The 122,915-nt window shown below is 51.6% G+C and overlaps 29 protein-coding genes and 2 non-coding genes across 31 annotated transcripts; 16 read left to right on the top strand and 15 right to left on the bottom strand.

Moving 5' to 3' along the window:
* Positions 1-3,104: 3,104 nt before the first annotated feature.
* Positions 3,105-3,871, bottom strand: BDP81DRAFT_385729 (hydrophobic surface binding protein A-domain-containing protein; the record flags this gene model as incomplete). Its single annotated transcript, XM_060586989.1, has 2 exons — positions 3,621-3,871; positions 3,105-3,500 (listed from the first exon to the last, which is right to left on the bottom strand). The coding sequence occupies exons 1-2, from the start codon at positions 3,759-3,761 to the stop codon at positions 3,105-3,107; spliced, it is 537 nt and encodes a 178-aa protein (XP_060438774.1). The 5' UTR covers positions 3,762-3,871.
* Positions 3,872-6,587: 2,716 nt separating this feature from the next.
* Positions 6,588-7,745, top strand: BDP81DRAFT_333602 (O-methyltransferase; the record flags this gene model as incomplete). The annotated part of the gene is made up of 4 exons (XM_060585680.1): positions 6,588-6,660; positions 6,742-6,868; positions 6,921-7,384; positions 7,444-7,745. The coding sequence occupies 4 exons, from the start codon at positions 6,588-6,590 to the stop codon at positions 7,743-7,745; spliced, it is 966 nt and encodes a 321-aa protein (XP_060438773.1).
* Positions 7,746-8,224: 479 nt separating this feature from the next.
* On the bottom strand, positions 8,225-10,446 carry BDP81DRAFT_333492 (uncharacterized protein; the record flags this gene model as incomplete). Its single annotated transcript, XM_060585672.1, has 10 exons — positions 8,225-8,248; positions 8,314-8,546; positions 8,631-8,827; positions 8,888-9,006; positions 9,061-9,194; positions 9,289-9,534; positions 9,597-9,665; positions 9,725-9,800; positions 9,860-9,972; positions 10,053-10,446. 10 exons carry the CDS (start codon positions 10,444-10,446, stop codon positions 8,225-8,227), a joined length of 1,605 nt encoding a protein of 534 aa, XP_060438772.1.
* Positions 10,447-12,633: 2,187 nt separating this feature from the next.
* Positions 12,634-13,826, top strand: BDP81DRAFT_485313 (uncharacterized protein). Its single transcript, XM_060595153.1, has 2 exons — positions 12,634-13,243; positions 13,300-13,826. Exons 1-2 carry the CDS (start codon positions 12,888-12,890, stop codon positions 13,463-13,465), a joined length of 522 nt encoding a protein of 173 aa, XP_060438771.1. The 5' UTR covers positions 12,634-12,887; the 3' UTR covers positions 13,466-13,826.
* BDP81DRAFT_t349 lies at positions 13,744-13,815 on the bottom strand. Its single transcript has one exon. It is a non-coding gene; the product is annotated as a tRNA-Arg (tRNA).
* An 853-nt stretch (positions 13,827-14,679) lies between the features above and the next one.
* BDP81DRAFT_440813 (uncharacterized protein) lies at positions 14,680-15,684 on the bottom strand. The gene is made up of 2 exons (XM_060591547.1): positions 15,577-15,684; positions 14,680-15,513 (listed from the first exon to the last, which is right to left on the bottom strand). Exon 2 carries the CDS (start codon positions 15,209-15,211, stop codon positions 14,720-14,722), a length of 492 nt encoding a protein of 163 aa, XP_060438770.1. The 5' UTR covers positions 15,212-15,513; positions 15,577-15,684; the 3' UTR covers positions 14,680-14,719.
* A 3,333-nt stretch (positions 15,685-19,017) lies between these two features.
* Positions 19,018-20,402, top strand: BDP81DRAFT_333685 (uncharacterized protein; the record flags this gene model as incomplete). Its single annotated transcript, XM_060585692.1, has 5 exons — positions 19,018-19,047; positions 19,107-19,143; positions 19,194-19,261; positions 19,314-19,687; positions 19,745-20,402. The coding sequence occupies 5 exons, from the start codon at positions 19,018-19,020 to the stop codon at positions 20,400-20,402; spliced, it is 1,167 nt and encodes a 388-aa protein (XP_060438769.1).
* A 1,348-nt stretch (positions 20,403-21,750) lies between these two features.
* On the top strand, positions 21,751-23,254 carry BDP81DRAFT_333546 (carotenoid oxygenase; the record flags this gene model as incomplete). The annotated part of the gene is given in 5 exon segments (XM_060585675.1): positions 21,751-21,976; positions 22,037-22,564; positions 22,624-22,775; positions 22,795-22,924; positions 22,986-23,254. Coding segments are annotated over 5 exon segments (1,305 nt in total), but the record flags the coding sequence as incomplete, so codon positions are not given.
* Positions 23,255-34,292: 11,038 nt separating this feature from the next.
* BDP81DRAFT_455076 (Alpha/Beta hydrolase protein) lies at positions 34,293-35,409 on the bottom strand (the record flags this gene model as incomplete). The annotated part of the gene is made up of 2 exons (XM_060593026.1): positions 34,293-34,467; positions 34,517-35,409. 2 exons carry the CDS (start codon positions 35,407-35,409, stop codon positions 34,293-34,295), a joined length of 1,068 nt encoding a protein of 355 aa, XP_060438767.1.
* A 3,683-nt stretch (positions 35,410-39,092) lies between these two features.
* Positions 39,093-40,750, top strand: BDP81DRAFT_476137 (uncharacterized protein; the record flags this gene model as incomplete). The annotated part of the gene is made up of 6 exons (XM_060594761.1): positions 39,093-39,465; positions 39,513-39,645; positions 39,744-39,867; positions 39,952-40,059; positions 40,113-40,387; positions 40,439-40,750. Exons 1-6 carry the CDS (start codon positions 39,350-39,352, stop codon positions 40,748-40,750), a joined length of 1,068 nt encoding a protein of 355 aa, XP_060438766.1. The 5' UTR covers positions 39,093-39,349.
* A 3,685-nt stretch (positions 40,751-44,435) lies between these two features.
* On the bottom strand, positions 44,436-45,419 carry BDP81DRAFT_455074 (uncharacterized protein; the record flags this gene model as incomplete). Its single annotated transcript, XM_060593025.1, has 1 exon — positions 44,436-45,419. The coding sequence occupies one exon, from the start codon at positions 45,417-45,419 to the stop codon at positions 44,436-44,438; it is 984 nt and encodes a 327-aa protein (XP_060438765.1).
* A 4,637-nt stretch (positions 45,420-50,056) lies between these two features.
* Positions 50,057-51,168, top strand: BDP81DRAFT_333578 (pectate lyase; the record flags this gene model as incomplete). Its single annotated transcript, XM_060585677.1, has 3 exons — positions 50,057-50,363; positions 50,432-50,676; positions 50,743-51,168. The coding sequence occupies 3 exons, from the start codon at positions 50,057-50,059 to the stop codon at positions 51,166-51,168; spliced, it is 978 nt and encodes a 325-aa protein (XP_060438764.1).
* Positions 51,139-53,362, bottom strand: BDP81DRAFT_360308 (major facilitator superfamily transporter). Its single transcript, XM_060586394.1, has 5 exons — positions 52,886-53,362; positions 52,817-52,831; positions 52,344-52,745; positions 52,106-52,292; positions 51,139-52,054 (listed from the first exon to the last, which is right to left on the bottom strand). The coding sequence occupies exons 1-5, from the start codon at positions 53,174-53,176 to the stop codon at positions 51,534-51,536; spliced, it is 1,416 nt and encodes a 471-aa protein (XP_060438763.1). The 5' UTR covers positions 53,177-53,362; the 3' UTR covers positions 51,139-51,533.
* A 1,643-nt stretch (positions 53,363-55,005) lies between these two features.
* On the top strand, positions 55,006-57,159 carry BDP81DRAFT_465823 (major facilitator superfamily transporter; the record flags this gene model as incomplete). The annotated part of the gene is made up of 2 exons (XM_060594328.1): positions 55,006-55,061; positions 55,710-57,159. 2 exons carry the CDS (start codon positions 55,006-55,008, stop codon positions 57,157-57,159), a joined length of 1,506 nt encoding a protein of 501 aa, XP_060438762.1.
* Positions 57,160-57,842: 683 nt separating this feature from the next.
* BDP81DRAFT_440777 (uncharacterized protein) lies at positions 57,843-59,259 on the top strand. The gene is made up of 2 exons (XM_060591545.1): positions 57,843-58,959; positions 59,028-59,259. Exon 1 carries the CDS (start codon positions 57,972-57,974, stop codon positions 58,950-58,952), a length of 981 nt encoding a protein of 326 aa, XP_060438761.1. The 5' UTR covers positions 57,843-57,971; the 3' UTR covers positions 58,953-58,959; positions 59,028-59,259.
* A 2,129-nt stretch (positions 59,260-61,388) lies between these two features.
* On the top strand, positions 61,389-63,570 carry BDP81DRAFT_465821 (major facilitator superfamily transporter; the record flags this gene model as incomplete). The annotated part of the gene is made up of 5 exons (XM_060594327.1): positions 61,389-61,922; positions 61,993-62,233; positions 62,297-62,365; positions 62,419-62,865; positions 62,966-63,570. The coding sequence occupies 5 exons, from the start codon at positions 61,389-61,391 to the stop codon at positions 63,568-63,570; spliced, it is 1,896 nt and encodes a 631-aa protein (XP_060438760.1).
* Positions 63,571-66,419: 2,849 nt separating this feature from the next.
* Positions 66,420-67,583, bottom strand: BDP81DRAFT_333634 (uncharacterized protein; the record flags this gene model as incomplete). The annotated part of the gene is made up of 1 exon (XM_060585682.1): positions 66,420-67,583. One exon carries the CDS (start codon positions 67,581-67,583, stop codon positions 66,420-66,422), a length of 1,164 nt encoding a protein of 387 aa, XP_060438759.1.
* Positions 67,584-69,578: 1,995 nt separating this feature from the next.
* On the bottom strand, positions 69,579-70,950 carry BDP81DRAFT_506759 (uncharacterized protein). The gene is made up of 2 exons (XM_060595671.1): positions 70,737-70,950; positions 69,579-70,684 (listed from the first exon to the last, which is right to left on the bottom strand). The coding sequence occupies exons 1-2, from the start codon at positions 70,832-70,834 to the stop codon at positions 69,868-69,870; spliced, it is 915 nt and encodes a 304-aa protein (XP_060438758.1). The 5' UTR covers positions 70,835-70,950; the 3' UTR covers positions 69,579-69,867.
* A 3,294-nt stretch (positions 70,951-74,244) lies between these two features.
* BDP81DRAFT_465819 (amidase) lies at positions 74,245-76,052 on the top strand (the record flags this gene model as incomplete). The annotated part of the gene is made up of 4 exons (XM_060594326.1): positions 74,245-74,323; positions 74,378-74,931; positions 74,984-75,852; positions 75,905-76,052. 4 exons carry the CDS (start codon positions 74,245-74,247, stop codon positions 76,050-76,052), a joined length of 1,650 nt encoding a protein of 549 aa, XP_060438757.1.
* Positions 76,053-77,435: 1,383 nt separating this feature from the next.
* BDP81DRAFT_399993 (NupC family nucleoside transporter) lies at positions 77,436-79,397 on the top strand (the record flags this gene model as incomplete). The annotated part of the gene is made up of 3 exons (XM_060588631.1): positions 77,436-77,758; positions 77,832-79,167; positions 79,233-79,397. 3 exons carry the CDS (start codon positions 77,436-77,438, stop codon positions 79,395-79,397), a joined length of 1,824 nt encoding a protein of 607 aa, XP_060438756.1.
* A 6,017-nt stretch (positions 79,398-85,414) lies between these two features.
* BDP81DRAFT_485305 (amino acid permease) lies at positions 85,415-88,060 on the top strand. The gene is made up of 3 exons (XM_060595152.1): positions 85,415-86,204; positions 86,282-86,575; positions 86,636-88,060. Exons 1-3 carry the CDS (start codon positions 85,786-85,788, stop codon positions 87,663-87,665), a joined length of 1,743 nt encoding a protein of 580 aa, XP_060438755.1. The 5' UTR covers positions 85,415-85,785; the 3' UTR covers positions 87,666-88,060.
* Positions 88,033-88,104, top strand: BDP81DRAFT_t351. The gene has a single exon. It is a non-coding gene; the product is annotated as a tRNA-Met (tRNA).
* A 1,113-nt stretch (positions 88,105-89,217) lies between these two features.
* On the bottom strand, positions 89,218-92,015 carry BDP81DRAFT_399991 (uncharacterized protein; the record flags this gene model as incomplete). Its single annotated transcript, XM_060588630.1, has 6 exons — positions 89,218-89,390; positions 89,448-89,676; positions 89,731-90,056; positions 90,153-90,732; positions 90,811-91,842; positions 91,965-92,015. 6 exons carry the CDS (start codon positions 92,013-92,015, stop codon positions 89,218-89,220), a joined length of 2,391 nt encoding a protein of 796 aa, XP_060438754.1.
* Positions 92,016-99,331: 7,316 nt separating this feature from the next.
* BDP81DRAFT_399990 (copper-translocating P-type ATPase) lies at positions 99,332-103,194 on the bottom strand (the record flags this gene model as incomplete). The annotated part of the gene is made up of 3 exons (XM_060588629.1): positions 99,332-102,273; positions 102,330-102,831; positions 102,889-103,194. 3 exons carry the CDS (start codon positions 103,192-103,194, stop codon positions 99,332-99,334), a joined length of 3,750 nt encoding a protein of 1,249 aa, XP_060438753.1.
* A 532-nt stretch (positions 103,195-103,726) lies between these two features.
* BDP81DRAFT_385688 (uncharacterized protein) lies at positions 103,727-104,623 on the bottom strand (the record flags this gene model as incomplete). Its single annotated transcript, XM_060586988.1, has 2 exons — positions 103,727-104,226; positions 104,287-104,623. 2 exons carry the CDS (start codon positions 104,621-104,623, stop codon positions 103,862-103,864), a joined length of 702 nt encoding a protein of 233 aa, XP_060438752.1. The 3' UTR covers positions 103,727-103,861.
* A 1,488-nt stretch (positions 104,624-106,111) lies between these two features.
* On the bottom strand, positions 106,112-106,468 carry BDP81DRAFT_333479 (uncharacterized protein; the record flags this gene model as incomplete). The annotated part of the gene is made up of 1 exon (XM_060585671.1): positions 106,112-106,468. The coding sequence occupies one exon, from the start codon at positions 106,466-106,468 to the stop codon at positions 106,112-106,114; it is 357 nt and encodes a 118-aa protein (XP_060438751.1).
* Positions 106,469-107,286: 818 nt separating this feature from the next.
* On the bottom strand, positions 107,287-108,103 carry BDP81DRAFT_440758 (uncharacterized protein). Its single transcript, XM_060591544.1, has one exon. It carries the CDS (start codon positions 107,939-107,941, stop codon positions 107,561-107,563), a length of 381 nt encoding a protein of 126 aa, XP_060438750.1. The 5' UTR covers positions 107,942-108,103; the 3' UTR covers positions 107,287-107,560.
* A 4,223-nt stretch (positions 108,104-112,326) lies between these two features.
* Positions 112,327-114,771, top strand: BDP81DRAFT_465813 (multicopper oxidase-domain-containing protein; the record flags this gene model as incomplete). Its single annotated transcript, XM_060594325.1, has 8 exons — positions 112,327-112,376; positions 112,586-112,916; positions 112,985-113,101; positions 113,164-113,230; positions 113,348-113,821; positions 113,908-114,158; positions 114,334-114,643; positions 114,707-114,771. 8 exons carry the CDS (start codon positions 112,327-112,329, stop codon positions 114,769-114,771), a joined length of 1,665 nt encoding a protein of 554 aa, XP_060438749.1.
* Positions 114,772-115,660: 889 nt separating this feature from the next.
* Positions 115,661-116,779, top strand: BDP81DRAFT_465812 (uncharacterized protein; the record flags this gene model as incomplete). The annotated part of the gene is made up of 2 exons (XM_060594324.1): positions 115,661-116,432; positions 116,469-116,779. The coding sequence occupies 2 exons, from the start codon at positions 115,661-115,663 to the stop codon at positions 116,777-116,779; spliced, it is 1,083 nt and encodes a 360-aa protein (XP_060438748.1).
* A 179-nt stretch (positions 116,780-116,958) lies between these two features.
* On the bottom strand, positions 116,959-118,761 carry BDP81DRAFT_360282 (AP-2 complex subunit MU). Its single transcript, XM_060586393.1, has 3 exons — positions 118,249-118,761; positions 117,216-118,185; positions 116,959-117,154 (listed from the first exon to the last, which is right to left on the bottom strand). The coding sequence occupies exons 1-3, from the start codon at positions 118,583-118,585 to the stop codon at positions 117,148-117,150; spliced, it is 1,314 nt and encodes a 437-aa protein (XP_060438747.1). The 5' UTR covers positions 118,586-118,761; the 3' UTR covers positions 116,959-117,147.
* A 1,885-nt stretch (positions 118,762-120,646) lies between these two features.
* On the top strand, positions 120,647-122,363 carry BDP81DRAFT_333639 (family 6 glycosyl hydrolase; the record flags this gene model as incomplete). Its single annotated transcript, XM_060585684.1, has 6 exons — positions 120,647-120,738; positions 120,789-121,199; positions 121,260-121,507; positions 121,564-121,721; positions 121,788-121,932; positions 121,984-122,363. The coding sequence occupies 6 exons, from the start codon at positions 120,647-120,649 to the stop codon at positions 122,361-122,363; spliced, it is 1,434 nt and encodes a 477-aa protein (XP_060438746.1).
* Between the last annotated feature and the right edge of the window lie 552 nt (positions 122,364-122,915).

Below are 122,915 nucleotides of genomic sequence, written 5' to 3'. Positions count from 1 at the left end.
AAGGGATATGTTCAGGACCAGGACTTGTATATAGGATGGACTCGAGCCGGACTCTAGGACAGACTTTCCATAGCTCTTCAGCAATTAACTTCGTATCAGGATTAACCTCCGCTTTCAGCTACTACCTTGACAAGACTACGATTGATCACCGAAGCCTTACCTACCCTTACGATTGACAGACATAGCTTCCCTGAAGCTATCCCCGACTACGATTACTGTTACCAGTTCCGCAGCCTCAACTTCTGCAAACTACCCCTACGACTAGCTGGCCGTAACACCTATAACATAGTTTAGATTAGTATAGACCATGTCGGTATAGCGCCCGGCACGTCCTTTTGTTACCAGGGTTCAAATACATCATCATCATCATCATCACTTGTGCTCTGCATATATGGTGCGCTGTAGCCGCCGCGAGCCTGCGGGGCAGGCCTTGTTCTTGGTCATGCATGTTGGGTCGTAACAGTGAGGTTGGTAATAGCGTTATGTTTTAGTAGTTAGGGATGCCCGAATAACTGGGGCCTAAGCTGATCTACGGCCTCTTATTGGCCAGAAGTGAAATAATCAGGTATTTCAAGTCAATCGAGGGATGTAGGATTGTCTAATTAACGGCGGCGATGGCATCACTTTGACTAGTTGATTTGGGTAACTTGGCAAGGCGCCTTGTACTTGCGGAAGCGCTGATAGTAGGCATGCACCACGCATATCACGTGTCCGCGCAGGAGGAGGTTGCTGGGGCGCTGCATGACTGAGTGTATGCATCTTTTTCCAATCTTCGTTGACATTCACTAATGCTCTTTAGAATTTCTGCGATTTTGATACTCCACTGGCGTGTCGTCCTCTCTCCTCGGCATAGGAATCTATTGGTTTGGGTCTTTCGGGCATCCCGGCATTTCCTCCCGCAGCCGCTTTCATTCTTTTGGGGGGGGTTTCTCTTTTGGCGTCGGTCCTCTTGCACAATTCTCATTTTCTCGTTGTCCGTTTCGTTCGGTTTCTGCATTTCAGTCACAGGCAAGGTTTGTGGCTTTCGCACTTTTTCCTTTCCCAATAATACGGTCAAACGTCTACGGGCAGAGGTTTTATCTGCGCTTTAGCCTTTGCCGAGCTGGGTTCTTCCTGCTGCAAGCTAGTCATCTTTGTGGTTGGCAATATACCCATTACAAAAATCCTCCGGAGTTATCGAGTGACACTGTGCGAGCCCAAAAGTTCGGGTCGCAAAAGTTCCTGCTTGTGACAAACACGTTGTTCGGTATCCGATAACAATGATAACGCATGGTAGTTCGACATTCTCTCGGGCATTTATACTTGAACGTCGTAGGATTCGGTCGCTGAAACTCCTGAGCCTCCAGGAGCATAACCAACTCCGTGACGTTGATCGCGAGGATCAAACACTACTCTCTGGGGTTGTCGAAAGTGGACTAGTTGGCTGACATGATAGAGGAACGACGGGAGACAAGAACAGACTTTCAGAGTCCAGGATTGAGATGCTATTGGCTCAACAGATCAGCGGTCCCGAGTCCCAGAGTCCCGTCACGGTTGACTGGTGGGCCTGGCCCTCCCGCCCTGTCAATATTTGCCTCAAGGTTACCCATGTAACATGATCCTGCCAGGGATCACGGGAGCGTCGCCAATCCTCCGAAGCGCAGACTAGATCTGGGCAACACGCCCTCTTCATGTCTAGCGCGCGGTGGATCGGCTGTCATGTCATTCTAGGCAACGTCATTGTAGACGCAGGCAGTGACGTTGAGTTTAATAGAGACAAGGAATCTTAAAAAGAGGGTTTGATCCTACGCGGGGAAAGTTCTGTCACGAGAATGCTATGCGGGGAAGACGCACGGCATAATATCTTAGTTATCATGACATGGCGAGTTATTTCTGTGTTGAATTGTCAACAATTGTTGTGGGCTGTCAAGGGGGGGTGGTCAAATCCCCATCGGCCGCCGCGGCATCACAAGATAAAAGCTCAAAAGGGTGACTCGCCTGCCGCGCATGACAGCCCTATAGGCTGTCGACAAGCGTAAGTAAGGTTTCGCCAAGTGCACCAATACGCGGGGGCCCGGAACCTGGCAGGCTTGCGTGGTATGATTTTTTCTTGTCAGGGAACGTAAACCAAAATCAAGTGGAGAGATCTACGAAACCTGGCTGTGCCGCTGTGAGGTGAGGTTTTACGGCTGGGTCTCTCGTAAGATCGACGCTAGATATGTTTCATCAACTGCTCAAATCCGGGGCATCTGGCAATGCTCTGCCCACGTCAGGTATCTAAGACCGCCTTGGATGCCAGGTTTCTCCACTACGAATGAGGCGGTTGAAGGTTTCTATGTTCAGATAGTAAGCAAGATAAGATACCCTGGCTTAGATACCTTGCTGGTCACAAGACGTGGTCTGTCTGGGTGTTGTGATACAGCAAACTATCAATTTGTAGTATACACTAGACGGGTCATGAGGGATGCTGTAAACTACCTTGGAGGTGTGAAATAAGTGTCACAATCATGAAAACATGAGTTTCACGAGGCTCAGCTTGATCAACGGCCATGATGTAGAAAGAAAGCCTCAATGATGATTTGCTACATGCTAAACAAGCTTTAAGGAGTATCCCGGTCTGTCCTTTATTCCTCGTCCTCCTCTGCTGCGTCTTCTGCAAAATCGACCACATTCGCCTTCGCGCCAGTCGCACCTCCAGCCGCGCCACCAGTAAGACCTCCGAGAAGAGCACCAATTCCTCCAGCGCCACCAGCGCCACCAGCGCCACCAGCGCCCGCCGCACCGCCAGCTGCACCTCCCGTGAGACCTCCGAGGAGGGCACCCAAGCCTCCGGCGCCGTTGGCACCGCCAGCACCACCCGCATCGCCGAGAAGACCACCGAGCAGACCCTCAATACCCCCAGCGGGGGCCTTGGGAGCAGCGGCAGGTGTCTTCGGGGCAGCAGGGGCAGCAGCAGGAGTCTTGGGTTTAGCGGGAGCAGCAGCAGGGGGAGCGGTGGTGTTCCTTGCAGGTTTGGCTGAAGAGCAAGAGTACCATTGTTAGTATTCGATGATGTTTATATTCTCGGACGGACAGACGGAAACGGGGGTGGCGCGGGGGACGGCGCGCGACGGAGGTGGGGTGCTCTACGCACCACCAGCGGAGAAGGCCTGGATGCCCTTGTCGAGGGCGGCAGTGATCTGGTCAATGCTCTGCTGTGCGATGCCCTGGCCGATAGCGGGAACTTTGGAGACGATGGCGGTTCCGAGGCTGGCGGAGGCGGTCTTCTGTTGCTGGAGGTTCTGGAGGACGACGCTGGAGACACCGATCTGGTCAAAGTTGGACTTCTTGGAGACGAGACTGTCAATCAAGGTAGTTGCGGAAGAGGTGAGATCGGTGGCGGTCTGCTGAAGGCCGAGAGCCTCCTGGAGCTGAAGAGACTGAGCACCCTGGATATCGGTGGCGGCCTTTGTCAGGGTGTCCTGGACCTCAGTGGAAGCAGCCAGAATGGGTTGTGCGGATGCAGCATCGTTACCAACGCCCTGATGAATGCATGTTAGTCAAGTCCGATGTACCACAGTTCCTGCATATCCCATCTCTGGACCGCATCGAAGCCGAGACTTCCCAACGGTACCGTATGCCCGATGTTCGGACCAACGTACCTGGACGGCGGTGTTGAGCTTGGTGAGAGCTCCCTGGACGGAGGTGACGGCGCTCTGGATGACGGAGAGTTGGCGCTTCTCGATGGGGGAGGCGAAGGCGGTGCCGACGAGGGCGAAGAGGAGAGTCTTGGTCAGCTGCATTTTGATAATAAGTCACTAGCCAGAGTGATCTGTTATGGTGTCGAAGGATGATTAGAGAATAGGGTAATGTGCAACAGCAAGTCTCCAACCCGGGAGTATATAAGTGAGAGCGTTGGAAAAGTCTGTGCTGACAAGGTTTTATGGATGAGGATGCTTTTTCATCCCCGATTGTGAGCCGGGAACCATCGAGCTGATATATGAGTGACCGGATGGCTGCGCGCTGACCTCATGTGCCACGGGCAAGCAGTAAAGCACATCTCGCGAATTCACCTCGGCAGCAACTCTAAGTCCCCTGTGCCAAGATAGGCCCAATGTACGCACAGCCCCCGAAGCCTGAGACGATAGAAACCATAGAGGTGTGGATATTATTATCGCACCAGACCGACGGCACGACGGCTTGCGGGCAGTTTCTTCGGACGTCTCAGGGTGTTCGAGAGCCCTCCCTTGTTTCTGTGGTGGAGGAGGGCAAGGATTACGTGCCACGTTGGGCCCAGTCTTCACGTCCAAGTCAGCTGCAGCTTCTTGGCTGTCGTTGTTGAGTTGAGGGGAGCAACACTAGCTTCCATGGCTTGTTGGCAATTATGTCGCCCCCTACCAGTGCGTACTGACGAATCCAGGATTGCGCCATGTCAAGGTGTGTGTGAATTTGTGTTATATGAGCCGTTGGTGTGGGGAGGAGAATAGTCAGTTGTGCGCGCTTGCGAGCGTTGGAGTTCAGATGAAACGAAACTCGGCCGTGCAAGTCGTCTCACAAGGTCGACTGCAGCTACCCTTTTGGACAAGTACAGGGAGCCCCATGCCTGAGCGGCAACGTTTGTTCACGAAAATCGTGAGACGTTTGGAGACGTCGAGATTCTTATGCCAAGGACCTCCCTCCGGACATTGTGTGGCGATGGGGGAAGACCGCAGGGTTGAGGCTCTGTCTTCTTCTTCTTCTTCTTCTTCTTCTCACCATCTTACCCCTTTGGGGTTGGTATGCACCACCACACCCCTTCACCAACGCTTCGAGTCAGAGAGTCAAGGAACCTCAGGCGTGACGACATCTGTCATTCGCCGATGGCTTACAGGGACTTGCCGACGATCTGGGCAATCAAATGCAGCAAAGAATTCATCATCCCAGAGTCCATCACCCAGCCTCCCGCGCACAAGCCAGCAAAGGACTCGAGAACCAATGTATGGGTTTCCTATTCGGGTAATGTAGAGGAGAAACTCTCTCCAGGCTGGTGGGTTTCGTGTAACCGGGGTGGCCTCCAAACAGGTTCAAACGGGGTCAGGCACCAGATCGCTGCAAGGGTTACGAAGAGGCCAAGCACTAAGTGATCGTTGACGACTCAAGGCTCACGGCTCTGTGCCAAAATGGCACTAGATTTAACCTTACCACTAGGGAAACGGGTAAGATGTATGAGGAAACTACCGATCCCCACGAAAAACGAAGGTTAATATGGCATCTCTATCTCCACCAGGATATTGCCTCTCTTGGCTCTCAGATTCTTGATCTAGGGAGTACGCGACATCGTCTTGGCCATTCATACCTCGTGCGTCTGGGGAGGCGATGATGTCGTCGCCGATTTTGGCGTGTGTCTTAGTCCCAGACGACCTAATCAGCTGGCACGGCGTGACGGATGATCGGCTGCCACCCATATTCGGCGACGCAAAGCCCCTCCGTTCATTGACAAACATCGAACCGGAACACGACTGGACAGCCGGAAGAGCAGAGCAGAGACTGCCAAGACAGAGACAGATTGGTCCCGTCGGTCTCTGTCGCCCAATGACCCTGCATGATGGATTATGCGTCGCCTCCTTTGCCCACCCATTTCCCTCTTCTGGCAATTCATGAGTCGACTGGAAGCGGAACAAGACGCAAAAGGGGGTTTTGCAAATGGGCAAACGCGGCTTTGGGGTTTGGTGTTGAGTTGCAGACTGCGCGGGAACACGGCCTATCCGTTCCCTTCAGGGTCGCTGCACAGAATGGAACGCGGGAATTGTTCGAGAAGACTGTCAGACAGAGCCGTGGTAGTGCCGCTCTCAGGTCATGTCTCTACCTACATCGAGTCGAGAGCTTGATGCCGATGCGAGTGCGATCATTCGCCGCACCGGAATGGCGGCAAAGGCGGCCAAAGAATGAGACGAAATGACTGAGTAAGCTGATGTGACAACCGTCCGCGGAATGCGATTCATAGTTCAGCTGACTGGAGCTAGCGAGGCTGAGGGTCTCGACTGAAAAAGACAGCTGGAAATCTCCGGGGAGGCCCTACGGTCTTTTCGTGGGTTGCCCGGGTGTTTCTCGAATCCAGGAGGGCAGCGAGCCCCCTGCCAGAGGGCCGAAGGATTCGGCCCCGCTCTCGGCGCGGGGATAACGGCAAAGCGGGGCGTATATCAGCCGACCGAGACCCACCCGGGCCTCGGTGATTTCGTTCGGTGTATTCATCCCCGCTCGATGTAAGCCGGTCCTTGGATTGAGATGCCAACTCTACAATGGAGAACATAGATATATATTAAAACAAGAGTTCATTGAGCTTCGTTCTGCTCTCGCCACCAAAACCTATCGAGTCTTTCAAACACTCATTGCAGTGACTCAAAGTCATCACCTCCACCACAGACTCAGCCATGAGCAAATCCTCCGAGACCCTCGCCACACTGGCATCTCAGCTGTTGCAGCTGGTGACTTCGACCTCTAGCGATGTTGAAAAGAATAGCGCTGCTGTCGACATCGCACAAAAGATCCTCACGGCAACGCGAGTACCGACGCCGGACTGGATGGACTGGATGATCAAGGTCATGGAACTGACTGGACTGAAGTTATTCCTTGACTGGAACGCCTTGGAAATGATTCCATCGAAAGGTTCTATCAAATACGCTGAGCTGGCCGATAAGTTGTCAGCGGATGAGCCTCTTGTCCGTAAGTCTGACTGTCTGCAGCCTGCTCGCTCAGCCCCATACTAAAGCTGTCGATAAACGTTGATATTGACATCGGAAAAAGGAAGGCTAGCTTGGGTACTTGTTTCCGGTGGACTATTGCGCCAGATTGAAGGAGACAAGATTGCACATACAGACAAGTCGCGCCAATATCTTCCTGGGATGCCCAATGAGGTCTTGCTACACATGATGTGAGACTGAAGAAAGTCACTTCCTCGTCCAATCACCTAACATGTCTGCTAGGTTCGAGGAGCATGTAGTCACGGCTATGGGGCTCCCCAAGTACTTCGAAGAGTACGGCCGCCGCGAGCCGGCTACTCGCCGCCATACGCCTTATGCCTTTTCCCATGGTCAGCCCGAAAAGGAAGTTTGGGAAATTCACCAAGAGAACCCTGCGCAGGTGAAAAGATTCATGGAAGTTATGGAGATGGTGCAGCAATTCATTCCTTTAGCTGGCATCTATGACTTTGGCTGGGTGGAGACGAAGCTCTCCGAGCAGCACGACAGACCGATTCTTGTAGATGTGGGTGGCAGCAAGGGCCATGCTATCAAGGCGATCATGAAGGAGAACCCTTTCCTTCCAGCCGATCGCATCATTCTTCAGGACAGAGATGAGGTGATTGAACAGGTTGCCGAACTCAAAGATCCCGGGCTCGATGGAGTACAGCTGCAAGTACACGATTTCCACAAAGCGCAGCCTGTCAAAGGTACGTTTACATGCTTTCGAATTTCTCACGTGTCCTTGAAGATCAGCTGACACATGCAGACGCACTGATTTATTGGATCCGGCGATGTCTGCACGACTATGGAGACGATGACTGCGCCACGATGCTCACGCAGTTATCGGATACCATGAGTTCGGACAGCAAGGTACTCATCGTTGAATACGTCCTTCCGAGCCCTCCCCCGCCTATTGGCGCCATGACCGACTTCAGCATGCTCGGAATTGGGGGAAAGGAACGAACAGCCAAAGACTGGGAAGTACTTGTTGCTAGATCTGGGCTCAAAATCGAGAAGATTCATGGCCTGGACATGAAGATGCAAGTCATTGAATGTGTCAAGGCTTGATTTGGCATAGATCGCTGAAGACTGGAAGAAGAACGAGTGGACCGTAGAGTTTTAGGGCCCAAGTTCGGAAACAGCCGTAGGTTGAAGTCGCAATATGGTAAACTGCTGAATAGTCACACCTCTCCACCCAAATATTTCCGAGTCTCTGTTACGTTGAACTACATTGTATCTTAGCCCAAAGGGTTTGATCTAGCATGTTTTGATCGCTATTTTCGGTTTCGATAGAGAATAATTCGTCACCCTGAGCGGCATAATTAGCCCCGTGGAATCCAAAAATGCCCGCGTGTAAACGGAACCGCCCCTGCTGAAGGTAAGTAACGCAAATTCATGTTTCCCCGGAAGTATCTCTGTCTCCATGTTTATCCTGGAACCTGTTATGAAACAACCTTAAGTCCACTGGCAAACTCTACTTTGTTTGACACATGCCTAGATGCAGGCATATGCGGGTGAGTCCCCGCATTATATGCCTCCCCAAATCTTCAATCATTGAACATTGGATGATCCTACCATCGTCATAGTCAGTAAAGAAATGGGGAAGTAAATGTGTCAAAACTTGTTGTGGACAAACCTTGTGCATCGCCCAAATTTCGTCTAGATAGAATACTCGATCAAGATCCGGTCGGACATCTCCGTTGCCAAGCCATGCCATTCGATGATCATAGTCTTCGGCCCTCTCGTATTCAAAATCTTCCCATCGAGGGTGACGCAGAGCGGTATACCCGTGTAGACAAGAACCAGGCCACAGGGTTCGGATCTTGGCCTTGCCCGAAGCCCCATTCTTGTACCATGATTTGCAATTACCTAAAAGTTGGGGAACACAGAGGTGTCAGTCTTTGTCGCACAAGTTGAGAAGCCGGGTCATTGGGCAAGAAAAGACTAGCTTACCGGTGTACACAGTCCTGTCGAAGTAATTGTCTGCGTATTGAAGGAAAGATCCCACAGCTTCGTCCTTCACAACAATGCTCTTGTACCCTTCACGAATGCACTTTTGAATGCACTTCGTGACGTATGCGATTTGTTGCTCCATCAAGATGAGCAAGGATCCTGAGCCAACGCCAGACTGAGCGTTTAGGATTGGGAAGCTGTCAAAAGGATAAGCGGACGCGACCTTTAAGGGCACTAGACGCTCCTTAGTTACTTACAAGTTAGGCATCTGAGGAACACAAATAGCCAAGTACTGTTTGACATCTGTGGCCCACAGGTCTTGCAGATTAATGCCGCCAGAGCCATAGATCGGGAAGCTAGGTACGGCAGAGACGTCCTGATTATGTGCGTTAACCCTGAAGTAAGGCATTCAGTAAGGAAGGTAGCTCACAAAGCCAGTGGCGCAAATGATCGCGTCAAATTCAAGTTCGCGGCCGTCAGCTGTCACGACACCCTTCTCAGTGAACGATGCCAGGTCTTGAGAACAGAACTCGACATTGTCTGCCGTTAGACTCTCCAAGTAACCTAAGAGAATCTTCATGTCAGTGAAACGTCTTTCCAAGATATTGGCACAGAAAGGATTGGAGATGTTGTGCAAATCAAGATCTGGTGAGCTTACCCGGTCCCGGCGTGAGTCGTTTGCAAGCAACTGGAAAGTCAGGTATAAGCTTCTCAGCGATTTCAGGCTTGCATGCAAGCTTCTCCATCATCTTAGTCTCGATGATCATTCGGGCTTCTAGCTGCAAAGGTTGGCCCTGCTCAGTAATCTTGTGTACGGCGTTGAGGCCTCTCTCTAACTCTCGACGGAACTGAGAGTAGAACTCCTCGTTTGTAAAGCTCTTCTTTTCCTCGGGAGAGAATACATCTAAGTAGGACCTCAGTATCAAAAAGTGTAAGCTTGCTAGATCTTGGGAGGAGTGAACTCACGGTTGCTAGCTCCTGCACCTTCGTTGAGGCGCTCAAGAAAGGCTGAGGCAAATGTGGAGGAGACCCAAGCTGATGACGACTATTGATTAGCTTGTCTACAGTGCCTTATGGAAAAATGGCATACGTACTTCGACTCCTTACGAAGTTCGTAACATGTTTTGCTTTCTTTTGCATCTGTGGCATGATCTGAATTGCACTAGATCCCTGGAAGAACACAGAATTCAGAATAAAAACTGCTTATTGGGGCTGTGCTGGTTACTTACCACACCAATGACGGCTACTCTCTTGTCTTTCCATGAGAACCCCTCCTGTGCTTCCTCCTTGGCGGCATCCCAAGCTGCAGAGTGATGCAGAATGCCCTTGTATCTTTCTCGACCTTTTATTATCTATTAGCCCTGCTGTGCTTGCCTTTCTTGCCATTATCCGCAGAGTTTCGGATATGTGGCTCAAGCTTACCCGTAATCGTTGGCCATTTGGGTTTTGATAGAAGACCAGTGGCATACAAAAAGTAGTCGGCCTCGTCAACTTTCTCCTCGTTCTTGTCTAGATCTACCACTCTGACTGACCACTTCCCACGTTCTTGTGACCATTCGGCTCCGACGACTCGGTGCCGCAGCTTGATGAGACTCTGCAATTTGTAATGGTCGACAACCTTCTTCAAGTACCTGTGAATCTCTGGACCAGGCGCATAAAATTCGGACCACTGGGTATTCTGGCAAAAGGAGTACTGGTAGCTGTGCGCGGGAATGTCGCATGCGGCACCAGCGTATCGATTGTGATGCCACACTCCGCCGATGTCATCTGCAGATTCGTAGATCTGGAAGTCAATGTCTCGAATATGCTCTCTCATGTGGATTGATGCCCCGATACCACTGAAGCCCGCGCCAACGCAGATGACCCGAACTTTGCGATCAGAGTCGATAGGCCGTTCAAGAAGAGGAGCCGCCCATGTATAGTCTACGTCTTCCCTGTCGCGGATTCTTTAAGCATGTTTACTCCTGTGAGTGGTGAATGCAGTGCTGGACTTACTGCAGGTCTCTTAGGGAGTTGCCGTTGGTTGTACTATGCGGCACACTATCATTCTGAACCATGATGAATGAACGAAGTGGTTTATGTTTCAGTCAGATTCTTTGAAACATGGTCTAGTAATAAAATCGTGCTTTCGATGGATATTTCAGGATGCCTGAGCTTGCGTATTTCTGCTATTGAAATCTAGGTCTGTCGTGGTTGAGGGAAGAGATTCCCATTCCAGAAACATTGGGGTTTATCCACACGCTATCCACGGCTCATGGCAATCCGACATGGCCGCCATGCCGGAGTTAGAGCCGAAACAACAGTGTAACCCGTGCATCTCCATGGATTGGTAGGATTGTCAAGGCTGGTGTTTGGGACAGATTTCAGATGAGGGGTAAGTTCGGCAGATGTTAGCCACTACCCACGAGACTAAAGATGGATGCTATAGGAAACACGGTAGCAATCTCTGCTTTTAGCAGTCGTCATAGATATTCCCGGCTATTCCATGCGGGACAGATCAATTTTGTGATGATGTTGTGTTGGTTATAATTGTTGGCGGCTCGCTTTCTCGTCGCCATAAACATCGCCTGCCTCATTGTGTCCTTGGCCCGATGCGTCTACGCGGCGTGACCTGTTGGAAGCAAACAAAGATAATAAATTCTGCAATTCAATTTTACGTTCGAAAGCTTTTGTGCCGTTTTAGACAATCGTTGTGAGACTTGCGGGCTTTCGACGTTATTTAAGGTAGTAGAGACAATTAATCGATATAAGCAGTTAGCAGTAAAATAAAACACGTCTGAGCGAATTTACTCCAGAATTCTAATTTTGCACTCATGGCAGAAGAAGACCATAGAATCATTATAAGATATTGGAAACCTGGAGGATTTGATATAATTAAGATAGGTAGTCACTCGCAAGTTGAGTAAAAAGGAACGGCAGTCACGTCTAGCCTTCAAGATCGTATTCCAATCATACTTCTCTCGAAAGTTCTCAGTCGACGGATTGTCTGAATAAAGCCCAGGATAGGCCGCCCTCATTTCACGTCCGCAGCTTCCAAACTCCTCCATATTGCTTAGAGTATGATATCACGCAACCTGTCTTACCACCAACAAACTCTGGGTACCACGTCTACACAAGGTTTTCCCATGAACTAGGGATGCAAGTTGCAGTTATCTTTAAGACATCTTTTGTATAAAGTATGATCCAGACGAGTGATGGTTTAAATAGATCGAATGCATGCAATTCAGACCTCAGCGGTATTGAGACAACAACATCCATGTCGTGAGTATGACGATGAGCACCTCGGTTTCTACTAAATTTCTAGATGTTAGTAGAAACCAGTACTCAAGATCTGTTAATAGATGGGATGCTTTAAATAGGGCTGGAAAATCCATATGGGAAGCTGAATTACAAGGGTAGGAGATGGGAAAGGCGATCATGAATACCTGTATACGTAGGCTCTTGCTGGCAAATAATGACTTCAAGTTAGTTTGGGTCCTTCGCAACACATTAAGCACCAATTATCTCTTTGAACACAAGCTAGACAGTTTCCAAGAAAATAGAATTGCAGTCAACTCGGTTGACAGGCTGTTCAATGGCTGCTGGTCATGGCTGGGCGTTCGACATCATTCGCCATTGCGGCATGATGGTTCAATCCGAAATCGGAGTAAAGGTCCTATCATCTAGATTTCCCTTGCACCAATGGATTCGATGTGATTGGAGCAGAATGTTGTCAAACGACACCGGCAGAACCATGCTGTTGTTTGATGCATTCCATGAACTGCAGCCCGCGTAGCGACATCGCGTGGTTCGAGAGAGAGGTTGATGACGCCATCTGAGAGCCGATAACGTGACGTTCCACCAGTATGGTGAAAACCGCAAACCAAATTCCCGTAACTGGCAAAGACCAGGGGAAGCCCCTCATCCCCGGACCATCACGACATCAAACAGCCAACTGAAGGGCGCTGAATCTGTGTAAGATCAGATGCGTTCCTGGCGGTGACCGCTTGTCCTGAGATTGACTTGCAGGTGCACTGATGGGGGGAGCTTACCAAGCACGCAATCCTGCGGTACGACTTACAAATCTGTGCCATACCGCTTTGTTGTCAATTGATCTACAGAATTATATAAGACGGCATCGACGTCCGTTTCATGGTGATTGTTTCGAAGCTGGCCACACAGACAATTGAACTCTATCAACACATATAAAAGCTCTCGTTCTATTTCCCGAGACTTCCGACCTTCCCCTCAACCTCCCCTCATCTCAACACCGCAACAATGGCATCAGTCACCGTCTACGACGCAGTCATTCCCACTTTCACCAAGGGCCTCAAGACCTTTGACCACATTCTGACAAAGGCAGAGGAGCACGCCAAGGCCAACAACGTGGATGTCAACACGTATCCCGAGGCTCGTCTTGTCGAAGACCAGCTCCCCCTCACTTTCCAGGTCCAGAATGCGACAAAGACTGTCAAGACTAACATCAGCCGTCTGACTGGTGTTGAGTTGGAGCCTTATGAGAACACGGAGAAGACTATCGCAGATCTCCACAAGCGCATCAAGGATGCGTTGGAGCTCCTGAGCCAGGTCGACGCCGCGACTGTCAACGCCAAGGCTGACTCGCAGGTTGACTTGTAAGTGATCAACCCATGAATTGAGACATGAAGGGGATCTAACATGATCTTACTAGGCCTATCTTCGGTGGCAAGACGTTGAAGGTCACTGCGAAAGAGGCAGCTTTGAGTCATGGAATCCCCAACTTCTTCTTCCACTTGAATGCAGGATACGCCATTTTGAGATCAAAGGGGGTTCCTGTTGGCAAGGCCGACTATCTCGGTAGTTTTGTTGCCCAGTAATGCTGGAGAATTGGTGTAATAAATAAGATAAACCTTGATGGCTATGACGAGCGTCGGGCAACAGACATGGAACATAGCGATCACGTGAAGAGACTTGTCATTGAGCCAAATGTTGATATATATTCAGCAGGGATCTAAGAGCGACATCCATAGCTGCAGCTCTCTTCACTTACAGAAAGACGAAATGACCGCCAGGATAAAAGAAGACGACGGCCTTTGTTAGTGTTATGATTTACTCTAAGAACAAAAAGACCATGCTGCTACGATCGCAACCAGATCGACCAACCTGGGACTCGAACCCAGAATCTTCGGATTAGGAGTCCGACGCCTTACCATTTGGCCAGCCAGCCAGAGCCACAAGAATCCTCTTGCAAAAGGTTCATTTCACGAGGAAGATTGCGCGAATGATGCGGGAATAATTCAAAAGTTGGGTGCGATTTGCTGCACCAGAATGGGTCACGACGGAGCTGGGCGGGTCTGTGGTAATATGAATACGTAATCTCGTCCAGTAAGGCAAGCTTCACTCATCAAGACTCTACGAAACCGATCATCACCTAGGGTTTTACAACCTTTCATTGACATACGGGCAGCAAGACCCCAATCCCGTTGGAACTCTGATGATATTCGTACTCCTCGAATATGCGACGATTTCTGCGGTGGACTACATAGTTTAGACCCCAGTCTCCTAAGGGTTTGGTATAATGAGGGTGATGATCACTTGACGAAATTCAAAGTTTACCAATTGCGCGGTACAGCTCAGCATGGGGTTAAGAGAACAGGCGGACTGATCCTTCGCGCCGATAGCAGATTGCACTAGAATCCTGATACCACTGGATACCTAAGTAGTTATCAACAAAGCCATGAGGATCCAGGAACAACAACCTGCCCGTCTTGACATGCCGGATCGGTCTTGATGGCGTCGCCGCGCCCTGGCCCCCCCTCACGCTCCGGGAATCAGATCCTTCTACCCCACTACAAAGGGCCTTTCACCGGCGCAGTGCCCGTTAGATCGGCCCGCCATGGATGACGAGTGACACACCAGGCGGACATGCCAGGGGTTTCAGCGGGCTAGTCTGGCTCGCGCGGTGGTATTCAGCGAGGAATAAGCGAATATTCCTTGTCAATCCCCAGGCAGTCAGCTGTATCCTCAAGAGGAGCGTGTTTCCGCGCTTCCCCTCTCTCGAGACGTTTGCCTGGTCTTGGAACATCTACGAGTCATTGAAAGTTGGGTTACCTTCGTGTTTCCTTGAGTTCTCACAAGCGCGAAAACATTCGAGAACGAAGCCGCCGTATCTCCCAGAAGCTGTCCACAGTCCGCGGAACAGCTTGCCTGCAAACGTTATCGCCGACAGGTAGCAACAGAGACTGAGCCGTAGAGTCCGTGAGCCTCCTCTGGACGCCGTTGAACGTGACATCGGCCAAGAAGATGCACCCGCGGGACTCCAGATCGGAGAGATGAACTTTATGCGCGGGCCTCAGTGAAGCTTGCCAACGATCGTTACAACCGGCTTGTATGTCATCGGGATTTGCGCGGTGACGATCAACACGATGAAAGGGAACATTGATGAATTGATAAATGAAGCATTGGTACCCAAAGAGACGAGTGCCGAGGATGACTACAGGTGGTCGATGCTCTACCGAAGCCTTACGCACTGCCGTCTTGGGCTCATTTCGAGGCTCTTTGGGGTATCCCAGCATCTGAGATTTGGGCGATGGCGGACAGTACCAGAGAATAACAAAGAGCATCGGAGATCAGACCTAGGTATTCACTTGGAGTCTTGGATCGTTTGGCGCGGACGTGCAACCCATCGGAGACTCGGATTCCTCATTCTTTCCGCTCATTTCACTGCTAGGGTGTGCACAACACAACAAGAATGATGACTGACAGAATCAGCACGATGCTGCTTCATCCCCTCATCTACCGCAGGCGTTGCACCGCAAAAGCCACTATTCGCTTGGAATCAGGTTGAAGGGGCAAAGTGGAGGTGTCGAAGAAGAACGAAAATAAGGCACAATTGTATCCCGCGCGAAGGAAGCACGTTTCGCAACTGCATGAATCCACAGGATAAGCATTCTGTTCCTGGATCCCCTCTTGTGTAGGCTTACTCTACCTCACTCGGTTGAACTTCTCCCCATGCATCCTCCACGCACAGCAGCAGCAGGTGGAGGAAATCAGCAGATAAACGATTCAGTCAGTCCCCTGCCAAGTTGGCTAAGTTGGACCTGCAGGTGATGATGCAGAGACGAAGTCGACAGCTGCTACAGCTTTTGCATCGCACATGGACCATGGGTTCTTGAAGATGCCCACCTCTGGGCGAAGGTGTCACAGGGAACACACCCACAATTTTGGGATGCGATTCAGTCACCCAAAACATCGCCTGAACTTGCGGAGCACGATCCAATCTGCTTACCGGCGTGTGTCGGACGACTGTTGCAACCTAATCGAATGTCTCACATCATTGAGAAACAGTCGTCAAGCCGCAGAAGCCGGACCGGATCCGGGCCGCGCTTGTCATTCTTCAGCTGTAATGGAGCAATCAGGACGCAGGCACACCCTCATGCAGCGATCTTCAATGTCCTGTGTTGCCCCGCGTGTCTCCAAAAGATGTTCTATGTACATAGGACCCTGGACGCTAAAGTTTGGTAAACGAAGTCCGGATGGAGCTTGGCTTTGACCCCTTTCAACCTTCAAGAGCCAGTAGATCTCGCGAGACGAGCCTTTTCTGGTGGACATCGCGCACCGACGAAGCCCACTTGCGAAGTTGCAAGATCGGAGTTGATGTTATGCGCGTTGTTGGCTTCCATAGGATACCTTACTCGTTCCCGTCAATGGTCAATTGGGCGTGTAGGGTCGCTGTGATGGTCAGTTCTCGGACCTCTCCACTGCCACGTTATCGTTATGACAGGCGGCGGGGAAGGAGAGCAGTCTTCGAGGGATTCGAAGTGGGACACATGCTGCAGTGAGCTTTACGGTGAACTTATCAACCGTGCCACCAGTTGACGTGATGCTCCCGGCAGGCTTCTTGTTTGAGCAAGCCCATCGTCTATCCGTATTGAATATTGGCCCTTTAGGTGGCATGCTTGACACCAGGACCGTGCTCTGCAGAAAGATGTACCTGTCAAACATTTCAGCAAGTTTTCCATATCCCACCGTGTCCGCCAATAAAGCCGCTGATCCTTCACTCCGCGGAACGCCACTGGCTCACCCAATTGCAATGGACTGAAGTTTATTCTTCGTTGCCGCAGCTGTGGCTTGAATAAGGTACGAAAAGAACAAACGATGTTTAGCCAGACACGCCAGCGTCGGGCCAAACTTTGGAGCCAAAAGGACCTTCGTACTGACGGTCATCCTAATCAAGTCGAGAGGCGTTGAAGAGTATTCTTCGCCCGTTATCCCCCCGGCTCGTCCCTCCGACGGCGTGATTGCGCTCAGACCCTCGTCTGCCAGGTTCTGACTAATGCGATTCATTGAGTGGCATGATTTACCAGATCCACGCTTCCAGAGGCTGCCAGGCTTGCCAGGCCAGGATCCTTCAACGCCAAGCTGAAAAGGCTGGATTCGACGACGAGAGCGGAGAACAAGGAACTCGCGTGGGCCCTCCTCTTCACCGGCTCGGCCGCCGTCGCTGAATATGCTCGGTTGAGTAGCAATAACGAGTCTGCCCCCCCCCCATAGTGAATAATCGGCACCGGTGAGAGCGCGGCTGAGACTTCCAACGTCCGAAAATACTACCTTCTTTGTGCGAGAGCGAGAAAGCCGTGAGAGATCTATCCGTTATTTTCATCCTTTCAGGTTATTTCCGTAGGCGAGGCGCTGTTGGCACGCCGTTACGCAAGAGGGTGGCCATCTATGATCTGGCTGGTCTTACGAAAAGGGAGCTCTGAACGGTCTCTGTTTCACCCGATTATGGAAGCCAAAGTCAGTCTGCCGATCAGATGAACAGATGGCTTAGGTAGTCAAGGTCATTCGTTCATGGCTTTATCAATATCTGTCTTCGGCCCGGCAGAAGGCTTCGCGGTCTATTTGATGCCCAATTTCTTTTTCCTGCCCGTCAGCAGTGATCGCCGATGCCTGGCAACTGCGCCAACAACAGTCATTGCCTACCGCGCATGCGAGTCAGCCGCGACCCTGGCGACATAAATCCCCGCGATAGTCTCCTCTTTCACCGAGAAGCAGACAGGAGTTACCCCTGTCCCTCTCCCGGGCTAGCAGGGACGGTATACGACTTTGGATACCCGGGGTTCAAGCCTATCACCCTGTCCAGCCGATCATCATTGGGCTATCTCTTTGACACACAGACATCGACTCCAACTCGGGACCGACTCCCAAGTTCCCAGCTCCATATTTGCACATGCCAGGAGGTGGTCTGAGACATTGCGAGTCTCTCTATCGAGGGCAGCTGAATCGCGGCATCTCCAAAATGGCAGAATCCCAGAATGCCTGCCGCCTTGGCCCGCGAGGAGAGGAATGCAGTGCCGCCAAATCCATGCGCCGTCAGCTTGCCAGCGTACCAGCAAAGCCGGGAGATTGCCATCATCTGCGCGTCGAAAATAACGTTGCGTCCCTAGGCTGGCAGACCACCAACACCGCAGACTGTCCACTGCCTGCCACCCTCCTCTCCTATTTCCCACCTTCCGGGTGCAGTCTAACATGACGAATCGAAGCCCGTTAGTTCGTCTAAACCTTCATAACGACACGCGGAGCCAGTCCGACATAGCTTACACGCTACGGCTTTTCCGCTAGTCAACGAGGTGTCACTCCCCATTAGCCAATTCGTTAGGTCGTCATGCAGGCGTACAAAACTGCACAAAGGGTGTCATCAGAGAAACACCACGACCGTTGTGCTAGTTCTGCCCAGTTGTCTTCCTATCTTCCGAGCAGTCAACTGGTATCCGTACCGCGCGCACGGCTCCTGCATTGCGTTCTTTCTGCCCAAAGGCAATTGACAATATCCTTGGAAATAGATTCGTCGATCCCACAGTGGTCTCCACGTCTAAGCCATATGGGACACGCAATATCAGAATCCTGAGGGTCCCTCGAGCGTGTGAGGCGTGCTAGTGTAGCGCTCTTTGCGGGCAGCTCCTCCTCGTGGATGTCTCACACCCTCTTTGTGTTCTGCCCCTTTCTCGAGTCACACCCGCGCAAAGGTGCCCCCTCGATTTAAGACCAGTCAAGGCTGGCATAGCCAAGCTTTTGTCAATATAGAAAGACAGCATCCCTCGGCGTTTAGAATCCCATGCTTTTCTTCGTCCGACGTCCCACACCTATCCCCATCATCAGCCGCCGTTGAAGAGGAACGAAAAGCACATTGCCACGTGCCAGCCCGTCCTCGTGGGCTATCAATGCTTCTTGATCTCACTACCAATCAAGCATAGCTGTCAACATTGTTCAAGGAGAGTCAATAGGCAGCATGGAAGTTCCTCCAGGAATGAGCCCGGACGATTCGCGGGTACCGATCGTCGTTGGCGTCGCCAGTTTGGTGCTTTCAGTTGCCTTATTGGCTGTATCAATACGAGTGTACACCAGAATATTCGTGATACGGCAGTTTGGTATGGATGACTGGGCGTCCGTCTTTGCTTTTGTAAGTTTTTTTAAGGCAATCTTCACCTCCATGACCTGGTTCTGACCATCATTGTGTAGCTCTTGGTGCTTGGATGTGGCTTGACTGTTGCACTAAGTAAGTCAATTCTTTCATGACGACGTTAATAAGTATCTAACAACTTGAAGATACCAGAAATGGCCTCGGTCACCACGTTTACTTCCTTACTTCGGAACAAATCCAAGCCTACATGAAGGTCAGTCGACATTCTACGTGATCTGCTGCGTGCCCCTACTAACATTTTCAAGACATTCTACGTCACCGTTGTATTCTATAATGCAGCATTGGCCGGTATCAAGATGACTTTTCTCTTCCAATACTACCGAGCTCTGGCTGTACAAAAGATGAAGAAGGTCTTCATTGCGGCGATAGTAATAGTCGGTGCATGGAGCATTTCCCAGATCCTTGTTGAGATCTTCATCTGTACCCCTATCCCAGCTTTCTGGGACAAGAGCATTGATGGCACATGCATTCCAAACTACCCCCAGTGGTACATCAACGCAGCAGGCAACATCATCACCGACATCATTGTCTTTGTGTTGCCACTGCCAGTAATTCACCGATTGAACCTAGCCCGGGGTCAGAAATACGTCCTGCTTGGCATCTTCTGCCTGGGTTTTTTGTACGTCTCATCCCTCAATTGCACGGCCATCTCCTACTATGACTAATCCTTTGACAGCACATGCACCATATCCTTCATCAGAATTCGATTCCTCAAACTCGAAGAAGATTTCACTTGGCAAAATGTCGAAAGTGCCGGCTGGTCCATCGGCGAACTCTGCTGTGGCCTCGTCTGCGCTTGCCTCCCAACGTTCCGACCTCTAGTCTCTCGATTCATCCCAGCCCTCTCAAGTCGGATTGCGAAGTCCTCGAAATACCACAAGAACGGAGACTACTCTGAAAACACCCAAAGTACCTCACGCCACCGCGATGCCGAGCTTGGTGGTACACTCGGTAAGCCGAACCACTACTCCGCCCGCTACTCGAAACGACGAACAGGGTCTGCAGATAGCAAGGCGGATCTCTATGGCATTGCCAGCTACGATTTGAGCCATTCTGGTGCGAGCCGCGAGGCAGGGCTGCCTATCCAAGCCCCGAGAGACAGCCCGGATTTCACCAGTCAGACGGATAAGATGCCGTCTCCGTTACGGCAGCAGGAGTCTATCGAGCTGGGTGATTACAGACCAAATCACCACGCCATTGTCGAAACGCGAATCGAGGCGGGGAGGAGAGAATCTGACGACGAGATCGAGCTGCAACCAGGAGCGCCGATCGAGGTCAAGTGCGATATTGTGCAGGTTTCGTCGCAAAAGGTGGAAGCAAGGGGGTTTTCGTGAGCCAATCCTTGCGCGGATTGTGTTGTATTGATGCGGAATCAACTATGAATCCTTTAGAGACTGGCCTATTTAAGCCCACAGATTACGTTAGCGTTGGAGATATCACTCTTTACTTACTAGATACCATTTTCATTACTATTCAACATGGGCGGCTGATGTCGGGTATAGGCGTGGGCTTTTGGCAAGATATTCCTATAATTACTATCAGACGGCCATTCTATTCTACACCCTCACACTTCCCTCCCCTCATTGCTATCCCTCGTGACTATTAGAGAACTTGCATGTACGGGATTTTAGTCACCAGGGAAGTCGATCATCGCTTTTGGGAGCATTCTGGACCTAGCTGGGGTGTCCGCGATCGGATCAGCAGGGGTGAACGAGATCGACTCCTTTAGCCTAAATTGCTCCCGTCTTTTCAACCACGATCTCGAACTTGATCGACCCCTAGTGACGGTCTTCTGAACAAGATTAATGGTCTGTGACTTCTTGAAGTAGTGGTCCCCTTCAGATGCAACCAGTTTGCCGAGATCACGACAGAGAAGACTGGACGCTTGCCACCAGGCAGAAACCCCAAATACCTCCCAGATCGACCGCACTCTCCTAAGGGCGAGATTTTACAACGATTCTATCAGGGATCAAACGGCTTACTAAGGAGCGTATACGTTGCCAAGAAAATGGTGGAAACGGGAGGTAATATCCTGTTACACCTAGCTAGGGCTCAAGGCTACCCTCGCTTGCGCCCCCGAACTAGCCTTACTGTTGGCTATCCTTCATCATCTCTTAGCAGCCCGATTAGGCCATGGAGACTTCGAATAATACCACCAACGCTTTAACTATATAGAAGCACTACTTACCTGCTCCTGCGGGGAGGTAAAGGCGGTAAATTATCTGGTTTATTGCCAAAAGACCCTAATAAGGAGGCATCAGTAGCCTACCCTCTACCCTTCTAGCCTACTCGATCCTATAGGACCTATAGGATCCCTTGAGCGGTACTATAAGGGGTTAATTACTGATCCTATTGGCTTCCAGGCCTTTCTCCGCGTGACAGACTTCTTCCAGAAGATCTGCCCGCGGTACTAAGGACTAGGTCTTGACCTAGGCCTGACTAACGAATTTCTCCTCCTAGAGGGACAGACGGTAACAACGGAGCTAAAGAACCAGCAGGAACTAGGGAAGGATGGAACAAACAGAAGCCCACGGGCAAGATTTGGAGGACGTTAGGAAGAGGCGTATACTATAGAGTATATAGCTCGAGCCTACGGCCCTCCACGCCATATACCCCTCGGGAGGTCGGCCGCAAGGGCGGCAGCGCCTTTGCCGCCACGGCGTTAAATACAACAACAACAACAACTTCAAACAGAAGTATGTGCGCACTGCCAAGTTCAACATTGAGAGGGCTGCGAGGCAGTCTGTCTTTGGCAAATATCGCAACAGCTATATAGACGATCCGAGAGTGAAGCATGAGGTGCACTCGACGGCAAATACCCACATTGTGTATTTCGAGAATCAACTCTTGGCGTTAAAAGAGGATTCTAGGCCGTATGCTATGGATCAGGACTCCCTTGAGACCCGAGGTAGGTTATCACCACTCCATGACACTCCTTTTCATCATGCTTAACTGATCAAACTTGTAGGATTGTACGACTTTCATGGGCAATATTCAGCTCCAACATTTACAGCGCATCCCAAGATTGACCCTGACACCGGAGAGCTGATCACCATGGGCTATGAGGCCAAGGGTGATGCGACAAATGACGTTGCGTACTACCTATTTGATAAAAATGGGAAGAAGCTCGAAGAATGCTGGATCAAGACGCCTTACGTGGGAATGATGCACGATATGGCAGCGACCAAGAATTGGATCGTCTTCGTACTCATTCCGCTTGAGACACAACCGGTCGACATTCTACAGCAAGGATCGAAGCATTTTGCATGGGCCGAGGACAAGCCCTTGACATTTGGTCTTCTGCCGCGGCGAAACCCCAAACCTGAAGATGTTCTGTGGTTCAACTTCAGGAATGCCTTTTATGGCCACACTGGAAACGCATTCGAGGGCGAAGACGGATGCATCTACCTCGACGCGCCGCTTACCCACCACAACAAGGTACGCATTAAGTATCCAAGTCTCCCAGGATCGTGGTCTAATTCGTACACTAGTTCTGGTTCTTCGGTCCTCGAGGTGAGGACCCATTTTCTCATCCGAGCGGCAAACCAGCTGCAGGACAACCTGCCAGTAGTTACGTGCGATCGAAGCTCGATCCCAATGCAACAAACTTCAATGTTGAGCCTACAGAGCTAGTCGCACTCGATGGCGAGATGCCAAAGGTTGATGAGAGATTCGCAACGAAGGCGTACAGCAAATTGTTTTTATGCGTTCATGATCCAAAGGAAGTACAGCCCCGTCGGTGGAACCTACAACACCATAGCGGCGGGAGACATCAACACTGGAAAGTATACTCACTGGTCTGCTGGGGAACATACTTCTTTACACGAGGTAGCATCCTTGCCAAGGTCCCCAGATGGTAAGTCGTCCATGGAGCAAAAAAGAAAATGTAGATGACTGACTTGCTAATGGCTTTGCAGCGGCGGAAGGAGACAGTTTTCTTGTAATCATCGCCAACAGACGAGATGTCAGACTCTCCTGCATTCTGATTCTCGATGCCAAGGATCTTGCAATAGGTCCCATAGCGATCATTGAACTGCCCTTCCGGCTACGCAGTGGCATACATGGAAGTTGGGTACCCCGTTCGGACATATTGCATGATAAAGGTCTCTGCGAGATGACTGGTGTCACCACAGAGATTCGGCAGAAATTTGAGGGTAAAGCTGTTCAGCCAGCCTTACGAAAATGAGGAAAGTTGTTGTTGTTGTTCTATTTAACGCCATGGCGGCAAGGGCGCAGCCGCCCTTGCGGCAGACCTCCCGGAGGGTATGTGGCGTGAAGGGTCGCAGGCTCTAGCTATATACTATATAGTACACGCCGTATCCTGACGTCCTCCAAATCTTGCTCGTGAGCTACTATGTGTTCTATCCATCCCTAGTTCTCACTGGTGCCCTAGTTCCGTTATAACCATCTGGTTTCTTAATAGAGGTAGTTTGTCGTTTGGAGGATAGGTTATGACCTATCTCCTAGTACCGCGGGCAGATCTTCTGGAAGAAGCCTGTCACGCAGAGGAAGGCCTGGAAGCCTTCAGAGTCAGTGATTAGCCCCTTGAAGTAGCGATCGAGGGACCCTATAGGTCCTACGGGCTCCTGGCGCCTGTAGGGGTAGAGGGTGGGCCACTGTTGCCTCCTCAGTAGGGTCTTTCGGCAGTAGACTAGATGGTCTGCCTCCTTAACCCATCCACAGGAGCAGGTGAGTAGTGCTTCTGTGTGGTTAAAGCGTTGGTGATATTGTTTAAAGTCCCCGTGGCCTGACCGTGCCGCGAGGAGGTGATGAAGGGCAGCCCTAGGGAGGCCAAGTTCAGGAGGGCAAGCAAGGGTAGCCTTGAGCCCTAGTTGGGTATAGCGGGGAGTTGCCTCTTGTTTCCACCATCGTCTATATTGGCGTCTTGGCCGCTCTTTAGCAAGCCACTTGATACCTGATAGAGTAGCTAGTTGGCCCCTAAGGACTGGTAGAGTTGTTCCCTCCTTAGCTAGGCTGTCTGCTTCTTCGTTTCCTTTAATTCCTTGGTGCCCAGGAGACCAATGGGTTTGTATATCGTGTATCCTAGCTACCTCCTGGATCTCAAGGAAGGCCGCTTGTGAGGAGTCTGGGACCTTACCGCGAATCCCCTGAATAACGCTGGTATTGTCGATGCAGATGTGTATAGGCTGGCCTTGGGAGGTCTGAAGGGCCCGTCGGAGCCCAGCCCTCGCCCCCTCCGCCTCACCATCAAACACTTCTGCTAAGCCGAGACGGCCGCAGCCCTGGGCTATACATTTATTGTTGCGGTAGATAACAAAGCCGTACCCTGTAGCTCCGTCAGGAGCTTTGGAGCCGTCTGAGTATACGACTGTATGCTGACCTGGCACAGTCTTGGGCCAGGCCTGGAAGATCCTAGCTGCTACATCCTTCGTCTGAGTAACTATAAGGTCATAAGACCCTGGGAGGTATTGCGGCTGTAGGAGTGCTGGCCTTGGACACTTAGGTAACAGGCCAGCTGTTCTTTGGAGCCTGGTCTGTTGCCGCCTTGGCTGTAGCAGCCTTGGGACCAAGGGATGCTGTTGGTCAACCTTCTGCAGGCGTATAGCGAAGCGTACTCGCGCTGCTTCGAGGGCTACCTCTGCTGTAGGAAGGCCAGCGTCTCGGATGAGGGTGCTGGTCGGTGTGGTTCTCCAGACAGGCAGGATAGCCCTTGCTGCTGCTGTAATAACTTTGCTAACTCTACGGGCCAGGCCCTTCTGTCCTGTACCAACTGTAGCTATCTGTAAAGCAGTACTACTGCTAGTATTGGTGCCGCTGTTTAGGGCTGGTTTGGTTAGGCCCGCATACCAGGTCTCAACTCCATATAGGGCTGTTGGAAGGACACAGGCAATAACCGCTTTTCGTACTGCGGCTGCTGGGAGCCCCCCTTTAGTATTTGTTAGGTGCCGAAGGAACTGGGCTACCTTCCTTGCTGCCGCCACCTTAGTTTCGACATGGTGACGGAAGGTGAGTCTCTTGTCAAACCAGACTCCTAGCCATCGTACAGGCCTAGCTGAGGCCTTGATAGTTAGGCCCCTCGCTTGTATATCTGGTAGGTCTTTTGTCTGTTTATGTTTCCTGCTGAAGTGGACTGCCTCACAGTTAGCTGGGTCAAAAGCAACCTTGTTATCAGTGCCCCAGTTAAGTATATGAGTGATCTCTTGGCCTAGAGCTATAGCATTTTCTTTTAGCGATGGGCTAGTAGCTACTAAACCTATATCATCCGCATAGCCGAACCGTAGCTTCTGATCGTCGGCTAGGATATCAGCTATATATAATAGAAATAGAATAGGAGATAGTGGGGAGCCTTGTGGTAGCCCACAGGATAAAGGGAAATCCTCTGTAGTTGTATCCTCTAGCCTGACCCGGGCTGCTCGGCTAGAGGTAAAGGTGAAGATCAGCCTAATCAGATGCTTAGGCCAGCCCTGCTGTCGTAGCCTGATAACAAGTCGGTTTCTTAGGACAGAGTCAAAAGCCCCTTTAACGTCTGTCGTATGGTCACAATGTGGGCATCGAGATGTTTGATAGAGAACGGTTATCCCTTGAAAGTAGAGAATAGTACGGCAGCCTGCAGGGACAACTCCGCCAAAACCCAAGGTTTGGAGTAAAAATAGCCAAGGGAGCCACAATTCGTTGATACAACCACGCCACCATACAGATACCTTTTTCATTAGCAGCATTGAGCACAACATGTAATTATTAGGGTCGGCTAAGCGAAAGTCCGCACACAACTGCAGAATGTCGCACGTAGACGTACGGAGGTAAGTAATTATACCTCCACCTGTTTCTTCACCTTTTTCCTCATCTTTTTCCTCACCTTTTTCCATCTCCATTTCGCAACATTCAGAAATGGCATATCAGTGTCCCAAGAGCAACAAAACTAATCATCTTATTGCCAAGACAGTCCTACAATGGACAATTTGTGCATTCTGTTCCCAAAACCTTTCTACTATTGAAGATTTAGTCATTGACCTTACTGCGGATGACGACTCTAACACCCAACCCTCCACATTGCTTTCAGCCGTTAAGCAAGAGTCACTTTACGTACCAACGGCTATGAACTTCCTCCAAGCCGCCCAGGAAGGCTCAAAACAGCGCGAGTCGAGTATCCAGAAAACAAAGAAGCCAACGAAAACCTCCCCAACTGTCCTGATCGGTATCCATCTGTGGGTTGCGACATACTATGAGACGGATGTTGACGGGATTCCTGTTACAACATACGTCCGCGTAGTATCGCCAAAGAAATTCTCTGGGAGCTGCTCGTTCTTCTTGACCACGTCGTACACATCACACTCCGACATGATGCGTTCAGTACTGTCAAAGTTTACAACAGAACGCCACTTTCTCAGTCGCAACTGGAAGGCTATGCCTGTTAACCCGAAGAATCTCACCGATATCCACGAATACTGAAGCGCTGCGTACGATGCCAACACCCTCAGCTTATTCTTTCACGAAGCCTCACTTCTTCCTGAAAGGGATATATATATGCTATCTCTTGTGTCTCTCTCACGTATTGAGGCGCCAGAGACCAGCCCAGAGGTTTCAAAGAAGCAACGTGCTATAAAGAAGTCAACAACAACAATTGCAGATCAGTTCCTCCAGGAGCAGGCTAGTAACCTTATATCTACACGCTCGCAGACAGGAGTTGAGCAAAAGCTTACCCCTAAGGCAAAGGAAGCAGCAGAGAGTACTAAAAAGCAAGGAACTTCCCATAAGCGAGGGTATTCACAAGTTATTAATAGGGAGTATGAAGTCAAGAAGGAGAGTGTAGTAAAGGAGGAGATTTATGTAGCTACAAAGAAGGGGAAGGGTATAACTGAGGACCTGAGTACAGGTGAAGATGATAAGAAGTGATATATGGACTGCTATTCCATTCTTTACCTTCTAAACTACCTGTCTCCATATGTAAAAGTTCATCAACATTAATGCCATTTGCTTGTAGTCGTTGCTTAACCCAATTAACCCCACCTGTCTGCCTCTCAAGCAGTGAGATTTCTGGCTGAATACCTGACCTCTGATGCTGATTCAAGCGGTGCCGTAAGTAGTTATAGGCTTCAACCTGGGGATATTGATCTCCTTCAAACTGAGTAACTGGTGTGAAAGTATTTACACCGTCAAGGAGCTGCTTGCAAAGCTGGGACGTCTCTTGCGGTAAATAACTATGCAGAGCTGCCTCGTCATACTCCAATACGTCAAGTATAGTCTGGACCTTTAAAGAATCAACTGCACAAGCAAAATCCTGTGCAGTCTCCTTATCAAAGTTATGGTATAATTGCCAAGGTTGCCCAGGAACAACATTTGGCCGGCTCTTCTGTATGCGAATTCTGTGGTTATTCCACACTTCAACAAAGCTCTTGAAGTCCTCGCGGATTAAGGGCATAAATATGAATAATATTGCAACCCTATCAGCGAGAGAATTGGGACTAAACAACCCAAGCTGTTGTAGTCGGCCAAAGTATTCCTATTAAGTTAGTATAGATCCGTAAAAGTAGATAAAAAGAAGTAAGTACATACACGCCATTGTGCTGATGATGCCTGGCACAACTGTCCCCACCAGCTTTCAATCTTGACGTTATGGATGCTCTTGCCAAAGATCCAACAGTCATGAAACTGAATAGGTATGTTTTGGTCTGGTGCTTCGGGTTTCTTCTTGGTACGGTCTTGTGAAAGAAAGTAATGACCTCCAGCAGCCAGTACAGTCTCAACGCCGCGGTCTGACCGTACCTTTAAGGGCATAATATCCCGTTTCGACACTACATAGAGGTATTGGGCTAGTATAGCTCGCGCAGTATGCGCTTCAACCCCTACATAAAACCACACAATATACCGAGAATAGGCATCAATGCCTGCGTATATCTCGAAGCCCCATGGGAGGAGCTTATCGTACGCATCAATTGACCAAATGTAATTAGGCCCAGGTGTTGTGTAGCCTTTTCGACGGTATCGTAGCTCGCGGAGACGGTTCTGTACTTCGTTGGGGAAAACTTCGCGGTAGGCTTCATATACAGCATCGCGGCTGATTACGTGGCCTTGTTGTCGCATTTAGGTATAGAGGAACTCGCGACCAAAGTTGCGGACTGTGCGGGCGCTGTCCTCGGCTGTACGGAAGTGCTCAACTGCTTTCCCATGGGCTACAGCAAGCTGCTCTTGTGATTGTCGTCGCCATAGTTTGTGGCATCTTCGGATATCAATCAGGCCACTTCGTGAGATTTGGTACCCCTCGTTCTGTAAGGCGCTGAGTATGTTACTATCGGTAAGTCGTTGGTTGAAAAATAACTCGAAGATGCGGCGGAGTAGGGAATCTGAAAAGGTGGTTCGGATCTCTCGGCGAAGTTCCCATCTTTGAAGTTGGCGCTCTAAGGTTCGAAGGGATACTTCAATAGATTCAGATTTATACAAGAAAGTAATAATTGCAGAATATTTCCAACCAGCTTCAAACTTTTCTGTGATTAGCTGGCGAAAAGGCTCAAGATTAATTGATGGACGAGGCATTGTTCTACAGACAATTACAGAACGGTACAAAAGTATGCAAAAAGATAAGATTGGGGTATCTGAAACCTGAAAAAACTCAAAAGTAGTGTGGGTCTATAAACCACTATATGTAGTTATAAGATGGTACCCATGCTTGAAACCACCTGTTCTAAAACGCCTAGTTGCATAGTTCCGTTGGGTACTTGAACTTCCGATCGCTTCCGTGCGGTCGCTAAACTCCTTAATTGAGAAGAAAATCAACCTTATAGAGACGTACAATTATGGAATCAGACGAGCTTACTCGTAGTCAGAATCCACCTCAACGATCTCGACACTCTTAGCGGGATCTGTATGAGTTTGTAAGTATATATGCAGAAGGTGCAGAAGGTGCACAGGAGTATATGGGGGCGTACCATAAGAGACATCGTCGAGCTTCTCCGCGACATTCAGCAAGGCATTGCCCAGAAGCTTGAGCTGGTTGGGTCGAATGCCACGAATCATTACGAGAAAGTCGGCTTCTGCACGAGACATCTTGACTTTGCGAGGAGTCGTAAGGCTTGGGGTGCTGGTGCGCTTACCCTCCTTATCTTGTATAGTTAGCTACACATTCGAGAAGTGTACTTATAGTTGCGTAAACTTACAGAAGGTGCACTTGCTCGCACCACTGTTGTAGTGGCAGTTGCTGCAAGCACCGCCCTGTACAAGCTGGATACACTTCGTAAAGGGACCGTTACCCTTCATACAGCCAGCGCAGACAGCCGCACCCTCCTTCACGTCTCCGTACACATGAATGAGGATAGCCTCAGCGTTCTGCGAACGCTTGGGATCAAGCTTGCGGAAGCGCATGACCCCGTCGCTGATCTGGGAGCGAAGCTCGACCATGTTGTTGGCCTAGATATTATGTAAGAAAGTGTGTAGCTCCTGGAACGGGTTATATGGATCACGTACCTTGGACTGGCTCTTGGTTAGGTGCGTGAGGGTAGCTGAACCAGCGTTCTTAACTGCAACTAGTCGTATATATGAGTACAGTTCTGTAATACGTGAATGTTATTACATACTGGCAAGAGCGAACGCAGTGACCTGCTTTGGCTCAGCAGGGTACGCTGGAAGCGTAGTAGGAAGTTTCTTGCCCTTAGGCAATTGTACATTACCGATCTCTTCGGGGATGAGGCTCATGGTGACGTGCAGGGCTGTGTGCGGGTGTACGAGAGCGTGCGCATGTGTAGAAAAAAGTGAATGTTTTTGTGAAGAAATTGTCGCTTATGTTTACGTACTGCTGGATACGTATGGATGTGTCCTGAAATTCACAGAAGTCAGCTGAGGTCTGGAAAAAAAAAAAGATGCAGTAGCTTAGCAGGCGCAGCAGCGCAACTGCCTATGCAACCGCCCGCGTGGAAAAGAGCAGCATCTGAATCGCCTTAGCCTGGGGATTAGATGTAATGTATTAGATTTAGGGCATATAGAATGGATTATATTATCTATTGGGCAAAAGTTGGGGTTACTTACAAAAAGTTGAGTAGGCGTAGGGAAAAGAAGGCTATTGCAATGCCCAGCAGAAGCCTTCGTTAGATGCAGCGGAACTAGTCAGGCGGTGTGCAACGTCACATCACGTGAAGGAGGAATTGGGCCAATTATATCGCAGGGATCTGGCCGGCTAGATAACCGGGGGCACCTGCCCCATTTGCAGCGAATCAAAATAGTAGGTCTAAGTAATATTTATGATGTAGTATGTATTAATACGGGAGTTACCTTTGCGGCAGGAGGGGTATGTGCAGCACCTTCTGGGTTTTGGCGGAGTTGTCCCTGCAGGCTGCCGTAAATAGGTAAGAGGCTTGCTCTGAAATAGGTGATGCGAGCGAGTGTGGGCCTCGGTGATTATGTAACCGAGGTCACGTGACGGGTAGTGAGGCCACAGATGGTTGAAGCCATCACGACAACGTCCATTGTTACAAGAGTTGCAGTGAGCCCTAAGTCTAGAGCCCTCTCGATCTCGTGGGTCAGACAGGCTGTTAGGTCGACTGCAGCCCTCCCTGGTAGTGCTCCAACCTGCTGCGGGCTAGCAACCCCTTCTAGGATAGTAAGGTAGGCCATCCTTTTTGCTATTAGCCGCTCTAGGCCTTTACCCAAGCAGGATAAAAGGGATATCGGTCGCCAAGACCCAGTCTTCGAGAAGTCTGTTTTCCCTGGCTTCTGGGTCATGACAACTTCTGCTTTACGGAACGGTCTGGGGAAGTGGCCTACTTGAATACAGGCCTGGAAGAGCTGCTGTATAGGCCTAGCTACTGATTCCCAGGTCTGCTGTAGTAAATTTGTAGTAATCCCGTCAATCCCAGGGGTTGTAGTCTTTGTCAGAGTAGCATGGCGTACTTCTTCCATGCTAACCACATCCTGCCAGGGCATTAGACGCTGTGCAACTACTGGGATAGTAAAAGGATCCCCAGGTAAGTCGTGTGTAGCGTTGAATCTCTCTAGTAAGGCCTTTCGTAGGGCCTGGGCTTTATCGTAGCTGTTGTCGAATATCTGACCTTCTACTATAAGGGGCGGGCCTTTAACAGCTAAGCTAGACTTCCGCCAGCCTACTATCTTATATAGGTCTTGGTCTGTCTTAGCCCCTTCGATCTTAGTAGTTCAGTAAGCGCGTTTTGCCCTTCTAACAGTTGTTAAGAAGATCTTTTGCTCCTCTAGGATGGGGGGAGGTATAACTAGCCCAGGTTCCTGGGCCTGCTGGCGCCTAGCCTCGATAGCAGCTCGGCGGGCTTCTGCACACTCTTCTGTCCACCAGGGGGCTCCCCTACCCTGATTTGTCCGTCTCTTACCTACAGCTTGAATAGCTGTATAGAAGAGGCTGACTAATTGGGTAGCTAGAGTGTCCAGCTCTGCTGGACTAGGTACTTCCCCTAGGGTAGGTAAGGCTGAGGATCCAGCACTTACTAGGTCGATAAGTCGGGGTAGGGCTGACTCTGGGACTGAGAGGTGGCCAGTCTGGCGTTTCTGTTCCTGGGCCTTGTCTATAGGGATAGTTGTTGTGATAGCTTGGTGGTCAGCCCCTGGGTGCAGGTGTGGGCTAATATAAGCCTCAGCAAAGGGGATATTTGAGAATGTTAGGTCGAGGGTATGCCTATGAGTATGGGTAGGGACCCCAACCTCCCCAATAAACGAAAGATCGTAGCCTTCAGCCCACTCTGCAATATCGTCCCCCCGATTCCGGCTAGGGGAGCCTGGTTCCCAGGTAGGGTGGCGGGCGTTAAAGTCCCCTGCTATAAGGGCTCTTTCTGGCGGATAGTATCCTAGGAGAGCAGTAGTCGTGTGGTTTGTCGGCTCACCTGGCGGCCTATAAACGTTGATAATAGTGAAGTTGCCAGCCTTAACCCATAAGATATCGCTCGTTTGGGTAGGCCTTTGTTGCTGTAATTGTAGCCTTAGACTCTTGCGTATATAGGTCATAACCCTAGGTCTTGTATCTCTGTTGTTCCAGAAGTCAACTGGGATATAGGAGTTATAGCCTGGGTGTGTGTTGATTTGCATCTTATCTCTATAGCCTATCCAGGGCTCCTGGATCAGTACTATATCGATCTGATCCGCCCAGCAGAGCTCTAGGAGAGCTGTATGAGCTGGGCTTCTCTTCCCCACGTTACACTGGGCGACTCGTAGTACCCGTGGGGAGGCTGGCCTGAGCCTACTGCTCTGAGTCGAGGTCGAGGTGGGTGTAGGCATTAATAACGTTGTAATCAGGCTTCTGCGCCACCCGCTGAGCCCTGCTGCTTGAGGTAGCTAGGGTAGGTTGGCTGGGTAGGGGGGGTAGGACTGGGTCGTCAGGGGCTTGCAGCCCTTCTGCTTCAGCCCCATTCTCATCTTCATCCATGCTGCTACAGCTAGCCGCATCACTAACGTCCGCTACAACAATTGAGTCCTGGGTAGGGGTAGGGGCGCGTGGGCGCTTTGAGCCGGGCTGATGGCTCGTTAGGCTGTTGCTAGGTTGCTAGGTGTTGCTGGCTTGGGTGCCAGCCTGGCTGCTCTGATAGAGGGCCTCATAGGCCTTCTGACCAGCCTTACGGATCCGGGAGAGTTCCTTCCGGTCTGGGAGGGTAGGGAAGCCATTAGCCACTAGGGGCCTTGCTGGACAGTCCTTATGGTTAGCTTGGAAGGGGCCGGAGCAGTTGGCGCACTTCGGTCTAGCTATGCAGGGCCCAGTCTCGTGGGATCCCGAGGGCCTGCTACAGTTGCTACAGAGTGGCTGTCGGTGACAGTATCGGTTCGAATGATATCCCTGGCATCCAGGATCATGTCTGATTAGGGTCTTCTTCTTTTGGATAAGCTGAGACCTGCTGCTTTGGTTAAACAGTCTGAAGGGTGGTACTTCCACAGAGAAGGAGATGACCCAGGAGACTTCGTTTATAATAGGGTTTACACCTAGCCGGGACTGCTGGGGCCGGGTAGGCTTACGTCCTGTTTGGGCAAGGACCTCATCTTCTACCAGAGTAGCTGGGTCAAGGGCGTCGCCATCAAGAGTCCACATCTTAGCAGGGCAACGTGGGACGACGTAGGTAAACCACTTAGTAGGGGTCTCAACCTTATAGGCTCCAAGACACTCTGCTAGTTTCTGTTTGTTTGCAAGGAGGGCTTGCTGGACCTGCTTATTCAGGGGTCTCAGTGAGTAGCCAGTTGCAATATGGTAGATGTGTGGGATATCTGCCAGCTGGAGCCTAAGGGCCTGGCAGACTGTCCGGTGTAGGGCGAAGGGGGCGTGCTTCCTAGCAGCCGCTAGGCCCTCTTCTGGGATACGGGTAAAGACCCGGAGGTCCTCCTTCGGTTGGGATAGAGCCTGGGCCCGGGTCTCCGTCAGACTCTGTGTCTGGACTTCGGGCCGGGTGGGGATTCGGGTACGTGTCGGGGCTACGCCCACGGCTGTAGTCGAAGCCGAGGCTGCTACGTCAGTCCATTTCCGGCTCGGAGCCGGAGCCGTAGTCTCGTTACCCATAATCCTCTTCAAGGCTTGGATTACATAGATTGTATCTTCTTTTGCAATCTGCTTCCTAGGCCCCTCAAAGCAGGAGATCACGTTGTCCACAGACTGAGCAATAGCCATAAAGACGTCCTTTCGGGCTTCATAGTGCTTAGCCTCTTCATTAAGAGCTGTAAGGACAGCTCCAGTAGCTGTCCCAGTCATAGTCGAGGGCCCCTTAGCCGTTAAGGGGGTTGTTGTTGGGGCGTCGGGCTAGCTTCCCACGAGGCTGGGCCGGAGTGGCTGGGCCTCGGTTTCGCGGCGGCGTTTAGTCCTTGAGGATGGGGGCGGCTCTGAAGAGGGTCCAGAGCCTCGATCAGGGCCGGCCAAGGAGGCCGGCAACGGTCCAGAGCCCGCCGGAGGCTGCGAGGCCATCGCGGGAGAGCGCCGGAGGAGAGGTGAAGGGTTTTCAGCTGTTAAGGATTTTGGTGGTAGCCCACTTATTACACTAACAGTAGATGCCAAGAAAAATTAGGCGAGAGGGAAGTTGAAATGAGGAAAGAATAGCAGAAAGGTCCGATTGTGTAGAGATCTTAACTTTGTAAGTCTTCTAAGTGCTTCGAGCAGCATCCTTTTCTTTTTTGTGTCCCAGCAGAAAAGAATTTGATGTGCACGAAGCCATAAGATTTGTTGAGAGTTAATTGTCTCATTCCTTCCTTGATTGCACAAGACAATTATTGCTGCTGGCAAAGAGAACACATAGACCATGGCGCAACGTCGTGCCTACTTCGTCTGCAACTTCCAAACGTCTTCACCCCCTCTTTGGTGCTGTAGCGAAGATGCTCTTCAACTTGTCGTCTAGCCATTTGGCATCTTCAAAGTTCCCTGGGGGACCTCCAGCCCAATGGCCCCAAATGGAGGGGTAGACAGCCAATTCGCCAACACCTTCGCTCATACACTCGACCTCGTACTCGGAGTCCTCGGGCCTGTAACTGTCAGCATTAGGTTTTCCAAAGTTCGATAAGAGATTCTTACGGGAAGTAGAGGTCAGTCTTGGAGGGCAGCACCAATGTCTTGGCCTTGATGCTCGCCATGGCCTTCTTGAAGTCGCCATTGTATGGCTCTTGGTTGCTCACATCGGCACTCTGCCACGTGTGAATCATGACAAGCAAATTCTCCGGGTCCTTGCTAAGAGCCCACTTCTCCCAAAATGTCTGCATGAAGTCTTCGAGATCCTTGGCTCCGTAAAACTTCTTGTGTAGCTCATGTCGGTAAAATGCTTGTGAAAATCCCCATCCCGCATATCCACGGCCGAAAGCCTTCAGACCAACTTGCTTCTCCTCGTCTGACCAGATCCGGACAGACTTGTCTTCGGCCGATGCAATGCGTCCCAGCGTGCTGCCGGCTGAGCTTGTCTTCTTCGCTGCGAGAAGCGCCGATTTGATGCCTTCCAGGAAAACTTGATTGTGCAGGGCGCACTTCGCGGCGCCACAAAATGGCACTGCAATGTCCAAGAAGTCGGGATATTGCGTCGCCCATTGGAAAGATTGAGCTGCGCCCATGGACCATCCTAGGACGGCTCTAAGATGGGTGATCTCAAGTTCCTTGGTGACCAATTCGTATTGAGCCTTCACATTATCGAAAAAGGACACGTCGGGAAATGGATTGATATCTGAGTTGGATGGGCTGATGGACTGTCCGTTGCCGAAGAGGGCTGGAATGATGATGAAATAGTTTGATGGGTTCAAGGTTTTGTCGTCCCCAACGAGCCATCCATTATCTGCGATAGCACCTGAGTACCAAGTGGGATAGACAACCGCTGGAAGGGAAGAGTCGCCGAATGTCTTATAAGCAATCCACGCTCCAGGTAATGTGCCACCGTTTTGAAGAGTGAAGTCTCCAAGCTGGTACTTCTTGATATCAGACATGGTGGGTTGGGAAGTGTCAGAGTCAGGGTAAATTGAGCCGCTATAGCTGTTCCTTCTCAGACGAAGATAGAAAGACTTGAGAGTTGCAATGCAGAGGAAATTCGCCGTGGTGTCATTAAAAACGAGCTGTCAGCAGCATTCTTATCTTTCCCTCGTCATGACATGCCGGCGGCGACGTGAGGGGAAGATAAGAATGCTGATTCAAGCCGTGAGCCCGTGACCGGCGCCGGACCGACCCCGCATTTTATATCATCCGCTCCCTACGTTATCTACTAAAAGCATCACCGACGCTAGAGACCCTGATAACCTCAGATACCATAAATTACGATACTTTGTGGCCCGGCACAAAGGGAGCAGATACGTCAGAGAACGATTGCAATTACTTGCTTCTCACTCTTCAAGATTCCCGGTCCGATAGTTTCAGAGGGACTCGGGTAGACTGTGTTGCGAGGGAAATGCCACAAACACTTGGCATTGAAGGGTGGGTAGGTATGATATCTCAGTGCAGCTGATCGGGAGACACTGGCCTCTCCCCGCAGAGGTATCTGTCACGAAATAGGAATAGCATCAGCACTCTGTAATCAGCCCATCACGTGCATTATCACGTGATTCTCTCATTTGTTCCTATCCCATTGACTACTGCTTAACGTCAGCGGAGCCTGACCCATATTAATACCCGCTGTTACCCCGCACTTCAATCGGTACAAGACGAAACATCATTTACCCCTATGTTTTTGTCACGAGTTATGGCACACAGCAATGGGCATACGGAGTGTGGTAAAGTGGCTTAACCTATCAAAGTGGAAATAGACAAAAGAGAAAGGTCTATATACAGGATGTATGTGATATACACGTGATACAGCACGTGACGGGCGCTTCGTGAGATGCGGTTACTATCCCTGTTACGTGACAGTTTTTTTGACTTCTATCACTACCAAAACCATCATTTCAACCAATGTTACGATGTCTTCTAGTGATTCTGATGCTTCCGATGCCTCTGTAGCTACCGATACCTCTGTTCGGAGCTGTATATTTGTTGAGCTCCTTCCCGAAGACCTTGAAGTCGGCTGTACTGCCGACTGTACCCCGGAGAAGTGCGATAATAGCACAGTCCGGCCCCATGAGCCTCCGGCTGAGCCTGGCTTGCCCGGCTCCTTTATACCCTTTGATATACCGGCCCGGGACCAGCAGATACAGGACCTACCGGAAACGCCGATTAACCTTTTCCTCCGATACGTTCCCCGGAGCCTTGTTGAGCAGTGGGTCCGGTGGACAAATGCAGCGCCGATTTCTAAGGAGGGCCCTCAGCCTAGACACTCAAGAGTGTATAAGTGGAAAAAGACTTCTATAAAAGAGGTATACCTCTTCTTAGGAATCCGTATTTATATAGGAATCCATAAGGAATATGAATTATCAAGATACTGGGCAACTCAGTAAGAGAAAGAGGACCCTATTTATCTATTTACCCGGTTTATATCCCGTGACCGTTACTAAAGACTATCCCGGTAGCTGCGGATATTCGATACCTCTGAGTTCCCTAGTCAGTCTAGCTATGGCCGGTGCCGACGCCGGCCCTAGGATAATCCAATGCCGGATATGTATAGGAAGGTTAACGGGTGGTCGGCCTATATGTTACGACCTAACATGAGACCAGGGCGTGCCCCGCTGACGCCTAGCGGCTACGGCGCATCATATATGCAGGACGGGACGGAACATTGGGGAAACCCCAGGAACGGAAGAACTATGGTACAGGTCACGTGATGATAAGAGATATGATAAGGGATAAGGATATGTTGGATATGCGACATATCCAGACAAAGGGGACTGTTCAGCACTGTTCAGTTAGGATCGGACTTGTATATAAGGATGGACTCGAGCTGGGCTCTAGGACAGACTTTCCATAGCTTCTTCAGCAATTAACTTCGTATCAGGATTAACATCCGCTTTCAGCTATCACCTTGACAAGACTACGATTGATCACCGAAGCCTTACCTACCCTTACGATTGACAGACATAGCTTCCCTGAAGCTATCCCCGACTACGAATACTGTTACCAGTTCCGCAGCCTCAACTTCTGCAAACTACCCCTACGACTAGCTGGCCGTAACACTATATCCAGGATACCGGGGACTCCTTCTATATGGCCGGCTTTGACCTTACTGTTGACGAGGCTATGGTCCGATTCACAGGCCGGTCCCTTGAGACAACAACAATCCCGACTAAGCCGATCCCGACCGGCTTCAAGATATGGATTCTTGCCCAATCAGGCTACTGTCTCCGGTGGCTCTGGCATATCCACGGAAAGGGCCCGTACGGGCTAGTCCCACAGGCCCGGCCAGCGCCGGATGACGAGGCGGCAAAGCAGGCCCTTTTAACGCCAACGCAACGGGTTGTAACGACCCTAGTTACCCTGCTTCCGGCAACAATCTACCACGTCTTTTTAGATAACCTCTTTTCTTCTGTCCGGCTCTTCCGGGCTCTCCGGAAGTAGCAAGTCGGAGCTTCTGGCACTTGCCGGAAAGATAGCGGGATAGATAAGATCCTTGTTGCCGAGAAAGTAACTGAAGGACAAGATATCCCTTGGGGTAAGATATATTATATTCCTACTTTAGATGGGAAGGTATAGTGTTATAAAAACTAACGTACTTGATAAGCGAGCTGCCCAGACAAGCGAGCTGCCCACCTAACCATGATCACATTATAAATCTAAATAAGGAGCAACACTAAAAACATAAAATCAATTGAAACTACTCTGAATCCTATTCCTCAGATATTTCTTCATTAAACTGATATGTTCGCGCATTGTGGCCAGTGTTTCCGCAGACGCCATATCGCCGTTGACCTGTTTCTGTCCTCGGCCGATGACCACTACTCTGGCGCGTTTCCTCCTTAATCTGGGCCGTAGCCTCTCTCTGCGATTGAATGTCCTCTGCCTTAGCTACAGTAAGACTTCCTCCTTATCTGAGACGTGTTTTCTTAGCCCTCCTGCGTCGGCTAAGTAGGTTATTTTCCTCCCGGAGGATATAGACCTCTGACCTTAATAAGGTAATCTAGTGTATAAATCCCCGCGCTCCCTTTAATAAATGCTGTATAGCTTTAATAATTGAAGTTTGGGAGCTATTTTGATAGCGGGAGATCCTCATTTTGATGAGTTCGGACTGAGAAGAGGCCTTTGTTGGGTTATTTGGCGTCTGAGAAGTCCACGCGGGGGGTGTTGTTGGTAGGGACCCTGGGGGTGTTGGAGTGTGTAACTTGACATCAAGCTTCGAAAGTACACTTTCGGCACTCAAAGGAACAAGCCCGGCCCCTCTGAAGCCTCCCTGGATGTTTTTTACCGTTAGATCGGCATAGCGCCCGGCACGTCCTTTTGTTACCAGACGTTAAATACATCATCATCATCATCAACTTGTCCTCTGCATACATGGTGCGCTGTAGCCGCCGCGAGCCTGCGGGGCAGGCCTTGTTCTTGGTCATGCATGTTGGGTCGTAACACGGCACTAATAGACGAGTATAATTATAAGATGAACGGCGTTAATATTAGTGACTAGATGAGGTCCTATTATCAATGGGGCCACCCTATCCGGCGAGGGGGCTGGCAGGCAATTGCTTGGGACTTTCTATTAGAAGTGATCGTTGTGAATAGCTATTTACTGTAGCTCTAGGGCAAGCCTAGTTAGCGATCTTGTCGTATGGTCACAATGTGGGCATCGAGATGTTTGATAGAGAACGGTTATCCATTGAAAGTAGAGAATAGGTAAGAGGCTTGCTCTGAAATAGGTGATGCGAGCGAGTGTGGGCCTCGGTGATTATGTAACCGAGGTCACGTGACGGGTAGTGAGGCCACAGATGGTTGAAGCCATCACGACACACCCCCCCCAGACGCGTCTTCGTCTGGAAAAGCGCGCCGAACCACCCGCATCGTTGGAAATAGCGCTGCTGAATGCAGAACTCTAACTATTACCGTACAGAAATCCATTTACAAAAGGAAGTACAAAATAAATCGCTTTGCGCGCTGAGTTGTAGACGTAGGAAAATGGGTAGTCGGTCAGCCTCTGAGTGCGTTGCCATGGGTGATCTCGAGGTCCTTCATTAACGGGAGGTAGGTCGGAATGGAGGCCTCTCGTTGGCCGAATAATCGACCGTCGGTCTGAGGCGGTCGCTGCCCAAGTTGATTCCTCTCGACCGCCCACGGCTCTGACTTTTCCTCCCTCTACAACGCAGTCACACCATACCACCGTACGTATATACCCTCACCTTTCTCGCCTTTTACGCCCGCGTTCGCAAGCGTACGCGTCGTCAGGAATGAGGATTTTAACTAACGATGTCGTGTATAGATGCCGCCTAGAATGACCCGGGCTGAAAAGCGCGCTCGCACCGCCGCAGCGCGTGAGGCCAAGCGCCTCAAGACTCTGGGGGAGAGCGGCGGCTCCCCCAATCCTGACGAGAATCCCGCTTCGGGTACGTGGTATCTTCCTCGCTCCCGGACATAGTCGGCAGCACGGTATCGTTGTTTGGAATTAATACTTTCGTCGTGCTTTATAGGCGGTGACGGCCTTTTGGCCGAAGGAGATACCCAGGAGGCGGGTGGAGGTGAGGGTGGTTCACAGCCCCCTCCCTCGCTCCCTGCTGGCGGGCGCGGAGTGGTTCCCCGTGAGTTCTGAGTCCTTGTTTGCCTTGTCGTTCACAATACTAATTCTCACCAGCGTACCCTCCCGGCACACCTGGTGCCGAGGAGCTTCTCGAGCGGGTGCCGCCTCCGTTCGGTTCTGCTTGTCTTGGGTGTATCAAAAGCGCCCTTAGCGGCCGTTCGGAGGGCTGGTGCCTCCCGGGCTCGCGTGGAGGGCGGAAGTGTGCCCTCTGCCAGCGTAATAAGAAGTCTGGCTGCGCTCCTATTCCCAAGGGGCGTACACGTGAGCTCGGTGAGAAGTTCCTGCGCCTCAAGCGGGCGAGCAAGGAGACCCCGGTGACGCCGGTGAAAGTGAGTATTCTATGCGTGTCTCGCTTTCGATTATCGCTGATAGCTTCCCAGGACCTGACTCGCGTAACCGCAGCCTTGCGTGAGGCCCTTGAGAGCGACGGCCTCATGGGTGAGGGTGGAGGTGAAGGGGCTCGTATAGACGAGGCTTTGGTGAGAGAGGCGTCTATGGGGGCTCTCTTTGTGCTGGAAGCTTCGTCCAAAGAGCCAGTTGAGGACGTGAAGGTGTCGGCTGCTTCGCTTGCGAAGGCAGACGGTATCCGGATCGGACTCGACGCCTTCATTGGTGTCCACGTTCCTGCGAACGTGCGCCCCGCGTTAGTTGATCTTCTGGATCGCTACGCGTCTGCTCTCTCAGGCAAATAGCCTCTTTTTTGGGCGACCCGACGGGGTCGCCGGAGCGACTTCATGCTCCTTGGCCGTGGGCCACGTTTTTAATTGAAAACCCGGGGCTCCGGGGCGTTCTGCTCCCGCATACTTATCCCCTCGTTCCGTGTGACCATTTCTCGTATATCTCTCATGTTTAGGAGCGATATAAAGTGCTCGAACTTTGCTCGCGAGAGGTTCTTGGTAAGACCGTCGGCTGGCATGTCGTTTGTCGTCATATAGACCACTTGGAATGAGCCTTTTGAGTGCTCTTGACGTAGCCACATGTTCTGGATATCGACGTGGCGAAGGCGAGTTGAGATACGTTCCCCTTCCTCTACTACAAGTCTAATTGTCTGACGATTATCGCAGTGTACCCTCCAGACGTCGCCGAGCTCAAGCGAGATATCTCTGAATAGGCGTTTGAGAGCGATGGTCTCTTTCGCTGTGTGTTCCAGGCTGAGCAGTTCGGCTTCAGTTGTCGACGTCGTTACGGTGTTCTGGCGAGCTGCCTTCCACTGGACGAGTCCGCCAAAAAGGGAGATGATATATCCTTGTGATGATCTACGTGTCTCATCGTCGTCTGCGAACGAGGCGTCGCCTGCAATGAGCAGGGCCTGCCCACCCCCCGAGATGCCGTAGCAAATCGCAAGGTGTCGTGTATGATAGAGGTATCGTATCACTTGGTCTGCCATGGAATGATGCTGACTAGACGGGTTCGTTAGGAACCGCGACAGTAAAGCGCATGCGAAAGCGACGTCGGGCCGAATCATAATTGCCGTATATAATATCGACCCTATCTTCTCCTGGAACGACTTGGTGTCGGCTGCCGACGCGGTTCCTGGGTTCTTTTCGATCGGAACGGTCGGTAGTGGCGTTACTGGGGCTCTAGCATCGACAAGATCGAACTTCTTGGCCATTCTCTCGATATATTGGTCGTGGACGAGGTAGATCTTGCGGTTGGGCCTATCACGAACGACCCTGATACCGAGATACCATGAGACTGGTCCTTGGTCCTTCATCTCGTACTTCTTCTTCAGTCCCTCGGTTACCCGACTGGCTTCAGAAGCGTGGTCCTTGTGATAAAGGACGAGGATATCGTCCACGTAAAAGAGGACCAGGACCTTCTTGTCGGTGGTCTGGAAGAGGCACGGGTCCTCGCTTGTGGGCAAGAGACCAAGGGCCTTAAGGGTCGATGCGAGCTCTTCGTACCAGAGTAATGGCGCGTCACGAGCGCCGTATAGGGCTCGTTCGAGTTCAACGCACATTCCTGGCCGTCGAAAGCCCTGGGGGAGCTCGCAGATAATGGGAGGGTCGCCTGGCTTACGAGTTGCGTTCAGAAATGCATTCACGACGTCGTACTGGCGGACTTCAAGGTCAAATTGAGCGGCGATAGCCATGCCGACTCTGAAGGTTCGGGCGGCAAGGGTGGCTGCGTACGTCTTTTCTAGAGGGTGTCGCTCTTGAAGGTCCCCTCTAACGCAGATTCTCGCTTTGCAGCGATCAAGGTAATAATCCTCATCGAACTTATAGCTGAATACCCATTTGAGCGGTATCGGTTTGGTGTCGATTGTCGCTCTGTTAATGACTTTCCAGGTGTTCATTTCCTCCAGTTTCTTGATCTCTGCCCGAGCAGCCTCTATGAATTGAGTTCTGAGGGGTTCGGGCATCTTGAGGACGTCCTTCCACGTCTTTGGAGGTGCGATGAGGAAGTCCGCATGTATCCGATCGTTCCGGAGTTCGGTCGGCGGAGTGTGCTTCACTCCGGCGATTGCGGCATGGACGCACGAATGGAGCGTCCTGTGCCCCTGGGTCGCTTCAATAATCGCTTTCTGCTGATCAGGCATATACGTATTGAAAAAGGCGTCCCAGTTTCTCTCTGTATGGAGAAAGAAGGAGTACTGCCCGAATCGCTCCCCTCGACTCGGGTCTTGGTCGACGAAGTCTGGCGACTGGTTCCTTAGCCTCCTGCTTCGTCTAGTTGGCCCATCATCCTCACGACCATTGGAGTCGGTCGCTTCGGAATCTCCGGCTGGGTCGTTCACCTCCTCAACTTCTCGACGTGGGCTCGTCGGTTGGGGCGGATCATCGGGGTCCAGTCGGGCAGAAGGCTCTTCCTCGTGGGAGTACGTAGGAAGGGACTCTTCTGTCTGTACGTATATCACGTCTTCGACTCTCTCAGCAAGATAGTCGACTTCCCCTACGGCCTCGCTTTCAACCTTTGTCAGCTGTGCGAGGTTCGTGCTGGATTCCTGACCTTGAGGGTCAGGAGTCTGCTCGGGGGTGAGCAGCCACCCTCCTCGTCCACTCGAGAGCATGCTTGACTTTTCCACGGTCTGGGCAGCACCCTGTGGAGCGAGTGTAGGTGGTGATGGATGCTCGTTGTCAGTGATCACGGCAGCCTCTTCCTCGGTCACGATTCCAAGCACTTGTAGCTCAGGATCGATCGTTGTGAGCGGCTGTTGTATCTCATCCGCCACGACTCTGGCTTCGGGCGTTGGAAGGGCTGATTTCGCATCGTTCTTCGAGTAGAAAATGGTCTCGTCGAACGTCACGTTTCGCGTGATTATGACTTCTGAAAGCGAGGGTATCCAGATCCTGTATAGGTTGTGGGCGTTCGTCACGTATCCCACCAGGTATCCGATATGACCCCTCTGCTCCACCTTGAAGCGTCTCTTGTCGATTCCTTTCTCACGGTCCCTCTTGAGAGGGTACGCCCGGCACCCATATGCGTACGTCCACCCCCAATGGGGACGTAGATCGCGGGCGAGCTTGGGCGTATTGGTCGGTTGCCACCACCGAAAGTAGTGGCTGAACCAGACCTCCTCGGTCTGCACTGGCGAGAGCCAGTTCGTTCGTTTCCTTGGGCTGATATCGTACAGGTGAGTCGCTGCTAAGACAGCTTCTACCCAGAGTTCGGTTGGGAGGCCGGCTGCGGTCATCATGCTTATTGCCTTGTTAATGATTTCCTGGCCGGCTCGCTCTCCACCTCCGTTTGGCTCCTTCGTGTACGGGGGAGTGGTTTCTAATTCGATTCCTAGCTCCTTTACCCAGGTCTGGTAGCGAGTCTCGCCTTGTATGGCGATTACTGCGCGTTCTACGTCTTGACGAATCTTGCAGATGGCCAGGCCTTTCTGAGTTCGTACCCAGCGCTCGAATAGGTAGAGTACCTTGAATACCATATCATGGGTCTTCGTGACCCGTGGGAAAACGAAGATCCTGCCCGAGTACTCATCCTTGATCAGCATCAGCCACTTGCTTTTGTCGTACGCCACAGGGTAATCAAAGAGATCCCACGAGATCCTATAATAAGGTCGGTTTGCTCTTCGCTCCGAGGTTCGTCTAGAAATGACCTGCTTGGCGTGCGTTGTCGCACAGAATTGACACTCTAAGCGACTGGGACCCTTGATCCTCACCCCCCGAGCGGCCAGCACGAGCTTCTCGAGTGCTTCGGGCGCGAGATGACCAGATCGTAGGTGCCAGAGCCAGGCTGAGTCCGTACGGTCGCCTCTCATTTGGTATGAGGAGCGAGATGTATGTTGGGTACGGTCATGGATCACATTGATGAGCGAATAGTGACTTCTTGGCTTCGGCTTCGTCTAGCTTCACGTATTCCCACTTCGTCTTCCCAGTCAGGGCGAGCTCCACTCGTGCGCAGTCGATTGTGTTCCAGCTGTGGGGCCCCTCACAAGGGCAATTTAGGGTTGCGGCTACGACTTCGGCCGTAGATCGCTTCTTCGTGCAGAAGATCGTCGAAAATCTCTGCGTATTGCCCCATATCCGGCACTGTCTCTCCTTTTCGCTCCATTTTAACGATATCAGTGAGCTCCTGGTTGGACCAGGCTGGGGCGAAGCGACGCGCGGTCGCATAGAGAAAGGCTTTGGAAGCCAGGGTACCTTGTACTTCGGGCAGGTTCAGCTGGACTGCCCGACGGTAGACAGAGTTGAAGTCCTTGATCCAGGTGGAGGGATTGACGTTGGAATTCGCTCTGCTCATGACCGCGGTGAATTCTTCTCGGGCGATTGTGAGCGAGCTTGAGTCGCTTGGGGCGTACTTTCGTTTGAGAACACGGATAATCGCACGAAGGGAGCAGTCATCGGTATCGATAAGTTCTTCCTTCGCGTTCTCGAGGATTTCCGGAGCGACAGTGTCAGACATCCACTTGTCCATGGACTCATAGGACCTCTCCTTTCGTGTGCGGGAGACCGTCTTTGAAACCAGTTGCTGGATGTAGCCCGTGTATTCCTCAACGAGTCGTGCTTGGTGGGCTGTAACGACCTTTGGCTTCGTTGGAATCGTCGGTTGTTCGATGGGCTCGTTTTCAACCTCTTCTTCTGGCTCCTGGGGATCGTCCGGGTCGTCTGGAGCGTCTGCCTGTGCCTGTTGCTGCGCGTACTCTTCAAGTCTTCGTTTGTAGTCTGTTAGAGCCTCGTTGTAGGCAAGGTCTTGAGCGGTATTTCGCTTTTTGACGTAGTCGTCGACCGAGGGTATGGCATCAATGAACTTGGACGGGTCTGAAGGTGACTTCTTGTCGTCTGCGTCTGGGTCAAGTAGTTCCCAGACGGCCTTCGATCGTGCCTCAACTCGGAGAGCGAGGTACCACTTTGGCCAGTCTCGCCGGTGGTTAAGCTTGCGCTTTGTAGCGTCGGAAATCTTCTCGGACGACATGTCGTGTCTAAGAGCGATCCATAGACGTGTTGGGGGTTTGTAATGAGGTATGAGAAAGGATGCGATAAATCGCAGTCCGTAGAAAGTGCCTTTATAACAGTAGTTCAGGGTCTAAGTTAGAGCTGGGCTCATAACTGTCGTATGGTCACAATGTGGGCATCGAGATGTTTGATAGAGAACGGTTATCCATTGAAAGTAGAGAATAGGTAAGAGGCTTGCTCTGAAATAGGTGATGCGAGCGAGTGTGGGCCTCGGTGATTATGTAACCGAGGTCACGTGACGGGTAGTGAGGCCACAGATGGTTGAAGCCATCACGACAGATCTATTAAAAAGTAGTATCAATAGCGGCAACTGCTTACAGCCCAGCTTATCCAGCAGTTTAGACCATTAGCAGGGGGTCGGCAAAGATCACGACCTAAGCAAACAAGAGATAAAAAGAATACCACTATTCCTTGGCAGCACCATCGCAAGGGATCGAGAAAGTCCTGTTCGCCTTGCTCCTATTGTAGCAATATAACAGCCTTACGATCCCGCCAGGCTCTAGGCGAGATATCTAGTAATAACCTTAGAAAGCTACGAAGGTATACTCGAAAAGGCTTCTTAGATTACGATATATCGTTATGTACCGACCAAGATTGCTGGTACCTTTGGTATAACCTAAATATATAGACAATATAAGTACCTTAAAACGTGCCTAATTATTGGCTGACACAGATGAGCCTGTATGCCCTTATTGGCTGTACCCCGCACAAGGGCTCCGCTGACGTTAAGCAGCAGTCAATGGGATAGCACCTTTCCTTGCTCGATTCTATTTGGGTTAATACAAGCCACTTTTACCACACTTCATATGCCCATTGCTGCGTGCCATAACTCGTGACAGTATCCAACAGGTTAAATATCTACTGGGGACGCAAAAGCTTGGACCTTTGCCTTTGCGACGCGCAAGGCCACACGCTTACTCCCGACATCCAGGTCGAGACAGGACAAGGCTTAGCTCGGCCACCTGGTTCGGTTAAACACTCGCTCAATGGTATACTTTACGGTATGCTTGTTGGATACTGGCTGCAGTCAATGGTAATTAGGAGAGCGGTGCATCCAGATAACATGGGATATATTTACCGAATTCGACCGTTCCTGCTCCAGTGATTTGCTTCTGGGTTTCCCATGACCAGACATTCAGATCGTGAATGCTTATTCACCGCTTCTCCCTCCAAGCGGAGTGTTCCAAGTGATGAGGGCGACTGTAAGGGTATTAATTGAAGGGTGCGCCACTGATTGTGACCGGCCGAGGCCTTCGTACCCCGTAATACCTGACGATGGAACTGGTCAGCACAGGATGACTTCATTCCCGTCAAGCTGCCCATATGTATGCTGCCAGTATGAATTATCGCCAAGAACCCGAGCTATGACGTCAAATCTTTGTGGGTTGAGAGCATTCACCTATTCTTGGGGTGGGGGAATTGGGCCGATCGCCAATTGAAGACCGGTGGATGACTGAGTTTGAGACAAGATCTCCGGAAGTTACTAGGCCAATGAGACTGGAGTTATTAGCAAAACTCTACCGAAACAGCTAGGTCGATGTTCAAGTCAAGTATGAAGGAACATCTGCATGAAAATGGCATCGTTAGATCCCAGGCCCGTTGTGGTTCCAGTCTGTAAGATCTCAAGGTTGCGGCAAGCATCATGAATACTGGTCCAGATCAACCCGCGCGACCTTCAATACTGGTGCAAACATCAGTTAAACTCGCGTTCCTTCCATACCAACAGTTGAAGAAGACACGTAGAGAGAAATATGACGGGGGCTGAACCAGACCATGAGATACTATCAATGGCAAGAGATGGGCCGAGGAGTACGACACATCTCTCTGCACAAAGCTCTCGCCAACGGAGAAATTATTTTTGGCAAACTAGATGTGACCGAGAATCTGCTCAATTGGTCAGGTACAAGACTGGCAACTGACTCAAAGCTCATGGTATGTAGTTGAGCCAAGCATTTTCTTCTTTCCTGGTAATCATCTGATGTCCCCAAAGACGCAAGTCGAGACTATGGGGCAAGGCAATGCGGTCGTAATTGGTGGTCTTGACCTTCGTCCGAGATCATCCTTTCATGGTCGATAGACGTGGAGACTGTCCCTGAATCGAATTAACGCAGCAAGTTAAAGCCAGCCGGGGATCGCTTACATCAGAGTGGAATATTGAGATGGGTGTAATGTTGGCATTGATTAACCCACCTTCTTCTTCAAGCTATTCCGGTGGCTTTTCCGTATGGTCGCTCGGAGACGGTGGAAACAGTCTCATTCGTGCAAAATAAGTCGACAGCGAAGATCGCTACTCAGCCCGGGCGATCTGAAGGGTTCGGCAAGATGCAACCACCGCTCGGCGTTCTGAAGGATTCGGGAAACCGTCGCTAGGCTCAATGAGTCCCAAGATGAACTGGCGGTACTACGCTTGCTGGCCCATTTGGCAATGGTAGCTGCAGAAGGCATGTACAACCCTGCAGACTTGGGGAATGTCTGGAGTGAGGGCTGGTCCGCCGGGCCAGTCGGGGTGCGTAAACCAGAGATCGCAAATGGCCTCCATTGTGTCCCGCTGCGATCGCTCGCAAGGCTCTGCTTGCAAATTCGCCTGCGTTGTGTTACTCGTCGAATCCTCGTCTTCGCGGATTTTGCTCTCTCCTTTCCCTCGAGATCCAGGCGTTTTCCCCTTGTTTGTGGGTTTCTGTTGATCGAATACGAGCCGTTTGATGTTCAGGTCCCAATCTCCTGCGTTGTAGAATGCCAAGGTTGAATCGATATAAACGTCTTGGCGCCAGCGACTCAGTTGGAATGGTGACACTAACAGCGGTGATAGCCTGAGTGTTGGAATAGGCATACATTAGGCAGCAGGAGGTTGCTGCCGCGGTCCGTTCCAGCCACGGTGGTCCGTGTGGCTCAGCCACACGAGGGTGGTATACCCCAGACTTCCTGCCGCCGCTGGCACCTGGTTAGACTTCCACAAAAGAACAACAAGAACAAGCAATATCACCACTACAGTCGGTGATCGTTGCTACCCACGATACTCGAGTATTCCTTTTCCACCTGTGAATCCAACACTGAGAGTTGAGGAGGAGGTCACGGAACCCGCCTTAAGCAGGCAGAACAAGAGGACTGGCCGTCATTGTCTTTTATCCTCGTGCTTGGTCAGAAGTAAGAAAATGGTGGAGTGGGCAGTTGGACCGCACGATGATTGGAAAGCAAAGTTTGGCAGTGCAGAATGCCAATAGTCGCAGTCTTGGCAGCTAATCCCCCTTTTCAATAGTGCAACATGCCAAGGTTGCGGGTAGATGCACAGGTCAATCACCACCCCTCTCACTTCTCTCATTATGACGGGCATACTGTCTTAGAGTTATAGAGTTCGCTGCTAAGTGATCGCAAAGTGCCGAAAAGTTACAAGGAAGTCAGTTGTAGGAGTTTCGTTTCGCGTCTGTGTTGTTCTGTAGTTGAGAACTCGCCGTGAGATGGTCTTTTAATGTGCGGTAAAAGGTGTAAAGAAGTGGGAGCCGGCCTCTCAATTCTTAACTCACTGACAACCGATCACCTCAAGGCTCAAGCAACCTAGCCAGGGGTCATCCCCACACACTCATCATGACAATGCCCCCATCAGATCAGCAGTGCGTCTGCTCAGATAGGCGACGGCTTCCGCTGTGCGCACGGCGACGCTCTGCTTTGAGTTATTCCTCCAACGACCAGTCCTCGTTCATTTAGACAGCATCTTGGCGTTCATCTATCTCTTGGGGGCCGCGCGCAAAAGCCACTCATCCTGCTGATCCGAAACATAGCAGCTGTGCGGTTCTAGCGCAGGGTCACACCTTCAGCGTTACTGCGAACGGCTGCCCAGCTGGGGCGGCACTGGTTCGTTCTTCTGCCCCCGGTGGGTTCAGCTAGGCCCTGCCAGTGACAGCCGAATGAGCCTATTCCAACCCCTGCACCCCCCAACCCAACCTATCCATACCAAAAGCCGGGCAACACCACACAGGAATCGTTCTCTCGCGTTCCTTTTAGGAAGTACATTTGCGCCGAGTCATCTGGTTCTGGTACCCTGGTCGCCATGGGACGGGCCAAGACGTGAGTCTCCCTTACTCGTGCCGTTCATCTCAGTGTAACGGTCTCGTTAGAAGTCAATCACCTCTCGCCGTATGCGTTGACGAAGACGTCTCTGTCGACGGAATTTTCGTCCAGTCTCTCCGTTGCCCTGGTATGTTTGTGAGATCATCCTGGCTTACACAGATGGCGAAATAAACAAGGGCCTCGATGGAGGCAACGGATGTGTTTAGTTGGAAACGCCCAGCAATGCACTTGTTAACGTGGAGTCTTGGACCGGCCTCCTTCCAAGTTCCCACAACCACCAACGGCACCATCTTCCTAAGTCTAAACCAGAAGCCAAGATCGAGAGATTGTTCATATATAAGACTCTGCCATCGACGGGTCGGACCAACGGTTCTTCTTTCTCCTCATCGCGCCCTTTCAATCTTTCATTCTTTTTCCTGTTCATCCCATTCCATCAACTCCGGTAGTGCTAGTCACCCGCTTCAAGATCTTTACCTCTTATTTCGTCCAAATCAATTCCATAACCAGCCTACTTATTACAGATCCGTCAACATGAAGTTCTCCGCCGTCACCTTCATGGCCGCTCTGGCCGCGGCTTCGCCTGCCAACATCGTCACCGCCCGCAACGAACTTGCTCTCCGTCAGGCCGCCGAGGCGTGCAACATTGGCTACTGCACCCAAGGCGGCGGTACCACCGGTGGTGCTGGCGGTTCCAGCGTTACCGTCAAGACCGTCGATGAGCTCGTCGCTGCTGCTAAGAAGGAGGGGCCCCTTATCATCGTCATCTCCGGCGCCATCTCCGGCAGCGCCAAGGTCCGCGTCTCTTCTGACAAGACCATCATTGGAGAGAAGGGTAGCTGTAAGTATCCTCGAGAACCTGGTCACTGTCTCCGAAGCGCTGTTGTCCTAACATCAATACCCTTGCAGCTCTCACCAACGTCGGCCTGTACGTCCGCCAGGTCAAGAACGTCATCATCCGCAACCTAAAGATCGGCGGTGTCAAGGCCACCAATGGCGATGCCATTGGCATTGATGAGTCTACCAACGTTTGGGTTGACCATTGCGACCTTTCCGGTGACCTGAGCGGAGGCAAGGATGACCTTGATGGCCTTCTCGATATCTCCCACGGCGCTGACTGGATCACGGTCTCCAACGTCTACTTCCACGACCACGTAAGTGTCTCCTAGCTTCTATCTCATACTCCTCAACAAGTTCTAGACTAACATCATCAACAATAGTGGAAGGGATCCCTGGTCGGTCACTCTGACAGTAACGGCAGCGAGGACAAGGGCAAGCTCCACGTCACCTACGCCAACAACCACTGGACCAACATTAACTCCCGCACTCCCCTCGTCCGCTTCGGTACCGTCCACGTCGTCAACTCCTACTACGACAAGCTCCTGCTCACCGGCATCAACTCCCGCATGGGCGCTCAGGTCCTTGTCCAGAGCACCGCGTTCAACAGCTGCCCCGCTGAGGCCATCTTCTTCGCCGACTCTAAGGAGACCGGCTACGCCGTCGCTGAGGATGTCGACCTCGGTGGCTCGAAGAACTCTGTCCCCAAGGGAACTCTCACCTCTGCCTCGCTGCCCTACAAGATTGCCGCCCTCGGCTCCGGCAAGGTCGCCGGTTCCGTTCCCGGCGCCGCTGGCCAGAAGTTGTAAGCTGGTTTATCAGCCAGTTTGGATGTCTTAATCATGGAGGGATGAACCGATATTTCTTTGTACATACTTGACTCAGTATATATGAGTTACGCCGATGGTCTGGCGATATCCGCCACTTTTGTGCACATACGGGGTCAAACTGTTTGCCAGAGCTGGATTATTTGGAGGCATTGTATATAAATCTGCCGTTTACTCAGTAAACTGAACAATATTCTTTCTCCCAACCTGACTCCCATTTCTAGTGAAACGAACGATCATCTCTATCTTCCGTCTACCCATGTGAGGTTCATCTATAATCAGGCAAAAAACTGCACGAGAAATTGTACCATCAAAGCGAGCGTCCTGCTATAACTTCAACTTTTCTCTCATAGATCCGATACCACATTTTCGTCCCGCTTCTTGATGCGGGGGAAGCAAAGCCACACGATAGCCACAACTGCGATAAGCGACAAGATGATCGGTTGGAGTACAGCAACACCCTTGCTCGTCGCAATCGCGCCGATGATGAACGGGAAGACCGTTCCGCCGGTACCTCCAATAGCCATCGCAAAGCCAATAGCGCTTACGTGGATGTGCTTCGGAAGCAGCTTGGCTGTCATCATGACAGCTCCAGGGAACATCGGCCCGAGAAAGAACCCAAGGAAAGCCACAGCAATAGCCGAAACGATGAACTGCGGGACGAGCCAGAAGAGGAGTTGAAGAGCGAGGCAGATGGCGATGTAGATGCTAATGCATAGCCTTTCCCCGTACCGCTCTGTCACAAACCCCAAAGTAGCGCGTCCCAGGGCTTGGCCCGCCCAGAAGCCGGTCGCAGAAATACCAGATGCGTAGGCGGATGCTTTTCGGACGCGTAACATGAACGTGACGATCCAGCCTCCGAGACCAACTGAGAACCCGAGTTAGCAACAGTGAATGCGACGCAGACGGGGGATCCCACCTTCGACACCCATGTACGCGAAAAAGAACACAGAGCAAAGCCAGGTGACTTTGGATTTAAGTGCAACTCTAGTGCCGGCGCCTCCATTGCCATCGTTCTCGTGCGCATGCTCGGCGCGGTACACGGCGCCGGTCTTTTGCCAGAAGGCGACGGTGAGGCCGACGAGTTCAAGAACAGATGCACCGACCTGCGAATCGTTAGCATGACCACAGGCACGGCGAATTGCTACTGGACTTACCATGACATAGTAGTAGTTGTACCAAGGCAGCTTGGCAGTGACAACCATTGAAGTAGCGATCAACGGAGAAATCAAAGCTCCTACGGAATAGAAAGAGTGCAGGAACCCCTGAATTGTGTTTGCCTTATCCATGGCGCCAACCCAAGCGCAGAAGCACGCATCCGTCAGTCCGTTGCCAAAACCACTGATCGTGTTGGCCACAATGAGTGCTGGGTATGGAGGATGTAAGGCCAGGACGATGTATGTGATGATGTGACACAGAGGGGCCATGATAGCCACGCCTCTCTGGCCAAATTTTTGGTGGATCCTGGCGTTGGTGAAGGCCGCGACCGAGTAACCGGCAAATGGAGTCAGGAAGATCAGCGAGACGACGGTATAGCTGAGTTCGTAGTAAGTTTCAAGCTGTGGAAGAGTAAGAATGACAAGTCCAATGCGAGTTCCTGAACATCAAAACGAAAGAGGAGCAAACCTACGTAGGGAATCAGAGCCTATGGGATGTTAGTGCCTGTTTGCAAATCGTTGACATATCGACGTTTACTCACACCGACTGCTGCGTCGTTCATACCGGCAATGGCAAACGAAAAGAAAGCGAAGCCCAGTCTTCCCATGTTGCCCCTTGGCGAGTTCCATCGTTCGATAGCTCCATGAGCATTCGGCGGGGGGCTGTCGTCGGGCACGTCTGACGATTGATGTTCTTCGGGACCATCCTTCTTCGGTGAGGCGTTGCCGAGTGCCCGACCGCTTGAACTCAGACGGCCGAGTTCGTAGGGCTCCAAAGTGAAGGTTTTTTGATGCAGCGCGTCGGATCGCGCCTCGGTGGCGGTTTGTGACATGTTGAAGGGTGTTGGTCAGTCACCAGCGCAACCAAGCCTACTGAAACCTGTCTTCAAAGGAATCGAGCTTTGGGAAAGGTAACAATGGCAGAACACAGAGATGAAGTTAAGAAGGCAGAACGACTGCCACGATAATAACAAGATCATCGAACCTGGCGGTCTGGTGACTTCGCTTCAATGCCCGAGAACTGGGCGGGGTGAATTCGACGGCGAGCTTCCACCGACGATTATCCGGAGCATCTGGGGTTCCAAGGTTCCTTTCTCGGAGTAAGACGCGGAGCGCTAGCGGAGTATCGGTCGGAAACATTCCTGACTAACACACGTAGACCAGGCGAGGAGGCGGTTTTTCTCGTTGATGATTCGTTGGTTCGGTCAAACAACACCCAGTCATGTTGACTCGGCCCAGTCTTAGGTAAGGTTAGAAAGGCGATCGGATTTGCTCCACTGGGCCGAGTCACCGAGGAAGAGGCAGGTTACCGCGTCGTGATGCGAAAGCGAAACGTTTACACCCATTCCAACCAACAAAGCTCCGAAAGTTTGAGCGAGATCATAGAACCTAATAATCTAAAGATTATATCTTAGTGTGCAACGTAGAGCATTTATGTAAGATTTGTACAGCAAAATCGATGAGAGTGACGACGAATATGGTGATAAGATAGGAGTTTCGATTGACCGCGTGGAAGTTAAAGTAAACAATACTACATGTAACCTAAAGTGGTTCGTATTGAATCAGTACTTGTATGACCTATAAGAATTGTAAGAAAACCTAGAGACCGGTGTATCAGAGTCACTGCCGGCTTTCCTTAGCATAAGACGGCAATTCTGCAAGGCTTCATACTAAATCTGTCGGATTGGAAGCCCAATTCGGCCGCGAGTAAGGGCAGAGCATGGGCCACCTCGAGGGAGTACAATTAGACCTCGACTACCCACCCAACCTCCGGTTGAACCTCCGGTTGGAATCTCCCTTCTACTCCTTACGCAGAATCAATCAATACAGAGATATTGATACTTCGTCACCCCCAGGACCCTACGGTTCGAACCAACTTCCCTGTGAAAGGAATACCAACATAATCCAACACTCTAAGTTGTCATTGCTAACCCCTGAGTGCTTCGCATTGGGCCCAAGTGATGATCTAATGCCAATGTGTCTTCCTATTACGATATCTGGTCTCATGCGATTGTTCTCGCAATCGTTCGAGAACAAAGACGATCCAGGTTTCGAGACAATTCCCATGATCGCGGGACCAAGATCTCACTGTGCAACGTTTCTCAACTCAATTTCTAGGCCAAAGTCTACCTCGCTTCCGATCAAGCCATCACGGGTGCCGAGCGCCCATCTTGCATTTCAGAAAAGCCTAGAAGCTTTCGTGAAGAAGAGACAGTCTTGGATCTTGTTTTCAAAATATTGATTTTCGTGCCGGGGTCCCAAGAGACTGACCAACGGGGGGTCGTGCCAAGTTGAGATGTCTGTCTTCTGTGGCACCAACAAAGAATACGTCTCGGGCGCGCTGTAAGAACAGCGGTGAATCATTGGAGCAAGTTACATACATCCCAACAACAAACTTAATGGGAAATGAAGATGCATCACAGACAAGAAAGTCACTTGCCTGAGTTCACAACGCCCAGCCTGCGCCAGATGTGGAAATCTTCCAGTATCGCCTAATAATACCAGCGGTCATCAACAAATTTCTCGCAAATTCGATAATCACTTCATTTGCACATCATTTATTTCGTATCTTATGAGAGACCTGGGTTAGTCAACTTGTCAACCGCTAATCAAAAAGATGTGTTACACCAGCTGAGGCAGTGAACCGATTGTGGCCCCCAGCATGTCGTACAAATATTGGCTCTCCATCACTGCAGCGCCTCGGACATGCATCCAGCCGTATGTTGACCAACTGAGGATTGCAACATGGCGAGATAGAGCCATTTCTATTGGTGTCTTTATCGTACTGTGTCACAGTGTTTAAGCTATACAGATCGCAGAGACGATACCGTGATTAACAGGGGGACGCAGGCAGGGGTAGGGGTGCCTGCGTGTTTGCTGTTGTAACAATCGAACTTGCTTCGATTCCTCCCTTGTTCAAGCAGATCGAAAAATAAAGGCGTTTACTTTATCCCTGGTGCCTAGATGCGCCAAGTAGGTGATACGGACCATGTGGTTGGTCGTGTCTAGACAATGATGGAAGAATCGCGGCGGCGACCAACAGACCCGGTTGGTTGAGTTGAGATGCCAATGCTGTTGGTCCTCCTCCCGCGTCGATGAAAAGGAGCGCCAGTGGCACATTCCGATCAATCTTTCCCTTCGGGTGAGTTGTGACACCAACCTCGGAACGCTCTTCCCCATTCATTATCAAGGGCGTGGCATCGCTCAAGCTCAAGTTTCTAGACTTGTCACTAGCATACATCTCAGATTATGAGCTATCTCTCAATCGATTCATCTCTTCACGTACATAATTCTCTGCAAGATGGCGGAAGTTCCTGGAGTCTCCAATCACAAAAAATCTTCGCCAACACACAATGAATTGAACAGAGGTGACAACACAGGTGGAGCTGGCCTTGATGCTTCAGCTTCGTACGAGGAGAAGTACGGTGATGCTATGGGACAAAGAACAAGCGACACCAATACCGACTCGATTACCCCAAGGACAGCTGGAGAGAATGAAAAGATTCGATCAAGCCTTGTCCGCAAGTTCGATAACAGGCTGGTGCCTGCCATGTTCCTAGCCCATCTGCTCTTCTTTCTCGACAAGAGCAATATCGCTCTCGCTCGCATCAATGGACTCGAACAAGATCTAAAGCTGAAAGGCAACCAATTCAACACGGCTCTAGCTATGTTCTTCATCCTCAACATCTTGTTCAACATTCCAGGAAACCTAGCCGTGCGCCGTGTCGGAGGCGCGATTTGGCTGCCAGCCTTGATCATCTCATGGGGAATAGTCACCACTCTCAGCGGCTTCATCACCAATTTTGTCGGCCTCTGCATCACACGCGCTTTTCTTGGCTTGACCGAAAGCTCGTTTCTCGGCGGGGTCTTGATCTACCTCGGCTTCTTCTACACTGCCGACGAGCTCATCCTTCGTGTGGGCTTGTTCTACTCGAGCACCGCCCTAGCTGGGTTCCTTGGTGGCCTGATGGCTGCTGGGCTTGGGCAGATCAAGGTCCACGGCTACGACGGGTGGCCGTGGATCTTCTTCATTGAAGGGTCCTTGACCGTCTTACTTGGTCTTCTGCTGCTACTCGTGCTGCCACACACCCCCGCTGACGCCAAATTCCTGTCATCGACCGAGAAAACTCTCGCTGTTCAGAGGATGCATTGTCAAGATCGATGGCACTATCTCGGCAACCCTCGCTTGTCGGACCAAGAATCAGCAGGGGAAGATCAAGTGAGTGACAGGTTGAGGCTCCAGAACAAGAAGGATCCTCTCACCTGGAAAACCGTTCTCGGCGCGATTGGCAACGTCGTCACCATTTTGATGGCCCTCGGCAGCTTCTGCTCCATTCAGGCTATTTACAGCTTTTCCATGTTCTTCCCCACCATCATAACTGCCATGGGATACAAAAGGCTGCAAGCATCACTGATGACGGCTCCGCCGAACTTTGCGGCCTTGATCTTCACCATTGGCATATCATTCTGGAGTCGTCGGTCTGGAAAGACCGCACTGCCCTTGAATTTCTGCAGTATGACTGGTATATTTGGATACATCCTGATGATCATCGGGGCTCATGTCGGTCCGGCACCAACATTCATGAACATCAAGATTCAGTATGCCGGCTCGTTCTTCGTTGCCATGTCGGTCAACGCAACACCCCCGCTGGCACTCACTTGGATGAGCATCAACGCATCTCCGCATTTTGTTCGCGCTGTAGCACTGGGCTTCTTGCTTTCAATTGGGAACTCAGCTGCTTTTCTCGCCTCCTTTACTTACATCAGCAATGAACAACCCAGGTATGTCGCTCCGATGAAAGTCTTGCGCGTTTAACCTCACTGACTCTGATTTCTTAGATATCTCAAAGGGCACTTCATCAACTTTGGCTGTCTAGTTGGGTTGTTGGTGATTGGAATCGTTTTGCCCCTGTACATGAAACGAGAGAACAAGAAACGCGCGCGAGGAGAGCGTGACTTCCGACTAGAAGAGAGTCAAAGGGACGGCCTATCTGCAGAAGAGCATGAATTTAGACTTGGGTGGATGCATCCTAGTTTCCGTTTCAAGTTCTGATTTGGCTGATGGAAGGTAGCACAGTAAATGTGTATGTTGGAAAATGATACACGACGTGGACAGATTTAGAGACTTATTTACATGAACACACGCAGGACTCAGGAGAAGCACACCTTTCAGATTGTTGATTTGATCTCTTAACTTTCGCTGACCATCGCTTGAAATCAACTGATTGGTCTCCTCCATATATGTATATAACAATGATGAATGAGTGACTATGGCCCAAAAAGTATGATGTATGTCCTGTATCGTCACGTAACTAGCGCTCGGCGAAATGAAACCATCACCAGAACCAAGGTACGTACCATCAGGTAAACGCCGACGGAACATTATCTCCGACACTAATGCAATGCGTAGGAATCCGCCCGCCAATTTCGCGATTCATTGCCGAGGTGGATCTTCCGTCCTTCGACCTCCTTTCTAAAGTTCCGCCTCTCTTTGCCGGACCTCTTAACATCAGACGACGTCAAATCTCGGCACAGAGCCGACAGAATCTGTGCGGGCCGTGCTATGTTGCAAGACGGCTTCACCAAAGCGCAAGAAGAGACTCATACCAACACCAACAGACACAGACAATGGCGGCGGGACACGGCCTCTTCTTCTTCATTCCCGGCAACCCAGGACTCGTCGATTACTACACCGACTTCTTCGATGCGCTAAAGGCCCGTATCGGCTGGGCCGACGGCCACATTCACGTTCACGGCCGCGATCTCTTTGGGTTTAGAGATGACAGCCACGAGCCATTCAGCAAAGACAGTCCGCCGTATGATGTGGAACATCAGATTGAGCTTGTTTTTGACCATTTGGCATCGTTGCGGCGGACAGACTCCTCGCGCAATGCACCGGGCAAGAAAGGCGAGCCATATGACTTTGTCGTTATCGCGGGCCACTCTGTCGGTAGCTACATTGCCCTGGAAATCTTCCACCGGCACCTAAAGGATCCCTCGCGAGCCCCGCATCTCAAGCTTCTCACGGGCATGCTGCTCTTTCCCACCGTCACACATATTTCTCAGTCGCCGAGCGGGAAGCAAATGGAACTCATCCGCACGACGCCATTTCTCAACAACACCGCACACATCGTCGCCCAAAAGTTTCTGAACCTTTGGCCGGCGGTAGCGCTAAGGTGGTTCGTTGGCAATATCCTGGGCTTCGGCCCCAAGGCAGCAGATGTCACTACTAGTTTCTTGAAAAGTCGGGATGGAGTATGGCAAGCGATTCACATGGGCAAGGATGAGATGAAAGTTATTACCGAGGAGAAGTGGGATAAGGAACTCTGGGAGGTCGAAGAGGACGATGTGGGGAACGTCAAGAGAGCGGCTCCTAGGTTCTTCTTCTTCTTCGCGAAAAAGGACCATTGGGTTGGGGACCATTTCCGGGACCACTTCATTAGAGCCCGAGAGAAGCATATCGAGAACGGTTGGGCGAGGGTTGAGATTGACGACACCGGGCTTCCTCACGCGTTCTGCACCACGGAAAAGAATAGTGAGATCATAGCCGCAAAGGTCGCCGAATGGTTGAAAGAGGTCTGGGATGGCTTGGCTCAGCCAACAGCATGATCATGCAGTGAGTGTCTCTTTTCATCATGATTACGAGGAACAGGCTTTGTGTGTATAATATTAAACAATAGACAGTAGTTGTATTCCAAGAAAATTCCAACGCTTCTGATCTTACATGAAATAACTAGAATGATAAGAGCGGAAGTCAGACGGAAACCTCGCCTTCTTCCCCTCCCAAGGTAACCGAAAAGAAATGCCCTTTTGAGGTGTTTGGATATGTCCGGGTTTTACCATCAACTCTAGACCATGAAGTTGTCGTGATGACACCGCCAATAATCTGGGGAAAGTCTACAACACCATGCTTCACTGATTCTGTTGAAGAACTCAGGAGGGCATAGGCCTTCCAATCTGCATGCTCTGAACGCTCGCAGTCTGATAACTCGTCAGCGCCTGCCTAGGATCTACACCACATCAGGTGCTTACCTCTGCTTCAGTCTTGTTCTTTCTTCTTCTCATCAAGCCATAGACAAACGCTCCCATTGCCAGGAGTGACACACCAGCTGGACTCTCTGTTAGCTAACAACTCATCGAACGAGTCTCGACGAATGACTTACCAACACCTCCAAAGACACCTAATAACACAACAGCCGTGGGAGTACCGCCCGCTCCCTTGGGAGTACCCGTTGATGATGCTGAAGACATGGGGGCAGACGCCGACGCCGGGGGAGGCGGCATCGGGAATGGGCTGGCTCCAACAAGAGGCATAGTGAGCCCACTGGCTGGTGGAGGAGGACGCGGCGGAGTACTCATCGGCGGCGCTGGCGGCGGTGGTGATGTCTGGACTGGCGGGGCCGGTGGTGGCGGGGGAGGCTGATTGACCGGGGGCGGCGCTACCGGTGTCGCAGTCACCGTGACTGTTGTCGGGACCATGATCATCACAGTCTGTGTCGCGGCCGGAGGCGTCACCGTCACGAAGATGGTAACTGTCGGTACGTTGGCGTTATTGTTCGGAGGCAATCCCGTGGCTCCGGGCTGTCCAGGTGCTGCTGGCGTGGCTTGAGGTTGGCCGCTGAGGAGGCCGAGAACTGAGAGAAGCTGGTTCGGGTCGAGAGGCAGCGCGTTGGCGTTCGGTGCTCCAGCTTTCTTTGCTGCAGCGGCGGCGACAGCTTGAGCGTTTGCTGCTTCGGCATCTTGCATCTGTCGGCGGACATCTCGAATCTCCTCCTCTTCCTCATCGCGCTTGGCGACGTTGCGATTTCCCATATCCATCACTTGCTTCACCCTCCACGCCGATGATGTTATTGCTGATGTGGTTCGTAGAACTTCTGCTTCGATCGGTACGTTGGTTCACGGTCTAAAACATCTCCAATTCGGTAGACGAGCCGAGAGGTCGTGAGGCAATGCCAAGCGTATCGCAGATGCGCTTGTCGTGCTAGTCCGGTAGTGAATAACCGAGAGGAAGGGTCCTGTGATGCTAGATAGGCAGTGGCCAGGGTTGTGAGCGAGGTGGAACCCATGCACTTCTTATTCAGGCCTTGTGCTCGTCCATTCTGTCAGTCTCTGCTAGTTCCATCCATCATTTGACTTCTGGCTCGTGTCAAACTTTCAAGGCCGAGGCGCCACCACTCGGGCCCTTTCGCGCTGGTCTACGGGGTTGAGATGTATCCCAAAGGGGCAAGTGGGCGTCAAGTTTCCGACTGACGGCTAGACATGATGGGAATTGGGTGTCATTACATGGTTGCCGAAGACAAGAGGAAAAGAAGGTGATCAATTGGGCCCGGCTTTGGCCCATTGGTTGAACGTGCGCCCCCCCACCCTCTTCTTTTCTCTTCTCCGGTTTGTTTTCTCTACTCTTAGAGTTCCTCTACTCTTAGAGTTCCTCTACTCTTAGAGTTCCTCTACTGTTTGTGTTGAGAGGAGAAGGAGGGTGTAGGGTCGGAGAGCCAAGGACTTCTATGCGTAGGCTCGTTGTGGGCAGCGACTGCGACGCTGCGTCGAAGCAGCCTCGGTGTTTCACAAAGGAGGCAGAAGTGGTCTAGAAGATGGGACGTCCAACGGCCTCAGTGTTTTGCGAAACCACTTTCTGTAACCTCTTGAGCCTCCTTGCGCTTCCCATGCATTTGGGTGTGGCCGGCCGTGCGGCGAGTCGCAGGCATCCCCGGACCATCTCGTACGAGGGTGAACCTGTTCCTCTCATTAACCTGAAGGTTTCTTTCTCGACCTGATTATCTAAATACGATTTAGCTCTTTCAGCCGTGTTCGCGATCTCAAATTGACGTCAGGACGATGATGAATAGCAGCTGGCTGCGTCACAGCGTGGCGGTGAAAGCTGTATTGGGCTTCCAGGCCAGCCGGTGGATTGGACCAGTGTTGTTCTTTATATGCATGAGATAACCGAGTGTAGAATTGGTTCACGGGACCAAGATCTGGTCTTCCATAGTTTCTTTTCATTTTGAACCGACAAAATAGAAAAGGGATCCAGAGTCAAAATAAGCTATGAATCTCAATCGGCTACAGCCGCAGCCGCCGCGACCCGACTTGAGGATGGGACTGCTCGGAAGTCTGACTGCTGCATCAGCTGCAGCGTACAACTTTCTCGCTCATGACTACGAGTACATGCCGGACCGATATCATGACGAAAAGGCCTTTCCCACTCGGTTATCTCGGGCCGGCACCAGCATCCGACTAGGAACCCCGCGCGGCCGTAACATTCTGCCGCTGAGACCGCCGCCCATCCGGAAGAGGACTTGGCAGAAGGACGGCAGTACTGGAGAGCTCCGCAGCAAGTCGTTTGAAGACGCTCAGTATAATCAGTACGATGAGGGGCGAGGAGGCCAAGACCGGAACCCCTTCGATGACTCCAACGAAGTGGGAGACCAGCAAGACAACGACAATGACGACAATGATGAACCGTTCTCAGTCTTCCCCAAGAGGCAGAAGTGGTCCATTCTCATCATCATTGCTTCTGCTGGTCTTTTCTCCGGCTTGTCGTCCAATATCTACAACCCCTCCTTGGATGCAATATCAAGGGTATGTGAATATTTCTCTTCAATCTTCTGAAGTAACTTACGCGCGCGGCAGATGCTAACATAACGACCAGGAGTTGATGGTTAGTGCATCACAAGTGTCACTTACAATCACGTCTTACTTGATCATGCAAGCCGTTACACCACTACTATGGGGCCCCATGTCTGACGCGCTCGGCCGGCGACCGACTTACATCGCCTCCATGGGAGTCTACATTAGCGCAAACGTTGCGTTGAGCTTTTCGCCAAACTACGCTGTTTTGCTTATTTTCCGGGGTCTCCAAGCCGCAGGAAGTGCTTCCACTGTCAGCATCGGTGGGTATTTTCGTCCCGACTATCTCTTCAACTTCCAGAGTTAGCAGCTAACGGGTGCGACAGGTAATGGTGTCATCCAGGATATCTCTCCGACGGCCGAAAGGGGTGCATACATCAGCTTCTATCAAGCCAGTGAGTCGTGCTTTTCTCCGTCGGGGTCTTGAACGGCATCTAACACTTTGCAGTTAGGAACTTCAGCACGGCAATCGGACCGGTATTGGGCGGCGCCCTTGCCAACTCCTTGGGCTTTCGATCCGTGTTTGTCTTTTTGCTTATTGCCTCGTCGCTTATTCTCATCACTATCATGGTGTTTTTGCCAGAGACTTTGAGAACTATAGCCGGCAACGGATCCCTCCGTCTGAACGGCATCATCTACAAGCCGCTCTACAGATATGTGACGAAGGAGCCCAAGTACATGGAAGATCCAGATGGGCCTTTGAACCGAAAGATTACCATTTGGACCTTCTTGAGGCCATTCAGGCTTTTCAAAGAGAAGGACTTGGTTATCAACCTCGTCTGGGGTGGTGTGATCTATGCCATCTGGAACATGGTCACGACTAGCACAACTCCACTCTTCAAGGAGCGGTTCGGACTGAACGAACTCCTTCTTGGTGTGGCATTCTTACCCAACGGTCAGTAAAAGCCCTTCCTTCTGAAACACCAACCCTGATTGGATACTGTGAACTCCGATGGATGCGGACTTGTCCGGACGTGTCTGACTTGTGTGGGTAGGAATTGGGACCATTGTCGGCTCCGTGTTTGCGGGCAAACTCCTGACTCGGGACTACAAGGCCGTTGAGGCCAAGTACAAGGAAACCCACAACATCCCCTACGACGAGGAACTGTCGCCCAAAGACATTGCACCAGATTTCCCTTTAGAGCAAGCCCGTCTGAGACGTCTGCCGTGGATAGTCACCCTATTCGTCGCCTCCATCGTCGGCTACGGGTTTTCTCTGGCGTATCCAACGGCAACATCCCGACCCGGATGGATTGCGTTGCCCTTGACAATGCAATTTCTCATTGCCGCCTCGGCGAACGCCATATTCGCGCTCAACCAGACCATCATTTCGGATCTCTGTCCCGGTGAAGGCGCGAGTGCTACAGCCATCAACAACGTGGTCCGCTGCGGGTTGGCAGCTCTCGGCGTAGCATTTGCAGAGCAGATGCTTAACGCTGTTGGCCCTGGCACGGCTTTCCTGGTTCTCGGGATGGCGGTCATAGCTGTGTCGCCTATTCAGGTTGTCAATCAATTTTGGGGGCCCAAGTGGCGGGCTCAAAGAGAAAAGAGAAGGTCAAAAGTGGGTGTACAAGATCATCCAGATCGACAGAAAGCCTAGCGCTTTTTTTTCTTTTTTTCATCTTTGATCGGCAGACCATCATGAGGGACATGAACTTGCATTTTTGAGCGAGGCATTCTAGACATACACGAAGCATGAGCAGCCCGGGAGCGATTTTATTAGCACGAGCATACGAGAGAGCGGCCTTCGTCTATCACGGTGAGTACATGCAGCCAATATGAACATGAACACGTAACATGATCTCCAGTAATCAGTCCTTCAAGTCAGGGGAATGCAGTACGCCTTTGTTGAACAGAATTACGAACTCCTCGATCCACAAGCAACCTAACTTTGAGAATTCGCCGTTTGACGGGGCGAGACTTCCGCCTCTTGACTGGTCATCATCATTTTACCGCACTCAATTGCCACCAATCGTTCTCAGAGATGGCCATCTTGCCCGGGATAGCCTTTCCTTCAACTCTAATTGAGGGTCGATCCCTCTCGTTGCCCGAGAAGACAGAGTTCCTCCAAGACGAGCTTTCCTGTTTGCAAGTCGTCTGGTGTTTCTTCTGAAACCTGGAGACGTACAGCGTGCATCCCAGTTGGGGGTTTATATGGTACTCGAACGCCTAGCTTCGGTGGTCCGTACTTCATGCCCAAGACGCCGCATTGCTTTCCGAATGGAGTAGAGCATTGCGCCACGAGTCGGCATCCAGATACTAGAGCCCGTCTTCACGTGGGTTCTCGGCCCATTGCCCAATGGTACATGCACAGTTTGATGGATTAGACAGCTCACGTCAAAGTAATGGGGAAACTGGCTAGTGCTTGCGGTTTCCCTGACGCGGGGAATCGGGCGGCGATGCGGTTGCCTGTCATTTTGGCAGAGGCAAGTCAAGATGCAAGTCAATAGTCATTCTCAAGCGCCAAGCAAAAGCCAAGAAAGCTGGAATGAAGATCATCAGTTCGTGGATGATCGAGAGTTTGCTATCAAGTAGAACTTACATAGTTTACCCGGCTCACATCTACTACCTAATTCACAATCGTTTCTCGAGAGTTCGCGGTGATAGAATGGAGATCCCGTGGGAGCGGGCCCTCGGGCCGTGCCTGTCGAACTAGGGGATCCTTGCTTGTTGGTTGAACCACAGCCTCCACGATGGCGGATAAACAATGTGTCGTAGGGTATATGGCGTTAATTGCTGCCCGTAATTAACGGCGTCGTTTTTGCGACACAATGCCACTAGTTGTATAAAGTCTCGATGATTATTCTACGATGTATTTTTTTTTGGAAAGAGCCTCCTCATGTGTGCGAAAGAGTAAAACTCGACGCGTGCTTTTCATGGGTTAAAAACGTCAGGAACGTTCGAGCATTCGTACAGTTTGGATGATGGGGACATCAGCAACCATGCGTAGACATCAGGATGACTCTGAACCAAATCAATTGAACTGATCCTCATTTACACAAGACTTGATTGAATGCTCGACGTAGACTGGAGAAGCTTCTGTCAAATTCTCAAGGGTAATTAGTGTTTTACTAGTTACCGTATCAGTATATCAGTCCACATATGGCACATAGCTAATGAGATCAATGAAGACCATGAGCTGTAGCACTGAACAAATCTCTTCAGTCATTCCATGCTAAATGCCTACTTAAAGATTCAATCAGGTAACATAGCTGGGGCCTGGAACCCTGAGACCCTGAGCCACTTCCATCACACGCCGGCGGGGGCTAAGTAGCAAGAGTGTGAACTTCGTCTCAATGCAGAAGAAATATGTTCCCTAGCCAAAGAGGAATGAATTATACAAAATTCAAGTCTAATCAATAACTAGTAACTTAACAAGGGCTCTCTTGTCGAAGAGGAGGGAGCGGGGCGCACTGGTCAAAAAAGGTACTCCATCACAAAGGCCCACCACAACTATCGTGAGATGGCAAAAGTGGAAGTCACCCAAAACATACAACACCAGGTATTCGCTGGTCGTCACCGACCCAACTACTAATCCGGCCCTCATTGGCTTGTCTATGGGAGAGCGGACGGGATCCCGAATTTTCCAATGGGTATGGTCGTATGTGGTGGTTTGAGGTTGGGAGGGGGTTCAGGATGGGAGTTGTTGACACTGTCGAGGCGCAAACCACTCACCACCATGGGGGTAATATGACTTTCTCGTCTTCATGCTCTATTTCCAGAATTCATATTAAGGTAGTAAAGGTAGATTAACAATATTAAGCATGACCGGGTACCACTGAGGGTATACGATCACCTTTCTTTTAGTCATGGGAAGCACAATTGAGATGGTGATGCGGAGTTGCCAGGGACTGCCTTCTTGGTAAATAGTATCGCGTAATAATGAAGATTTTTTCATAATTTCCAGAGGATAAACTTCGACTTATTAGTTGTATCTACTTGTAGGCGGTGCCTTCCTAAGATGATTCTGGGCTCTCGAGATCTAGATTTACTGCAGTTGGCAAGTCTACCTCCTCCTAGAAGCACTATAGATACATCATTAGCCTTTCAAAGTCTCAATGTTGCATTCTCACTAGAATACGGACCATTTTCTCATGCGATGTGGCCTACTGGGTCATGTTTGCAGCTAGCTTAGTAGCCAAGGATAGTGGTATCCCTGGTCAGCCAGCTTGCATAGTCTAGCTTTCGTGATGATCCCACTTAGCCTGAGTATTTATTAGAGCAAAGACCCATCGTCAGGGTATAATCTTGAATTATCAAGTGAAGCAGAATCAAACAAAGATTATGTTCCATCGCTGACGCGAATGTGCAGCCATCTTGGAGATCGACTGTAAACCCGAGACCTTCAGCAACATTTTCGAGGACACATGCTGACTCAACGGCCTCAAGGTACTGGTACAATTATCTGCATAAGGCTCTGAAGATTTCTCGTTCCCAAGCAACGATATCTTATTCTTCCCATTGGGCTGATGTAAGATACCGCTTCTGAGGAATACCAACAGCGGATACTTCGCCACGAGCGTTGATTCCGCCGTGACCTATTAGAATTCTCCGTTCAACGTCAAAACAGTTCTCTTTGAAAGAGCCACCGCAAAGATCGTAGAGTCTCTTGACAGTCATATCGCAAAACGTCTTCTCGTGAAGGGAAACCACATCATGTCCATAAGACGTTGTGCTGTTGCAAACCAACGATGCTGCATGTTCTTCGGCGCGGGTGACGATGAGATGGGTAATGTCAGGGTTTGTGCCTTGTCTCTTGGCCAGCTTCTCTCTCTTGTCTCTTCGTTTAGACGCCGTCAAAGAGCGCCTAGTGATGGGCCTAGGGTCGTGGTCGGCCATCTTGTCCCACTTCACTTTGTCGATTGCGCGGGCTGGGTCCTTGTCCCGGCCTTCTTGTCCAGTGATTGCGTCTCGCTCGTACTCCAGAGGAGGGCTGAAGAGAGGCAGCTTTGCCCCTGGGCGAATTTGGTACCAGAACGAGAAACGAGGGGCACTTTTACACAAGTATTCCTTAGGGTTCTCCCTGTACATCTTGACCTTGTCTGGTGTTCCAAGCATGTCGTTAAGATGAAAGCTCATGGCTCGCGCATTGAAGCCGGCGGTATGGTCCTCATCTAGCCAGACGCACTTGGGATGCATGAGTTTTGCATCAAGTCGACGCCGGCTGAAAAACCAGCTCTGCCCACAAAGTGCCCCAAGATCACCATAAAAGACGGAGGAGAGCTTCCCGTTTGACACCTGGATCGCCGAGATGCAGACGGCATCGGAACTCCACTGGTTGATGACGATGTACTTTGGCGTTGTCATCTTGTCGACGTGCACGTTGTGTTCGATTTTGTAAATGGAATCATCGAGGTTGTTGTTCTTTTCGATCCGGTCGCTGTCCTTCGTCATGCGATGTCCAATCATGGCCCCGAGATCGTCGTAGAGTTCCATCTGAGGCTGAAGGCCGCCGGCTCCGCTTTCATCGCCAAGCATCATCGTGACCAGAGTGTAGTCGACATGCTCCGTTGGTATTCCTTTATCATGCGACCACATCAAATTATAGATCCTGTCGTTGATGCCAAAAAGAAATCCGAGGATCTTGCGCCCTGGGCTGCCGGGTGGAAGCATCGTGGAGACGCTCGAGACAGTGAGGCAGAAAGTCGCACAGCTCAAAGACTTCTAGCAGTGGGTGAAAGACACAAAATGCGAAGCTTCTCGATGGGGAACTCCTAAAGACCGAGACTGCCTTTCGTGTTGAGAACTAACCTGCATCTGGGTTCTGGGGTTCTCCCATAATCGATGGAAGGACTACCATCTTCTTATACATCCCAGTAGACCATCTGGATGTAATGATCTTTCTTTCAACCATGCACGGGCTTGAAAATTTTGAGCCAGAGATTCTCAGAAATGAGAATACTGACACGTCATATGCGGCAAGGGGTGGCAAGAGGGATTCTTTTCTCTGGGAGGTTTCACGACACATCACCAGATTTTGACCGTAGGGTAGGTCCGTGATCTTAAGACTCATTCATGTGTTTTATGGCAAGGTGAGTCGCCCCTCATTTGTTGTGTTTTAAGCGTTTGGGCTCCCCATAGTGGAATTTCTGATCACCATCAGGTAACCCAGGTCGGACTAAGTAGGCCATGAGGGACTCATATATTGCCCACTTGTACTTTCCTAGATCGCTCTTGAAGGTCGTCGAATAAGAAAGCGATCGTTTCAAAATTCCCCTTAACCAATAATGTTTTCTAGCTGCCGGCTCATGGCTACCAGAGAGCTCGCAGTCCCGGAAGTACACATGTAGCATTTATGCCTCACGTGGTGTGTTGAAAGCTGCAGTAGAGAGCTACAGGTATCAACACAAAGTATTTGTGAAGTTCCACAATCATGAAAACTGGACATTTGCCCTTGCAAAACCTCCAGACTGTTTGCGTAACTACCTTACTTGACTTAGTGATGTCAAGGACTTTGACGAAGTAACGCCACCTGGGATGTCATTGCTGTTTGCCTGACACCGAACCCACAAGATACACCCTACGTGCCTTGGTAGCCTTCCTATCTCTGGTGATACTGGTCAGGTAACCGCCCTTGACTCTGAAAACGCGCGTTTGCTAGATTGCAAGCGGTTTGCGTGGTGGTGCTCAGGAAACATGTCACATCCCTGCATTTCTGTATAACCTCACCATCCAACAGTCTACAAAATATTGCCTGATTTGCTCTCATCAAGTTCATTTCGGTTTCTTCAATTCGCACCCTTCTCAACGTGGCACATTGGTCGACATTAGTGCTACATCGCCTTCGACTTTGACCACAGGGCCCAGAAGATTCGGGATCATAATTGAAATGGCATGTGGTAATCTCATATTAATCCACGAAGTATCACTCAACTGTATCAAACCTTCTCGGGGAGCAGTGGCTATCTCGTTGAATGTAAATTGGGAAACCTTCTGCCGGAGGTCCATCTCTTGATAAACATCGATTAGCGTCATGTCTTCACATGGATGAGATTCCCTGGAGCAAGTGAATCCAACTGCCACTTTGATTTCACTTCTACCCTGCCTTAAAGCTTTAAACTTGGTAACATGTTCCATAAGAAGTGTAGACACCACCATAATGCGTGATGAAAGTAGCAGATCTCCGAACATCTCGAATCTCCGAAGACTTCTTAAACCGCCGATTGAAGTTTCTGCCCACTGACCTCAGATTCATCACGTCTTTCCCGATAAGATTGCTTTTCCGCTTGCTTTAAATCAGGGCTAGCTGGGACAACCTACGAGTTTAGCCACGATATGGATGATACGAAAGCAATGGTTATCAAGCAGAGATGCTGCCCACGCTCCAGGATCGAGCGTGACCATCTCAAACAGTCTCGGAAGACTAAAAGGCACCACTCTGGACTGTTTCTTACGCACTCGCCATTGCGAGGTTCACTTTGGGCATTATCTTCGCAGTCGACACGCCTGCGTCATGAATAAACTTTGTAGCCGTGCTTTATTGGCGAGCTGAAACTACTAATGGCCGTAACTTTGCATCAGGACGTTAAACTTCGGCTAGAAGCAACTCACCAGGCACCGCACAGAGCCAAGGGAGGATAATGCCTGTCACGTTTGGAGCACTCTCGGTATAGAATCCGACTTGTTGTCCAGTCGTCATTCGTATCTTTGTCATCCCTATGTACACACACTCGGGTTCCCGAGCCAAGCCAAAGCCTTTGTAGTCTCACCGAGTGACATGCCCACGACTTCCTCACCAATATGTTCCACCGAATAGAGTTATTGAATTATGGAGTTTTAGGTTACCCACGAGGCATGAGAAAATGAGTGTCTGTCGATTGAATTGTCTCGTGTGTTCGCTATCTCCGAACGATTGCTGACTCAAACTGCGCAAAAACCATTTCGTCAACACAAGCTCTCATACAGAATTCCTACCAGGAACAGCAAGGGGTAAACCACCACTTCCAGCAGGCTTAGGGGGCGGTGCTTGGGGCTTTGGAGGGTTCTGTGGTGTCTGCGGTGCAGGGGGATTCTGAGGCGTCTGAGGCTGTGGAGGAGGTGCTTGCGGCTTGGGAGGTGTCTGAGGAGCAGCGCCAGGCTTATTCCCGTTTGTTGCACCTCCGGCGAGAGCACCAGCCATGAGAGCTCCAGCGGGGGCAGGGGCTGGATCCTTCGGGTTGTTTGTGTTTGTGTTACCGCCCGCCTTGGGCGTACCTCCAGCCAGAGGCTTGGGTTTTGAGCCGGCCGCAATTGCGCCAGCGGGAACAGGAGCAGGTGGGACGGGTTTAGCACCTTGGTTTGGATTACCTTTGGCAGCAACAGCTGCATTTCCTCCAGCTGCAGCAGCTCCGGCTCCAGCGGCGGCGCCGGCCTTCTTCGGATTCGCAGCAGGTGGTTTGGGCGCGCCGGCGGGAGGTTTGGCGGCGGGAGGCGGGACGGCGGCGGGCGGGTTGGGCGGCGGCACCTTGGCCGGAGGTGGAGTGTTGACCTTCGCTTTCGCCTTTGCCTTTCCCGCCTTTGCCTTTCCCGCCGTGGCCTTTCCCGCCTTGGCCTTTCCCGCCTTGGCCTTCTTCTTCTTTTTCTTGCCGAGGAGCTTAGCGAATTGCTTGAGAATCTGGCGCTCCTTGATTTGAGGCTCGTCGGGACCAGCGGCTAGCGCGGTCTCGGGCTGTTCAACAGCGGCGACAGCAACGGGGGCATTAATCTGAGGCACGTCGGCCTGAGCGCCCAACTCGCTATATCTTGTTAGTTCTTTGAGGTCAGTTTAATGGACGAATATCAGCGTACCCCAAGTCCCGTTGGACAACATCTGTCCCCGCCGGGGCACCGTTGATGCCGACGAGGAGGGCCGAGGCGAGCAGGAGGGCTGGCGTGAAGTATCTCATTATAGTGAGTGGTGTGGTATTTGCTCAACAAATGATTGGAGGAGGTTTTGACCAAGACAAGCTTGGTGCTTGATAGGAGGGGAGTACTCGTATCTGAGGTTGCCGTTAGGGTGTCGGCGTAAACTGAGGAGCCTGCCTGGCCTTCCAAACCAAGAAGTTGGCGATCGATGACTTCTTTAATACTCCGTGTAGTCAACAAGAAGTGAGTGTCCATTCTGGCTAGAGCCCAGGGATGTGCAATGCTCGTCCAAACCTTGGAATGGCGTCCATTCTGCCAGCCGTAAAGGTGGCCCGCCGATCCATTGGCCGCGACTTCAGATTAACATTCACGGAAAGGGCGACTCGCGAGTGCCTGAAACTAGCAACAGCATCTCCAGGTCGACAGCATCTAGAGTTTACGGCTCGAAGTGCCCGACCCCATGAAAGCCACGCACCGCATAGAGCCGGATCGGCGGTGGTGGAGGATACTACCCTGCATCTGGCTCGCCCTGAGTTCTCTCGGGGTGGGAGGCATCTCCCTGCGTCGCTAATTCTTCTAACTTTCTTAGATGAAGAGACGTTTCGCTGCGGCGTTTCGTGGGTGGAGGCTCTCCTCGTCTGATGTAAGTCTTGGGCAGAATTCTGCAGGAAGACGCGAGATAGACCAACTCGTCCGATGTCGATTGGTTTCAGTCCCCTCTTAGGATGGTGTGTCCTAGATGTTGACCTGGACTACTCCTCTGCCCTTCCGCCTTCTCGGCAAGCGGAGTCCTTGTCTTAAGCTTACCTATGGCGCCAAAGGTTCGAGAGGGTAGGGTAGGTGAAGCCAGGGGGTGGCTGTCATCTCCTCGCGACCACACTGGCGGTTCGACTTCGCCCGAATGCAGGCTGGAAGCTTCGGGAACCTTGCCTCTTGCGATTCCCTGGATTCTGACGATAGTTCAGCGAGTTTGTGTTAGCTTCATTTCGAAAGTGTTTTGAAAGCCTGACGATGTAGTGCGTGGCCCGTGGTTGGTTTGCATGCAGGCTGGGAAGTAAATCGTCGCCTGCCGAGAAACTCAACTTCTCAGTCCATGCCTGAGAAAAACGTAATTCTCTCCTTGGTCTGGTTCTTCATCCAAGAATCCACATTGTGGAGAGAAGGGGGAAAAGTGAGAATTAAGGTCAGCATAGTTAGACTAGCCCGCGGCTCTGCAGCAAAGTTTTCAGCAAACGCAACACGATGTAATCTTGCATCACGAGCCACATAGGCAAAACCGACGTCGATTATCATATCGTCGTTGATATCATATGTTGCTTGGGTACGCCAAGACTGGTGCTCTCCCATCTGGATGTCAGCGAAACGTCCTGACAGCTGGCGTGGAGAACGACGGAGAATCCCTCCAGACGGCAGTGGTAAAGAGCATCTCGTAGCGAACCGTGGTGCACCAAGGCACACTCAGATGACAAGATCGGGTGCTCTACACATCTTCATGCGAAGGAATGTTGACAGTTTAGACGGCAAAGCGGAAGTCGCTCACGGACGTTCAGCGGCGACCAGCCGCCAGTGGATATGCGTGGTGGACGAATCTGGTGCATGAAATGGCGGGCGAGATGGGCTGCCAAGTTTCCGTGCCAAGCTGCCTGCTTGCCCGGCGGTGATCTCCCAGAGAGTCGGGAGTTATCCACAAGGATCGACGTCCCACAGGTATCGTTTCATGCGTCTCTCATTCTATAGGGCATGCTGGATAGTCGTGGAAACCAAGGCAATTGTTCACGGGGCGGGCTCAACGGGCTGGTTACTCATTCAAAAGTCAGGGCTATCATCATCTGAAGAGACCAGACTGAATCATGCTTAGGTGGCGTATCAGAAGACAAGACGTTGTTGAGGCGGATATGCAGGTACGATGGCTCGGCCAATGGCAGTTCCACAACGTTTGCCTTGTGATTTTCGTATCGTTTCCTTGGTGGTCCGTTGGGTGAGATTCCGCCGCTGCCGTAGGCAAGGTTACTTAGTCTGCTGCGTATATTATGCAGTTGATGTACGCCTCGGCAGTGTCAACTTGGCAAACGCGGCCTGGTCTCTCGAACGGCGGAAAATCAACCTTGATGTTTCCTCGGATTCGCGCTATAAAAGAAGCTTTTTGCGTAGGCGATCTTTTTGCAGATCTTTGAGACTCGTAACGTGCAGGAACCGATGCCATGAGACTCTGTGTGGCGCAGGTTCCCTTCTGTGATGATGCTGCAGAACCTGCAGAAGAGCTGTTGCAAAGAGCTCTTGGCACAGTCCTATTGTTGGTCTCTTTCAGTCTTGGCCAGAACTCTAGAAGGTGTTATCCTGCAGTCTTGACTCTTAAATCTCTTGACTAAGTAGGCGGTATGGATAGACAGGCAAAGATAAACTTTCAAGACCGGAGCTGCGAGCCAGGACGTCAGAATCTGGATATACGATGCGTGGACCACATGCCTTGGGATTACGGAACAGGCTCGATCGGGATATTACGAGAGGTTGGAGAGATGAGGTGACGAATGCTTGGTCAAAGTCAGGGCCGTCCGAGTCGTGTTGATGGCCTCATGGAGACTCATGGAGGGGGGTTCGGGGACCGAGGGCGCGTCCGAGCATTGAAGGAGGGCTGGCGCGACTTACATAAGCCAGCACGATGTCCGGTCGGTCCGGGCGGGTGAACTTTAGACCGGTATTAATTCGGGATCAGAAAGTATGGCCGAAGATCAACCGGCCTGTTGCTGAGGTAAACCGGAGAAAGGTGGGGCAGCTGATAGAGGTACGTACAACATCTGTCCCCCGCCAGGGCAGCGGGTTTTCCCCCGCGGGCCCCCGGTGGACCGGCACCTGTTCCCCGCGCCTCTCCCCCCTTCTCTGGTGCTTCCGTAGGATCCTCCGTGCCCCTCACTTTTCACCGGCTTTGTGGCTGCATCGCCAGCCGCTTTGTGCAACATCTCGTGCTGCCGTAGTTTGATCACTTCATTTTGCGGTACATTGTCTTAAGCGAATGCCTTGTCAATAAAATGAGGGGTTTCTACGTCTGCCGATATGACTAACACTGCGTACAAGGGGGAGAAAACGTTCCATACCCCCAATCCTACACGTCATGACTTTTGGCTCCCGGGTTCTTATCAAAATGAGCTGCCTCTCTTGGCTGAATACGCCATTATTCCGCGTTGACTAAAGCTACGCGATCCCGGGCGTTCCTTATCAACTCTCGCCGGCCTCCGGGGCCGTGCCGGCAGACTACTCTACGCGATGCACCTCTGCATCAAGCTAAGCATGCACGCAGAGATATCTTGGCTTCGACAGGCTGGTTTATAATGACGACAGGCTGGTTTATAATGAAAGCAACCCCGAGTTGGGATAATCTTGGAGATGCTTCGTAATCAAGTCGACCACTTGAGATCCAATCTTCGCGAGACTTGTTCTCGCTCAGTTCCGCATTATGGCTTCCCACCGCCCAATGATAATTCTGGCCCTGATCTGGCTGAGGATCTTCGGCATCGCGACATGCCTTACGACGAGTGAGCTCAACACAGTTCGCTATACTCTAATCTATCAACTGACTTGACTTGTAGTCAAGGGTATTCCGTTTCCCGGCCTGATAGATGTGACTCTCGACGAATTGGCCGAGGGTCTTGAAAACGGCCTCTTCACGAGCGTTGACCTTGTCAACGCCTATCTCGGTCGCATCAACCAAGTGAACAGCGCGCTCAATGTCGTGACTGAGTTGAACCCAGATGCTCTCTCTATTGCCGCCGATCTGGACTCGTCGCGCGCCAATGGCACAATCAAGGGTCCGCTCCACGGCATTCCAATCCTCATCAAGAACAACATCGCGACTGCCGACCAGATGAACAACACTGCTGGTTCGTGGGTGTTACTGGGTGCCAAAGTTCCCCAAGATAGCTTCATGGCGAAGAAGCTGCGAGATGCCGGCGCGATCATTCTCGGCAAGACCAACCTCAGTCAGTGGGCCAACTTCAGGAGCAACAACACGAGCAACGGATGGTCTGCGTACGGAGGTCAGGTATACGCTGCTTACTATCCTCAGCAAGATCCGAGTGGGAGCTCCAGTGGTAGTGGTGTGGCCTCAGATCTTGGCCTCGCACTTGCTGCCTTGGGCACCGAGGTATATGACACAGCTTCATGTTGACTAGACCGTCCTTGCTAACGCTCGACAGACCGATGGTTCGATTGTATCACCCTCTCAGCGAAATAACCTGGTCGGTATCAAGCCAACCGTTGGCCTAACATCCCGTCACCTCGTAATTCCCATCAGTGAGCATCAAGACACCATCGGCCCTATGGCCCGGACCGTGAAGGATGCCGCGTATATCCTACACGCTATCGCCGGCGCAGACCCCAACGACAACTACACTTCAGCCATCCCCAATAATGGCGAGATCCCAGACTACCCGGCCGCTTGCGACATGTATGGTCTCCGTGGCGCTCGGATCGGCATTCCTCGCAACGCCATCGAGCTCTTCTCCGACAATACCACGGGCACCGAAACCGATGCGTTTGAGGAGACTCTCGAGGTCTTCAAGTCTGCTGGTGCCGTCATTGTCGACAATGCCAACTTCACCGCTGCGGAGCAGTTGGCAACATCCAACTCTGAGACCATCGTTCTAAATGCAGACTTCATCTCGAACTTGGCATCCTATCTCGCCGAGCTTACAGTCAACCCGAACAATGTCAAGTCTTTGGCCGACGTCCGCGAGTTCACGCAATCCTTTGACCTTGAGGACTATCCTGATCGTAACACGGGTGTTTGGGATGAGGCTCTCGACGAGCAAGGGTTCAACAACACCGACCCGCGATTCTGGGCCGCGTGGCAAGAGAGCGCATTTCTCGGCGGCGAGGGCGGACTGTTCGGAACACTAGAGCGACATGATCTCGACGCCGTCATCCTGCCGACCAGCTTTTCCAGCACCTGGGCTGCCATCGTCGGGGCACCTGTGGTTACAGTTCCCCTGGGTTTCTATCCCGCAAATGCCACAGTGATCAAGAACAGGAGAGGTAACCTCGTCGACACTGGTCCTCATGTCCCGTAAGTAGACTGTACGTCTAATTGCTTGATGTCGAATACTGACTGCTCGTAGATTTGGTATCAGCTTCCTCGGTGCAAAGTTCTCCGAGGCAAAGCTCATTAGCCTGGCGTATGCCTATGAGCAGAGGACCAAGACGAGGGACAAGATCCAGCCATACATCACGCCCAACGTCGAGATTGGTGACTTCGCAGGGTACTAGCAGTGATTGCTCCTTTTCAGAGGAAAATTTCTTGCAATTGTAGTTATTAACCTTTAATTCTACCGGGGCGGAGGTGCGGAAATCGCACCGGCTCGGTCACCAGCGCCTCGACTGTCAACAGCCAGGCCTTTGAGAGAAAGACATCAAGATATTGTACATCACTAGCGTTTCTGTGAATCCCGTGATGATCTTGAGCTTTCATGAAAGCCGAGGAGCGCGATGTTCATCGAGACCGCCCCTCAACACCAGCCGGGTTGTCCGAGATGGCGATGTGCCTGTGCCGTTCAGGAACCCGAAACTCTATTTCCATCGGCATTGGGAATTGCAGTCCACTCTCAGTCTTCATAGTGGACATAGCAGAGCCGCTGGCCAACTTTTCGAGAGTCTCAGTCTGAAGGCCGCATCTCACGTAACCTCAGTGCCAGTAGATGATCACAGCTCGCATGACAACATGGAAGAGTTCTACAAGACTTTCTTCACTCGCAGAAATGCCTTGACTCAGTCTGCGAAGTGTCAACAGATCGATCAACCTATCAGTTCGTCCCAAGATCTAAGCCGCACCTTATTTTCACATTTGACATCATCGATTTCACTAAGACATTGACGTCATCATCTAGCTCTAATCAATAGCTCGATATTTTCCTCACCCTAGCCTCCATTGAACCAATTTCATGGAGAAAGACGCCAGCACCAGCTTCCCCGCAACGGGAGTTTCTTGAAGGTAATGAGAATCACCGGTTACACACGGTGCCACGTGTTGTTGTCGGTAAACTATTGGTATGATAGCCGGAGCCCCTCGATGCACTCCCACGGAGGTCGCCGCAGCTCCCAAGGATGAGTTTGAGTGGCGCTGAAGTGAATCCCAAGAAAGCCAAGGGATCGAAGTGGGAACACGGAGAAAGGGCCGACTCGACAAACCCGAACGCGCTGTCAGGCGATGTGCACATGCAACTCGCCGCCGTCCCGCCACAGTGCAACATCGTCGATCACTCGCGAAGCTCTTAGCTGGGGCAACCGGAGAAGCTCTCATTATCAGGCCGCATTAAGCTTCCTGTCTCATCCAATGTTGGTTGCCCTCTTATTACATTTCTTCCCAAAAGTGTGCCAACACCTTCATTGATATCAATTGATATCGTCCGGTGGGCGCAGCAAGCAAAGCTCGCACTGACCTCCCCCCTCCCAGCATCATCGTCCCATCTCCCACTGGATCACCACACGGTCAAGACGTCGCCTCCCGGCTCCGCTAATTCCTCTCCACAACTCGCCAAATTTTTTCTTGGACGGGGCTCCAGTCCCTGAAAAGCTCGTCCTGTTCAACCTCCCTTACTTCGTCATATTCCCGTGCTGTAGTGGACGGCACGGCACACAAGCCAAAAGCGAACCATGCGTCCTACTACTGCAGCAGCGCCGGGCGAGGACATGTCTGGCGACGACATGAAGTCCGAGAAGCACGGAGGAAGGCCCGAGAACGAGATCGGGCCCGGCGAGGTGGATGTGGATACTCCTCGTTCTCTCCCGCCCAAGGGCGACGAGACGGGCAAGTCGTCACGCGACAGAGAAGAAGTCGTCGACGCGAGCGACTTGGAGATCGGCACCAACCAGACCGACTCGATGAGAGATTCCAAGGGCAAGGGAGCGAAAGTGGCCCGGTTCTACAGGAAGTTCAGGCTTCCGATCCACGTGTTTGTATGGATGTTGTTCACGGCGTAAGTTGAGAACCTCTCTCATGCTCTCAGATGCCCCCTTTGGTGGCATCGGTTGACCGAAATACCCGGACAGATGGTGGATCGTCGGCCTCGTCTTTCAGCGCGATAAGATGGGCTGGTTGAAGTCATTCCTGGTCTATCTCGCCATCACCATACGCATCGTCACCCTGTGGCTCCCTGCCGCTGCCGTCATGGTACCGTTGCGTTTCGTCTGGAAGCACACCGTCGGCAGAGCGTACGATATGATCCCCAGCAAGCTGCACCAGCCTCTTGCCGCGCTCCTCACCATCGGAGTGTTCCTGGTCGGTTCAATGGTCCCGGAGGAAGTCGGCGAGAACACTCGTGCCAGCCGCGCCATCAGTCTGTTTGGCCTGCTTCTCATGATTGGTCTTCTCACTCTCACCTCCCGCGACTGGAGGAAGATTCCCTGGCATACCGTCATCGGCGGGATGCTCACGCAGTTTATCATCGCTGTCTTCGTGCTCAAGACGGGCGTCGGCTACGACATCTTTGCCTTCATCTCCGAGATGGCCCGGACGCTTCTGGGTTTCGCAAAAGAGGGTCTCGAGTTCTTGACGGCGACTGAAGTATCTGCTCTGACCTGGTTCCTCATTTCTGTGATCCCGGCCATCATTTTCTTCATCTCGCTCGTTCAATTGCTCTATCACTGCGGGTTCCTGCAATGGTTCATCAAGAAGTTTGCTGTCTTCTTCTTCTGGTCCCTCCGCGTCTCAGGCGCCGAAGCCGTGGTGGCGACGGCAACCCCCTTTGTCGGGCAAGGTGAATCGGCAATGCTGATCAAGCCCTTCGTGCCGTACCTCACACTGGCAGAGATTCATCAGGTCATGACCTGTGGCTTTGCGACTATCGCGGGATCAGTGCTTGTTGGTTACATCGGCCTCGGCCTCGATGCCCAAGTCCTCGTTTCGTCATGCGTCATGTCAATTCCGGCGAGTATTGCAGTGTCGAAGCTCCGCTACCCAGAGACGGAGGAAAGCATCACTCGCGGTAGTATCACGGTGCCGGAGGATGAAGAGAAGGCCGCCAACGCCATCCACGCCTTTGCCAACGGAGCTTGGTTCGGCATCAAGGTGGCTGGCATGATTGTCGCCACCCTTCTCTGCATCATCTCCTTCGTCGCCCTCATCAACGGCATTCTCGGCTGGTTCGGCAAGTTTCTGGGCATCGATGACCCGCCATTGACCCTTCAGCTTATTCTGGGCTACGTCTTTTACCCTGTTGCTTGGTGTCTGGGAGTGCCCAACAAGGATCTGCTCACCGTGGGAGAGCTCATTGGAATCAAGATCATTACCAACGAATACGTTGCTTTCAACTCTCTGTCAAGCAAGGTTGAGCCCTACGTCTCCATGTCTCCTCGCTCCAGACTCATTGCAACCTATGCCTGCTGCGTAAGTACCACTCTTGATAGAGTCGTCACCCTACACGTAACAAAAAACTGACTAAAAACCAACAGGGCTTCGGCAACATTGGTTCTCTCGGCACTCAGATCGGTGTTCTCTCGCAGATTGCTCCCGGACGCGCTGGTGATGTATCACGAGTTGCCCTGTCTGCCTTGTTTGCCGGCGTACTTTCAACCCTCACGTCTGCGAGCGTTGCTGGCATGCTGTACACTGGCTAGCTTCGGGATAGAGGCTGAGGCTTAGGTCACGACAATAGAATCATATTACGTTGTATCACATGTAACAATAGCGGTAGGATAATTATCTGCCGTGACATGATACTCCCTGCTCGATGCGAGACCTTCCAACCGTTCTCCACGTCCCAGACGATTGCGACATGCAAACATTGACCGTCCATAGTCCAACAGTCTGCGGATCTACCTAGTCTGGGCATACTACGCTTCTGAGGCTGAGTCGAAAGCATTGTGATTGGATCCGGCCTAGGCGGTCACGTCAGGCCAAGCACCTGCCAGGAGTTTACGGGAGCCGCCGGACCACCTTAATGCTTACAATACTGAAGAGCTGAGATGTCTTCTTCGGCTTGAGTAGCGGTAACTAATCTTCATCAGCTGATCGGCAACGGAGCTGGCCGTGGGAGCGAGGAGGCCCTCGAGAATGCCGTACCTATCCTGCATGCCGCTAACAAACCTTATGCTCAGCAACGTGCCCGTTGGGCGTTGCAGCCAAGACATCTAGGCTGACTTGAGCTGGCGTTTTCAGCCTCCTTTACGGCAAGGCAGCAGCGGCCGAGGCTGAATTCCTATGACCGCATCTTGTGGTCAACTTCAATTCTGGGGTCGGGCAGTATTCGTTAGCTACGGAACACAAGTGAGCCTCCGTGTCTCGATTAGCGAAGACTGCAAAACCTGCCTGCTCTGCGCAGCATCCGTCAAACTGTTCTCAGGAGTCAAGAGTCAGGAATCAGGAATCGGAGCCTCGGCCCCACGCTCGTCCTCTGAACCCCCCCATACCCCATACCCCAGGTTAATCAAGACAGCCAAGAGACAGAATCACGAATCTCCCCGTCAATTCACGTAATGGAATCTCTCATATTCAGATGGCACAATTGGTCTGATTGTTGGGCGGCCAAAGTGTCTGCGGAAGAGATGAATGGCGTTTAAGAGGTTCCGCTAGAATGCAAACCTCTTACGAGAAATTTATCTCATAGTACCAATCCATTACCCCATCGCTTCCTCTTCCCCAACTGTGCGTTCGTCCCAAGCTTTTTCCAAGAGCTATTGAATACCTGTAGAAGGCCTGGAATTACCGAACGCACATGGGAATTTCCATATTGCACCTTCGCTGCCCTGGCTAGTCTGATCTGGGGTGAATCCGAGGTATCACTGATTCGAGAGGGAGCAGGTGGAAGAGCCGGGGAAAAGTGGTCCTCCGCACAGAGATTGATTTTGGAGGACTTCTTCTCCCATGCCTTGGAGCTTTGCGAAGGTGTGCCAAGGGAAAAACAACTAATCTCTCGGCGATGGCAGTCGTAGAAACGCTGAAAAATGCATAGAAGACGCCAGTGAAGGGGATACCTAGCATCTTCAGGCACTGAGGAAAACTTAGAAGCGTCGGCCGTGAGTAGCCGTAGATACATTGGCAGGGGAAGGGCAGGGTAGCATCCCGAGACTCGCGATTCTTCCAGGTTGCAGAGGAGACTGCATCGACGATCGATTCGACTGCGATGCAACAGCTACATCGTCGTCGATTATGCCAGGTTCTGTATAGCGATTCTGTGCTTGCAAACAATTGACTACAATGAACACATTGATAAAGGAACTCGAGTCTTCAGCAACTCTGCGGTCTTCTCGCCGTTGCGAATCCTCAGAGAGTCTAGTGCGGCTTCAACTTGTGTTTTGCAGCCTCCGGCACAGAGCACTAAAGCAAGCCACCGGCAGACTGGTTTGCCTAGAGGCTAGGGGACTGTACGAGGCGCCTAGCCGGGCCAAGGCCGAGACGATATCAATCCAGGCGGGCATACGAGTCGCTGTAGCAGTAATGGGGAAAATACCGCATCTAGGGGCTCTTGGCAAAGCTGATCCGGAACGATATTCGGGTTAAAGGCGCGTTGGGAATGGCGCGATTTGTTTACGGAGTACTTTTCGTGCTTTCTGCGAAGCGCCGGAGCGGAGGCCGTTTCGATTTTCTCGGGGAGGGGAGGAGGAGGGGAAATAAGGATACCAATATCAGACGCCCGCACATCGTCCCGGGGGACCATCGCACCGAATTGCACCGTCTGGTTGGACGGTAGTTGGCGTCCCCGTTTCGCGGTGACGGAAGGGAATTCGTCACAAGTTGCTCCGTAGCCTCTACAATGGAGAGGAAACAACTTCAATAGCCGTCAACTTGCTCACCGACGGATCCCAAAGTCAATATCCCTGCTCTGTCCCGCTCGCTATCCTAGATCTTGCAGTGCCTGGACAGACGTCGGGGGTTAAGAGCTGGGTCCTTTTAGATGACGACGAACTGGCCTCGAGTCGGCTGCCTGCATTCTCGACCAACGCGTGGGACCGGGACCGGGACTTGGGGACTCGTGTATTCCTGCGGTCTGCGGAGGATGGGGACCTTGGGGGACGGGATGGATCACGGCGGTAACAGACCACAGTCAGGCTGATGTCTGACTGTCTGTTGACTGTTGACTGTCTGTCCGCTTGCAAGCTGGGTGCCCAAACTGTCAGAAATGCACTGATCGCCAAGCACCACAGGCTGAGGGTCTTCCCCCAGGATGGCTGTGCACTTTGTGAGTGGATGTCTGAGTTCAACGGCGCATCTGGCGCTGTTGGGCCTGTTTTCGTCAATCAGAGGGGAACAGTAACATGATCATCTTCGGTATGCGATCCGGCCGAGTGTCCCAAATTAGCGTAATGGAAGTCAAACATCGAATCTGCCCTGGCGCCGCCATTCCAGAGTTCCGTCAGTTCAGTCGAAGTCAAAAACAGAGTCTCATTAACGGATACAGCTGAAAGATGTGCTGACCTTTCCCAGTCAGCCCAGACGCCCCGGCTAGTCAGATACTAGATAGAGAGTCCCGAGAAATGCAGAATGGACATTTGGGCTGGAATGTGGGAGAGGCGCTGCCGACTCTTTGGGAATGGTTCCCGCAGGAGAGGACGCTCTGCCATTCGTACGACGCACACTAAATGGGTGGGCAGGGGACTTGCATCCGGCCAAGTGCCCGAGCAAAGCGACGGGGTCTCGCGGGGCTAATGCGGCCGTGTGGCCTTTCAGTCCCAGCTCCCAAGAAACAAAACATGCTGGCAGATTTTTCTTTCTTTGCGGCTGTGCTAGGTAGTATGGCAGAGAACTGCGAGACGGGAACGTGAGCCAACTTTACAAGGCAAAGTGGCCAAACCGTCCCAAGCCATCCGAGGTGGCCCATCGGTAGTCTAAGCCAGAGTTAGCCAAGGGCGAGGATAAGCTCGGGCAAACCCATGCTCAACTTTGGCCAGTTCCCACCCCGAGGCAGGGAAGAGGAGTACAGGGGCCATGTGGAGGAGATAAGGACCTGCTTATTTGGGCCAGAGATAAACGTCTTGGCGGGGAGATAGAGTAAGGCTCTGAGTGGACGAGGCAACAGCTGGAGAAGCGATGGAGGGGGGAGTACGGCAGGGAAGATGGTGGTTGGGGAGAGGTCTGGGAGGGATCGTGTGGATGGGTGGGAGATGCAGCGCGTTTCTAGAACGTAAGATGGAATGCCCACGCGGACGATATTATCAATAAGCGTTAGTGTCAGCGTCGCGATTAGACTTATTTGGCGACCCGCTGGTGAAGCTGAACACCTAAAAGATTCACATAACATGTACGTATTCATCACTCTGCTCTGGTCTGGGCATTTGTCCCTTGTTGTGACTTGTGGAGGGCACATCGTTGAAGGGTACATGAGAGTAAGGACTGGGAATTTTGGAACGAACGTCTTCTAACGGCTCTACCCACATTCTGTCTGCTTAGCAACGGGTGGGTATTTTGCTGGAGGTTGAGACCCCAAGAAGCAACAAGAGATTCAAGAGATGGACAAGCCGTTGGCGGTTCTTGGACACGGGCACGACGGGGCAGATAGCGCCGTGGCGCGCATCCTAAGCTTTTGGCAGACGCAGCCACCACTTGGTCTTGTCGTCTGGGGCTGTCAGAGAGTGAGTCAATGTCAGTGAAGCGACTAGATGCGACGAACGGTCGATTCTTCCGTGCAGTAGTGGTAGATTCACATCATCGAAACTGGGCAGAGACGGCCACGCCGATATCTATCAGTGCCTCGTGAACACTGGTTCACTCTCTTGCAGGGTCGACGACTCGAGGAATCCCGCTAGGCTCTCCCAGTACTGTCCACTGTCAGTAGCAAGTAATACTCCGTCCACCAGCAGCAACACAGTTCGGATCGATTCAGCGAGCGAACAGCCTATCTGAGCACGAGCCATCGGCGGTGATTGGCGTGACGGTATGATCCGTGGCTTGAGGGTGCCCCCGCAGATTGCCCGAGTAGATGGCCATCGCGTGAGCCTTCTATCTCTTGGCTCTCTGTGACTTGACGAGAGATGGTGGTGGTGGTGTTGGTCGTGGTGGTCCCTGTCCTGGCGCGCCTGGGTGTCGTACGCCTTATCCGTGTCCGAGACACCCACGCTGTGAGACGGAAACAGCTGGAGTCTGCATATTCACACGCGCCGCCTGTGTCTCTCTGCCTTGCGCGATGCTAGTGTAAAATGTAGGGTGAGGAAAGGCGTACCAGGTGGCCGGGCGGACTGAATCCCTACGGATACAGGCTACCTATCTCGCAGTCGGCAGACTTGTAACATGATCATGATGAAAGACCTGTTGATCTCCCGCTCTTCGCGATAAACCGGGAGAAAGAGGAACAGTGAGGGAAAACTGAATTTGCCCCAGAGATAAGCATCATCGCGTAGTCCGTACGACTAATATTACGGTGAAAATTCCGACAGTCTGGATCAAATCTCTTGAGCAAACCTGCTGCTGTTGGAGGGAACCACCTGGCGGCTTTGCTCACTCTGCGGACGCTATTCTAGAAATCGATTCTTGCAAGCGATGAGGCCGAACTGGAATTTGGCAATTCGACCTGCTGCGTCCGGCCGTCGAAGGAATCCCGCGCATTCGGCCATTGTCTTGGTGTTTTCTTGGTACCACCGATCGTGCCCATCTCGAGCCAGGGTCCGTCTCGCTTGGTCAGGTACCTCGGGGCTCGTCCTCCTTGCTTGTCACGTCTAAGCTTTCCCCAACTCTTCATATCAGCGAGTAAGACTGGCATGAACTGGCTTCGCGAAGGACTGGGCAGCTGGGCACTTTCTAGGCACAGCTGACTTGAGTTCACGACTCATGCTCGGCGGTTGACGATACTCCGCGTTAAGGATCGACTTTGACTGCCAAGTATCCGTTTCTCTCTCTCTCGTCCTCCTCCTAATCTCAACTTGGCCCCCCGATGAAGCTCTACGAAGTAGCTATCCCTTCACCTCCGCACCTCCAAGTCACTACTCCAAACTTGCCCGCCACCACCCATCCATCTTGCTGCACTGATGATGCCCGCCAAGGCTGAACGGCGTTGGATACGCAACTTTCGAGTGCCCAATCACAGCCAACAGATATTACAAACCACAACTGCCCGTGCTGCCCTCGTTTTTGCTTCCTTTGCGCAAGAAAAAAAGTCAAGTGAACCCTTGCCACGCCCCCCCTCCATCCAGAGAATCAGCCTATCCTTGTCTTACTGTCGTTTCCTGGCCCATTCGTACCCCGGTAAACAGGCTTTTTCTCCACCACAATCCCCCTCCCCTCACTCATCCTCCAGTCCCCTCCTCCGGCCGGTGCTATTGGGTTCTGACTGAGAGAGACACACCAGAGAATGGGAGAATCCGCCTGTGAGACACGGCCTTTACTCACCTTTCTCTCCACAATCACCTGGCCTAGCCTGCGAAGAACCGCGAACGCGGTGCGGGTACCTTAGTCCCCGTAGTCTCCATAAGGGGCACGCATGTACACGCAACGCAAAAGAGATACCGAAAGATAGTGCGACCAACACCCAAAGGTAATACCAACAGTCAAACAACCGCGTAGAACTCCATAAGCTCCGACTACCATTCGGCGACGCCTGCAGGGATCCTTGACGGGTGTATCTTAGCGCACGACGCCAGTCCCCAGTCTTGCAGGCTCCATCAAGACCCCCAAGCAAGCTAGGCCAGGTCCAGCCCACGAACCTGCCAGCGACATGGGATGTAGGTATGTGTGAGCGACAGCTCTGATCTGCCTGTCTTGCCTCGCCCGCTGGTATGGCGCCGCCGGGTGTCAGTCGAAACGGGATGCGAGCTTGCTACCTACTGCCCTTCCCTCACATGCGGCAGCCTCTCTATCGCGCCTCCGTCCCTGGTCCCGCGAGCCGGCGCTGAAATCTTAATTAAAGAACCTCGAACCCCCCTCCCTACGTCGACGTGGTTCTTTCTCTTCCTTCTCTCCCATCCCTCTCGCTCCTAGAGCTCTCTCTTGTCAATCCCCTCCTTCTGTCTTCGGTCAATCCCAGAAGCAGAGTCTCTCCCATCTTGTGTACGATACTCGTCGTCACAAATAGCAACAATGAGCGACGGCCTTGTCAAGCGGGCGTCCTCTTCGGAGGGCGCCCACGGCGGCCACGACATCGAGAAGACGGGCTACCAAACACAGACCTTCGACGACAACCTCAAGGAGAATGTCCACATCCGTGGTTTCGAGACCAGCGAGGATACGAAGCTGCATCGTGGTCTCAAGGCCCGCCACATCACCATGATTGCCATCGGTGGTGCTATCGGTACCGGTCTCATTGTCGGAACCGGCAAGGCTCTCGCCCAAGCCGGCCCCGGCTCCGTCTTCATCTCGTACACTCTCGTCGGTTTTATCGTCTTCCTCGTCATGGCTGGTCTCGGTGAGATGGCTGCTTGGCTGCCCATCTCTGCTGGTTTCACTGGTTACGCCTCGAGATTCTGCGACCCCTCGCTCGGTTTTGCCCTTGGCTGGACGTAAGCCACAACAACCCTGCTTTTCTCACCTCACTTCTCTCCCCGGACCTTGTGCTGACTATGATTTTGCTTTCCAGTTATTGGTTCAAGTACATCATCGTTACCCCCAACCAGCTCACGGCCGCTGCTTTGGTTATCCAGTTCTGGGTAGGCCGCGAAACGGTCAACCCTGGTGTCTTCATCGCCATCTTCCTCGTCGCCATTGTCTGCATCAACTACTTCGGTATCAGATTCTTTGGCGAGTTCGAGTTCTGGCTCTCCAGTTTCAAGGTCGTCACCATCGTCGGAATCATCATCTTCTCCCTCGTCATGGCTCTTGGCGGTGGCCCCGACCACGACCGCAAGGGATTCCGCTACTGGAAGAACCCTGGGTATGTTTTCCTCTACACACCCTTTAGACCAACCCATTTTCATGGCTAACAAACTTCAAGTGCCTTCAGGGAGTACATCGACACTGGTGATGCCGGCCGCTTCTATGGTTTCTGGTCCTGCATGGTCAACGCCACTTTCGCCTACCTCGGTACTGAGCTTGTTGGTGTCACCGTCGCCGAGGCTCAGAACCCTCGCAAGACGATTCCCCGCGCGATCAAGCTCACCTTTTACCGTATCCTCTTCTTCTACTGCTTCAGTGTCCTTCTCATCGGCATGCTCGTCCCTTACAACTCCCCGGATCTCGCCTTCGCCAACAAGTCCCAGACCGGTGCCTCCGCCTCCCCCTTCGTCGTCGCTGCCACGCTCGCTGGTGTCAAGGTCATTCCCCACATCATCAACGCTTGCATTTGCATCTTCGTCTTCTCCGCCTCCAACTCGGATCTCTACATTGCCTCCCGTACCCTCTACGGTCTCGCCTCCGATGGTTCTGCCCCTGCCATCTTCAAGCGCACCGACAAGCGTGGTGTCCCCATCTACGCCCTCGGTTTCTCCGCCATGTTCGCCCTCCTGGCTTTCATGAACGTCTCCAACGACTCCAAGGCTATTTTTGGCTACTTCGTCAACCTCACCACCATCTTCGGTCTTTTGACCTGGATCTCCATCCTCGTCACTCACATCTGGTGGTGCAGGGCTCGCAAGGCTCAAAACATCCCCGACGAGATCCTTCCCTATGTTGCCCCCGTCGGCATCTGGGGCTCTTACGGCGCTCTATTCCTGTGCATCATCATCGCCCTCACCAAGAACTATGACGTCTTCACCGGCGGCGACTTTGGCAAGGAGAAGTACAAGACCTTCATCACCGGCTACCTCGGCATTCCCCTCTACCTCATCCTCATCTTCGGTCACAAGTTCTACTACAAGACCCGTGGCGTCAAGCCCCACGAGGCCGACTTCTACACCGGAAAGGACATTATCGACCGCGAGGAGGAGGAGTTCCTGGCTCGCAAGGCTGCCGAGAAGGAGGCCAGCGGTGACAAGGGCGGCAAGGGTGGTTGGATCTACAAGAATCTCCTCTCTTGGCTGTTCTAAATTGAACGAGTTGAGAGAATTGGGGGGAAAAGGAAGTCTGTGCATTTTTCATGAATATCATGTCCTGCGAATATACCAAGGCGTGTTGGCCCGCCCACTAGCTACATAGATATCCCAATCTAGACCAAAAAGATATCGTCTATTCTGCGCAAGATACTTGACTTCTCTTACAACTTTATTCCAATAAGTGATGTTGCCAAGGTGATGTGCTCTCGGAAAACAGCGGCTTAAGAACACACGCCGACGGTCCATCAAAATCGGTTGGTGGGGGTGGGCGAATCCACCCACGATGACTCACACTTGTCGAGAGCTTCACATAGCCAAACATCGTGGTTAAGCAACATCTGCATTCACAGAGGTTACCTCAAGCACAATAGCTCAGGGGTAGAGCGCTGGGCTCATAACCCAGAGGTCCCTGGATCGAAACTAGGTTGTGCTATTCCTTTTGCATTTTTGCTACCTGGAATGGCATGGATCATTCCATGTCGTTTTGGGATGGTTATTGGCCAAGATGATGTTTGCAGAAAGGTACTTCGTTCTGGAAGAGTGAGTTGAGAGAGACCAGCCTTTCCATTCGTATGACGCAACTACACCTGTCAGTGTGCGAACACACGTGAGACGCATCATGATTGTGTAGATGGCCATATGAGAATGAGGCTTTCGTGGATTTCCCGTCGATAATTCTCGCGTCAAGCTTTCTCTTCGCTACCTACTCACCATGGAGTGGCGATTGTCTTTGGTAATGGCAGTCATAACCGCGACGTATTATGCTCACATGTCTTGCTGCTCGAGGGCACTTTCACAAATTGAGTAGTCATGTAGTGACAAAGTAGTCATATAGTATAGGTAGTGTACACAAGTGGACTCCTGATGAGCTCAGTCTCCGCCATGTAAGGTGTCCCGTATTGACCCCGGCAGAGATCAAAAGGTCCGTCGATGGCTTGTGGTCTCGTCAATCAATGGCTAGACAGACCTGAAGACAATTGCCCCGCCTGAATAGCGGGGGCATTCGGTTCAACCAAGTAAAAGGTAAGCTGTCATGTTAATAGCTGTCAGCCGTCATCGGTGGCATCTGTAATACCATCAATGGAGGCCTCAGGTGCCACGCTAGAGCAAGGCGAAAGTAGCGAAGACTTTGCTGAAGCCTTTGCAGCATGCTAGGACGGTTCGAGATCCTTTTGTATTTAGGAATGTTGAATCTGTAGCATGGCTTCGACCTCAGAAGCGCTTATTCGATTATATCTAGTTGTGGCACACATTGACTGCACTTGTCTTGGGGTCTATCTTACGTAGCCTGGGAAGCTGACCGACCAAGACAAGAAGAGACCTCATTTGCAGGGCCCAACACCACTGTCTCAGGTTCAGAGCCTGATATAGGACCCCCATCTTCATCAGGTGCAGGTAACATGTGTTTTGATTCTATTCATTGTCGTCATAACTCATGTCATTATAGCTTCCAATGCAGATAACCTCCCACGAAAATGACTAGTCCTGTTGTTCCTCGTGTATTCCATGCATAACAATGACCAGTACGCCTATGTTCCTGAGGTACTCATCGCAGTTTCGTCGCTTTCCGAGGCTTGAAAGCCGGCTCAGTCAACGGTTCCTGCTTGACGATGATATTATCTACGCGGTCCCATATGTTTTTCGGACTCCAGTCGCTATCGAACATCTGGGAAATCCAGTAAAAGGGATTCCCGGGAGACATGTGATTGCTACAATGGCCTGCTAAAGAGTCAGCTAAGCCGAACAGTCAGGAATTTGGACACCATCTCTGCTTACCATCGTCCACGACTTTTCTCATGTCCCTCCATGTCTGCCTGCAGAAGTCTTCATGACTGTCTTCCAAACCAGTCCAAAACCATCGGGCAATATGGTCTCCGAGAAAGTCGTCGGCAGCGCAGTAGGATTCGGGAGCGCGTCGGTAGTATTGCCAATGAAGCAAAAGTATGTTGGCGCTCTTTTTCGCAACCTCGAGATATTGCCGGTAAGACTCTTGATGATTTTCTGTCTGTGACCTTTGTCAGTATAGAGCCTAAAGATTGAATGATTATTCGAGGAATACCTCTTGCGTAGGGCAGAGGAAGGGCCTTTGCCGGTAGTGTTCCGTTGTTGCAGCAAGCTCGTGGAGCAAAATGAACGTCACTAGATAGACCGTGAAGAAGGATGTTCGAATCTTTTTGCAGCACAGTTTCTCAAGGTCTTCAAGGATATGTTCGTGGTGCTTGATCAGTCGTAGTTGGGCCATCGAACGAAGTTGCGAGGTAATCGTTGGCGGGGTCGGGATTCTATCGATCAAAGGGTGGAATTCGTCTTTGACGGGTGACATGCCTAAGCAATTTTGACTCTTTGAGTCTTTGTTGTAAATCCATGAAGGGCGTGTCATAATCCCTGGCAAACAACTCTTGTTAGAACATGTTACGCCGCATTCGTGACAACAACTCAATTGGTCCAAGTCCGTGGCTTCAACGGTGGAGAAACACTTACGCTGGGCGAAACAGAATTTGAACAAGTTCAGCAGGAGACGTCGGTCAATGGGATGTTGATCGCACTTGTTGTAGTACTCCAATGCCACTTTGTAGTGCTTCGAAATGAGCTGGTCGGTATCGCCTCGGTATGCCTGCTCCTCCCAGCCCTTCACCGCGTTGACTTCAATGTATCTTTCTAGCTGCTCCCTCGAAAAACTCACGTTGGCCAGAGCGTATGGTTCGAGTTTCGTGTCTTCAACTTCGCCCTTCGCTTCGTTCATCCAGGAGTAGTTGATTTGGTCTGCTGGCATAAGGTTTTTGTCGAACTTGCGAACTCGGATATTCATCGGTACAGAACAAAGTCCTCGTGTAACGAGTTGGATGTCATGTTCAGCTTCGTCGTCCCAACTCTCGACATCGATTATCTTAGCGGGAACTCCCAGCTTCGTGTTGACTCCGGCGTAGTTGACACTGTAAAGGACGACATCGGCAAGTTTGGTTCGTATGCAGGGCTGGCGGTGAATGACTTTGGAAGAACTCAAGTCGACTTTCGCACACGTCAAGCAGGGTCCATCGCGATTTTTCGTATCAACTTCGCACTATAGTATAGTTAATATCGAGGGTCCCACCTTTGTCATAGTCGGTGCCAAGCTTGGAACGCAACTTAGCTAACTCACCTTGAGACGTTGCATACGACATCGAATACAGGCACCAATCTTGCGAGTATCTGCCACAGCACGACGGTCCTCGTCTGTCAATACGCGCTTTCGTCGACTGCCTGACTTTGGCTCTCGCGCTTGGTTGGAGACTCTTGACTCGGTGTCCTTTGGCCGGGGGACAAATTCCAACACTCGACTTCCCTCATTGCCACTCCTCTCCGTCGACGGTTGCGCTGGCTTCTTGTAGAGGGAGGATTTCGAGGAAACTTCAGCAAGGGATTTGAATCGATGGGTGGTTCCTTGTTGTTTCGATGGCTCAAGCGGGCTGGACTCGTTTGTCGGGGTGTCTAGGCACTGCTTTCTGGCTTGCTTCTGAGACCGCGAAGGTTGGCTAACGTCTCGACCATCGTCTTGCGGACTAGGCAGAGGATGATTTCCAACTTTCTGATGAGTTACGACGACATGCGAAGTCAATTTAGTCGAAGTTGGCTGAGGAACCTCGGCTGTCGACAGGAAACCGCGCTGGAGCAAAAGAGATTCCTGAGGCGAAACTATATCCTCTGGGCTAGCAGAGCCATAAGATAGAGTCGTTGATCTCGGCGGAGATGGCATTTGCAGGTTCGCCGTAGTTGGAACGCGCTCTTCAGCAGTCTCCCAAGAATTCGTTCGCTCATAGTGGCCGAAAGGTTGACCGTGAAGAGGGATTACTCGGTTGATGGGTTGATTCTCTTGCGGCTGAGTAATATTGTTTTGTTGTGTGAAGCAGTTGTAGACCGGCCATGGGACTCTAGTCGCAAGAGTGCTTGCTTGTTGAACTAGTCCGCCCGTAGAGCCATCATCGAGGGAGGATGGAGCTACAGTCCAGCTGACAGCTTGTGGCACGTCGAGGTTGTAGAGCCCATTGATGGCTTGGTAGAAACCTTGCGGACTGTTCTGGTTTTCAAGAGTGCCAGCATACGGCCAGTGGCCCTGAGTTGCCGAGTCTCTGTGTTGGTCATCATAGGGTGCCGAGTAACCACAGTATCCAGCATCGTTCAAAGTCTTGGTGTCCTGAATTCTGATTAGTCATTTTTCTTCTCCCTTCTCGTTTGACTCAGACCATCTTTTCACGTGGAAGGTAGCATGGGCACAATTACTGCGAGAAGTATTGAGCCTGGTCAGGAATGGCTTACAAAGACTAATGGGTCACAGTGCTCGGGCCATGGAGCTGCTGAATCCTCCATCTTCTGGTATCAAGTCGAGTGTGACCGCAGTTATCGCAAAGAGCAACTGGTTTCCTTGGGTGTGGCATGAACCGGTGATGCACAGGCAAACCGACTTCTCAATCGAATGACCGGGAGAATTCGACGACAAGGGTAAGGCGCACTTGGCTTGTGTTCCCACCCGTCAATCAACTGTCAGATCTCGTGATTCGATGCTGCTCGGGATAATGTTGAAAAAGGATTGGCTTGGGAAGATATACAGGTCGGACAGGTGGGCGTCTCCGAAGGCAGGATACTGATGAAAAATGTCGTCTTGAAGCGCCCGAAGTCTATATTTCTTTGAAGAATACATGTATGGTGAGATAACACGGCTCCCCATTCCGCTTTAATGATAATGTGCCATCTTGGCGGCTCCCCGCTTCATGGATCACACCGTCATCCTTAAGACCAACTATGATATTCCACCACCTCTCTGTCTTTCCCAGCATTTAGGGAGACATTTCTTCTTCCTGTCTGCGGATTGTGGGCTTTTTCGGGCCAAATGCAACGGCATCCCTGCTTGTAGTCATATATCATCCAGCAGTTGACCAAGTATGTTCACCTGTGTCTGGCGGGGGCGGCGCGAAAGCATTACCGGCGGCGCTCCGTACTGCCCTATCTTTGAGCTTTAGGCCCACCACAGGCGTAGACTTCGAATCAACTGACGTGCCAAAGTACATGGACGAATCCAAAGTTGACCCGGATTTACCTGAAATCTGTGCCCTATCAAGACCATCTTTGAGCTCGTGCGTATGTTAATCTTGCGATTGGGCTTAGTGCGTGGGCGTTGAGTCCGTAGAGGATTCGAGATCCTGCGGCGAATAGGCTGCATAAAGGCGATGCCAGGGTGCAGACCCAGCATCCGGCCGTTGATTCCACATCAGGGAGCAAACAATCTGAACCCCGGCGCTGAACCAACTCGGTGCTCTCCGGGGAAGTGCGGATGTTTACAATCTCTGGAATAATTGAGACATAATTTTTACTGCAGATTTTGACCACGTTCTTGATCATGTGAGTCTGCAACTCATGATACAAAGTAGCCAGGCTGAATTGGAATTGAACCCTCGCCGAGGGAAGACGGAGTCCGACGAGCATGGGGCCGCCGTCCACCAGCCCTCGATCGCTGTCAAGGGGTACTTGTCGCTCATGGGGGAGTATTTTTTGACGCACTGTGCGTCAAGTCTTACTCTCCTTCTGGTCTAGACCGTCTGGAGAAGGTCTGTCTTGGTCTGTCGCCTTTCCCCGGTCCGATGGACCTCTCGGCTCGTGAATGAAGGCTGAAGGATCTCAGAGCAATGTGGAGACGCACGTAACGCGCCAAGTCACTATCACGAAATAGAAAAATGCTTTTGAGCGCTAACAGGTTCTAGATTTGAGACTGAGGAGCGCGGGAAGAGGTCGATATTGTATGGGTGTGTCTGTCGGGCTGAGACTGCGAGGGTGACTAGAGATAGAGCTCTCCTGAGATTCAAGATAACTAATGAGACACAGCCAGATTTTCCATAGTAAGATCTGTGTTAACCCTCTCGTCGTTTCAGTCCCCACCACTTCCGTGAACCACATAAGCCTCGAAGCCAGGGCATTTTACCAATTTAACGGTGAGCATACCCAGGAACGCGGCCTCGGAGAAAAGTTCGGGGACAACAACTAATCGGAACCAAAGAACAATGTAACTGTCTCGAACTCATCGTCATTCTCCCGTCATAGTATCTTATTTACTGACTGCGCGTTCTTGGCGCTATTTTCGGTCTCACGTTACGAATACAAATATATGGGGTCCACAGGGGGGGAAAGGGCCGCTCTTCAACCTACGTCTGCTGAGGGTCGGTGACTTTCTTCGCAGAGTGAACTCGTTGACAAGCGAACGCCCGAATGGGGGATGGCTCTTGTCCCCATCGAGAGTCTTTTCCTCCACAAAAGCCGCTGACGGTCTGACCGCTTGCACGCAACAGGGAAGACGACTCAAGCGAGTCGAGAGAGGGGCCTCGTGGGCTGCATCGGGAACCCAACTGAACTCTTTTGAGTTTGTTCCCAGAGACCGGGGGCTCGACTGATAATGCCTGTTGTATAAGAAGAGGACTTGTTCGTGGTTCTTGACAAAGCACACCGGGGCGCCATCCGCTGTTAAGCCTCAATCTTTCTACGGCCGAGGCAGTATGCTCGATGCTATTATCTTCGCGAAGTCGGTCACTGTGACCACCAATGATGGGTCCGAAGTGGCTATATGGACTCATGGAGTACATGGAGCATGGAGTACACGGAGCCTGGAGGATTGCCCGCCCCCCCGTATTTTGTTTTGAGGGTTTACAGCGGACCCCCGACTCCTGAGCTGTGTCTGCTTCAGTCGAAACCCTGGATCTGGTATTCCCATCATAGCAGCATACTCTTTTAGTGGACGAACCTCGTTGGCCTCACTCGGAAGTTGGGTCGAGAAACCACTCCTAGAGCATTCCCAACAATCTTAAGACACCCATTCCACTGGCTATCCTGCCATACATGTCTCTGCCTCGCCCAAGATTTGATCTGTGACGAGTCATCCAGCCACAGCATGCAACTTTAGATGTGTTCCGACGTGGATGGTACAGGTACTAGGCGAATAGCTTACTTGAAACGAAACCTACTTCCCTTCAATGCGACCCGATAGCGCTGTTCGGCCTCTACCCGACACCCTGTCACGCCTTCGTCTTGAGGCTTCAAGACACTGGATTTCAGACGGATAGCGTCTGCCTAGTCGCCAGAAAGAGACAACAATGCATGTGTGAGACTACATGATAGCCTAGGTATATAACTCCGCCCAAAACATCCGCAAGTAACTTTTGAGAGTCCGAGAGTCTGCGGCCTGCGAGTCTGAACCCACCTGCTCCTTCTCAACCATAGAGAACCCCCCCCCCTCGCCCACAGGGAGCGCTAGAGCCTACGTCATACAGGCACGGGAGCCGGGACATCGTAGAGAATAGTGTCTAGGACCCTTCGCCCACTAGAGCTCGTAGTGTGGCTGGTGTCGCCGAGGGTTCCGAACGATACGAAGTGAGGATTAAGGGGCGCTGGGGTCGCACAACAGTAGATTGTCTCAAGAGTCGACAGCTGAAGAAAGACCTCTATTCTACCAGCTTTGTGGCTTGCAGTGAAACAATAAGCGGTCAGAATGAGGTTGATCCTCACAGCTCTCACAAGTATTCTGTGCGTATCCGCGGACATCGCAAGGCTGGGGCGGCCGGCTGGCAGGCCGGATACAGATGAACTGAATTTCATCACGAGAGCGCATGGGTTCGAGTAGGTAGTGTCAATTGTATCAAACCTGAGGGACTCAAGCATGATAGCTGGCTCCCTATTCCGTACATCAAACTTGGGACATCATGTAAAAGTAAGTGGCCCGAAATCGATGGGGGCATGGGAGCATAGCGACTTCGAGACTCGGCGGTGCCTAACTCTCCAAGCTTCTCCCCAAGTTGACCATCAGCCAGAACGTTCCGGGAAACTTCGATGTTTCCTCCTGACATAGCCCAGGTCTTCTGAGGGGAGCCTTATGGACTAGTGCTCCGTACTTAGCGGACACGCTGGTGCATTCCGAGGAAATCAAGTGACAGACGGGGGCTTCTGCGAGGTAATCTTAATGATGTTAGCCCTGGCGAGGATCGTCCTGTTCTTACAACATTGTACGCCTTACCCCTGATGACCCCTAAAACCAAAAGAAAGAAAGAAAGGCAGCGGAAATCCCGCGATTTAGAATATTACTTTATGGAGGTGAGCTTTCTTCCACATTTGAATAGAGGCCGGCAGGCAAGGAGGGGATCGTTACACAACTTGAGAGTGAGGAAGTCGGATTACTCCGGACGAGACAACACTGGCCCAGCGCAAGGTCTACTTGTTCAAGATGCTTATTTTCTCGTGGGAACGAAGCTACTGCAGGTAAAGCCTGGAGAAGTTCGGGCCAATTGTGTCACATATCAAAATCCAACTTCCTTCCACGGTGGCTGTCGCAGGTGCTATATTGTGCGCTGACGGTACATGTAATTTGCTCTCCGATGCACTGAGTACAGTCGGCCGCCGCTATCTGAACAAACCCCTCTTTTAGTTATCTTCTCATCTTGTCGTTGTCATGACTGGATGGTATGCACGACAAGCTAGACTCACGGGGAGAGGAATGAATGTGAGGGCGATCTTGGCATCGTACGGCCAAGTCTCAATTTCTCAAACAGCTGCAGCGCGATTGGTACCACGGAGACTTACCAAGATCTTTGCATGCAGATGCTGGTTGAATGACGAGGCCTCCTTAAGCAAGGGAGCTGAGAAGTGACTGAAAGACAGCTATTATCGGCTTGAGTGGTGGAGATGTGGTTGTGTGTCAGCGCCCTGCCGTCACCGCGCCACTGGTATTTAGCTGAAGGGACTGAAACAGCACATCACTCATTGCAGATTTGATGCTTTCTACCCGTGAACGTGGGAGAATATGCCAATCCTTGAGGCAGCTTTGTAGATTGTTGGCTTGTTTAGCGGTGGGGTGTACGGATACGAACCTGAGAGCATTAATGAGACAGATGCCAGGGGTGCCAGCCTTCTTTTTTTCTGTTTCCCCCTCTCGGGCCCTTGCTTTCTTTTTCTCCCCGAGACTTGGTGACGAATAGACACTGTGGGAGAAAACACTGTGTAGGACCTCACGTCCGCATAAGGGATGGGTCTGTTTTCTCCTTTGCCAGCCTGCCAATATCATTGTCACACGTGTCCACTGTCAAGGTGATGGAACTACACTAAGAAGAGAGGCTAACTAAGGGCCGGGGCGAGGCACGAAGGCTCGGGGCGGCCCTGGTGGCACATCTGGTGGTACATGGTTGTTGCTTATTTCGCACCCCGCCGCGATTTTTCCATGTTGAGTCTAGTAGCCTGCCGCCAAAGGAGCACCCGCCAAACACAGCCTGGCATAATGGCTGGGTAGTTTCTGCATCTATCAATCTCATTCGAAGGACATCTTGTCGAATTTGTATCCCTATGCACAGCCCTATCAGATTTGTGCCTTCGGCGGTGCCCTTGATGTAGGATGTGAGCAGCTATGCTAGCATCATTGCTCTCTTTTAATCTGCTGTGATGTTTCCTCCACCCTGAGTCCGAGATGCCAAGATTGCATCATGCATGATGGTTTCCGGACTTTCCGTGTTGTAGCACCATTACAACTGGTGGTCTTGCGGGCGAGATGCAGGACGAGGCTCTCCTGTCTGCTGGAAGGCTCAGGTATTTGAATCTCATCGACAAGTTGACTGTCATCAAGTTGCTCCCGTAGATTTGGATTACCAAGACCATTCTGTGCTCTCAACTCCCGAAGCCAGATCCCATGCTTGTGGCCTTCTCGGCCGAATACAATTAGCCCCGGAATTATGCCGGATTGATCAAACACAATCTCACCGGAGGTGAGTCCAGCTCCCCGGATTATAATGCCAACCTGGTTTGGAATTATTACGCGAACGAGACAATAGACAACGCGAGCGCAGAGAAACGGCCGTAACTTCACTGACGCCCGGCCTGAAGCCGCAGCGCAACCTACCCTTCTGAATTCACTCTGATTGGGAGTTCTGCACGCATACTGTCGGAGATCCGTCTAAGGCCAATAGACACGCAGAGGGCGCATCACACTCTTCTCTATTCTTCTTGGCATGGACGGTGTTTCTGGACTGCATGCTCCAAGTTGCCACGGCCCGTGACGCGGGGCATGGGTGGGCAGAAAAAGCAAGAGGGCGGCTTCCTCTGACCTTAATCCTGATTGTGCCACTGTACAAATAGAAATGAAATCATGGATAGCTGAAAATCCATCCGGAACGTTCCCCGGCAGCGCGCCTCTCCCATGACTCAGTATCGAGGACAGCTATACTCGCAGCTCATTCCTCTAATGTACGGAGGTACCGTGCAGCATCTATCCAAGATGCCGAGAGCTGCAAGCGTTCGGATGCTCGTCACTCTGGATCGAAGGGCTTGACTGAACTCCCGCCTTCACACGTGGAAGACGTACGCTCGATCCACGCGAAGGCGTAAAGTTGGACCCAACGCGCTGGCATCGGTAAGAGAGGACAAGATCGTCCATCTGAAGTGAAGAGATAAAGATGTTGTGTACATACAGATATTCAGCTGGAAATATCCAAGGGTCTGCCGACGACTGGTCCGTCTCACCGTCCCATGTCACGGCAATGTCCCCGCGGCCCCGCCCCCATGTCATCGTTTCTTTTTGCAGCTGACCGGGTGCCCCCACACCGGTGAGGTGGTGCATTCAATGCCAGTAAAGTGACTGGTTGACAGGGCAGACAGAAGGTAGCACGCCTCGATCTGCCTGCAGCATGGTGGTTCTAGAGGCCTTGGCCATGGTATGCCCCCTGACTGGACTCTCTCACCCCTCCCAAATGCACATCTAAACCAATCTAGCGTCTAAGTCAGAGGTCACTGTGAAGATCTCGTTGGCTGGAGCATAGTGACTATATAGTACTGATTGGATCTAGAATCTCTGAGTACTTACTCTGCCATCAGAGCTACCTCATACAAACGTCTGGTCAACTATAACGCCCTGAATCTCTGATTCGCCCGAATAATCATGAACTGGGTACAATCTCAAAGCGTTGGACAGCCTCGGGCACGAAGGCGTCAAGGAGCAGAGACCTCGAATTTGGCGGTGGAAACTTGATGTTCGCAAAGTTGACATGTGGCTTTTCATCCCCTCCTAGGCATTCCAGTCACCTGGGTACACCCTGCATACAGTTGTTTCTACCGAATCTCACATCGAGGGTGGAGAAGTGTCTCGCTGCCCATTTTTCACAGCGACAGGTAAGGCAGGAAGAGTGAGATACTGTCAACGTTGCACCCTGACAGTCCCTGTAAATCGAATTGCGAAAGATCTAACGAGAACGGATATGGTACCCCCCGGTCCACAATGGTTGTGTACCTAGCTTACAGATGGATCATTTCTGTTGAAAGTGAGATCTGAGAGCTGAGGCTGCGATGGGGCACACGGAGCCGTGCTTCTAAGACTCCTTGGCTAGAGGGCCGCGGAGAAGGGTACGATACACGCGTGCTTGCAGACGAATGCGAAAGAGAGCAATTAACTCGATCCTCGAACCAGGAGTCGCAACACTTCGCAATACCAAGCAACCACGAGCCAATGAAAAAAGAATTCCAATCATACAAAAGCAATAAGAGACAAGTATCCTTGTGGCATATGTTGAATATGCCCCGACGCACATCCTCAAGCGCCCGCCCAGAAGCATCACACGCCCTCTCCGGAACGTATCGCCCACCTCGGTCTGACATGTAACGATAGACGGCTAGATCGCGGTCCATCGCAAAAGTACTGCGGCGGCGACGACTGGAAGAACACTGACCAGTTCACCCAACCCTGCAAACTCGGGCGGAATTCTGGCGTTGACAAACGCGCCAGCTCCAAGGAGAATGGCAAACAAGTTGTACACAAAGCTCCAGCCAAAGTTGAAGGTGATCCTGTGAATAGCCTTCTTGCTAATGGCAATGATGGTGAGAATCCCCGCAAGACTCGGACGCATGAGAACGACGTCCGCGGCGGACTTTGCGACGTCGGTTCCCTCGCCCATGTGCACGCCAATGGTGGCCTGGGCCAGTGCAACTGCGTCGTTAGTGCCATCGCCACAAAAGATGATGACAGGCTGTTTCGGATTATTCGGTCTGGATCCAGGGCTGTTCGAAAAAGGTTGAGACAGGAGGTTCCGGATGTACTCTTGCTTGTCTCCAGGGGTGCATCGGGAACGAACATTGAGATCAGGGATACCCAATCGTGAAGCTGTTGTTCGAACGGCACCATCATCATCCCCGGAGAGGATGTGAACAGAGATTCCGGAAGCCTGTAGAGTTGAAATGGTCTCATGAGCATCTGTGCGGATAGAGTCTTCAAGGCCAAAGACAGCAACTAAATAATCATCAATACTGAAGCAGAAGGCTGTATAGCTCTGGGATAGGACTGGTTGGACTCTAGGATCATTTGAGAGACCAAGCCAACGCGAGTTGCCAGCTCTCAGAGTGGCTCCGTCAAGTTTCGCCTCCATACCCTTGCCCGTCAAGGTTTTCAGATCCATAACGGCTGTAGGTGCATCATCGTTTGCCTTGAGATGAGTGAAAACAGCAGCAGAGACTGGGTGTTTGATATTACCGACGAGTCCGAGAAGCAACGATCTCGTAGTCGCTTGATCTTTGGTAAAGTATGCCTCATGCGCAACTCTTAGTTTTCCAGTTGTAAGAGTTCCAGTTTTGTCAAAGACAACGTGCGAAGTCTTGTAGGCAAGCTCAATGCTGTCAGCGGATTTGAAGACAACACCCTTTTCGGCGGCTACACCGCTCGCAATTAGAATGACTATAGGTACCGCGAGGCCTATAGCACATGGGCAAGATACAATAAGGACGGTGATGGCGTATGTGACTGCCTCGATAGTTGCTTCAGACCCAGTCTGCTTGCGTACAGTGATGCCAACGGCGATCCAGATTGAAAAAGTGATGATTGTGATGGCCACAACTACCGGCACAAAGTACGATGCGACTCTGTCAGCAATGTCCTGGATTTTTGGCTTAGAAAGCTTGGCCTCGTCGACCATCCCGGCGATATTGCTGATGGTATTGTTGCTAGGAAGCCTAGTTAGACGAATGGTAAGAGCCCCAAAGCCATTGATTGTGCCCGCAATGACGAATGATCCGGTAGTCTTTTCAACGCTTCCTGATTCTCCGGTCATCATTGACTCGTCAATTTCCGAGAATCCTGAGATGACTGTTCCATCGGTAGGGATTCTGGAGTCTGGGACAACTTTGAAGATGTCTCCGTACTGAAGAAGGCGGGCGTCGATCTCCATGTCTTCGCCAGCTGCGTTGATAATCAAAGCTGACGATATCTGGAGAGATCGTATCGAGATGGATTCGATGGCTTTTTGTCGCGCTAAAGCGCTCACATATCGACCAACCATGATGAGAGTTACAAGAAGGGTGCTTGTTTCGAAGAATTCGTCAGTCGAAAGGGGTTTGTGAGAGACAAGAAACCCAAATGAGACAACGGAGAAGATGTACGCGGCACTTGTGCTGAGTACAATCAGCAAGTCCATCTCGATGACTCTCGAAAAGATTAGACTCTTCAAAGCTTTTGGATAGAAGGGCCCGGCAATTGCAACTTGTACAATCGTCGCCAAGGCCAGAGATGCCGAGCCATAAGCAATTTCTCTCTTTGGAAGGGGTGCCCAGGCCATAATGAGAACGGGAATAGTCAGGATAATTGAAATCAATGTGATGAATCCCATGTTGCGAATGTGCTTACTTCCAGCCTCCAACGAAGGGTCTGCTCGAAGTGGCGCCAGAGTAAGAGGCGTTTCCCAGCCCGCTTCAACCAGATCGCGGGCTCCAACGACCTTCGCATCAAATTCTACACGGACACTAGCCTTGTCCACAACGCGTATGTATGTGACTCCATTGGGCCATGGCTGATTGATGAAGTCCTGGGGATCGCAAGGGCAGAGGATGTCAACACTGGCAGCACCCTGTGTAGTCATCTTTTCGCATTTGAACTCAGTGGTTCGTTCGAGATGCTTGATGACTTCGTCCACCGAGCCAGCGCCGATGTTCAAGTCAAATTCGGCTCTCGCCAATACCAAGCTGGTCTTGAGGTTTTTGACTGCCTCCACTGTGGCCAGAGTTCGCCTGAGCTTGGTTTCGCATCCAGTGCAGGTCATACCAGAAATGCTCAGAACGACGTGTTCCTTCCCAACCAGGCCCTGTTCGACATCTTCGTTGACATTCTTGGACTCTTGCGACAACGGTGGGTTGACAGGTCCTGGTGATGACTCGTCGCAACAAGAGTCAGCGCATGATCCAGCATTGCTCAAAGTTTTTCTCAGAGGCCTGGGTTTCGAGCAGCAACCATCCTCGCATGCATTCGATTTGATACCGGGGCTTGAAGGACGAGCAAGCTTTTTGCTGCACTTTCTTGCCGCCGGACTAGAAGCGAGTTTGCCCATCCCGGAAGCGCAGCAAGAATCAACTGAGACGCGATGAATAGATGCGGACTTCTTTGGAGACTGCTTCCTTTCGATGGAGGAGCGCTCACGGGGAGCGCAGCAAGATTCCTGGCCGAGAGCTAGAAGAGCACGACAGATACAGCCCAAGGCATCAAGCTTTGACTGATAGATCTCACGAACGCTTCGAGAGTGACCTCGGCATGCCTTGCCGTCTCGACCGCCGGTGCAATTATTGTCAGTGGAGCCTGGGGCGGATCATGTTAGCAATTAGGAACAACAACCTCGTTGGAGAGAAAAGCACCTTTGCGCAATTGGTATGGAGTTGGCGACATTCCGTTGGTGCATTCCCGCAAAGCGAGGCGATCGATGCAAGTAGAGTCGCAGCAGGGTGAAGTCTTGCCCTCGCAACAGCTAGGTGCTTTCTCTCCGCGAATGTCAGGTACAAAACCAGATGAGCAGGATCTCTTGATGCCATTTTCTGAGCAGATCTTTGGAGCTTCATCACCACCGGATTGCTTCATAATGACTGCCTTGCCCGCAATTGTCTCAATTGGCGTGGTCTTAGGACTGTTGACCGGTCTTTCTTCCTTCGCCGAGCCACAGCATCCTGACGAGCAGTCCTTGGGTTCCGGGACACAGCAGTCCTGATTGGGCTCGGGAGCATTGGCAGAGGCCGCAATAGACTTGGAGGCGAAGACGTCGCGTTCAGATTGGCGATCAACGCCAGGAAGTTTCTCTGAGAAGTCATTGGCAGATTCGGCGATGCTGTTGTCTTGAGCGCTGCGTACAGTAGCTTGATCGTTCTGAGACTTTCAGCAAGCGTCCACACAGATGTCTACCTCAACCTTTGGAGCGCACACCTTCGGAGCGCAACAATCGTCTTCAGCTTGTGCCGAATCGGTGTTGCCGATGTTAGACGCGGCGCAGCATTGCTGGAGAGCCGCGTTTCCAGAGGCTTGATCTCTTCCATGATCGGTATCATGGCATCCGGCCACCTTAGTATCGGATACGACATTCAAATCGCTCTCTTCGCTTTCGCAGCAGGTGTCAACGATATCAGGGACGCCGCCACCCGATACACTTGGGAGCAGGGCGCTTGGAGGCGGGGCGTCCTGAGCGACAGCTTGATCCCGGGCAGGACCGCAGCAGCCCGATCCGCAAGCCATTGGAGAGTTCTTCAAAGTGATAGTGCGATTCTCCTCGTTGCTCTCAAATTGTGGTTGTGAATGCAGCGTTTGATGGGACGCGTAGATGAGATGACACGCCCGCGGGACCTAACGGGAGATTCCGTAGGAACTGCGGGTCCGGTCTCGGAGGCACGTGCCCGGAGAGGTGGATCAACTCAGATCCCCGTCCGGCCTGCTTAGGTAATTTTCGCTCCGGGATCATGGCAGCCACAAGTGAGGTGGCGGTGCATCTAAGGGATTGGGGCTCCCAACTCTCCCCTCATCTCAAAATTCGATGCAAGCTATGGCAAGTAGGTTTTATGGAAGGAATCAGTTGACTTCAGATCCAATTTGATGCACAAAAGAATTTGGTGTCTGCATTCTCGGAAGTGGAAAATGACGCCTTGTTTCCTCCTCTGTCGCTGCGGACAACTTCAACACAAGGTAGCTTGAACCGACTTCTGCTGATGGCGAAGACATGAGCAGTCATCTTTCCCAACATTGCCATCGTGAACAAGTTAACAATATACAAGATTAGGATGGCATTAAGCTCTTCAACCCAAGAGAGAACCCCCACACGCGATAATCAACAATTTGTTTTCCCTTTGCAAGTCAAGGCAGTTTCCTCAAAGCTACTCATTCAACTCATGATCTCATCCCCGCCAGACTAGTGGGCCCTCACAGACTTTTGGCTCTTCTTGCTTGACTTTCCAGAGGATGACTTATGGCGCTTAGAGCTGTACTCCAGCTCAACCCTGTAAGCCGCGCCCCGGCTTGCTGAAGTTAAAGATCCATAAGACGTGTTACTGGGGGCAGATGATTTGTACGAGTTGTTGCTTCTTGAAGATGAGCCTGATGTGGATGGTGAAATAGCCTCTTCGTTCTCGTCTACAGGGGGAAATCCATTGATCTTGGATAGGGCCGAACCTCGGCGATGAGAACGGCTAGAAGAGCCGTAGCCAAATTTGCGGCTGGCAGTCCCCTGACGAAGCTCACTGAACGTCATACCTGGGGTAGTTGTTCGTGTTGGGACTACGCCAATCGGTTAGTTTTCTGCGCAAAAAGTACAAGTTGGAGGATGATTAAACCCACGGTAACGTGCACATTCCGCACAACATCCATGATCGCAAGTCTTGGACTCATCGACGGGGACGGCGATGCCATAACCCGAAGTGGCTTTTGGCATTGTGCACCAGCCTTGGGTATTGGGACCTTGATTGCACTGGCAGCAGGTCCAGGTGCCACCCATCGCCTTGAATTGGCAGTTGATCAGAGGACAGTCGGCATTGCTGGGCTGGGCGGTTGCATAGCTCAGATGTGAGCATGGAGTCTCTACACCTGTTTCAAGATCGATCAGGGCCGAAGGGCAGTAGTGCCAGTTGATCGAAGTATGCGAGCAAGGGTGCAAACGAGGGTGACCGTGACACATGGTGAAAGATGGCGATGAAGTGATGTGCAAATTTGTTGACACTTGACGGCGCAAGCACGCACGCACGATTATGAAATATTTGGAGTGGAAAACGAACGACTTATGGCGGTGAGTTTTACTGGAATAAGTCAACCCAAGCAGCTTGTTGCATCTTATATACTTCATTTTTCGGCTTTTTTGGTCACCTTTCCTTGCACATGACAAGGTCTGTACAAGATCACAGTATTTCCATGATCACTATTCCGTCCAAATTGCCGATGAACGCCTCCCTTGGTTTCTTTTCTCATATCTACTGACACACGTTCACTTCTTGCCAACCATCTCGAACACGACCCTCACTTCACATCTCATCTGTCATCATCTCTCGCTCACCGACAGTAAGGGTCGTGGTACCCTGGGTAAAACATGGCCCCAACTGACTGTTCCTAAGAACCCAATGTCTCGGGCTGCATATTGAATGGTTGGTTGGTGTGTTGCATCCAACTTGAGGGTGCGGAAACATAAGTCAGGCAGCCAATGAAAGATCGAGTTTATGCGGCCAAAAGTCTTCCAACACGCCCTATTCAAATCTGGGTGAAGTCCCCGACGGATAATTGCAGCTTTGTGTTACAGCGATCCACCTATTATTGCAACACGACGATCTCGGCCATCATGTGTGTTACGCGGCTTACATCGGATCTATGGAAATGAATTCCTCCACGAGTGGTTTGAGCAGCGGATGAAAAGCCCGCCCTCCCGGTGCCTGGGTCCGTAAGATCTCGCTAGGAGTTTTGACTAATGACTATCTTGTATTGGTCTAAAGGATGGTTTCACAATAATCACGATCCTTTTTCGGGGCTGATAATAGCCCCGATACCTAGCCTCGCCAATCGGCTGCTTGGGAATCTGAGTGGCCGGAAGAAAAGTGGCGTGAGTTCAATGTACGAGGGGTGGAGGGCTGGATCGGAATGCAAGAGTGCAGGATCTAGGGTTAAGTTGGGTAGCTGCTTAAGGTGACCCCTGTTGAATCTATCCGATCACGATCTCGAGATCATGTTCAAGTAAGGTAATAACAAGTACATGATCTGAAGAAAACCATGCAGGAACGCGGCACAGCAACTTATTGTGATGAGATTTCAATGAGTTGGGAAGATTAAGATAGATCGCACAATGTGTGAGACAATCCAAGGTCTGAGATTCTCCTGCAAGCACCCATCGCCACCGGCGATGGCGATGACTGTCATTATGAGGTATTGTTGGATAACTTGATCACTACAGCATTGTTAAAGAGAAAACAAGTGGAACCCAACATGTCTGTCCCGGCATCCTCCATTGATTCATTATTCCCCCTGGGTTTGAGATCGTCCAAAGATATGTTGTCCTGGCATCCAGCCACATGATGAACTAATGCAGACTCTTCGTCCTTCTTCTCTCGCGCCCCCTCAAATAAAAAGACGTTTATTGCCACATGCCACCTAATCCATTATTACACGATCTCCTTGGGAAGGTTCAACCATCCATAGCGGCAGTACACGTCGAGCAGCAAATATGCTCGCAGCGGTACTCGTTTCCGTCAATGATCATGATGCAACTGCACCTGCCTCCATCATTCCAACCCTTGCCGCACCAGCAGCAGTTCCAGCATCGATTGCGGCTTTCGAATGGGCAGTTTGCCAAAGGGCACTTTGGCAAGGCTCGCTGGTCATATCCTGGAGGGGGAGGATACGGAATGTTTTGCTGAGTGACATCTTTGCAAGTCTTGCGCTTGGAGGGATCTCTTTTCGAGGATGCAGTTGCTTTTGAGCAGTATTCGATTTGAGTCTGAATATGCTCACAGGGTAACTTGAAAGCTATCGTATGGCACATGCTGTCTTGCCTCGAGGTTTTCGTATGTACTAGTGTTTGTTGATTTCAGGATCTCGCAGATGGAAATCTAGAAAGATGGAGGAGCTAGACTTGAAGAATGAAGCTGAGGGTTTGGAAGCTCAGAGATGATGTGATGCTTGATGATCAGATGATACCTCTGCTTCCTGGAAGACTAATCGACCATTCTGGGGATTCTATCATAAACTATATACTCAGAGTTTTTGGATAGAGATCAACAGAAACAGGAAGGTTCGGCGATCTGCTCCGACCTGTCGGTAAGCATATTGAGGCGGCCACGATTTCTTCCCCTTCCCCTGACGATCAGTAACCACTGCATCGGGTCTCAAGCGAAGGCTTTGGCGGCCTGTTAGCGAGAGGCGAGCAAATGACTCGCAAGATGCATCCAAGATCAAATAGTTTGAAGGGTTATTGAAAGAAAAACGTGGCAGCCAGGTCTCTGATATGTATCAGGGACCGACTTCGGACGCATTGAATCACGGAGCTGGATCCGTACCTACTTTCCGTGAGAAAGAAATCGCAAAAGGCACTTCAGTCAGGCAAACGTGCGAACCATCTGTGTGAAACACGCAGTTGAAAAGATAGCATCTCGATTGGTCTATATTGCTTCATGTGTTGCAAAGGCTCCCATGCCTCTTCGTCTCCATCACTGAGCCTCGTGCGTGGAGTTGGGCTCGTGGTGATCAGCCAGGAAGCAAGTTGATCGCCAGGAGGCGCTCTCGGCCGATGAACACACCCCCTGCCCAAGGTCATCTCCAATTTGACTGGTCTTCATCCCGATCCATGTACGACCCGAAATCAGCTGCTGGACTAGGGCCTAAAAGCCTAGACTCTGATATCCATTTTTCCACGGCCCATGAAGAGCCGAGAACTTGGATGTGGCGGCTGGTGAACGAGCATCGAGTGAGATATGGCGCCACTTCTGGAATAACAAATCGTCGGTCTGTTGAAAGATTCCAAATCACTTTTGCAAACTCCTCGTGTATTCTTTCCCGTCTCCACGTCGTCGCCTATCAATAGAGCTGGCTCTGCGAAGCCCTTCAACTTGTCTTGCTCTGGTGCCGTCGTTAGGACTCAGGTGTTAGTGTCCGCCGTGCAATTCCTGCAGACTCGGTGGTAGCAGAAAGTGTCCGGACTCTTCTTCATTTTGTGTCGACACCAGCGGAGTGTGTTGCTGCCTCTGCTGCATTGACAGCAGATCCAATAGCCATTCAACTCTTGCAAACGGCAGCTGCCGGCGCTACAATCTGGAGAAATAAGACAACCTCCGGTTGCGCAAGGATTATCAAAATCAACGTTCTGGACAGCATTGGAAGTGACCCTATCGCAGGGAGTCTGGAAGCTGCCATCTGAATCTCTTCCAGCATCTATGCAGAATTCCCAATGGAAGACATTGTCAATCGGCCGAGGGCACGGTTGAACGTGATGATGGTGAAGGTAAGACCAAGTGCACATGGTCGAAGTCCTTGAGCTGAGTTGAGAGATGCTGAGGTAGGTTTGGTTTCCACAAGGGCTGATGCCGTATGTTTTTCCCCGTTTAGGTATTCAGAGGTAATGGTGTATCGAAAATGTCGAGACCAGGAACGAAAAGAAGTCCTAGACAAGATGCGGAGACCGATCTCAAGGACAGGAAATTCCGTGGTTGATCGAAATATGACGTGACACAAAGATGCGAGCTCCGGATAGATGTTTTGTGTAAGCAGTGGGAGCCAAGAGACGGATCGAGATATTGCGGACTCCAGGCGAACTAGGTATATTGAGTTCGATGGAGCTGAGTGTTGGTTTAGGTCAATTTCTGAACAGAATTCCGATAAAACTGGTTCTCATAAGTGGCCTGCATCTGCCAGATGAGATGATAATGAGTTATCAAGTGAAAGCCAGGTGACTCAAGGAAGCGGTTTGATCTTGATTGGGACGGTACTCTGTGATTTTTGATGCTGTTGCTGCCGACTATTTCTGACACCTCTGAGTGCAGATATGAACGCTCTTATACACGATATCATTTGACTCTTCACAGGTTCCCTGCCGCACTTCACAGCTGCTTCTCGCTGGATTCAAGGATTGGGAATCTGGCCCATCCCAAAGCCCCAGCTGGTCGTTACCACGCTGTTGGGACCTAACCACCTCATCTCTCAGATGTTTGCCTCATGGACCCTGAGGGAATGGCACGATTCCTCTTTCAGGCTTCAATAATTGGCCGCCATTGTCAAACCCATGGGTCGCATTTCTGACTGTCCCTCCGGAGAATGGCGAAGCACGTGGCTTGCGCATGCTTACCGGTCTTGCAACCAGGGTTCTCTTCAATGTGAAGTTCCAATGATATCAAGTGAAATGAGACACAGAGACACACTTTTGTAACAATGCACAACTTCGGAAAGATTGCCTTTTCGTCGCCCATATGGAGGCCACATGAGATGGGCATGGCAATCAGCCACAAAGGCGCTGTTCACCCTAGCTCCCACGAGTTGCCAATCTCATTTCCGGGCTACTGGTCCCGATCTCTAAGGCTGGCTGTACTAGCGATGATATTTGTCTATCATCGTGATGTTCGAAGGCGTTCTGGAAACCCCCTAAAATCTGAACTGCAACTTTCTCGAAGCTGAGATGGGACAGCACCATGTACCCCAGAGTTGCCTTGTCACAGAGTGGATGTACAGCATTTTCGTGTGCTCCCGGGCCTCACGCTTCAGTTCCACGAAGGACTGCTTACTGCCAATGATGAGAAAACGTCAAGTCTCCCCTGGCAATGCCAGTGTAAGAGATTGACGACTCAATGCATCTTAGGTATTCGCAATCACGTCGGCTTGTTCGAGGAGGAAAGAGGGGTAAGCACAATGAGATAACATGATGTACAGAGTAGAGGGCTCACAGCCTGTATCCGATTATTCCCTTTGGCCCTGCCTCATCGACAGCTGCAAGATGTGATTCAATCTTCGATTTGGATTCGGGATCGAGATTTGGATGTTCATTAGCAGGAGTCGAGTTACTATCGACTGACTCCCATGCATCACCGGCGTTTGGCGCGGTTAATTAGGTCACACATGACTTAGTCTACAGTCTTCAGCCCGAAATTCACGGCAGCTGTGTCTTCCAGTCACGGGATTGCACCATAGATAACGGACATCAGACTCTGTTAGAATATTCTTGCGTGATTTTCGCGCTGCTATTGGTGACCACCAACGGTTCCGATATTCAAGAGTCAAGTAAGAGAGCTCGTACAAGGATCCTGACATGTAGCAGCTAACATCATGCGGGCGCAACTCCAAAGAGATGATCTAGCCAAAGTTACAAACTCAAACCATAATGTCCGATAGCAATGTTCGTCCAGTTCCGACGCAGAAGGTCAGACTACTGTAAGGCACGTCGAATTGATCACTCATTGCAAGGCGCAGCTGCTTCTGTGGCTGTTTTAGATGGTGACACTGCAGGGGATCAGCAGAAAGTGCGATAAAGGTCTGTCAAGTCATGCAAGTTAGAGTAGAGGCCACGGATGGCTGGTATCGAGGCTTCCTGGCGTATTTTCCTGGTCCCGAGAAACCGGAAGTCCATTCTTCAGCGACGGGGTGGCTGAAAAGAGATACCAAACACCTCCGGCCAACCTTATCTCACTTGATGGACCGAAGTATCATGATCTTATTCCTGACCAGTAGTCTTGATCGAGTCTTACTATCCTAGGGCTTTGACCTTTCGCGTATTGTTAGACATCGGGTCGGAACACTCTTCCAAATTGGGAATTCGTGCCGGAGATATATCATTCGAGAGCACATCCGCCTACCGAGACTGAAATGCGGCTGTATCTTCCCGTCGGCTACACAAGGTCAAGCATTGGCACCGCGGTTACCGGCAGAGCGGGGAAAGCGCAAGACCTTCCCCATTGAGATGCGCCTATATCAACCAGAAGGACTGCTGGAGCCGAGAAAACCACGGAAATATTCAATAGCTTCGCTCCTCAGAGCTCAACGAAAGCTTACGGCCGGAGAAGTCGGAGACTACTAGGCTTCATGGGCAGTTGAAGCTTGAATTGGACGAGATGGGGCTTGAGAGTTCAACACAGGCCGTCACACAGACGTGTCTGGATCAAATTGGGGCAAGGTTTTGCGGTGGTACAGAAGGCCTAGATCTGAAAGATTGAAAGTTGTACGAGTGGGAGCCCTGAAAGTCCATGTCTCAGTAAACGACATTTAGCTCCGCCATTGAGAGGCCAAGTGCTCGGAAAGTAAAAGGATTCGCCAGTTAACGATTCATAACGCCCAAAAACGACCGAGTAGGTATAGCAGCTCTATCCTAGCTGTTTGCTGATGTAGTTTTGGTTTTTATTACACAGATTGCTCGCCCTTCATAGTCCGCGCTTATCGAAGGCATGATACATGACCTACGCGAGGCAGGTACGACTGACCGGACAAGCGCATAACCTAATGGTAATACAATGACATGCTGAAGGGCACATTCTCTTTTGAAGCGTAAGTGTTGCGATTACTTGGTGATAAATAGCAAATATGTCGGTCAGATCTTCAACGCACACCACCGTTCATGAGAACCATCGACCGTGTGTCCATCTTCATCAAGTGTCTCCAGATTCTACTACAGAGCAACCAAAGGGTTTTGTTTATCTCATGTAACCATAAGCTCCTGGATAATTCACGGAAAGCTGAAGTGGTGCTAAGACATCTAAGCCCCTCTTGGTCTCAGTCAATGAGACGGAAACTGCCAGCTCCCCTTCGATGGTAGAGAAGTGAGCAAGACAGTTCACCGCTCCTATCGCACTCGTCTTAGTCTAGAGTGCATGATTGGATGCCCCTCCCGAAAATCAGCATGGAAAACATGGAATGGCATGATCGTCAGCCAAGGGAGCTCTCCATGAGCCGTTTGCATTCCAGACTTTTCAGAGGAAACGCCAATCACCACGTTCCTCCCCGCATACTTCGTCTGAGCCATGTTAATGAGACTCAGCTAACAACAATCGTGGAGAGCTGAAAATTCTCAGCCGCTCCACGAGAACTCGACGGCAGTTGACCGTTCAACCTCTCACCCGCACCCGTAGTTGCCGGTGGTTGTCTTGCCGCATCTAGGCAAGTGGTGATCCACGGTTCGAACCTTCTTAACCTTGTTAACTTGGTGTTATCTCAGTACACACTGATAGTCCCTTGCTTGCCGGCCCGTTCCTTGGGCTGGGCCGGGGCTGGCAGCATCAAACGCGGGCTGTGGCTCCGGTCTGATATCCCTCTTATATCTCTTCATGCGAGTATTTTCCCTTCCGAGATTCCCCAGCGGTACTTTGAAGATCACTTCTTGCCCTTCTTAAGATGTATGCGACGGATACAATTCGGATTACTGGAGTACCTACATACATCATGTTAGGTAGCCCTTAATAAAGATCTGTCGCAGCGCCACACGTGGCGCTGTCGGTTACTGCCGTACGATACCGCTTTCCACAAGCCGATTACCCGTCTTGTACGGTATATAGATATGACCCTCATACGGATCTTCCACTTGCTACCTCGCTTTGTGATAAGATCGAATATGGAAATCCTTTCAGCCGTATTGGAAGGTTCTGGCTCGAGTGAAGATCACCGAATCTTATCCCTCAGATAACTTGGTGGAATCCCGTGGCGGTAAGCATTTTTACCAATTCACGTTCCATGTCCGGTTGCGAATATGTGTCGAAGCGCCACGCCGTTCCAGTCCAAAGTCATCACGGCCTCGAATGTATCCCTCCCCAGCCATCAAGAGACTGCGGGCTAGATGGTCCGCGAACGACAATGAAGGCGAGAAACTAGGCCTCCAGACATGATAACAAACCTACGCTAATCGTGCTCAAAAATGCTCAAATCCCCTTTCTCATGACTCCCCTGGACCAGAGCTTGACGAGCAGGTCCCTATCATTTATCTCGTAAGCCAGCTTTCGAGTTGCACCACGAACTAGCCACCATGTTGGCCTTCGCCACGTCTGGATCATCGTAACCGATGTTGCCAATTCGCTTTTTGGTTCACCCTTTTTCGGGATGGACCCCAACAATACCTAGGAGCCAAGTTTAGCTGGTCTCACATCGACCTGGAGACTGCCGGACATAAACATCTCGTCTTTACGCTTCCTGGCAGCAACATTGATAAGTTTGTCTGCGACTACCGTCATATGAGAGATAAAGGCTTCAGGTCATGTGGTACTGCAGACGATCGGAGCTGTTGGCTTCGTAATCCGAAAACTGGGGAAGAGTTCAATATCACAACCGATTACGAATACAGGGTGCCGCAAGGTGTCAAACGTGTTTATCACCTGGACGTCACAGATGGCTACGTCAATGCGAACGGTCTGAATTTCACCGAAGCAAAGATGTTCAACAACTCTTGGCCTGGGCCTCTCATTGAGGCTTGCTGGGGCGATACTGTCGAGATCCACGTCACGAATCTTCTCGCCAACAACGGAACCAGCGTCCACTGGCATGGCATTAGACAGAATCAGGCAATGCACATGGATGGTGTCAACACGGCATTACGCAGTGCCCTATTGCCCCGAATTCCACCTTTATTTACCAGTGGAATGCCACGCAGTACGGGTCCTCGTGGTACCACAGCCACTACTCGGTCCAGTACGCCGATAGTCTGCAAGCTCCCATTGTAAGTCTATACATACTTAGGTTTCCAGACTTGTCAAGGATCGTGTGCTGATCGTACTTCAGACCATCCACGGACAAACATCCTTCCCGTACGACGAGGCTATCGAGCCAATCTCCATGAATGATTGGGGTGAGTCGGGCTGAAACCATGTCTGCATTGTCCGGTTGTGTCGAGCTGATGCTAATTAATGGATTCCAGCGAACAATAGTGCGTTCCAAAACCTGTAAATAAGCCCATCGGCACAAGACATACTACTGAGTGGCTTCGGGAACATCGCTCGATTCACCGGTGGAGGTATTGAGAACACCACAGAGATTCCCCGTGGCTATGAAATTTGGTTCGATGACATTGAGCCCAACCCCAAGACGAGAGCGAAGCGGTATCTCTTGCGCCTTGTCAACACTGCTTTCCAATCGACATTCGTCTTCTCCATTGACAACCACAACTCCACAGTTGTTGAGGCAGACTTCGTTCCCATCGAGCCATTCAACGCAACTTCACTCCTCATCGCCATCGGCCAGCGATACCACATCATCGTCGAGGCAACGCCGGTTGTCAACAGCTCGAACCCCGATGCTAATCCTATACCGGAAGATCGCAGTTTCTGGATTCGTACGCATGTGCCACTAAATACCACCACAAATCAGACAATGGAAGGCGGCGCCACGGTGGACGCCAACAACTGTATGAAGACTGGTATCCTGCGATACGACAATTCCAGTACAGCAGATCCTACTAGCACGGCTTGGAACATTAGCCTCGTCGTCTCAGATATAAACTTGTGCCCACTGTTCCCTGGACGGTAGGGCCACCCTCAAATGGCCGTGTTGGTGAGCAATTCAACGTCGCAGACCTGAGCAATGCAGCAAACCACAATCGACCATACTCGACGGCCTTTTTCTCTTTCGAACGGCCGGATAGCAAGAACGAGCGACCCTTCCAGACCACGTGCGGCAATCCTACCTTCTTGAACCTCGACAATGTTGGCGATGAGTGGCCAACGGGATGGGTGGTTGCGCCCGAGAACTATACCGCAGATGACTGGGTGAGTTTGATTGTGCGTAGGACACTCTGATTGAATCTGTTACTGATTGGTGATTCTTCACGTAGGTTTTATCTAGTTCTCAACTCCGACAATAACGATAAAACTAATCACGAAACGTTCGGCCCTCATCCCGTGAGTAGCGATAGCACTAGCCCCTGCCTAGAACCTTGATACTGACTTCGTTCAGATCCACCTTCACGGCCATGACTTTGCCATCATCCAGCAGGAGGATGATACGCTATGGGACATAAAAGACTTCAAGCCCAACAAAAACAAATTGAATAATCCTCCCCGTCGGGACGTGGTAGTCCTCCCCAGGAGCGGCTATGCCGTCATCGCCTTCAAATCAGATAATCCTGGCGTGTGGTTGATGCACTGCCACATCGCTAAACACGCCTCCACCGGCCTGTCTTTGCAAATCATGGAACGACAAGCCGAGGCAAACATTATTTGGCAGCCCGGAAACTCTATGGCCCTGGATAATGCCCATAAGCTCTGTGCTAGCTGGAATACCTGGGCCTACGACTGCAAGAACTACTGGCCTGGGAACTTGGGTACAGACGATAAGCCGGATTATCCTGCCTGCGCCAATGCCACCAACCTCCAGAACGATTCTGGAGTCTAAGGTCGGAGATTCAGACTAATGGGATAACGAGGTTCAGTAAGGTAGTGTGTCGACGAGATTAAGACGGTCTATTTATGACGAGGGGGGGTGATGGGAGGTGGAGGGCCAGTGGGAGATCACGGTATGAGAGCGCTGAAGAGTCAGCCAGGGCGAGCTGTCGAGAAGAAATCGATAAAGATAGCAACATGACTGATGTCCATGATTCCCGATAAATGACATCCGTGACCAATGTCCGCAACACAAGGGGCGAAAAATTGCGACAGTGAGACCAGTCAATCCGTTCCATCGGAGCAAACACCGTAGATGCTGCTCTTATTATCTCTTATTATCCCTTCAGCTCTTCCGGCCGGACGGGCCCATGCAGCCGTGGAGCCAACCCTCCATCAAATGTCAAGCTCACACATAGCCCAGCCAATGGGCACATTGCCATCGTATTCTGGTGTGGTATGCGACCCAGCGGCACGGGTGTCGCGTGGCTTATCAAACGGGCGAGAAGCAACGGCCAAATCTGATGGTGGCGTTCTGCGTCTGCGCTTTTGAAAACGCATGTAAGCGCTGACGCCCAGAACAGATATACGAGGTAGCGGTTCTTTTCGAAGGAACATCGTTCGGGACAGCCTTGACTTATGTTTTCCAGTCTCACCATCCCACGTCGCAACTTCAGAGCAACAAAGACAAGGTGAGAGTAACCATGGATGAGATGTGTGAGTTGGCAGTGGACGCTGTAGAGTGGGTGTCTGGCTGGCCGGCTCTGTTACTGGCGGCGAATTTCCCGGGATCAACTTCGATGAGACTTGTGCGAAATCATCTTTATAAACCCTGGCTAGAATCACGACCCGAAGTCAAAGCCTCATCTAGGACTTACGAGCACCTTCAAAAATCACCTACGATGCCATTCACAAAGTTCGCCGAGCTCCCCGCCGAGCTCCGCCTCAAAGTCTGGAACGAAGCAGCAGCCGGACCCTCAATACACATCTTTGATGTCTGTTTCCCGTCATGGCGGGGCACTGATCGAAGCAGACGGGTCTTCCAGTCGACAGACGGCAATATTTCAGAAGACAACCATGCCAGATGGACAAAGTATAGAGAGTGCGTCTTCCTGGATGCCCTCGAAACCGGGCCGGCAGAACTTGCGCGGCAGACGAGGATAGCGAGACATATGCACAATCCATCCGTCTACAAACAACGACAGACGATGCGGCTAGTCTGCTCTGAAGCCTCGGCAGCGGTAGAGAGGCGGTTGAAGGGACGGAGCATGAACTCAGTCTATCTACCCGGCCGAAACCAGAGAATACAGTACGACAATGAAGAGGACGTGCTGCTCTTGCGGTTCGGAGACGGCGGTGCTCTCACAGATTTCAGCCACGGGGTTCTGTTTGGCGAGTTTGAGGCGTCGGGGGTGAATAACCTGACTGAGGTGCTCGAAGGGCCGTGGAGCGCCGAGATGGCGGAGACGTTGCGTGATGCGCGACTCATCGCACTGGATATTGCGGAGACGTGGACGCCGGCGACGGTTGGAGCGGTGATGTTTGAAGAGGTGGCATATTTGGCGTGTTGCATTCAACGAAAATTGCGAGTACTGTACTTGGTTGACCATTGCCACGGCCGATGTACCCGGTGCAAGAAGCAGGATATCACGAGATCTCAGCTCCAGACTCGTGGTGGGCTATATGATCAGCTTCACAGTCGAGATATAGACGCGGCTAGATTGCGGCCAGCGGATGTGATCCATGGCGTGGGCAAGACATATCGGGAGGTCTTTGACTTGGAGGGCATGGGTTGGTCGGACGAGCACCCGATCTACGTGTTTGCGAGGGTGATGGACGAGATGATTAGGAACCAGCAGGCAGACGCGGATACGCAGGATTTCGAGGGGATCAGGGTGTTGCTGGTGCAAGACGATGAGTTGGAGGGCGTGGACAACACCACGATGATGGATTGTTTTCCGGACGGCCGTCCGGAGGTCGCCAATGAGGTTATGAACATGAGCCTGCGGTGGTCGGGCTAGCGACGCGGGTGAGAATGTGAGACTGTTTGGCGCGAGAAGTGCGAGATAAGCTGACTGCCATGATGAAGACCGCTTATTCCGGCTGGGTGAAAGAAGTAGTTGGATCGAATCGTCTGACGTGGGGCAACAAGAAGCGGATTTGATCGAAATGAAGAACGCCTAAACGAAGGATGCGAGCTGGGGAGGGACACCTTGTATTACTATAATCTCTGGAAGAAGAGACTTTATTGACAACAATGTGGCCGCCGTAAACATTGACAAAACGTGCTGAAGCCCACCAGTTTTTCTCTACTGGGAATACCTTTTGACGCCATACTATGCATATACCACGCAAGCTCAAAACCACACATACACGTATAATTACCTCGCTAGAAACTGTGAGACGGACATGTTAGCAATGGGTATCAGGACAGGGGATGGTAGAGGCCAATCTTACCGTATCTCATAGGAACCCGCCCTCGTCATGTACCGCACCCACTTGACGCTCGAGTAGTTACTCTTTTCAAACACCTTGAGGTATCTAACCAAAAGACCTGAACTCGTAAACATCAATAAGCTAAAGTTGAGGCTCAGAGGCGGCCGCGACCAGGCGCGCTGGTTGGTCATGCTCGTCAAGATGGCTTCGGCACTCAAAACAAACTCGCTCTGTCCCGTAAACCGCCCAATTTTCCACACAATGTTGTTCTCGCTGGGCTCGTATTTGGCCTTGCCCTGGGTGCACCGTTCCGTGATCTTAGCAGTGTTGAGCGGTGTAGGGATGCGGACGACGACGTTGGTGGCGAAGAGCTTTGCGCCAAAGTTTGCTTTGATGCCGATGCTGTATTCGACCTTTGTGCGGCCGACCTCGTTGACGATAGCGTGAATCTTGAAGGGGAGGTTGACGTTCTCGGTGGCGCGGTAGCGCATGAGCTCGAACTCGCCGTCGGGCGGGACGAAGGAGATGATGCGGTCGCTGTCGAACTTGCCGAGCTTGACGCACTGGTGGAACTGGCAGTCTTCGAGGGTGACGCTGCCCGCGGCGGCCTTGGTGGCCTTGGTTCCCATCCTATTTCCGCTCGGTAGACTCAGGAGCCCGTCGTTATCGAGAAGTAGCCGGTCGTTGAGGCCGAACTTGCACTCTGGTGTACCGGAGAGGTAGGCGCGCATGACGATCTGACCAGTGACGTCGGCGCGGAGGACGGCTCCCGTGGCAGACATGAGGAGGTTGACGTCTTCGATCACGTCGACAAAGGCCTCGTTCTTTCTGTACTTAACATCTGCCTTGCGCCACGAGAGCGCGCCTGTTGCCTGCATTGTAATCTTGGCCGAGTCTTCGGCAGCTCGTTCCGTCTTGACGCCTTCGGTGGTAATGTACATCTTGAGGGTATCGGTCTCGGTGTTTTGAGGGTAGCCAAAGTCAATGATCTCTAGATAGCAGGCGTTAGAAAGGCACACCAATAACACACCCCATTGAGTTGGTAGAAACATACCGTCGAGCAGCTCATAGACAAGCACGAAGTTGTTCTTGACAGCCTCCTCATCAAACTTGCCAAAGTAGCCCCGTCCCAACGCAATTAAGCGATAGAGGAACTCAAAGACCAGCGCAGCATTCGCATTGCTCTTGGTAATAGCAACAAGGTAGATGTTCTCATGCTTCACGTGGCTGAAGGTGGTGCTTCCTAGGGTCAAGATGGGGGACCGGACTTGTGAGTTCGAGATCACTTGAATCCGGAAGACGTCGGCAAGTCTGGGCCTGCAATCATTGCGAAAGGCGCGGAAGATGAGGTTCTCGCCCTTTTGATTGAAGATGAGGATTCCGGACAACATCGTGGCGGGTCACGGGGGTGAGGGCGCGCGCGAGGGGAGCGACCACGGGGAATTGACTAGCGGACGGGAACTCGGAAGGGCGCGTGGTGTTCACGGTAGTAGATTTGGCGAAATGGGATGTTGGCGATTATCGAGACAAAGGGTCGCAGGCGGGACACGGCGGGGACTGCGGCGGGAACTGGCTCGGTCAGCCGTCAGGGGAGCTTCCACTTTGCGACTTGGTCGAGGGGGACGGTTTCGGGACCGGCGGGAAATTCTGCCAGGCTCCAAAAGGGTCCGGGCGGTGAAGCTCAGGGTGGACCGGCGCTCCGTGCGGTATGGGTCTGCCTGGTCCATGCTTGCTGCCTTAGGTAAGCCGTGCCTTCCCGAGCTGGCTTATGTAATCTATCCACGTGCCCGCACTTGACGTGAAATGGTGATTATGTCAGCACAGTGCCTCTGGACCGTGCCAACATGTCTTGACACCTTTGCACCCGTCGTCTTCTTAACAACAGCACCCATCACCACACCTGAACGACAACAAGGCGCCACAGTCATAATCCACAGCCGCATTTCTGCTTTGCATTCTCTGGCTGCGATACGGAGAGTACGATATTGAGAACGGGGCTGTGTGTCCGAAAGATGCGTGTCGGGTCCACGAGTCCTTGGCACCTCACCACCAAGAATCTGTCTCGACACGTTCGCCTCACCACCCACCAACTACATAGCTGATGCTACACGAGTTTCGGTTGACATTCCCACCTTGCGCCAGTTCCGTTGTATTCAGCAGCTTCCAGCGGCTTCCGATCTTATGGATGTATTCAGGTGAAGCCATCTACCTTACAAAAACCACCGTCGATGCGACCACGACAATAACATGAGGTTGCTGGAGGTCAGGACTCGACGAAACGTCAATTTGGATCGTTCCCACAGACCTGGGAACCCTAGATTGATTTTCGATGGTTATTAGGTAGGCAATCAGTATTGATTGCTTCCACTCTTGACACTCATTAACCTCATTAACACCAGACAGGCCCGAGTACCACGGCACCACCAACGACGCGGTTCACCACCACACAACCCCCAATTTCTCCAACTCGCTTGTCGTCCCTTGCGTCTTGCTTTGCGGCTCCTACCACTCGACACACTTGTGTCTATCTACGGATTAGTATGCTGATGGTACCTGTCTCTGTGCCTTGAGCCAAGCTACTTTCGCTTCGGCTTTCGATCCGCCAATTTTGCATCTCGAGACTGGCTACCTCCGTCTTCCACATACGTTTTGTGACGCGGTCGCGATGCAGTCCTCCGTCTTTAAATTAAACGGCATAGGCACGCCATTCCCTCTCAGTGTTCTCTCGGGCGACAAAGCCGACTTTCCAATGGAGAGTTTGCTGGATTGCAACTTGACCGGAACGATTCAAAGAGCTTCCCGACCCCTCATGGCACCCTCTTCGACCGTCCCCACATCCATCACGCCCCCATGACCAACGCGCTCTTCCCTTCGTGGCTAATATGGAGCGTCGCCTCCGAAATGACTTACACTCCGTTACATTCAACCCGCGCTTTGCCCACACCTTGGTTGGCGGACTTTCCTCCTCGACGCCATTGAATATCGACGACGGCCGTAGCTTGTTGCACCGCCAACAATTGATGGCTCCATGCCCAGCTTTAGGGGCATGCTCAGCATGCCGTCAACCAGGCGATTTCATGGTTCGAGACCCTTACTTCGGATGTCTCTTCCATAACTCCATAGACCCATGGCAGCGATGGCTCCCTCGGCTCGCTCTACTTCCTCGACGCTTTTCTCAAAGGAGTAATCAAGCTCAAGATGCCGTACCTTCGCTCCGAAATCATGGGGCAATGTTCCTCTCCCGCCGGCAGCCCAGAATAAGCCCAGGAGACGTCCATCCCGCCATTCCGAAAGGCCAAGCGGTGTGTTCAAGAGACTTGAGTCCTCAACTATGGTTGGGAACATGATAAAAGGGCCAGCTCCCAGATTGAACATCCCAAGTTCCTGAATTGCAGCCCACAGACACCATCCTCTCTAGAGTCAAGCTATCATCACTCAGAACCGAAGCAATAATGGCTGCTCGCGCTCTCCTCACCGCGGCCCTCTTGGGTACTGCTGCTTTTGCCGTCCCTATCGAGGAGAGGCAATCTTGCGGCGCCGTCTGGTAAGTAGAACTCGAAGTTCAGACGAGGAGAGAACCTGACTGGCGACTAGGGCACAATGTGGTGGCCAGGGCTTCACCGGCCCTACGTGCTGTGCTTCTGGCAGCACTTGCGTCGTCAACAATGCCTACTACAGCCAGTGCTTGCCCGGCAGTGCTTCGTCTTCAAGCTCTGCTGCCACTTCGACGACTGTCCGCTCCAGCTCTTCTGCGGTCGCCAGCACTTCCCGAGCCTCGACAACCGCCGGGGCCGGCACCACCACCACAAGTGCCGGGACTGCCACCACCAGCGCTCCCGCAGTCACCGGCGGTGCGACCTACACGGGCAACCCCTTTGCCGGCGTCAACCTTTGGGCCAACTCATACTATGCTTCAGAGATTACGACTTTGGCTATCCCGTCCCTGAGTCCTGCTCTGCAGACTGCGGCTGCTGCCGTTGCCAAGGTCCCTACCTTCATGTGGATGTAAGCCATATATGTCAAAGACCCCGCTGTTGGAATCCTGCTTGTGCTGACACCATCCAGGGACACTCGCGCCAAGATTCCCTTGGTTGACTCTACGCTGGCCGATATTCGCAAGGCCAACGCAGCTGGCGGCAACTACGCTGGCCAGTTCGTCGTATATGATCTTCCCGACCGCGACTGCGCTGCTGCTGCCTCCAACGGCGAGTACGCTATCGCTGACGGTGGTGTTGCCAAATACAAGGAGTACATTGACGCTATCCGCACCATGATTCTCAAGTACTCTGACATTCGCATCCTCCTTGTGATCGGTCAGTACCTCATCTTACACCCATCAATATGGACGAGTCCTAACTTCCCAATCCAGAACCCGATTCCCTCGCCAACTTGGTCACCAACCTCAACGTTGCCAAGTGCTCCGGTGCCCAGGCCGCCTACCTTGAGTGCACCGACTATGCTGTCACCCAACTCAACCTGCCCAATGTCGCCATGTACCTTGATGGTGGCCACGCGGGTTGGTTAGGAGTAAGTTTTGGTCGCACCACGCACCACGCCCCATACATGTTCCTATGATCTGACATACTTCTCCAGTGGGCTGCAAACTTGGGACCCGCCGCCAACATGTATGCCAAGGTATACAAGGATGCCGGCAGCCCCAAGGCTCTCCGTGGAATCGTTACCAACGTGGCCAACTACAACGCCTGGAGCGTCAGCTCCCCGCCGTCCTATACTTCAGGTAAATAGTCCCCGTCCAGTGGTCTAAGGGTTGTGTTCCTGACCCGTCTAGGCAACTCCAACTATGACGAGAAGCACTACGTCGAGGCCCTGCAGCCTCTTCTCGCCGCTCAGGGCTGGAATGCTCAGTTCATCGTTGACCAAGGCCGCTCCGGTAAGCAGCCTACTGGCCAGTTGGCCTGGGGTGACTGGTGCAATGCCATCGGCACCGGCTTTGGTCTTCGTCCATCCACCAACACGGGCTCGTCGCTTGTTGATGCCTTTGTCTGGGTGAAGCCTGGTGGCGAGAGTGACGGTACTTCCCTCTCTACCGCCACCCGCTACGACTACAACTGCGGCAAGGAGGACGCTCTGAAGCCCGCCCCTGAGGCCGGAACTTGGTTCCAGGCCTACTTCGAGCAGCTCCTGGTAAACGCCAACCCAGCCTTTTAAGTGCTGTTGAGTTTTTTCTGCAGCTATGGCTCAAAGCTGAAGACGTCACATTCATATTATCTTCCTGTAAATATTCTACCTACCTTGAAGCCGAGTTGTATATAAACTATCGCATCCACTTGCTTCTCCTGCTCCGTGCTGCTCAGATAGTTCATCTCTAACCCGGAAGGACTATGTTTACCAAAAGGAAAAAAAGGGGGGGAGAAAAAAGCATCCCAACGCGGGACCAGTTCTTCTGAACCGTCCCGTTCCCAGGCTCTAGGACCAGGACGGAACCCTGGGGGCCCAACCCGATCACAAACTCAGTTGGCCAAGTGGTATATAATGAGGCAGACGTCGCTCGGAAGAGCCCGCGCCCGCTTGCTTCCCTTCTTTTCTCTTCTCCTTCTTTTCTGACTTCTAGATGCGACGAATTGCCCCTAGACTTCTCCCCAACCCTCGATTTGGCAGGCCATCAAGCCTATAGAGATGTGGATAGCCCTTCTACTCTCCCCCTTCTTTACACTTACACTTGTTTTCATGTTTCATCGCATTATTTGGCCTCACAAGGCC

Source organism: Colletotrichum phormii, assembly GCF_030913505.1.
Source record: "Colletotrichum phormii strain CBS 102054 chromosome Unknown BDP81scaffold_33, whole genome shotgun sequence".
In the NCBI taxonomy this organism is placed as follows: Eukaryota; Fungi; Ascomycota; class Sordariomycetes; order Glomerellales; family Glomerellaceae; genus Colletotrichum; species Colletotrichum phormii.
This window is presented reverse-complemented; position numbering and strand designations above follow the sequence as displayed.

What these genes read in the sequence shown, in the direction of transcription:
- BDP81DRAFT_360282 (XM_060586393.1), bottom strand. Translation starts at nt 118,585, where the DNA reads ATGTTGTCCGGAATCCTCATCTTCAATCAAAAGGGCGAGAACCTCATC. An exon ending in TGTCTATGAGCTGCTCGACG is followed by an intron (nt 118,186 to 118,248) that starts GTATGTTTCTAC and finishes CCTGCTATCTAG; the next exon opens with AGATCATTGACTTTGGCTAC.
- BDP81DRAFT_440813 (XM_060591547.1), bottom strand. Translation starts at nt 15,211, where the DNA reads ATGCTCTTTGTTATTCTCTGGTACTGTCCGCCATCGCCCAAATCTCAG.
- BDP81DRAFT_485305 (XM_060595152.1), top strand. Translation starts at nt 85,786, where the DNA reads ATGAGCGACGGCCTTGTCAAGCGGGCGTCCTCTTCGGAGGGCGCCCAC. An exon ending in GGTTTTGCCCTTGGCTGGAC is followed by an intron (nt 86,205 to 86,281) that starts GTAAGCCACAAC and finishes TTTGCTTTCCAG; the next exon opens with TTATTGGTTCAAGTACATCA. An exon ending in CGCTACTGGAAGAACCCTGG is followed by an intron (nt 86,576 to 86,635) that starts GTATGTTTTCCT and finishes ACAAACTTCAAG; the next exon opens with TGCCTTCAGGGAGTACATCG.
- BDP81DRAFT_506759 (XM_060595671.1), bottom strand. Translation starts at nt 70,834, where the DNA reads ATGAGATACTTCACGCCAGCCCTCCTGCTCGCCTCGGCCCTCCTCGTC. An exon ending in GTTGTCCAACGGGACTTGGG is followed by an intron (nt 70,685 to 70,736) that starts GTACGCTGATAT and finishes AACAAGATATAG; the next exon opens with CGAGTTGGGCGCTCAGGCCG.
- BDP81DRAFT_485313 (XM_060595153.1), top strand. Translation starts at nt 12,888, where the DNA reads ATGGCATCAGTCACCGTCTACGACGCAGTCATTCCCACTTTCACCAAG. An exon ending in GCTGACTCGCAGGTTGACTT is followed by an intron (nt 13,244 to 13,299) that starts GTAAGTGATCAA and finishes TGATCTTACTAG; the next exon opens with GCCTATCTTCGGTGGCAAGA.
- BDP81DRAFT_360308 (XM_060586394.1), bottom strand. Translation starts at nt 53,176, where the DNA reads ATGTCACAAACCGCCACCGAGGCGCGATCCGACGCGCTGCATCAAAAA. An exon ending in ACAACTACTACTATGTCATG is followed by an intron (nt 52,293 to 52,343) that starts GTAAGTCCAGTA and finishes AACGATTCGCAG; the next exon opens with GTCGGTGCATCTGTTCTTGA. An exon ending in CGCGTACATGGGTGTCGAAG is followed by an intron (nt 52,055 to 52,105) that starts GTGGGATCCCCC and finishes TCGGGTTCTCAG; the next exon opens with TTGGTCTCGGAGGCTGGATC.
- BDP81DRAFT_440758 (XM_060591544.1), bottom strand. Translation starts at nt 107,941, where the DNA reads ATGTGCACTTGGTCTTACCTTCACCATCATCACGTTCAACCGTGCCCT.
- BDP81DRAFT_440777 (XM_060591545.1), top strand. Translation starts at nt 57,972, where the DNA reads ATGGCGGCGGGACACGGCCTCTTCTTCTTCATTCCCGGCAACCCAGGA.